At 45.6% G+C, this 135,357-nt stretch overlaps 39 protein-coding genes across 39 annotated transcripts; 21 read left to right on the top strand and 18 right to left on the bottom strand.

Moving 5' to 3' along the window:
• Positions 1–6,725: 6,725 nt before the first annotated feature.
• On the bottom strand, positions 6,726–7,007 carry SERLADRAFT_439889 (uncharacterized protein; the record flags this gene model as incomplete). The annotated part of the gene is made up of 2 exons (XM_007320327.1): positions 6,726–6,817; positions 6,878–7,007. 2 exons carry the CDS (start codon positions 7,005–7,007, stop codon positions 6,726–6,728), a joined length of 222 nt encoding a protein of 73 aa, XP_007320389.1.
• Positions 7,008–10,574: 3,567 nt separating this feature from the next.
• SERLADRAFT_439890 (uncharacterized protein) lies at positions 10,575–11,065 on the top strand (the record flags this gene model as incomplete). The annotated part of the gene is made up of 2 exons (XM_007320328.1): positions 10,575–10,649; positions 10,724–11,065. The coding sequence occupies 2 exons, from the start codon at positions 10,575–10,577 to the stop codon at positions 11,063–11,065; spliced, it is 417 nt and encodes a 138-aa protein (XP_007320390.1).
• A 1,657-nt stretch (positions 11,066–12,722) lies between these two features.
• Positions 12,723–19,317, top strand: SERLADRAFT_371382 (uncharacterized protein; the record flags this gene model as incomplete). Its single annotated transcript, XM_007320329.1, has 15 exons — positions 12,723–12,769; positions 12,798–13,050; positions 13,227–14,144; positions 15,925–16,029; positions 16,091–16,320; positions 16,367–16,445; positions 16,509–16,616; positions 16,681–16,847; positions 16,897–17,002; positions 17,062–17,467; positions 17,524–17,780; positions 17,834–18,108; positions 18,232–18,464; positions 18,920–19,012; positions 19,112–19,317. The coding sequence occupies 15 exons, from the start codon at positions 12,723–12,725 to the stop codon at positions 19,315–19,317; spliced, it is 3,483 nt and encodes a 1,160-aa protein (XP_007320391.1).
• An 830-nt stretch (positions 19,318–20,147) lies between these two features.
• On the bottom strand, positions 20,148–21,532 carry SERLADRAFT_394202 (uncharacterized protein; the record flags this gene model as incomplete). The annotated part of the gene is made up of 9 exons (XM_007320330.1): positions 20,148–20,277; positions 20,339–20,523; positions 20,582–20,874; positions 20,928–20,955; positions 21,016–21,020; positions 21,078–21,109; positions 21,166–21,241; positions 21,296–21,334; positions 21,391–21,532. 9 exons carry the CDS (start codon positions 21,530–21,532, stop codon positions 20,148–20,150), a joined length of 930 nt encoding a protein of 309 aa, XP_007320392.1.
• A 931-nt stretch (positions 21,533–22,463) lies between these two features.
• On the bottom strand, positions 22,464–23,598 carry SERLADRAFT_471923 (uncharacterized protein; the record flags this gene model as incomplete). Its single annotated transcript, XM_007320331.1, has 3 exons — positions 22,464–22,935; positions 22,984–23,061; positions 23,139–23,598. The coding sequence occupies 3 exons, from the start codon at positions 23,545–23,547 to the stop codon at positions 22,721–22,723; spliced, it is 702 nt and encodes a 233-aa protein (XP_007320393.1).
• A 115-nt stretch (positions 23,599–23,713) lies between these two features.
• SERLADRAFT_471926 (uncharacterized protein) lies at positions 23,714–26,382 on the bottom strand (the record flags this gene model as incomplete). Its single annotated transcript, XM_007320332.1, has 13 exons — positions 23,714–24,012; positions 24,073–24,125; positions 24,184–24,309; positions 24,363–24,457; positions 24,523–24,604; positions 24,659–24,771; positions 24,820–24,968; positions 25,033–25,137; positions 25,239–25,591; positions 25,668–26,008; positions 26,070–26,123; positions 26,193–26,245; positions 26,302–26,382. The coding sequence occupies 9 exons, from the start codon at positions 25,267–25,269 to the stop codon at positions 23,855–23,857; spliced, it is 912 nt and encodes a 303-aa protein (XP_007320394.1).
• A 168-nt stretch (positions 26,383–26,550) lies between these two features.
• SERLADRAFT_394213 (uncharacterized protein) lies at positions 26,551–26,868 on the top strand (the record flags this gene model as incomplete). Its single annotated transcript, XM_007320333.1, is given in 2 exon segments — positions 26,551–26,827; positions 26,845–26,868. A coding segment is annotated over 1 exon segment (249 nt), but the record flags the coding sequence as incomplete, so codon positions are not given.
• Positions 26,869–27,274: 406 nt separating this feature from the next.
• TCO1 (HAMP TYPE histidine kinase) lies at positions 27,275–32,478 on the top strand (the record flags this gene model as incomplete). Its single annotated transcript, XM_007320334.1, has 19 exons — positions 27,275–27,529; positions 27,582–27,646; positions 27,694–28,033; positions 28,098–28,379; positions 28,429–28,683; positions 28,734–29,045; positions 29,097–29,132; positions 29,182–29,396; positions 29,462–29,725; positions 29,785–29,930; positions 29,992–30,377; positions 30,434–30,775; positions 30,838–30,916; positions 30,970–31,265; positions 31,321–31,435; positions 31,490–31,527; positions 31,598–31,613; positions 31,678–31,742; positions 31,797–32,478. The coding sequence occupies 19 exons, from the start codon at positions 27,278–27,280 to the stop codon at positions 31,842–31,844; spliced, it is 3,552 nt and encodes a 1,183-aa protein (XP_007320396.1).
• Positions 32,479–33,437: 959 nt separating this feature from the next.
• Positions 33,438–36,017, top strand: SERLADRAFT_471933 (uncharacterized protein; the record flags this gene model as incomplete). The annotated part of the gene is made up of 10 exons (XM_007320335.1): positions 33,438–33,648; positions 33,697–33,955; positions 34,017–34,103; positions 34,151–34,160; positions 34,213–34,304; positions 34,367–34,469; positions 34,531–34,773; positions 34,828–35,033; positions 35,089–35,214; positions 35,268–36,017. The coding sequence occupies 10 exons, from the start codon at positions 33,491–33,493 to the stop codon at positions 35,850–35,852; spliced, it is 1,869 nt and encodes a 622-aa protein (XP_007320397.1).
• A 91-nt stretch (positions 36,018–36,108) lies between these two features.
• SERLADRAFT_450816 (uncharacterized protein) lies at positions 36,109–39,316 on the top strand (the record flags this gene model as incomplete). Its single annotated transcript, XM_007320336.1, has 14 exons — positions 36,109–36,364; positions 36,423–36,527; positions 36,600–36,924; positions 36,976–37,123; positions 37,175–37,287; positions 37,341–37,651; positions 37,707–37,829; positions 37,878–37,995; positions 38,049–38,258; positions 38,311–38,476; positions 38,534–38,748; positions 38,805–38,880; positions 38,938–39,043; positions 39,109–39,316. 14 exons carry the CDS (start codon positions 36,228–36,230, stop codon positions 39,287–39,289), a joined length of 2,334 nt encoding a protein of 777 aa, XP_007320398.1.
• Positions 39,317–39,816: 500 nt separating this feature from the next.
• Positions 39,817–43,859, top strand: SERLADRAFT_416597 (uncharacterized protein; the record flags this gene model as incomplete). Its single annotated transcript, XM_007320337.1, has 25 exons — positions 39,817–39,970; positions 40,027–40,138; positions 40,202–40,277; positions 40,330–40,361; positions 40,413–40,509; positions 40,560–40,598; positions 40,647–40,713; positions 40,766–40,797; positions 40,853–41,083; positions 41,150–41,233; positions 41,292–41,305; positions 41,355–41,416; positions 41,471–41,659; positions 41,711–41,752; positions 41,806–41,818; positions 41,878–41,977; positions 42,031–42,179; positions 42,241–42,299; positions 42,356–42,725; positions 42,779–42,842; positions 42,895–42,930; positions 42,987–43,110; positions 43,167–43,414; positions 43,467–43,574; positions 43,632–43,859. 25 exons carry the CDS (start codon positions 39,817–39,819, stop codon positions 43,710–43,712), a joined length of 2,583 nt encoding a protein of 860 aa, XP_007320399.1.
• Positions 43,860–45,543: 1,684 nt separating this feature from the next.
• On the top strand, positions 45,544–46,706 carry SERLADRAFT_394234 (uncharacterized protein; the record flags this gene model as incomplete). The annotated part of the gene is made up of 10 exons (XM_007320338.1): positions 45,544–45,672; positions 45,731–45,772; positions 45,854–45,898; positions 45,931–45,933; positions 46,026–46,048; positions 46,108–46,169; positions 46,229–46,276; positions 46,330–46,362; positions 46,422–46,569; positions 46,632–46,706. The coding sequence occupies 10 exons, from the start codon at positions 45,572–45,574 to the stop codon at positions 46,646–46,648; spliced, it is 522 nt and encodes a 173-aa protein (XP_007320400.1).
• A 28-nt stretch (positions 46,707–46,734) lies between these two features.
• SERLADRAFT_471949 (uncharacterized protein) lies at positions 46,735–50,726 on the bottom strand (the record flags this gene model as incomplete). Its single annotated transcript, XM_007320339.1, has 34 exons — positions 46,735–47,047; positions 47,109–47,187; positions 47,242–47,282; positions 47,340–47,393; positions 47,445–47,453; positions 47,510–47,539; positions 47,593–47,694; positions 47,749–47,877; positions 47,935–48,064; positions 48,115–48,138; positions 48,193–48,205; positions 48,259–48,304; positions 48,356–48,473; positions 48,526–48,597; positions 48,654–48,724; positions 48,782–48,816; positions 48,868–48,950; positions 49,005–49,058; positions 49,110–49,264; positions 49,319–49,399; positions 49,448–49,459; positions 49,513–49,651; positions 49,704–49,726; positions 49,782–49,814; positions 49,871–49,901; positions 49,953–49,965; positions 50,026–50,038; positions 50,102–50,118; positions 50,172–50,243; positions 50,304–50,342; positions 50,392–50,428; positions 50,478–50,540; positions 50,595–50,608; positions 50,662–50,726. The coding sequence occupies 34 exons, from the start codon at positions 50,697–50,699 to the stop codon at positions 46,965–46,967; spliced, it is 1,953 nt and encodes a 650-aa protein (XP_007320401.1).
• A 1,373-nt stretch (positions 50,727–52,099) lies between these two features.
• SERLADRAFT_416601 (uncharacterized protein) lies at positions 52,100–57,839 on the top strand (the record flags this gene model as incomplete). Its single annotated transcript, XM_007320340.1, has 10 exons — positions 52,100–52,212; positions 52,460–53,133; positions 53,194–54,367; positions 54,426–54,804; positions 54,858–55,528; positions 55,582–56,685; positions 56,739–57,025; positions 57,081–57,189; positions 57,245–57,306; positions 57,369–57,839. The coding sequence occupies 10 exons, from the start codon at positions 52,100–52,102 to the stop codon at positions 57,608–57,610; spliced, it is 4,815 nt and encodes a 1,604-aa protein (XP_007320402.1).
• Positions 57,840–57,932: 93 nt separating this feature from the next.
• On the bottom strand, positions 57,933–59,197 carry SERLADRAFT_439903 (uncharacterized protein; the record flags this gene model as incomplete). The annotated part of the gene is made up of 9 exons (XM_007320341.1): positions 57,933–57,958; positions 58,013–58,067; positions 58,129–58,220; positions 58,289–58,304; positions 58,376–58,384; positions 58,441–58,860; positions 58,917–59,016; positions 59,073–59,091; positions 59,146–59,197. The coding sequence occupies 9 exons, from the start codon at positions 59,195–59,197 to the stop codon at positions 57,933–57,935; spliced, it is 789 nt and encodes a 262-aa protein (XP_007320403.1).
• A 491-nt stretch (positions 59,198–59,688) lies between these two features.
• On the bottom strand, positions 59,689–61,642 carry SERLADRAFT_416603 (uncharacterized protein; the record flags this gene model as incomplete). The annotated part of the gene is made up of 9 exons (XM_007320342.1): positions 59,689–59,779; positions 59,945–60,281; positions 60,336–60,450; positions 60,498–60,622; positions 60,674–60,758; positions 60,816–60,866; positions 60,919–61,180; positions 61,228–61,366; positions 61,423–61,642. 9 exons carry the CDS (start codon positions 61,622–61,624, stop codon positions 59,689–59,691), a joined length of 1,407 nt encoding a protein of 468 aa, XP_007320404.1.
• An 846-nt stretch (positions 61,643–62,488) lies between these two features.
• Positions 62,489–64,606, top strand: SERLADRAFT_416604 (glycoside hydrolase family 28 protein; the record flags this gene model as incomplete). The annotated part of the gene is made up of 10 exons (XM_007320343.1): positions 62,489–62,853; positions 62,915–62,978; positions 63,036–63,132; positions 63,181–63,297; positions 63,359–63,449; positions 63,503–63,577; positions 63,631–63,716; positions 63,785–63,928; positions 63,993–64,119; positions 64,182–64,606. 10 exons carry the CDS (start codon positions 62,604–62,606, stop codon positions 64,385–64,387), a joined length of 1,257 nt encoding a protein of 418 aa, XP_007320405.1.
• Positions 64,607–64,702: 96 nt separating this feature from the next.
• On the bottom strand, positions 64,703–67,104 carry SERLADRAFT_416605 (glycoside hydrolase family 28 protein; the record flags this gene model as incomplete). Its single annotated transcript, XM_007320344.1, has 11 exons — positions 64,703–65,109; positions 65,163–65,226; positions 65,293–65,352; positions 65,394–65,549; positions 65,605–65,690; positions 65,750–65,824; positions 65,878–65,968; positions 66,028–66,144; positions 66,204–66,300; positions 66,354–66,417; positions 66,481–67,104. The coding sequence occupies 11 exons, from the start codon at positions 66,746–66,748 to the stop codon at positions 64,919–64,921; spliced, it is 1,269 nt and encodes a 422-aa protein (XP_007320406.1).
• A 131-nt stretch (positions 67,105–67,235) lies between these two features.
• Positions 67,236–69,943, bottom strand: SERLADRAFT_471968 (uncharacterized protein; the record flags this gene model as incomplete). Its single annotated transcript, XM_007320345.1, has 10 exons — positions 67,236–67,771; positions 67,841–67,990; positions 68,082–68,367; positions 68,431–68,575; positions 68,630–68,882; positions 68,934–68,973; positions 69,027–69,063; positions 69,117–69,174; positions 69,234–69,440; positions 69,494–69,943. The coding sequence occupies 10 exons, from the start codon at positions 69,897–69,899 to the stop codon at positions 67,590–67,592; spliced, it is 1,764 nt and encodes a 587-aa protein (XP_007320407.1).
• Positions 69,944–71,855: 1,912 nt separating this feature from the next.
• SERLADRAFT_394258 (uncharacterized protein) lies at positions 71,856–72,295 on the top strand (the record flags this gene model as incomplete). Its single annotated transcript, XM_007320346.1, has 1 exon — positions 71,856–72,295. The coding sequence occupies one exon, from the start codon at positions 71,904–71,906 to the stop codon at positions 72,120–72,122; it is 219 nt and encodes a 72-aa protein (XP_007320408.1).
• A 265-nt stretch (positions 72,296–72,560) lies between these two features.
• Positions 72,561–74,251, bottom strand: SERLADRAFT_471972 (uncharacterized protein; the record flags this gene model as incomplete). The annotated part of the gene is made up of 4 exons (XM_007320347.1): positions 72,561–72,982; positions 73,045–73,947; positions 74,002–74,150; positions 74,204–74,251. 2 exons carry the CDS (start codon positions 74,137–74,139, stop codon positions 73,111–73,113), a joined length of 975 nt encoding a protein of 324 aa, XP_007320409.1.
• A 287-nt stretch (positions 74,252–74,538) lies between these two features.
• SERLADRAFT_394263 (uncharacterized protein) lies at positions 74,539–74,760 on the bottom strand (the record flags this gene model as incomplete). The annotated part of the gene is made up of 1 exon (XM_007320348.1): positions 74,539–74,760. A coding segment is annotated over one exon (222 nt), but the record flags the coding sequence as incomplete, so codon positions are not given.
• Positions 74,761–85,111: 10,351 nt separating this feature from the next.
• Positions 85,112–87,158, top strand: SERLADRAFT_439911 (uncharacterized protein; the record flags this gene model as incomplete). Its single annotated transcript, XM_007320349.1, has 10 exons — positions 85,112–85,136; positions 85,211–85,253; positions 85,310–85,592; positions 85,644–86,044; positions 86,089–86,213; positions 86,264–86,434; positions 86,513–86,679; positions 86,731–86,943; positions 86,992–86,998; positions 87,046–87,158. The coding sequence occupies 10 exons, from the start codon at positions 85,112–85,114 to the stop codon at positions 87,156–87,158; spliced, it is 1,548 nt and encodes a 515-aa protein (XP_007320411.1).
• Positions 87,159–87,728: 570 nt separating this feature from the next.
• SERLADRAFT_471976 (uncharacterized protein) lies at positions 87,729–88,597 on the bottom strand (the record flags this gene model as incomplete). The annotated part of the gene is made up of 4 exons (XM_007320350.1): positions 87,729–87,804; positions 88,195–88,269; positions 88,319–88,413; positions 88,478–88,597. 4 exons carry the CDS (start codon positions 88,520–88,522, stop codon positions 87,729–87,731), a joined length of 291 nt encoding a protein of 96 aa, XP_007320412.1.
• Positions 88,598–93,242: 4,645 nt separating this feature from the next.
• On the top strand, positions 93,243–93,513 carry SERLADRAFT_439912 (uncharacterized protein; the record flags this gene model as incomplete). Its single annotated transcript, XM_007320351.1, has 2 exons — positions 93,243–93,407; positions 93,457–93,513. 2 exons carry the CDS (start codon positions 93,243–93,245, stop codon positions 93,511–93,513), a joined length of 222 nt encoding a protein of 73 aa, XP_007320413.1.
• A 161-nt stretch (positions 93,514–93,674) lies between these two features.
• Positions 93,675–95,243, bottom strand: SERLADRAFT_439913 (uncharacterized protein; the record flags this gene model as incomplete). Its single annotated transcript, XM_007320352.1, has 5 exons — positions 93,675–93,937; positions 94,041–94,206; positions 94,258–94,493; positions 94,578–94,728; positions 94,779–95,243. The coding sequence occupies 5 exons, from the start codon at positions 95,241–95,243 to the stop codon at positions 93,675–93,677; spliced, it is 1,281 nt and encodes a 426-aa protein (XP_007320414.1).
• Positions 95,244–96,125: 882 nt separating this feature from the next.
• On the top strand, positions 96,126–97,256 carry SERLADRAFT_439914 (uncharacterized protein; the record flags this gene model as incomplete). Its single annotated transcript, XM_007320353.1, has 2 exons — positions 96,126–96,340; positions 96,389–97,256. The coding sequence occupies 2 exons, from the start codon at positions 96,126–96,128 to the stop codon at positions 97,254–97,256; spliced, it is 1,083 nt and encodes a 360-aa protein (XP_007320415.1).
• Positions 97,257–101,304: 4,048 nt separating this feature from the next.
• Positions 101,305–102,273, top strand: SERLADRAFT_471979 (uncharacterized protein; the record flags this gene model as incomplete). The annotated part of the gene is made up of 5 exons (XM_007320354.1): positions 101,305–101,357; positions 101,406–101,464; positions 101,522–101,608; positions 101,657–101,885; positions 101,942–102,273. The coding sequence occupies 4 exons, from the start codon at positions 101,315–101,317 to the stop codon at positions 101,735–101,737; spliced, it is 270 nt and encodes an 89-aa protein (XP_007320416.1).
• Positions 102,274–102,660: 387 nt separating this feature from the next.
• Positions 102,661–106,839, top strand: SERLADRAFT_450833 (uncharacterized protein; the record flags this gene model as incomplete). Its single annotated transcript, XM_007320355.1, has 5 exons — positions 102,661–102,897; positions 102,952–103,303; positions 103,361–103,663; positions 103,716–106,291; positions 106,358–106,839. 5 exons carry the CDS (start codon positions 102,661–102,663, stop codon positions 106,460–106,462), a joined length of 3,573 nt encoding a protein of 1,190 aa, XP_007320417.1.
• A 1,819-nt stretch (positions 106,840–108,658) lies between these two features.
• SERLADRAFT_471982 (uncharacterized protein) lies at positions 108,659–110,370 on the top strand (the record flags this gene model as incomplete). The annotated part of the gene is made up of 1 exon (XM_007320356.1): positions 108,659–110,370. The coding sequence occupies one exon, from the start codon at positions 108,887–108,889 to the stop codon at positions 109,904–109,906; it is 1,020 nt and encodes a 339-aa protein (XP_007320418.1).
• A 301-nt stretch (positions 110,371–110,671) lies between these two features.
• Positions 110,672–113,295, top strand: SERLADRAFT_471984 (uncharacterized protein; the record flags this gene model as incomplete). The annotated part of the gene is made up of 14 exons (XM_007320357.1): positions 110,672–110,734; positions 110,794–110,870; positions 110,929–111,252; positions 111,309–111,364; positions 111,421–111,635; positions 111,689–111,973; positions 112,029–112,087; positions 112,144–112,183; positions 112,245–112,316; positions 112,369–112,478; positions 112,536–112,719; positions 112,786–112,798; positions 112,852–112,990; positions 113,053–113,295. 12 exons carry the CDS (start codon positions 111,079–111,081, stop codon positions 113,131–113,133), a joined length of 1,428 nt encoding a protein of 475 aa, XP_007320419.1.
• A 2,422-nt stretch (positions 113,296–115,717) lies between these two features.
• On the bottom strand, positions 115,718–116,284 carry SERLADRAFT_439921 (uncharacterized protein; the record flags this gene model as incomplete). Its single annotated transcript, XM_007320358.1, has 2 exons — positions 115,718–115,945; positions 116,000–116,284. 2 exons carry the CDS (start codon positions 116,282–116,284, stop codon positions 115,718–115,720), a joined length of 513 nt encoding a protein of 170 aa, XP_007320420.1.
• A 956-nt stretch (positions 116,285–117,240) lies between these two features.
• Positions 117,241–119,201, bottom strand: SERLADRAFT_471995 (uncharacterized protein; the record flags this gene model as incomplete). The annotated part of the gene is made up of 11 exons (XM_007320359.1): positions 117,241–117,522; positions 117,584–117,745; positions 117,805–117,861; positions 117,909–117,988; positions 118,042–118,132; positions 118,193–118,200; positions 118,260–118,276; positions 118,341–118,368; positions 118,433–118,526; positions 118,584–118,973; positions 119,019–119,201. The coding sequence occupies 10 exons, from the start codon at positions 118,925–118,927 to the stop codon at positions 117,405–117,407; spliced, it is 999 nt and encodes a 332-aa protein (XP_007320421.1).
• A 209-nt stretch (positions 119,202–119,410) lies between these two features.
• SERLADRAFT_394287 (uncharacterized protein) lies at positions 119,411–120,100 on the bottom strand (the record flags this gene model as incomplete). Its single annotated transcript, XM_007320360.1, has 2 exons — positions 119,411–119,836; positions 119,894–120,100. A coding segment is annotated over one exon (212 nt), but the record flags the coding sequence as incomplete, so codon positions are not given.
• Positions 120,101–121,600: 1,500 nt separating this feature from the next.
• Positions 121,601–123,206, top strand: SERLADRAFT_472001 (uncharacterized protein; the record flags this gene model as incomplete). The annotated part of the gene is made up of 12 exons (XM_007320361.1): positions 121,601–121,608; positions 121,684–121,789; positions 121,839–121,936; positions 121,990–122,084; positions 122,140–122,147; positions 122,207–122,332; positions 122,411–122,426; positions 122,481–122,523; positions 122,588–122,596; positions 122,657–122,694; positions 122,761–122,948; positions 123,001–123,206. 11 exons carry the CDS (start codon positions 121,762–121,764, stop codon positions 123,045–123,047), a joined length of 696 nt encoding a protein of 231 aa, XP_007320423.1.
• Positions 123,207–123,930: 724 nt separating this feature from the next.
• SERLADRAFT_439923 (uncharacterized protein) lies at positions 123,931–125,485 on the top strand (the record flags this gene model as incomplete). Its single annotated transcript, XM_007320362.1, has 6 exons — positions 123,931–123,992; positions 124,053–124,219; positions 124,281–124,444; positions 124,516–124,721; positions 124,784–124,795; positions 124,858–125,485. The coding sequence occupies 6 exons, from the start codon at positions 123,931–123,933 to the stop codon at positions 125,483–125,485; spliced, it is 1,239 nt and encodes a 412-aa protein (XP_007320424.1).
• A 528-nt stretch (positions 125,486–126,013) lies between these two features.
• SERLADRAFT_394298 (uncharacterized protein) lies at positions 126,014–126,440 on the bottom strand (the record flags this gene model as incomplete). Its single annotated transcript, XM_007320363.1, has 2 exons — positions 126,014–126,159; positions 126,221–126,440. Coding segments are annotated over 2 exons (179 nt in total), but the record flags the coding sequence as incomplete, so codon positions are not given.
• A 471-nt stretch (positions 126,441–126,911) lies between these two features.
• SERLADRAFT_357012 (uncharacterized protein) lies at positions 126,912–131,430 on the top strand (the record flags this gene model as incomplete). Its single annotated transcript, XM_007320364.1, has 5 exons — positions 126,912–128,215; positions 128,238–128,449; positions 128,507–129,421; positions 130,043–130,297; positions 130,697–131,430. The coding sequence occupies 5 exons, from the start codon at positions 126,915–126,917 to the stop codon at positions 130,909–130,911; spliced, it is 2,898 nt and encodes a 965-aa protein (XP_007320426.1).
• Positions 131,431–131,742: 312 nt separating this feature from the next.
• SERLADRAFT_394310 (uncharacterized protein) lies at positions 131,743–132,332 on the bottom strand (the record flags this gene model as incomplete). The annotated part of the gene is made up of 3 exons (XM_007320365.1): positions 131,743–131,952; positions 132,019–132,207; positions 132,267–132,332. 2 exons carry the CDS (start codon positions 132,101–132,103, stop codon positions 131,867–131,869), a joined length of 171 nt encoding a protein of 56 aa, XP_007320427.1.
• Positions 132,333–135,357: the final 3,025 nt, after the last annotated feature.

Genomic DNA, 135,357 nt, shown 5'->3' on the forward strand with positions numbered 1-135,357 from the left:
ACAAGAACACACTATAAAGGTAGTGTTGAGGGAGTGGTTACCCCTTAAGCTGCAGAGAATTTGTTGGTATACAACAGGAGGACTCGCCAAGGAGTCTCCTTGATCTATTGGGGTATTTATACTAATACAGAGTATTTGTACCTATGTACTGTACAATTGATAAAAGCAGTGGCTGATGATGTCAGAGGGTGCAGCCCGTGTGACCAGCTCCACTGCGTGAGAGAGTTTGTGTCTAAAAGAAGAATAAAGGCAGTGCTGCGCGAGAAGGTGGAGTTAGAACGAAAAAGGAAAGTGCCGCATGGCACAGAGTGTGAACTGTAGTAAAAAGGTTAAAGCGGAGAATGAAAGTTAAAGGAAAGGTCTGAAAATTGTGTTATCGTAACAATGAGTATGTAGAGTTTTTATAGCTATTTGTCTATCCCTCAGACCGAAAGAAGAATAAAGGGAAAGTGGTCTGAGGGGAAAATCAACCAATGAGAAAAAGGATAACTATTGTACAACTTTGAAGATTAATCAGCAGGTGGGAAAGTGTACTAATAATAAGTGTTGTCACGCGTGTTCAGGAACCATATCCTCATGATGAGATACAATCCTGACTAAAGTGTCTATTAGTATCTCCAGGCACTGATGGGACTTGGAGCTGGTTGGCAAGATGTCTACCACCAGCCCTTACCCATTGTGCTGGCCAGCTGGGAGTGATGCCCAGTCTCTGATCTGCGATATAAAGTGGTAACAATGGTTGAGAAAGCCTGTGAGAGCTATGAGAAGTAAAATAGTGAATGATACCTCCAGCCCTAGAGCCAGAGGTGTAACGGGAAAAGCATTCAAAAACCAAGACATAGAGAAGATAAGAAAATAATAAATGGTCCTTACAGCATACAGCATTATCGGCCACTGATCTCCTGAGACTTGAATTTGGCCATTGACGAGCTTTTCTCTAATTCTTATAATGACAAATCAATACATCAAATCAAAGACAAGTTGAATAATTCACTCTAAGCTTGACCAATCCATCCCTGCTGGGCATAGAAGAGCCCCTGTACGCTCGTGATTGAATCCGCGACCAGTCTTCACATTACAATGAATGTAAGGTGAAAGTGCTTGACCTTTAGGAGTGATCAATCAATGACTGTGCCTTTAAGACCTTTTGTATCATCTGCCCTAGCTCCATTGGCACCTTTTTGAATCTGTAAAACAAATTATTGTAAGAGTATGTTGTGGTAAGAAAAATGTCCATACCAAGTCGGCAATATGGATTTTTTCTTCCCCAGAGAAATCCTCTCTCATCAAATCTTTCTCCAGCCTCGGAATAATTTTAAGCAGCTCTAAATATACAGCTTGTTCTTTATGGTCTTTTCCTAGGGCCCAGCTCCAAGGCAGAACTCTGGCCACACTTGTTATTCTCCAAGCTATGCCGGTATTCCCTGTCACCTTCATTTTCAGACATAGATGCAAAAGGTGGAAAATCAATGGCAGACAACTTTAGAGTACATTTTATACCTGATGCGCATTACTACAGTGACCATATGACGCTTAGTACTGCACAAGCAGTATATCCTCTTGAAGGACTTTTTGGGACATAGAGGCTGTTCTTGAGTAAGTGGTGTGGCCTAAAACTTTTATAAGAGCTATAACTTGCCATGATGTGATGCTGGCAGCAAGATGATTATAAGGTAGTTATACCAAATGCGTAAAATAGGGGGGCCTCAGGCTACCCACAATGGGCAAGTTGACTTTTTGGTACTTGGTGGCTGTGAAGAAAGGCAGACCCAACGAAACCCTGAGCGAAATACCAAAATGAAAAAATGTAGTATCTGGGATAACAAAAGCTTTTTGAGGTAATAAGGTCACACTGGTATTGAGAACATGTCTACCGCATATAATCAAGTTGACTTTTTGGTACTTGAAGGCTGTTCAAGCTGAAAAGGAAATAGAACCCAACATATGTACTGGCCGCCATCATGAATGGCTGGATCTTCAAGGGATTGCTTCCTGAAATGGAAATCCATTTGTGACTCCTTGGGCATATATGCTAGTACAGTGCTGCAGTTGTTAGCCTGAGCTCCTGGTAGCTTTGGGTTCTTGTGTGGTTTCTTCCAGTTCACAGGGCAGTCATGTCAGATCTTAAACAAGCACTACAAATATCTATAAAATGCATGTGCTCTTCTGAGTCATTGACTCTTTGTCTCAATAACACTGCCAGTGGAGTGATTAACAACAAGATCAGAGGGCAGGAAATAACTGTGAGGTGCATAACAGAGTACCTCTTTGGTTGGTTTTTTTTTACAGAGCTCCAACTGCTGAATAGGATGAGGGATGATCCCAAAAATTGAAGGGCTGGGTTTAATCTCAAAATAGGGAAGACTTGGAACTTCAAGAATAAACGGGTAAACCTACCTGAAGAAGAAAATTGTGTTCCAGGTTCACGTTATTCGTCTGAGTCAGTGGAATCTGCTATGTGTAGGAATCAAAAGAAAAGGGACAGGCGCTCCTCAAACTATGAATCACAGCAACTACAACTGGCTTGGAAGCCTTACAATGGGCCTTACAATGGCAAAGGTAAAACCCAAACCTGTATTAACCCGGACTTGGACTCGGTGTCGTGCACCAAAGTTGATTGGTAGCATGGACAGGTGTCAAGAATGAAGTGAATATTCAAAAAGATTTGCCTTTGCACCACACAGGCACAGTGCCACGTGGAATAGTAATTAATATTGCCTTTTTCGAACTTGTGGCTAATTAGCACCACCTCTATTAGGCAATCCAGTTGTGTTCACCTTTGCTTTTCCATTTGGTACTTTCCGCATTTTGGCATTTTGGCAAATTTTCGCGTCGCCACTGGCTACACATTGCGCCCTCGCTTTTGTCGCCCTCCCTTACCTTTTTTTCTTTACTCAGTCCCACCATGGGACCCTTACTCTCTTTTTTATTCTCACCCAACGGTCGCTTCTGGATCCATATTCTGGTTCACCTCCTTGTCACCTCCACCCTCCTCCTCCTCATCTTCTTTGCTCCCCCACCATATCTGATGTCACCACTTTCTATCCATTTCCGTCGCCAATCAGTCAACCACCACGTGCCACTGCTGATATTAGCAAAGCCCCGGCGGCCGGTCCAAGTTGGGCAAAAGGTCCATCTTCATGACATTGATCTTCCATTGTATACCATCAAAACATTGGTCGCTTGTCTTGCCTGGTTGGAGCATGGGTGGGTAGTTTTTGAGCTGGAGAACGTTCATCCCCTTGCATCGCCCATGTACATTGCCATCCCATTCATTTGGGTACACTTATCTTCCGTCCATTGTCTTTGCTACAGCTACAGCTACCACACGCTGCCTGGGACTCACTTGTTCCAAATTGGAACTACTCCCCTCCCTCCCTCGTTTGACCAGGTGGTCCAGTACAACCAGTCTATTGGTAAGGCCATGGAACTGTCGGATTTGGACTAGGTGGTGGACCGGTGGCTCCAGTTTCTTTTTTTTCAGCAGAACATTCATTTACAGTGCGATTATTTTTGATTTTTGAATCATTTTTTATGGACACATATTTTTTTAGAATGCCTGACTGACAATAAAGGAACTGTGTTGATACTGATATTTTTTTGCCTTGCTCTTTTTTTACTGCATCTTCCCATGACTTCATGATTTTCTTGCTCTCTTTTTGCTATTGGACTTTACTTTATGGCTGTACAAACCTGTAACATTACTTACACAGCATTCATTGTTCTATCTCTTTCTTTTCCTTATTTTGACAATCTTATCCTGTACTACCTACGCAGGATTCATCAGCGTACATTCCTTCCTTCATGTTCTTCCTCATTCTTTTTGCACAGCTATACTGTGCATAGCCTACCTTTCTTTTACTATATAAACCCCTGTATTTTACCTTGTAAAAAAAAACAACAAGAACACCATTCCAGACTTCTTCTCTAAATCTCAAGTTTACTACTCTGCTACTTGTGATCCAGTGTGGTCACAATACTTCCCACTGCTACCACTGTTATCTGCTGTCATTGTCACTCTCCACTTTTGAAAGTCATTGTCATCCCTTTCGATTAGAGTCTTTCTGAGCACTACAGATTGTGCGTCAGGAGCCTGCTATCACTGGGAACCTCATCACCTTGTCATCTTATCGTTCTCAAACCTACCTTGTGCTACAATCAGCAAGGTAGTGCTTGTCCATACTCATCACTAAGCCCTGTCATGATCTCTTGAATCTAACACTCTATCTCAAACCGATAACGATACCATATCTATAATTTCTCCGAATCTTATCTTATCATAGCCATGTGACCTATGATGTAGTCACTTACAAAGACAATTACCAAGTGCCTCATGCCTTACGCATGTTGCTCAGTCAGCGCCTCGTTTATAACACATATTCTTTGGTATATATACAGCTACCTCTTGTACATATCCCCCAGCTGTTGATTACATCTTTATACACCATTGTTAGACCCTGCTTGCGATTAGACAACTAGACCTCCGTTAGCTCGGTATAGGGTCTGGTTATCACAAGCCCATATCCTCTATAATTCAACTATCCCTCCTCCTCAAAACCCACACCCATACATCTCTGGGTTTTACTTTGAAGGATTGTCATACATACCACCCCACAAACAGCCAGACCACTCCACTGTTCTAGGAGGCAAAGCCCATACACAATTTCTGTGGAATCTGGGAGGATTGTGTGTTAGTTTGTTTTTGTGTGTAGTTTTCTAACAACAGTTCTCATCACCGACATTGGATGTTACGATAACACAATTTTCAAACCTTTCCTTTATTTTTATTCTCCGCTTCAAAACCTTGTACTTTAGCTTTCACACATGGTGCCACGCGGAACTTCCCCTTTTGTCCAAAACTCCTCTTTCTCGCACCGCGTTGCCTTTCTTCTTATTTTAGACACAACTCTCTCACACAGTGGAGCTGGCCATGCAGGCTAGGCCCCATGACATCATCAGCCACTGTCTCTATCAACTGTATAGTACACATGTACAAACAACCATGTAGTAGTATATATACCCCAATAGATCCAGGAGACTCCTCGGCAAGTCCTCCTGTTGTTAACCAACAAACTCTCTGCAGCTCAAGGGGTAACCACTCCCCATTCATCTCCCTTATAGTGTGTTCTTGTGTGTGCGCCAGAGTAACTAACTCTTGGTTGTTACATTGGAAGGTAAGTATTCTAGCCAGCTATAGAGTAATTCAAGTGCTGACTTTGGTTTGAATTGGCTACTTGAATGGCCGGTAGAACTTCATTATGGTGTGAATGCGGACTCAGAGCCCAATATCAAGGATAGAAGTGGTTATTTGGAGCCGCAGGACTGGGATGCATTGATTGCTAAGGTATTGAGGCTTGAGCACCTTCTGGCTGCAAAATCCAGCCAATTAGAAGATGTTCAAGATCAAACAGTGGATTTATCATACCAGTTAGCGGTCCTGGAGGGTTTTGGTACACCTAAGACTGACTCGGACCCACCTAGCTACCAATATGATTCAGAGGAGGTGTAGTAAAAGCACTAGTACTACCAGTGGTACTCTGAGTTGGCTTAGCATAGTTCAAAGCTATCTTATTCCTACTATTGCAATATACATGTTAGGGGTTGTCAGGATATTTCTTCCGGTGAGATTTTTCGTACAAGAGACAGAAGTGCGGCCGTGATGGGATTTCTTGGTTGTTCAGTTGATCCACTGTGATATCTTTTCACTTGAGCAGATGACAGAACAACCACTGAAGGATCCGGTCACTTGTCCTGTTGATATCACGGAGTGTAGTGGTATCAGTCAAGTGCCCAATGCCCATTGGGTGATGAAACAGTGTACCTGTCATTGTAGTTCCTATTAGCTGGGTAGAGTATTTTGCCAGTGAGACGTAACAGTGACTTGACATACCAATGCTGCAATATTAGCAACCGTTGCATTTGTTATATGGGTCAAAGGAATCCAATCTGAAGTACTAGCATCGAGGTTCACTATTCCCATATAGTGTTCCAAGTTTTGTGTAAAGTATAGCAAATCCAAAATGTGGAGGAAAGCTGGGTGGTTGAAGTAGTCCGAGTCACACCCAGCCTGGGCTAGAGCAAGACTGGACCCAGCAGAATTCCTCTGCAAATGAAAGAAGGTTAATCTAATGAGTGTCACTAAAAGAGCAAGGTGGTATTACCTCAACAGATACTAGATCCATATAACTAGCATGGAAAAAACTGAATACAGTGCTTGGATTCCACTTGAGGAGTGCTCGCGCTTTGATGCTGGTGTATTTTTTTGATGCACTGGCGGCCAGGAACACTGAATCGTAGAGTTGAAAAGAAGATGTATGGATAAATCCATAGATTGCACTGATCACTTTGTGGTGGTATATCGTTATTGCGCAAAGACAAGGTTCTCGAACCTGATCTGAGTCAAGTGTCATCACATCTGTATTAAAATATTCAGAGTCAGCTGACCATAAATTTACATCATAGATTTAAGCTCAAATTGTCACTCGCCGCGTTCTACATGACATTTTTCTCCAGTACAATGAATGCCGATACCCATATTTACAGCCCTTAAAGCAAGCTGCAATGCGAGACAATTCCTCGGGAACATTGTATCCAAAGTGAGGCTGGAATATGTATACCGTATAGCTGTAAGTTGAACTATGCGCCACATAGGAGCAATATCTTGGAGACTGTCTAAGAATACCATATTCATATCTTTGATTTTCAACGTGAGGGGTGCAAATTAGTCATAGCAAGAATTTTGATGTACCTTCCAAGTTGTTGGATACCCCGCTAGTCCAACTGCCCACAATATAATTCACAAATGCGGTGCGAGAAGCTACAGATTGAGTAGAAGAGGGTTAGCATTGATAAGAATTGTGTTGGTAAGAAATTGTACTTGATGTGTCAGTCTGAAATGTGTCAGCTCTATTGGAAGGGCCTCCTTCAATGAGACCGCTGCTGGTGCTGCTGGAAGCAGCGGATGAGTCGGAAGGGCCAGGAACAGGCATAGTATTCACAAAACCCATAGTGTCTACTACCTCACCTCCACTTACTACAGAATCTGCAGGAACACTAACTGATGCTGTGGCATGAGGAATGAAAAATTGCCAATTTTCCCTTGCTTGTTGATGTCTTGGGGGGCCTGTGACGAGTAGGGCCACTAGAGGGCTCCCTAGTGTGCATGAATGAGCTTGAGGAGTCTTCACCAAGCCATACGTGGTACACGTCACAATATTGCAAAAGAAACAAATTATGTACCTTGTGCTGCCTGACCTCCGCCAGTAGCAAGAGGGGAATACTCGCCGGTGTCGATGATGAGAACTGTAGTTAGAAAACCACACACAAAACAAACTAACACACAATCCTCCCAGATTCCACGGAACTTGTTTATGGGCTTTGCCTCCTAGAACAGTGGAGTGGTCTGGTTATTCGTGGGGTGGTACGTATAAAGATCCTTCAAAGTAAAACCCAGAGGTGTATGAGTGTGGGTTTTGAGGAGGAGGGATAGTTGAATTTATAGAAGGATAGGGGCTTTGTGACGAGTATAGACGAGCACTACCTTGCTAATCGTAGCACAAGGTAGGTTTGAGAACGACAATATGACGAGGTTCCCAGTGATAGCAGGCTCCTGACGCACAAACTGTAGTGCTCAGAAGGACTCTAATCGAAGGGGATGATAATCACTTTCAAAAAGTGACGAGTGACGATGACAGCAGTTAACAGTGGTAGAAGTGGGAAGTGTTGTGACCACACTGGATCACAAGTAGCAGAGTAGTGAACTTGAGAGTAGAGAAGAAGTCTGGATTGGATTTCTTGTTGTTTTTACAAGGTAAAATACAGGGGTTTATATAGTAAAAGAGAAGTAGGCTATGCACAGTATAGCTCTGCAAAAGAATGAGAAAGAATATGAAGGAAGGAATGTACGCTGATGAATCCTGCGTAGGTAGTACAGGATAAGATTGTCAAAAAAAGAAAAGAAAGGGATAGAACAATAAATGCTGTGAGTAATATCACAGGTTTGTACAGCCATAAAGTAAAGTCCAATAGCAAAAGGAGAGCAGGAAAATCATGATGTCATGGGAAGATGCAGTAAAAAAGGGGCAAGGCAAAACACTATCAGTATCAACACAGTTCCTTTATTGTCAGTCAGGCATTCTAAAAAAATATGTGTCCATAAAAAATGATTCAAAAATCAAAAATAATCGCACTGTAAATGAATGTTCTGCTGAAAAAAAAGAAACTGGAGCCACCGGTCCACCACCTAGTCCAAATCCGACAGTTCCATGGCCTTACCAATGGACTGGTTGTGTTGGACCACCTGATCAAACGAGGGAGGGAGAGGAGTAGTTCCAATTTGGAACAAGTGAGTCCCAGGCAGCGTGTGGTAGCTGTAGCTGTAGCAAAGACAATGGACAAAAGATAAGTGTACCCAAGTGGATGGGACAGCGATGAACATGGGCAACGCAAGGGGATGAACCTTCTCCAGCTCAAAAACTACCCACCCACACTCCAACCAGGCAAGACAAGCGACCAATGTTTTGATAGTATATGATGGTAGATTGACGTCATAAAGATGGACCTGTTGCCCTATTTGAACCGGCCGCCGGGGCTTTGCTGATATCATCAGTGGCACGTGGTAGTCAACGGATCAGCGACGGAAGCGGATAGGAAGTGGTGACATCAGAAATGGTGGGGGAGCAAAGAAGATGAGGAGGAGGAGGCTGGAGGTGACGAGGAGGTGAACTAAAATGGGGATCCAGAAACAACCATCGGGTGAGAATAAAAACAAGAGTAAGGGACCCATGGTGGGGCTAGGCAAAGGAAGGGAAGTGAAGGAAACGACAAAAACGAGGACGCAATGCAATGTGTAGCCAGTGGCAACACAAAAATTTGCCGAAATGCCAAAACACGGAAAGTACTGAATGGAAAGCAAAGGTGAGCATGACTGGATTGCCTAATAGAGGTGGTACTGATTAGCCACAAGTTCAAAAAAGGCAATATTAATTACTATTCCACGTGGCACTGTGCCTGTGTGGCGCAAAGGCGAGTCTTTTTGAATATTCGCTTCGTTATTGACACCTGTCCATGCTACCAATCAACTTTGGTGCATGACACCGGTAACACCAGGAACATTGTCCACTTCTAGTAGGCGTCAAAACATTGGCTCCAAATCCAGATCCGTGTTTGGATACACAATACTGGGGGCTTGGTTGCTGGCCTGTTGGAATTCGTTGCTCGCTGGTTGAAAAAATCACGTGCCTGTTGAAATGAACAAGCTGATGGTCCCATTTCATGGGTCCCTTGAAAGGTACTACTAGTAACTATCAAACAATATCCATAAACCCCATCCACCAGAATACCAGCTGAAGATACGCACTATGAGTTGCTGCTGTGAGAGTGCTACTAGAATATTGGTATTGACCATGCATAGACTCCGCAGCTGATTGAATGAGCTGCTCATAGTCTGGATGGAGAGACGCAGTGTGGTGAGAATGGCATGGATGGGGATCAGTCTGGCTGCACTTGCCTTAGACTGGTATCAAACCCAACCCAAAAATGTTCGCAGCATGAATCACAACTTGCTCTTCATTGTCATCATATCTGCGACGAAGGCCATCAACAATATCCTGAAGAAAATTGCGGGTCCAGTTGGAATCAAGACTCAGATCTAGCAAATATCAATGTCACCAATAAGCGCTCAGGTGTTACGAAATAGAAAAATTACTGTTGTGTTGAGACATTGGTAAGTCAACTCAATGGACCATCAAGGATCTACTTTCCAATGATTGATTGTTTTAATAGTTTTGAGGACTATTTAGGATTCGTTCCGATATCTATGATAACAAGAACTCAAGGATGGGTCAATAGCCTGAACAAGACCTTTGTTAATTCTGAGCCAATGATTAGACCGGTAACACTGAGCTCACATGAACACCAGATAATTTTGACGTGAGAGATCGGCCTCGGGGGGTGGAGGCAGTCCCATTTGGAACTGGAGGTTGTCCGCATGGAGGTTACTACAACATTGATTCTGCATAATTTTGGAGACTCGGGCTGCTAGTGAGTGTGTTGAACTGACTAGAAGCTTTATATAACCTGTTAATAGATTGTAGACCTGAAGTGTGAGCCTGAGGAACTTGAATGAAAACTTGAACAGCGTGAGTGACTCACTTGCCGACTCGGAGTTGTCTGGCTGTACTGTGCCAACTTGAACCAGTACTTGCAGTACTGGTTCAAGTTGGCACAGTTTGAGTGACCACTGGCAGGCCCTGAGTGTTGAATGTATTATTTTTGGCATGCATCATGGTCCCTGGGGTCCAGAATCTTTCTCAACCTGGCTTAAGGCTACGTGTGCACGTGTACCCACAAGTTGCCTTTTATAAGGAGTTTGATTTCGTACTAACAGCAAAAACAACACAGATCTTATTCCTCAAGAAGCAAGTCTAGCACACTACAAGCAATACAAAGCCAACAGTGTTGACATGCAACAATATTTGCAGCACCCCATGTCCCAACCTTATCCCATCGCTCAAGCCAAAAGTGAACAGCCTGCTGGTCAGCCCTCTCCGGGTTGAGCTCCTTACTCTCCAGCTATGAGTCAACGCAATAACTCCCATTTGAGTGCCAGTGCTCAAGCACCCAACAAGCTTTTCCCTGTGGCACCCCCAGTGAGTTTACAATCTGAGTCCTCAGTACAAGTATATGGATGCTACAACAGAGCTCACTGTACTTTGTGTTAAAGGCCTTTCTTTTGCATATCAGCACCAACAGTGCCAACTTGCAAGATTTATTAGATTTTGTGGTGGCTGTTCAAGATGAGTATGAGGCAGAAAAGATGTTTGTGGAAATGAGAGCACGGAGAAGCCAAATAGAGGCCAAACTATTCCAAGGACAGCTTCCCAGTGCTGTGAAATGTCTGGAGCAGGCTCATCGTGGTAGTAATTCTGTCACCAGAATGGTTGAGGACCTTGGAATTGAGGTAAACATACCTCAAAGTCATATCAGGTCTCAATTTCATGGAATGTGTAGTAAGCATGTGTATGACGATGACAGTGACAAGTCAAACTCTCCCGGCAAAGATTGATATTGCTGTAAGTAGTTGTGTTACAGCGTCGAGTTTTCTGTACTGACTTGCTTTACCAGTGTGGTTTGCGGGGGGCTTCATGCTAGCTTGACATGCACTTTAGCCTATATATTTGGTCGCAATCTGTATTTTTTTTTGTTCTATGACTCAATAACAAGTGTTTTGCTGAAAACACTTACCATGTTTTATCCTACTATTTTGTCCTGTTTCCTGGGTGGCTATTTTTTCAGCAATAGATTCATCTTGAATTGGAGGAATCCAGAGGAAACTCAGCTGAATTCACAACTTCCAGGTTGGGCCTGACTACATTGGATTGTCCAAAACCGTTAAACAGATTATCTTCAGCTGACCTGGCTTGGCTTGTGGCCTTTATCTATGAATGTGAAGAGAAAATGGGGGTGCGTTCTGCACGTGGAAGTGGAAGCGGCTGCATGATTCACTGGCAAGTCCTACGCAAATGAGATGGCTGTGAGATGATTCTCCTACTGCGTGGTAGTACCCAGCCAATTAAAATGACTTCTTATTTATCATGGCAGGCGAGGGTTTAGGGCTGATTGTGAGTGTTTAGGATTGAGGCTGCCGTGAGACATGGTGAGTTCAAGCTCTTGATAATTTAATTTGTAATGCAAGATGCGACTAACATACTGCTCCTAACACTCAGGCTGACTCAAATATCTCAACTTTGCTTGCCTGGCTCTTTATTTCAAGCTAGTTATTATCAACTCAGGCAAATCCATGTCACTTTCAGTGGTCCAGGTGATCCGCTGGCACTTTTCCACATTACAGGATGCATTCTCCCACAGGTTGGGTCCATTGGGTTTCTACAGATATTAGACATCATCAATGTTCAAGTTGTCTGCGAGTAAGATCAGTTGATAGATCCACTATTACGGTGTAACCTGCACTGCCACAAAAAATGAGGTGTAATATTGCACTGCCTCAGTGTTCAGAAAAGGCAGTAAGAGAGAAAAAGTCATGGCGGTAGAACTAGTGGCAGCACTCACCTTCAAAGTTGGGCGCCTTCAAGGTTGCTGTGATTTTGTGGCCGATAATGAGGCTAATGTATTGCCAATCTGAGTGAACCTGTCATTCCAAGTCTGAGTCTTACTAGTAAAAAAAAAATGTTGTACTAGCACTAGTGGTAACCCTGACAGTTGGTTGTGATAAGTTGTAATGTATCTCCGAGTTGTATGTGTGGCATACTGCCAGTGATTTCACTGGCAAATTGAACTTGAACTGGCTTGTCGGAAACCTGAATACAACTGTGACTATCAGCATAGTAAGTTCAATTTAAAGTTGAAGTTCCTCCCGCCCACTAACTTGAAGTTCCTCCTGCCCACCACTGGCAACTGTAGTGCATGCCTCTCTGGTCAGTAACATCTTCATTGCTAGCACAATCATGACTCAGACGCACCTAAGAGGCCCCCATGCGAGAGAGTCACATTGCCATTTTGGATACCAGTGGCAGTGCTGATCATAACTCTACGGAGCCAACTTGAAGGTCAGTGGTCTTCGGGTGATTGTCACTTGGTACCCACTAAGCCCCAGTTTATCATTTAGGCTACTGGTACTCGGACATAGGGGACATTCAAGTTAACCGGCTGGGTCTGACTAGTCCTCACCTTCAAGTTTAAGTCATTCAAGTTCAATTGGCGGTATGGAGGACTTCAACAATATTCCAGTAGCCGCAGGCTTCAGCCAGGTGTGTGTTTGTGGACGTTCTTTTTCTCAGACCATATACTAAGCATCAAAAATTGTGCTTGAGGGGGAAAAAACGGCTCTCAGGAGCCCTGACCAGGGCAAAGGAAGCCTTTAACAACAAGAAATGCCAGTTAGAATTCCAGTCAAGCCATGTCACACTGGAGTTCAAAGGAACTTCATTGGAACAAGTAGATGGCAGCAGGGGTCTGGGGGAGCCCAGTAATCTTGCCAGTGGTCCTGCCTTTGAATCACTTCAATCCAGCTCCTCTGATACAAACCCAGTGGTAAGATTCATAGTATTCTCAACACTATTGGTTCCTACTGTACTGTAATCACTCTGCAGCCTATAGAGCCAAGTGAAGACTGGGACAGGTCTTCAAACAACTTACCACTCGCGCAGCGCAGAACACACAAAGCAAATTGATGTCTGCTACTACACTTCCAATATTTTCTCCCTGAGTCTCCTCTTCCTTTATGTACCGCTCTATTATCCCAATCATCCAACCCGACCATCTCAGTTCTCGAAGCCGATAATTCTCATCTTAAACCATTCACTGTGAATGGTAGCTCTCACCCTCCAGCTAGTACATGCATGCAGTCCATTCGTGATCGTGTCAAGAGATTTTTTAACACACCACGGAACATGTTTGGACTATTTCGCCGATTTCACAGAGAGGAGCTACCATCACATGACCCTGAGGACTCAGAAGACTCGGATACCTCGGAAGACACGCCCACTCCATTTCGAGTTGAAGGACATAGTGATCATTCTTTCAGCCCGTACCCAAACAAAAGTTGCTTCCGTCTGGGAGACTGGTATTGGAATTATAGTGTTCAGAAGTCGCAGAAATCTTTCAGGCAGCTCATTGATATCATTGGAAACCCATCTTTTTGTCCTGAAGACATTCAAAGTGTGAAGTGGAGCAAAATCAACAAGGACTTGGGCCTCAATAATCTCAATGGTGAATGGCTGGATCAGGATGCAGGCTGGCAAAAAACACCTGTAACCATTTCAGTTCCATTTCATAGCAGATCAGCGGACCCTGGGACTCATGACCATCATGTTACTGATTTGTTCCATCATTCACTTATTCAGATCCTTCGCAATAAGCTCACAAACCCTCATGATGACCAGCTTTTTCATTATGAGCCATACAAACTATTCTGCCATCCAAGTGATCAATTGCACGAAGCTCGAGTCCACAGCGAGGCTTATACTTCAGACACATTTCTGAAAACTCATTATGAACTTCAAGAATCCCCACCACAGCCCGGGTGCAACCTTCAACGTGTGGTGGCTGGTTTTATGTTTTCGTCAGATTCCACCCAACTTACTTCCTTTGGTAATGCAAAACTTTGGCCGCTATCATGCACCAAAGTTGATTGGTAGCATGGACAGGTGTCAATAACGAAGCGAATATTCAAAAAGACTCGCCTTTGCGCCACACAGGCACAGTGCCACGTGGAATAGTAATTAATATTGCCTTTTTTGAACTTGTGGCTAATCAGTACCACCTCTATTAGGCAATCCAGTCATGCTCACCTTTGCTTTCCATTCAGTACTTTCCGTGTTTTGGCATTTCGGCAAATTTTTGTGTTGCCACTGGCTACACATTGCATTGCGTCCTCGTTTTTGTCGTTTCCTTCACTTCCCTTCCTTTGCCTAGCCCCACCATGGGTCCCTTACTCTTGTTTTTATTCTCACCCGATGGTTGTTTCTGGATCCCCATTTTAGTTCACCTCCTCGTCACCTCCAGCCTCCTCCTCCTCATCTTCTTTGCTCCCCCACCATTTCTGATGTCACCACTTCCTATCCGCTTCCGTCGCTGATCCGTTGACTACCACGTGCCACTGATGATATCAGCAAAGCCCCGGCGGCCGGTTCAAATAGGGCAACAGGTCCATCTTTATGACGTCAATCTACCATCATATACTATCAAAACATTGGTCGCTTGTCTTGCCTGGTTGGAGTGTGGGTGGGTAGTTTTTGAGCTGGAGAAGGTTCATCCCCTTGCGTTGCCCATGTTCATCGCTGTCCCATCCACTTGGGTACACTTATCTTTTGTCCATTGTCTTTGCTACAGCTACAGCTACCACACGCTGCCTGGGACTCACTTGTTCCAAATTGGAACTACTCCTCTCCCTCCCTCGTTTGATCAGGTGGTCCAACACAACCAGTCCATTGGTAAGGCCATGGAACTGTCGGATTTGGACTAGGTGGTGGACCGGTGGCTCCAGTTTCTTTTTTTTCAGCAGAACATTCATTTACAGTGCGATTATTTTTGATTTTTGAATCATTTTTTATGGACACATATTTTTTTAGAATGCCTGACTGACAATAAAGGAACTGTGTTGATACTGATAGTGTTTTGCCTTGCCCCTTTTTTACTGCATCTTCCCATGACATCATGATTTTCCTGCTCTCCTTTTGCTATTGGACTTTACTTTATGGCTGTACAAACCTGTGATATTACTCACAGCATTTATTGTTCTATCCCTTTCTTTTCTTTTTTTGACAATCTTATCCTGTACTACCTACGCAGGATTCATCAGCGTACATTCCTTCCTTCATATTCTTTCTCATTCTTTTGCAGAGCTATACTGTGCATAGCCTACTTCTCTTTTACTATATAAACCCCTGTATTTTACCTTGTAAAAACAACAAGAAATCCAATCCAGACTTCTTCTCTACTCTCAAGTTCACTACTCTGCTACTTGTGATCCAGTGTGGTCACAACACTTCCCACTTCTACCACTGTTAACTGCTGTCATCGTCACTCGTCACTTTTTGAAAGTGATTATCATCCCCTTCGATTAGAGTCCTTCTGAGCACTACAGTTTGTGCGTCAGGAGCCTGCTATCACTGGGAACCTCATTATCTTGTCATTTTCAAACCTACCTTGTGCTACGATTAGCAAGGTAGTGCTCATCTATACTCGTCACTAAGCCCCTATCCTTCTATAAATTCAACTATCCCTCCTCCTCAAAACCCACACTCATACATCTCTGGGTTTTACTTTGAAGGATCTTTATACGTACCACCCCACAAACAACCAGACCACTCCACTATTCTAGGAGGCAAAGCCCATAAACAAGTTCTGTGGAATCTGGGAGGATTGTGTGTTAGTTTGTTTTTGTTTGTGGTTTTCTAACAGCAGTTCTCATCTTCAACACCACTTTATGTTTATTTTGCCAATGAATCCAAGTATTGTTGCGCCAAATCATCCTGTCACTTGTGCAACCATGCAGTCTATTTTCAATCCGTGAGTGCTGTCTCTATTGTAGCTCATTCACACTGTTTGACTTGTTTTTATTGATTTATAGCTCCCAGACAGTTTCAAAGATTTTGCAAAGACTCACACCAGCAACAGCAAGCTTACTAGCACCTTCATGACACATTGTCAGTGCAAGTGTTTTCATGCACAATGGTGTATTCTACTTGATGATGAATTCCTATATGCATATCAGCATGGTGTCATCATCAAGTGTTGTGATGGCATTGATCGTCGATTTTATCCCCACATCCTAATATATTCGGCAGATTACCCTGAAAAGTAGGTCCAACGTGTTCTGTGCAACAATCTTGCTCATCTTATGTAGGATACTAATAGCGAGTATAAAAAACCTTGGAAACTGTCCCTGTCCTCGGTGTTTAACACCTATGACTTTGGTTCCCAATGTTGGACAAGACGCCAATATGCTGAATTGAGTCGTCAAAATCCACATTGGCAACGCTGAACAGCGGAAGAAGGTTGCAGTTGCTTGTGATTTGATTGACAAGAAGAATTATGCTGTGAACAGCAACAAAGTTAATGGATTCCTGATGGCCAAATCCTTATTTCTAACTTTGGTGCATAGTAGTGGTGTCTGAAGATGGGCAACACACTGACCGCTGGCACTCTTCCACATTACAGAAAGCATTCTCCCACAGGCTGGGTCCATTGGGTTTCAATGTATATTTGATGTTTGTTGTCAATTTTATGCATGAGGTCGAGCTAGGGGTGTGGAGGTCCCTTTTTGTCCATGTTCTATGGATATTAGATACCGTCAATGGGGGGCTCTTAGATAGAATGGATCTAAGGTTAGTCTTTGTTCATTCTCTTAGAACTCAGTGCTAACAATTGTCAAAGATATCGCCAGATCCCAACTTACAGAAGTGATACTATCCGGCAATTCACAACTAACACATCTGAAATGCGGAGAGTGACAGCCCACCATCTTGAAAACTTGCTACAGGTAAGCCTTTCACGTTTCTTTCAACATTTTTGCAGCATTTCAATTTTTCCATTATGCAGTGCGCCATTCCTGTATTCAATGGCTTAATTCTGGAACCACACAACACTCAAATATTGAGCTTGCTACTCTGCATAGCTCCTTGGCACGGTTTAGCTAAACTATGCATACATACTGACAATACTCTGAAAATACTAGATGCAGTAACTAAAAGTCTAGGTGATAAATTGCATAGATTTGCTGCAAATACTTGCTCTGCCTTCTGTACTAGGGAACTCCGGGGCAAAGCCGATGCACAAAGGCGCCGTCAAATCCAGCAAGGCACTGACATTCAGTTGACATCATCAGGAGCCGCCCAAAAACCCAAGACATTCAACCTACAAACCTATAAACTCCATGCGCTTGGGAATTATCCTGCACAAATCAGGTTCTTTGGCACTACAGACTCCTATTCTACTGAGCCCATAAGTTCACCTAACCATATCTTGCTTCATTTGTAATAACTGGTGCCCAGGGTGAATTAGAGCACTGGACAGGGAAGTCTAGATACAAAAAAACCAGCAAGAAAACCTACACTGAACAGCTTACTCACATTGAGCGTCGGGAGGCCCATATACATCTCATGTGCCAGAAGCTCGGCATGTCTTCTGAGGATTGTGCTGTCGCTGCTGATCAGGAGGCCAGCACTCTTGATGACCATCATCACATAGGGAAGTCTCAAAATTCACCTTTGCACATCACATTCCCCTCCAAAATGTACTCCCGCGATCCAGCTTGCACGGTAAGGGACAAATCAATACTGTACAATTCCAGTATCAATCTGATTTGCTATAGGATTTTGTACCAAACCTCAAGGTTCACTTACCCCATTGTATGCAATCAACTCTTCTCGCTCCTATTGTTTCCAAGTGTCACCTTAATGATCCCTCACCAAACCAGCAACCTTCCATTCAAGTCATATTAAAAAATGACAGAATATATACTCACAGCATCTTTTGCATCAACTACACAACATACAACATCCGCCGAGCACAAGATGTTGTTAACCCACGCATGGATCATTGCAATATCATGTTACTAGCTCCTCTGGATGGATTTGACACCAATCTGTGACGCCCCTCCCACCCATTCTATTATGCTCGTGTCCTGGGCATTTGCCACGCAAATGTTGTATGTACTGGTCAAGAAGTCACAACTTATCATATGTGTAAGATGGAATTTCTATTTGTGAGGTGGTACGAATTGTGCGGTCCTTTGGACAGAGAAACAGACTCAGGCTGGTACAAACTCAACATGCTATGTTTTGTTCCCATGGCTGAAGATGATGCTTTTGGCTTCGTCAACCCAGCCAATGTTCTGCGGAGCTGCCACCTAGTACCAGCATTTCATGAAGGGAAATTACATCCCAATGGAATCAGGATGTCCAAATTTGCTCAGGATGCACAAGATTGGTGTTATGCACAAAGTGCTTAACAAAGTCTGAGGGTTCGTCGAGGTTTGTAAAGAGACTTATCCGAAGACAAGTTCGAGAACGTGGTTCTGAGTGGAGGTTTTCCAACGGGAGTTGGTCTTCTTCTGAGTAGAAGTCTGATCTTAGGAGTCTAGCTTTGTAAGCGTAAACTGCGTAGAATTGTATTAGAGAATACTACTGCTGTTACATGGTATTTATAATGGAAAGGAATCAGTGATAGGAGTTAGGTCCTATCTAGGGCAGGTCCGTCTGTTGAGGACTAAGTACTATAATAGGTACTGTGAATGCGAGAGGAACGGAAGTGTATGTGAAGGAAATGAGTCATCGGTCCGATGGTATAACCGATGAGTAAAAAAAAATGAGTAGTCCTTAAATGTCCAATAGAGATCGTAACAATTGGAAAAAGTACTATGTCGTTTGGTTAGTCCCAGCTATGTTTAATGCTAAAGAAACCTACCAATATGTTTCTTACAGGTTTGTAGATCGAGACATGATGATGCAGTATCATTGGGGCTTGGGGATCGGCCACACATATGCCCGCGGTGAAGCATCTGAAGGCATTGACAGACTTGGGGTCTTTTCCACAAACAACTTCACGGAGTATCTACCCAGCAGCAGTGCTGTCCAAACTTCTGAGATAGTCAATTACCAGTCAGATCAGCTTGATAAAGATAACGGGGAGGACAGTGATGTATTTATTGAAGAGGACGTCAATCTAGAATTCACACTGCAAGACTGTGAAGGTGAAGACTTTGGCTACAATCAAGACTCAGATGAGGACTCGGACACTGACAAATTGTTACTGGATCTAGATGGGACAGATGTAGTAGGATACAATTATGATTAGTAAACTTGGACTGCAGTTTGTAGTGTTAGCTCCCCCTCCCCAGAAGAATTGGTTCATCCGAGTTTCAAGTTACCATTACTTATAGTCTTATTAGAAAGATTACAGTCATTTGCAGTACTGCTGGAGCATACAGCAACTATCCCTGGCTCAGTTTGTGAATGTGAGATATGATTACTAGCTAATATCATGAATACACATCCTTCACAAAACCTGACAGTCTGACGTTGGATCATGAACACAGATGTCAAAGCATCACATAATTATACCTGTGCGAACCATTGAGATGACTTCGACTACAATCACCCTCACTTGTATTACTAATTACCAGTGGAATAACATTATGAGACTCGCCATATCATATAAGTGCAATGTACTATTACTCTGCTAATATCTGGTAATGCTTCATCAATACATACAAGCCACTACCGGGACACAGCATTTTGGCGAATAGTTATCAACTCCGCCTGGTTATAACAGCTCCTCCCCGATTTCCTGATGCAAGTATAGTTGCAAGTAGACGATACCTATTCGAAAAGTAACAATAACAATGCACAAAGAAGTGAATGCAAATATGCTATAAAAATATTAGTAAAACGGCACTTTGGCCCGCAGATACAAGAAGAGAACAAGCTGAGGTGGTGCTGGCTTCAGTGCAAGTAGTGGCGGATCAACTCAAGTCTCAGGGATTCGTCTTCAGATTGCGTAGGAAGAAATCAAGCACGTGATGAATCTTAAGGCGCGTCTCTCCAAGCCACGGTATGATACACAAAATCACATATTATCATTAAGTACGTGAATATTGACATATCGACAATCAATGTTTCATCTGTCTAAGAGCTAAAACCGTTCATCTGGTCTGCAGCCGTGAAGGCATCACCTAAATCAATGAAATCGAGCAGCACGAAGTTGGGGTATGTGTTTCCTCCAAGGGGTGCACAACCGTTTGCGTTGGCCATTATACTGCAATAACAGATGGTATGATAATCAGTATTTATATAAAGAAAATCCAGAAAATGCTCACGAAGGAACGCCATTGGTTGTTGGAGCATCTATCGGATCGCTGATAATGACACCCGTGCTAAACACATCCTTGTTCAAAGAGTGGTTGATCATGTACATGTGGTCAGCAGCAGACAGGTTTCCGCTAGTGCGGTTCACGGAGCATGGGAAGGTAGAATCAGTGACGCTGAATGGTGTCTCCCAGATCTAAGAAATTGGAGCACTGAGCTCTTAGCCGGAAGAAGGATATTGACTGTTCCCGTACCATATCGAATTCAGGAAGAATGTAGTCAACAACTCCTCCATCGCTTCCGTCAGCACCAGCATCCAAGAATATCACTACTCTCTTCCCGCTATCGATCATATCTCCCAACGTGGGCCATTCGCTTTGCTTCATCGGCAGGTGAGGAGGAACGTAAGCGTACTTAGACACGCCAGAGTTTACGAAAGCCGGCGCCCACTGATCAGGGAGAGATTGGCCCTCGGGGTTGGTGAACAGGAGTGTGAGGACTTCGTTAGGGTTGGCTTCAAGGAATGTCGTCACATTGGTAAGGTAACCTGAAAGTTGCGGTTCAGCTAAATTCTAGTTCAATAGTTCAGAAAATTTTTACTTTCAACAGTTCCTCCATCAAAGAGAATCTGTAGTCCCATATTTCAGTAAAGTTGTAAAAGTTAGTACCTTCAAGTTAAATCACATACGCAGCCTAATCAGAATAATGGTCAATATTCGCGATGGATAAAAAATAAAGTAGATAACATACTGGTATGGCAGAAGTGGAGAACGCCATTGTTACTAGAGTCGTATTATCAGTATTTGGCTTTGAAATTTCATATCATCGAATTACGAACTCATGGGCCTGAGCTTGTAGGAGTCTGACGCCCAAGCTCAACTGTGTGGGCACATCAACTTCTTGATCTCTGGCCACTTCGGACGCCCTTTTCAGACTAAAGGAAGACGATATGCATGGAAATTACACACATGCAACGGGGTCTGTACTATAAGCAAAAGAATCGTGAGCTAGAGGCACGCGTTAGTATTGAATGAACGATACGGCCAGACATATGCTAACTTGCCTCCTATGTATGTCACATTGCCGTAGCTGCGGTCGCACAGCTCAGCATGGCCATTACAAACAGTAGCCCTCTTCTTGGGAATGGTCGATCCTTGTACGGCCGAAGCCAGAGACAGACCCGCAGTGAGGAGTGAGAACAACATGGAAGGACTGATGAGCTGGTTTATGACCTAAAAGACAAATTCCACGACACGATTCGTCACCCAGAGGTTCAGAGCTGATCAAGTACTCAACGTACTGAGCTTTGAGTTATATAGCTAAAAGCCATATGGCTCTTTTGCGCTTGCAGCAAATCATGTCTTCGTTGATCATGGCTGTCATCACGACGACCGACTAAGCCAGCTGGATCTTGCTTTCAACTGTTGAGAACTTTGCCGTGATCCATGCGAGAGAAGCCAAATAAAAGGTTGGAGCAAATTACATGCGTCTGCGTGGTGCGTTGCCACTGTATTGAAAATTATCTTGGCGCTCGGTACATATGATGCATGCTTATCGACATCACGGCTAACTTCCAGGACTGTAGTCAACCCATTTGGTTAGTGACATAAAACTAACACAAAATCCGAAACCACCACCTCCAGACTTCAATGTTTGAATCTATCCCAGTCAAATGGTTGTGACTACTACAGGTGGGTTACTTGGCTATTCTGACTTCATTCAGCATGCACGTTCATAATAGTTATAGCGAAGAGCCATTTGCTACCTGTGGAGCTCCATCAGATTTGGATGTTTTAGCCCGAAACAGCAACCGTTTGTAACATGCTCCCAAAAAATGCATAAGATGGGAAATATCATTTGAGACTTCTCGTGAGTCGTACCAGTTGTTATTATACACGTTCTTCTTCTGTGTGAGATCTAAGCGTCCCAGACGGCGATGATATGGAATCGGTGTGTTCTCGTTAGTCTCAGGCTCCCGTCAAACCAAGTTACTGACGTGACAGACGATATCTGCAAATAAGATGTTCTCATGAAGTGTGTGGCAGGCTTGGAAACTGAGACCATAACGAATAACTGTGTGTGGGCACTTACTGTGTGTTGTAGCATCCATTACCTCTGAGCCAGAAGCAATTGTGGATTGGAGTCAACAAGATTGCGACTAAGTGGAGAGGAACATATGTCAGTGAAACTTAAGAAAAAAGCCATCGACATCAAGGATTTCAAAGCTCGCGCCACATTAACTGGAACACTGACTGGAGCGTTAAGATACATGAAGTCGTAAACAGAAACAAGAAAGTGTCCAAAAAGATGTTTGGGGTAAAAGTCCATGGATCACAACCTGAGCGTATCAGCGAAGCGAACAGGTGTAGATACTGCCGTTTATGATACACGAATTAGCTTTCCAGCCATACCGGAAATATTTCTATGCCTGGCCTATAGCATTTCGTCAACACCCACAGCGCATAGCCCACAACCAATGCATTCCAAACAGGCTGGGCCAAAAACATCAGCATGAAAGGTGACATCTTTGCAGAATCCAAGCTCTTACCAAGTCCGCCACAACATGCGCAAAGATAACACGGGCAACACAGTGGATTCTGAAAGGCACCTGCCGCGATATGTGAGCACGTGTAGTAAACGTGAGCGAAATACGAACCTCTGCAGCACCACGCACTCAGCATGATACCTGCTATGAGCACCAAAAAGAGGCCAACGAAAACGACAATCAAGTACACTGGTGACAGATGGGCATGAGCATTCAAATTACGAAAAAGGTTGCCTAGTGCGTTCGAAAAGAACAGAGAGACACACGTTTATTTTGCGTGAAGGATGATTGGTTAGTGGAGGACTGTCGTTTAGCCAGAGGGCCACCAGACCCCATTCCAAGAACACCCCAAACATCAAAATCGCTGACACAGGCCACAAAGAACAGCGCCGTCACTGCTAGTAAAGAGAGTAATGCAGGCACAAGTATGCGACGGAGACGTGATTTATGACAAGTCCGGTGTGATGCTGAATTCGCACATTCGCAATTTGAAGGTGATGTTGATGTAGGGTGTTTTTCGTCTGTGTACAAGTCCATTTTGCTCAGAGATGCAGGCTGGCTGGAGATGCATGAAGGTGCCATGATGATCGTTCGGTCGTTGTCGATGGATGCTGCGGCAGGTGCGGTATAGAAAATTAAAGGTAGCTGCTCAGGGTAATGAGACTGAAAAGTCATTCTGCGTGTTGTGGTCTCGTGTTTACTAGCTTGGCATACTGAATCAAGTGCAATGGTTTCACGCTGCGGAACAGTGCCAGAAGGTGGCTGAGCACAACGAGGCTGGGTATCACTTTCACATGATTACTATACTTGGTACCTCCCCAGTTTTGCAGTGCAGGGTTAGTTGAAAACTTGACAAAGTGACACTCGGCAGAATCCATAAGAACAATATACATAGCATACATTGTAATGAGCATTATAGGACTCGGGTAAGGAATGAATTGTCACGAATCGAGATCATCTGTCCCATGCGGATTGTAAAACTTCAGATGATATTGACATTAAAGTAGCTGCAGCCGCCCAGAACAGCTGCTCCGACTAGAGCGACGATAGCCAGCTTTCTGAGCGTGATCTTAGCATTAGTCTGCTTTTCGCCCCGAGCACCTGCAGCGTCAATAGCGGCAATGTCTTCTTCAGAGAGACCTGATTTGGTGGGAAATCAACGGAGTTCTCAAGTCAGCGTCCTGAGAAAAAAGAACCCACTGATGTCACCAGCGGCGAGATATCCTTGCAGGCGGGCCTTTTTGGAACTCGTTCTGTAACAGAATTACTGTAACCAAACAAGAAATGGCGAAAGCGAAAGAAACGCCTTACGTGACAGCAACAGCTCCCTTAGCTTTCACCCATGCCAAGAGAACTTGGTCTGGCGTTGCCCCAAATTTCGAGGCTAGCTCGCTCAGAGGTTTATCTAGAGGCCCACCAGGTTGTCTGGTAACAGGGCTAGAGGAAATGGGAGTAAGTTGAATGACCAACGTTGGTATGAGACGACATACATGAGAGCGCTATATGCCTCAATGATAATATTGTTCTTTGCAGCATACTCCAAGATAGGAAGCTGCTGCTGGTAGACATAGGGGTGGAACAGGATCTAGATACAAGTAATTCAGGTTCAGACCTTTGTTCAGTGGAATAAAAGGATTGCTTCCTATTTACCTGGTTGACAGCAGGCTTGATGCTGGCTGAAGCAAGCAGCGTTTCCAGTTCGCTGACACCAAAGTTACTAACGCCGATGCTCCTATAGATAAGCCTAATGAGCTAATGACGCTACGCAGCAGACGTTAGAACATACCTTGCCAAGCCGTCTTTCTGTACCTTTTCCATTTGTTCCCAGGCAGTGGGGATATCCGGTACAGCCAGACGGGGAGAATGTATTAGGTAAAGGTCTACATAGGATACCCCAAGCTGCGGGGGTGCTTAATTACACGACTTCAGACAGGTGGTGTGACGCACATTATTGATGCTGTTTTGGATGGAAGTAGCAATGCCCAGTCCATCGGTCCCTGAGTACTTCGTGGTGATAAACACATCAGAACGTGCAAGGCCACTCTCGTGAAGGGCGGTCCCCGCTTCTCCTTCGTTCCGATAACTCTGAGCGGTGTCTGGAACGCATATGAGTTCTTATGCCAGTGGTATAGTATGGAAATCCCAAGATAAGCGCATTACCGATATGGTTGAAACCTGTGTCCAGCGCTTGCTCAACCTGGTCAATTGGGCCTTGGCCATTTCCTAATGTCCAGGTGCCAAATGCAATGCTTGGTATGGAATAACCTGCAACCAAAGAATCGGTAACCCAAAGCAGACTCGTAAGCGAACACTGATTCCTCGAATGACTTTTATAGGGGGGTGGTGTTTATAATGGTAGAGCGTACCAGAGTTTAATTTGATAAGATCCCAAGGCATATTGGCAGAGTTCGAGGTAAATGGGAGAGAAATGAGGTCTGTGTAGCAGATAGAACTGGTGAGAGCTGAGGACTAACGAAGTCGAGTGGTGTTCACAGGAATCCATGGGTTCGAGTTATGAATAGCCACCAATAGCAGATTTATCTTATCTTATCTGCTATCCTAATTAGTCGACCACTATTGGCCACGAATTACGCCACTCCCTGGAAAGAGACATTGTGCAGGATAACTCGGTCGTGGGGAAATAGGAATTCGTGGAAGACGAAACTTAGATCATAAATGTCGCGAGCACCCATGAACGTCATACATGACTATTATGAGACTAGACCCAGACAACGTTAACGGAAGCGCCGGAAGACACAGTGGAGTAGAAAGCAACGATATCGCCGAGGACTCACCTGTATTGCAAAAAGCTAGGCAGCCTCGGACTATACTCATACAATGAATCAAGGCGCATCCTGTAGCAACTACTCTGGGTCAGCCTCGAGCTGCTCTCCTGCTGGCTGATGTCCATCAAGATCGATTGTTCCGACGGCTGGAAACCAACCCCAAGTCACGAAATTCACCCTCAAATCTCCTGTACGCCCATCCGTGACTTCCACACCCTCTGCCTCTAGAGCATCTCGTTGGATTTGAGCGCCATTTGTGCCAGGTCCACGTGAGGATATGGTGCCTGCGGAGGATACTACCCTGTACCAGGGAACAGGTGGCGTGGTATCTGGGGAGAGAAATTTGAGGGCTGCGTTGCCACGAAAATTTCAGACTGGACAGATAGAGATGATTTTGATATTGCCACCTACCTTGACCAACGTGTCGCGAATGCCTCGGCATTCCGACGAGCTTCGCGATGTGACCTTGGTCGCAAAAGTCAGCTCGCCTTCACTTTCTGGAGGCATAGGGGCAGCTTTGAAGTTCTCTCTCACCATAGCTAGTGACTTTCTGGACAGGGATTTGCCTCACGACGTGATACACCTATCTTGAGATAATATTGATGACGCAAAATAGACTATAATGAATTAAATATATGCTCACTGCTGCATGAAATTCTGCGTTATCCATATTTCTGCCTTCTGATGCAAGTACAGAGTCCGAGTACTGCAGGATGTCCGGGACGAACTAAACTGATTTTTGCTGGGGCGCTCATTTACAAAGGTCATTTGACGCCGGTGCCGGTTCGGCAACAGGCCGGTTTTTTGCGGTGTGCCCCGCACAACACGTGGTGCTAACAAAAGGTCAATATTGGTTTCGCTCTCTGATTCCTCTTCACCGTCTCAGTCAGACTTTTTTTTTTTTGTCGTCGTCAGCGACGATGAGCACGATCCCCGACTATCGACGGGGCATGTCTGACCCTTTCCTTTCCCACTTAATCGCTCTACTTTCCATCTACGAACTTGGCCCAATCTCGACGCCACTCCCCCGCTATGATGGCCCTACAGATTGGCAAACTGATAGCATTTTGCGCTCGCTGGGAGCTGTTGCTCGGAGAATGTACACTGCTGAGGAGACGCTGGCTTCTATAAAGGCTTCAGAGAATTGGCAGGGCAATGGCCCAGAGACGAAGAAAAGACGCAGTGTAGGCGACATTCCCATGTCCACGTCTTGCTCTTCTCAGAAGGAGACTATTCCAAACTCTTCTCCCACTCATATGCAGTCAAACACCTCGTCAAATGGCCATATCGGCTCCGCAAACGGAACGGCTTCTTCGTTTTTCTCTAGTACTCTTGAATCGACCCCAGACGTCGAAGGCGATATCGAAGACGTGGACATGTTTGCCAATGGAAGCGAGCGTGACGAAGATAGAACCCCTTCTACTTCAAACACAAAGGGTCAATTGGGTCGCCTACCCACTTCAATGTCTCTTTCTCTTGATGGTATTCCATCTAATCTAGACGCATCTAAAATACACAGGTCATACAGCAACGGCAGTTCTTCTTCGGCACCTCCTACGTCTCATGCAGACCATGTTATGTGTCCAACTTGCGGCAAGACTATCACTGATACAATGACGATGAGTAGAATTAATGCCAGTTTTACTGGTTCTCCTTCAGGCTCCCCACTCGTTGTCCCCCCCGGTCCGCTCGCTGCTGCTGCCTTTGAAAGCGGCATGAGTGCTGTCGAAGAATTACGGTTGCTAAAAGCGCAAGTTCAAGACGTCGCTCGAGTCTGCAATGCGGTCGCTCGTGGTGACTTGTCTCAAAAAATTACGGTCCCGGTGCAAGGTGTGGTCATGGTACAACTCAAGGACGTCATCAATACAATGGTATTTTGCAGTCTTTTCCCTTCCATTCTATTGATAGACGTATAATACACAGGTTGACAAACTCGGACAATTCGCTAAGGAAGTTACTCGTGTCAGTCAGGAAGTCGGCACAGAAGGGTTCGTAGCATACTCGGGCATTGATTGTCTTTTTAAATTTTTCTTAGGAAACTCGGTGGACAAGCTCTAGTTTTAGACGTTGAAGGCACCTGGCGTGAATTGACCGGCGTCGTCAACAAATTGGCAGCAAATTTAACTAATCAAGTCCGGAGTATCGCAAAGGTCACAAAGGCAGTCGCATTGGGTGATTTGTCCAAACAAATTGACGTCGACGCTCGAGGCGAAATATTGGATTTGAAGAATACGGTCAACGGAATGGTCATCAGATTACGGGCTCTAGCAGCAGAAGTTACTCGTGTCACATTGGAAGTCGGTTCACAAGGTAAATTGGGTGGTCAGGCTCATGTTCCAGATGTCGAGGGAGTTTGGTTTGAATTGGTTCGAAATGTATGCAACCAATTTATTTTCTCACCTACAACGTGCTCATTCTATTTCGACTGCGTTTGTATAGGTCAATCGGATGTGTTCCAGCTTGACAGATCAAGTGCGGTCCATTGCTAAAGTTACCACTGCTGTCGCGAAGGGAGACTTGACTCAGAAGATTGAAATACAAGTGGAAGGCGAAATGTCAACTTTGAAATCAACCGTTAACTCCATGGTGGATCAATTGAGCGCTTTCGCTTCCGAGGTCACTAGAGTGGCTTTGGAAGTCGGCACCCAAGGTATATTGGGAGGTCAAGCCAGGGTTGAGGGTGTTCAAGGTACCTGGGCAGACTTGACCAGGAATGTGAACGTACGTAGATATATTTCCTTTTACGTGACTTGACTAATGATCTTGATAGAAAATGGCAAGCAACTTGACTGACCAAGTGCGGTCTATCTCGGAAGTTACGAAAGCTGTCGCTTTGGGTGACTTGAACAAGGTCGTTAACGTTGACGTGCAAGGTGAAATGTTGGACTTGAAGATGACTGTAAACTCTATGGTCGCCCAACTTTCTACACTTGCCAATGAGGTCACCCGGGTCTCGCTCGAGGTTGGAACGGAAGGTATCTTGGGAGGTCAAGCATACGTACCTGATGTTCAAGGAATGTGGAAGGTGGGTCATAGTTGACGTCACTTCCAGTTGGAAAGCTAACGATCAGCCAGGTCCTTACCGATAACGTCAATTTAATGGCCATGAACTTGACGAATCAAGTACGTTCGATTGCCGAGGTGACCAAGGCTGTAGCTGGCGGCGACTTGACCAAGAAGATCGAAGTTGATGTCCGTGGAGAGATCTTAGAATTGAAGGAGACCGTGAACGGCATGACCGAGAGTTTGAGCCTATTCGCAGACGAAGTCACCAGGGTTGCCAGGGAAGTCGGAACGGAGGGGCGATTGGGAGGTCAAGCACGTGTAACGAATGTCGGCGGAACTTGGAAAGATTTGACTGATAATGTGAACGTCATGGCTGCAAATGTAGGTATCATAATTCCATTACGAGCTAGTACTGACCGCCCTTTCCCTTAGTTGACTCTACAAGTCCGAACAATTGCGGTTGCGACAGTAGGTTTTCTTCTGGTATGCATATTCTGTCCACTAACCATCAATCCAGACCGCTGTCGCTCGTGGAGACTTGACGCAACAGATTACTGGCGTCTCAGTATCTGGAGAAATGTTAAGCTTGGTGAACACCATCAATGACATGATTGCACAGCTCGCTATATTTGCCAAAGAAGTCAAGAAGGTTGCTTTCGAAGTCGGTACTGAAGGTAAACTAGGTGTCCAGGCCGAGGTTGGCAATGTCCAAGGCATCTGGCAAGAAATCACGTACGTGCTTTTACCCTCCGATGATGGCGTTTATCGCTTTTACTAACGAGATATCGCCTTAATAGTATGTCCGTAAACACCATGGCCGGTAATTTGACCACGCAAGTTCGTGGTTTTGCGCAGATATCAGCAGCCGCTATGGATGGCGACTTTACTCGTTTTATCACCGTTGAAGCTAGCGGAGAGATGGATTCCTTGAAGACTCAGATCAATCAGATGGTGTTCAACTTGAGGGATAGTATACAGAAGAACACAGCCGCTAGGGAAGCTGCAGAATTGGCTAATCGGAGTAAGTCCGAGTTCTTGGCCAATATGTCCCACGAAATCAGGTAGGATCATGACATCATGTTGAGTCTTCTCTTTTTTTTTGCTGATACGCCGAGCATAGAACGCCAATGAATGGTATCATTGGTATGACGGAGCTGACCCTAGACAGTGATCTTAACCGGTCTCAGCGCGAGAGTTTGCTGCTAGTCCACTCCTTGGCACGCTCACTACTATTGATTATTGATGATATCTTGGATATTTCGAAGAGTGCGTTGTACCGTGATATAATACCTGTTTTACTGATAATAAAGGTTGTCCCTTGCTGTAGTCGAGGCTGGACGGATGACCATGGAGGCGGTTTCATATTCCCTTCGCCAGACTGTGTTTGGAATTCTCAAGACGCTAGTCGTTCGTGCCTCTCAGAACAACCTCGACTTGACATATGACGTGGACCCTGATATTCCTGATCAACTTATTGGTGATTCATTACGACTGCGACAAGTCATTACAAACTTGGTGGGTAATGCCATCAAGTTTACTCCGTCCAAAGTCACTCGCAAGGGCCACGTCGCTCTAAGTACGAGGCTCCTAGCACTGGATGATCAAAGCGTCACATTGGAGTTCTGTGTCATGGACACTGGGATTGGTATTGCGAAGGACAAACTCAACCTGATCTTCGATACGTTCTGTCAGGCGGATGGCTCCACTACAAGAGTGAGAATATGTCATGATGTCATTGGGCGGCTCCGATAGCTGATGTCTATACTTAGGAATACGGTGGAACGGGTCTTGGTCTATCTATCTCAAAGCGGTTGGTCAACCTAATGCAAGGTAATATGTGGGTGGAGAGTGAGGTGTCAAAGGGCAGCAAATTCTTCTTCACGATCACATCGCAAATTAGCCAGAGCACCATGGAGAACACTCTGCAAAAGATGCAACCATTCCAGAAACGTACGATTTTGTTCGTGGATACTTTCGGAGACCAGACGGGCGTCGTGCAAAGGATCCAAGAACTTGGGTTAAGGTCCTACGTGGTACGCGATGCTAGCGAGGTATCCGTCAAGGAACGCTGTCCCCACATTGATACCATTGTGGTGGATTCACTAAGCATGGTATGTTCTTCTGTGTCACATTACTCTTGTATCCTATTTTCTTATACTTCGGGGCCTAACAGACGGAATGTATACGCGAGTACGAGCATCTGAGATATATTCCAATAGTCCTATTGGCACCATCGATGCCTCGACTCAACTGTGAGTGTTATATCGCTTTCTCGAACTGAAGGCGTTTTACCTTGGGTTCATAGTGAAATGGTGTTTGGACAACAGTATCAGTTCACAGGTTACGACTCCTGTGACTGCTCAAGATCTCGCGTCTGCTCTCATTTCTGCCCTAGAATCTAACACTGTCAGCCCGGTCGCAGCGCCAAACGATGTTGTGTTCGATATCCTCTTGGCAGAAGATAATATGGTGAATCAGAAACTAGCAGTCAAGATTTTGGAGAAGTATGGTCACTCTGTTGAGATTGCTGAAAATGGTAGCCTTGCAGTCGATGCCTTCAAAGCCAGAATACATCAAGGCAGGCCTTTCGACATTATCTTGGTCAGTGAAGAGGCTTCTATGAGTTTCGGGACCGCTGATAACCGTTGCTTGTAAGATGGATGTCTCCATGCCCTTCATGGGTGGCATGGAGGCCACCGAACTAATCCGCGCATTTGAAATGCATAAGGGGTTGTTACGGACCCCTATCATTGCACTAACTGCGCACGCCAGTTGAGTGTCATTGGTTATGTATTTTACGAGTCTGGGCTGACCGTCTTTGGTAGTGATTGGTGACCGTGAACGGTGCCTGCAGGCAGGCATGGTACGTGATATGATTATCTTCACGAACAGAAGAGAAGCATCTAACCCCCTTCGTTGTGGTTTTCCCACAGGACGACCACATCACGAGTAAGTACTCTTATCCAAGTGCTGTATTGAATGTGTAGTGACATGTCTTTCTTTATATCTTTAGAGCCGTTACGACGAGGAGATTTGTTGAATTCAATTAATAAGTTAGCGGGTGAACGTGCACAGCTGGTGAAGCAGCATCACCTTCTTCATCGACCTCCCGCTCTCATGGGACCTCCTTAGCCTTCAGAAGACAAAGCGCCGTATACGTTTGCGCTCCTGGTAATTTGAATCCTGTATACCTCTATCAGTATCGTGACACAAGTGGGGTCATGTCGTAATTGTGCTTTGTATACCCTAGTCATTTTTTTTTCATTCTGTCTTGCCACACCGCCATGTACCATCACCATCTTACGAGTACGTATTCTGGGCTTCACGGCTCGATATTTTTCGTCATGTCTATCTTTGTTCCATTTGTGCTGTTCTAGTCTCATAACCCTTGTGTATTTGATCGGTAGTTGCGCATACTTTGTCGTAGTAGTATATCTCTATGTAACGCGATAAGACACTTGCACACCGCATGGTGAAGGACTGGGAGAAGATCCACAAAGCAAGTATGAATCTGGTGCACAGCTGTTGAGACTGAAACTGGTGCGCTGCAGGGCTGATGGGAGCTGGGTGATAATGATACCGCATCCCAAACTGATTCTGTTTCCAACTTTGTTCTGACAATGGGATTCTGGGGATACGTTTCCGTAAGGTCGTGGCGCCGGTGGCGGCCGGACGGTGGCGATAATGATCCAGATTCCCGATCGAAGCAGTGCACAGCCACCACTTATCTAAACGGAGTCTGTGCGTTTCTCGGCGTTGACCGATCATACAAGTCCCGATCGCCATTTGTCCACTGCAAAGCATTTCGAAAGCTTCACAGGCTTTCGTCCATTTGTCGAGCCCTTTCGGTCACTCCCGCAACACCTCATGTCCTCTGCCTACCCTAATTTCGCAGATGTCTCCCCGTCCGTAAAGCGCAAGCGTAAAAGTGCTGCTCTTTCGTGTGCAGAATGTCGCAGGTGTGCACCTAATATGCAATTCGTCATCACTTTCTCTAACGTGGGGTAATCGATGATAGACTCAAACTAAGGTCAATTTTCGCATCATTGCATTCCCCACTCCCCCCTGACCGATGTTGTCAATGGTCTGTTCAGATGTAGCCGTGTATTTCCGTGCAGTAACTGTGTCAAGAGGGGCTGCTCTGCCATATGTCCAGAAGGTGAGCTCCACAAGTGAGCGCCGTCCCCACGTTGCCAACCGACTAACATTTCATTTCCAGGTTCTTTAACGACAGGGAAGGGAAACAGGTTTGGATTTCTGTCTTGTTACTCTTGATGTGGGCTTTAAAGTCAATCGCAGATTCGTGTTGGCCAATACGGAAGTTCTCCACGACAAGATCGGGCAGCTGGCAAATCGTGTTAGACACCTCGAAGATGCTTTGGCCGAATCACATTCCGCCCTAACAAGTGATGCTCACCCTCTGCTCGTGCCAGAGCTCTTGAGAATTAAGAATCCTTTGGAGCGTGAAAAAGACGAGCCACTATCTACTCACGATGGCGGTAAAGAAGCGACAGAAGTTATTGACGCCATAGGCTCCTTGTACGCCGCCTCATTATACGCAAATCGGCGATACTGATCGTAGCGCTTTAGATCAATCTCTGATCATGGTCGAGCCGCATTCTTCGGGAAGACCGCAAATTCCTGGGTATGTGCTAATATATGATTTTTGATAGTTGACTGTCCCACTGATTGTCTATGTGACATAAAGTATCTTCTTCAGGTTTGAAGAGTGGCTTTCTACTGATTTTGATGATAAAACTCACGCCATACTCTAGAACGAGGAAGGCGACGAGGAGCACGATGCAAATGACAACCACGAAATCCCTATGCCCTCCGATATCCCGTGGCTCAGCCACGCGTTCCCTTTTGCTTCTACTACAGCTAAACTTGCCGAAAATACTCGAGGAACACTTTTAAGCTTTCTACCCAGGGCTTCCACTACTCGGAATATTGCTGATATGTACTATAAACATGCAGCTTTTCTGTACGTCCTCACGCTATGTCTTTTTGACGCTTCTACAATTTTCTACAGATACACGCCTATACCTGAAAGCGAGTTCCATGAATCGATATTTCTTCGGATATACCATCCCGACTTGGTTCCAGATAACGGACCGGCAAACTCTCACCGACTTGCCGTTTTGTTTATGGTCTTAGCTTTAGGAACTTTGATGGATCTCGATAAGCCATCACACTCTCAAGAATCGAAACAATATTACCAGCTAGGCCGTGCCGCTCTATCACTTGATTCGGTTTTCGAAGAACAGTCAATCATATCAATACAGGCATTGGTAAGTAATCTAATTCGGAAAATAATGCAATTCTCGTGCGACTCAAACGGAAATTATGCAGTTCTTAATGTGTCACTTTATGTTTCTGTCCGATATTGAAGGACCTCGTTGGGCGCTAATGGGACTAGTGGTGAAGTTGGCTCAGGGTGTAAGCTTGATTATTTCTCGTCATAACTGTCATTGACCTGATTTCAGATCGGACTTCGTAAGAATGGATTTCCTGTAATGACGTGAGGTTACTGAATTCACCCAACAAGATCGGGATAGTGGGAAATGGAACCTTGAGTCCGAAGAAACTCAAAAACGCAGGACGCTGATGTGGGAAATCTATACATATGACTCTTGGCAGGTGCGAATAATAATATATTTATTCGGAATATCGACCTTAGAGCTGATATAATTATCATAAAGAGTCTTACCTTTGGTAGACCGCCATCATTTGCTTTGGCTCATATCGATTGCCAGATGGCTTACGATACTACGCGGAATGAAGCCGGAGAGGTTGAGATGTCATGTTCGTACTCATCTACTCATGCAGCCAGAGAAAACACTAACAACCATATGATTCTTACTAGTTGCTGCGTGGAAGCATCGATTTTCATCTCAGTGCCTCAGCACGGTTCAAGATCAAGCTTTCGGTGCACGCACTCCGAGCTACAAAACGATACAGCAGCTTGACAGACAAGTGCGAGAGTTCTACTTACCCCCATCTCTGCAGGTTCCTGGCTTTGGGAACTCCAAGATAGGCAAAGAGGTTGAACAACCATCTATACAACTCACGATGCAACGATACCTTGCATTTGCCATCAGAGAAATTAGTACGTACTTGATTTTTCTTTGCTTTGCAGTAACCGATGGGTATCCTTGTGTAGCACTTTTTTACATGCATCGTGGCTTCTTCGCACGCGCGGTTGAAGACCATCCTGATGATCCCCTGGGTAGTAAATACGCACCATCTGTGTTAGCGGCATATAGCAGTGCTTGTTCGTTCGTCGGCTTGATCGAAAGTCTTTACTCACAACACCCTGCAATTACTGAGCGCATGTGGTTCTTATTTACACACGTTTTCTCATGTGCTGTAAGTATAATCTCGTATCCAAGGAAATCACTGATACATACCATGTCTTTCCTAGATTGTCTTAGGGGCAATTGCCACAAAAAATCAGATGGCTCTGGCCCCCTCGGCTTTGTCGCACTTAGAATCGGCTAATCACTTATTTGAGCAAGTGTCTGAAAATCCAAGAGCTAGTAAAATCATAGTAAGTTCCGGTTATTACTTTTTTTTGAAATTCCAACTAAATGTGGTTGGCAGCCCATTATACAGAACCTTAGACGCCGTGCCCAGTCCGCTATTGTCGAAGATAAGGGCAGAATCATGGATAGTTTCCGTGTTAACTATTTTGGAAGTATCAAGAACGAGATCGATAAATTATCGTCGCTGGGTGGCATGACCCGACTTGTCTCCCGGCGGAAAAACTCGTCCCATCCGTCCCCGGGCAACGATAATAGAGGCTCTCAGAGTCCTACAAGCATATCTCCAACCGTGAATAGGTCCTCCTCGCTTCCTTTGAAGGAATCCACTCCACCCTCTGCGCTGGAGACCTTCAGCCCGTGGCAACAAAACTTTGGTCACTTCCATCATTCACCGCATTCTACGCCAAGCTATCCTCCAGTGCCCTCTATGCACGAACAGGGCATGTACAATGGCCATACAGATGCCCATATGACACCTCAATACTTCACAACCTATAACAACCCCAGTCCACCCGGGATGGAGGAATGGTACTCTCAGTCAAACATGATGCCAGTGCAGAGTCCTGTAGATGGCTACTACCCCGCTGCCGATCATCTGAATGCTTCGTGGCAAAGCTTCGTCGCTCAGTATAAACCCGTCTAACAGGAGCCTGTCTAACGAGAGAAAAACGGGACATATCAATGTTCATAGTCGTTTTTTTTCTTTGGTCGTCTTTTTGCTCTTCTTCTTCTTTTTTTTTTTTTGTTATCTCTTGTACTGTAGAACAAATGTAGTATCATCTTTCCTGTGTTACAGTGTGTACATGGCAGAACATTTTGAACAAGGACGTGGTCACGTGTATTTCGGTGAGGATGCGTTTGTGGCAGTGAAACCAAGGTTGCCTATTCGATTTTTGGTCACGGTCTCATGTTCGTGATATTGTAACTGTAAGTTATCTCATCTTCATATATTCGAAAGGAACATCGTCCGTATTGTGGTTCACGAATACGAAAAGCTATCAACTCGGCACCCAGAAAAATGGCAGACGCCCCCGACTTTTATTCGTCCTGCGCGGAAGTACTCTCAGTGTGCCAGTCTTCCAAGGATGACTTGGTCGCTCTTCTTGACCCAGAAACAGGATTTGCCCCTCGTATCCGCCAAATATGTCGTGATCAGTACGTCGACTGATTTGTTTGACTTACGCGTCGCTTTCAACACGATTCCTCGGTTTAGGTTGGCAGAGCTGGAGCAGAATGCTAGTGGTGGTGTCACTCAAGGAGAGCTGGATGCCCTGCGTATGGAGGCAAATACATGGGGACTTCTTCAGGCGTTGATGCCGTGAGTGCAATGCATAAATCATCTCCTGCTATATTTTCCCTATGGGTTTTAACACCCCGTTTGACCATATAGAGCGCGTAAAACAGAACCAGAACCGATGCCACATCCTCGCACCTTACTCTCTGAAAATCCATACATTCCTACTTCGACACTCGCTCAAGCTATCATGAATTCATCCCCTCTATTATCCGAACTCGTGGTCGTCAGAGAATGGCTGCATGAAACTGCCCCTCCGCCTCAATTTCCAGAAGTTACAACAGGTTACTGGAAATTTACGAAACACAGCGTTATGCAGTCTCTACGAACAGGTAGCGGACCAAGAGATGGTCTAGTCAAAGAAATGGACCCAGATGCTGTAAATAGAGAGGATCGACGAGCACTGGCTGCAGATGACGCGGTAAGTGTGTTTGGAAAGAAGCGTGCACTATCTTCTGATTTTTAGGAGTAGGGGTCTGAGAAGAGTCTTACACAAGCTTTGTATTCATTTGTACGCGCTGGACGACTGGATGAGGCTGTAGAACTATGTAGGAAAGCTCACCAACCCTGGCGAGCCGCAAGTATTCGAGGATCGCTATTGTTTCAATGGAGAGCTCTAGGTAAGTATGTTTGCTGTAGCGTGTGCCGGTTTTGTGCTAATACTACAGCAGCCAATGAACCACGAGATGAGGATGCAATGGAAGATGAGGATGATGCCGAAGGATGGCAGGGAAACCCGCGTCGGACTTTGTGGAAATCTACGTGCACACGCGCTGCTCTCAATGTAAAATTTTTCTTGGATATGGTGTTTCATGAAAACATTGACCTTCTATCCAGCCTAGTTTACCTGATCCAGAGCGCACTTTATATGCTGCTCTAGCACCCTGCCCTCAAACCTCTGTAATCTTGAAATCTGCCTGCCGGACATGGGAAGATCATCTTTGGGCTCAGATAAGTATTCTGTGCGAAGAAAAGCAGAGCTCTGAAGTATTCAGACTGGGGGGTGGGTTTTGGGAGAGAGGGTTGTCAATGGTTTACGAAGGCGTACCAGAAATTTTGCCAGCTGCGGAAGATGCAGAAGAAGAGGAATGGGAAAAAGAAGCTACGGGAACTCTAGAAACACTAAGCAGTGCGCAGGTTGAGGATGGGTAAATTCTTTCGATTTTGTCATATCATTTCTTTCATTCACCACTGTACCGATAGACCGCCAGCTGATAACGCCTTTCATGTGTCGCAACTGCATATCATCCTCGACAAAACAGAACCATTGCTCGAAGGATTTGCTAATGGCCTACAGGAAGGCCACTATGACCCAAGTTCCTCCGAGTAAGTGCCCACTAAAGAGAATACTTACGTTCTAACGCTCTTTCAAAGATATCCTACCATGACTCGCTTCTTTGCCCACTTGTGTCTTTATTTGCAAATGATAGACGTTCCTGTCCCTCCTCTGGCTACCCAAGTCATTCTTGAAGCCTATCTGCAAGTCCTTGAAGTTTGTTATAATCTTGGTGTTTTTTACTATTTGTCTCTGATGGTATCTTTCAGGCAGCTGGACAGCGAGACCTTATCGCTATGTATGCTGGCGCTTTAGGTGATAATGCGGTGGAGAGATATGCCATGTTCCTCACTTCTCTGGAGCTCTCTGCCGATATTGAAGAACGGCGCCTAGCATTGACTCGTGCCCGCGATCACGGGTTAGATATAAACCGAGTCGCGATAGTGACAGCGGAACGGACCATTGAGAAAGCCTTCCAGGTCAGCATGCCCTGTTACAATTGACAAACTTATAATGACATGGTCTCTTCAGCTGCTTCCTCCCCTAAGGGGCCCACTGCCTTCAACCATAGCGCTCCAGCCAGCGCCTTCTGGTTTGGAACTCTTGCTACTTCGTTCAATAGAATGGACAATATATTTGGAGGATACGTATGACACTGCTCTTGAGCAAGCTACCGTCATTCTCCGATACTTCCTTGGTGAGCGTTTCATCAAGATTTTGAAATATGCTCTTTCGCCTGACAAAGCCTGATTAGGCTCGGGCAGAGTCCATCTAGCTCGGACTCTTCTTGACATGCTACCCCCTGAGCTTGCATCTATTGGCGAGCCCGAAGATCGCGCAGTAGAGTACCTCCATTATCGACAATTTTTCAATGTGTGGGAGATCCTGGAGCGCGTTACAGAGTGTCAGTCGCTCGAGGTTTCTGTGATGAACAAAGATACTCGGGCAGCATGGCTAAAAGATTATAAAGTTTGTTATTCTGCCGTCTGTTGATTGGTTCAATGTTGAAAAATCCTGCTTTGAAGGATCTCATTGACCAGGCTCACGAGATGATAATCAAGCTACTGACGTTGGACTGGATGATATTTGACAGCAACACAGGTGGCTTATTCTACTCATCACGATATTCCAGAAGTTATTGCTAAAGATGCTTTCCAGGCGATCGTCGGCAGCACGAGCTCACTCGCATAAGACAAATCTACGTTCCGGAGCTTATCATTCGTTTACACATGATGCTATTTAGTTCTCGGGATCACGTACCAGGGCGAGTCACCCTCTTATCTGATCCGTTCTCCCCTCGACTAACTCCGTGTTTGTGCCCAATGCCAGGAACCTCAAAAGCGCGCTACAGCTGGCAAGTATCGTGGCTGACGCACGGTACAAGCTGTACGATGATTTCGCCGCGCAGGATGGACGAAAGTTGAGCGACTATCTTGGGGCTGTTCGGCAGGCCATTTTGGTGGGCTTAGAAGGAGGAGGTTCTGATCCTTTCAGAGTTCTCAGATCATAGAATCCTGTCCCCTCCAAAACATAATGCAGGTATTTATAACGTCGATGCATTGTTCTCGTAAGCTATCCTCGTTTATCCGCTATCATCTGGACGCCGGCACCCATAAGTTGTCTGTTGTCATTCACGAGTTCTAATCAGGGCGACATCGGAACGCCCCCTCACAGCCAAACCTGTGTCCGCAGAAGTTTATCAGCATCGGATTGAAACCACCTCCACCTTTTAGGCACTACATTGTGCGTTCTTGGCGTAGACAAGACAGTGGTGTTTTCATTTCAATTCCATGTTGCAGGTGAATTTCTGTGAGGACCGGGTAGCAACTGCCATGCACAAGAATAGCTGTGTTTTACTTACCTAGTAGCACGGAAATTCCCACGGGTGCTAACTTTGGAATGATAAAAGTACCCGCCATCAAATGTCTCTAGACATTAAAATCAGAAACGCTTGGACCGAAGAACCATAGCCTCAAGCGACTTGAACGCTAACTAACAAAGAGTCTGTAAAGAACCCGTCGCAACTCAATTATCGCAATGTCTTTCCTTGAGAAAATCGTACATCTGGCGGAACGACTCCCTGAGGGAATCGATCGAGCTCGAGATGAGATTATAGGTAACGATACTGCTCTGATATGCCAAATCAAGGAACTCACCGTTATCTTGTATACAGGAATATTGGAACCCAATCGTAAGCATTATCAGTGACGAAGCAGTCGTTTACTGACTACTTTCCCCTATATATAGGTCGCCATGATTCCCCAGAGGAAAAGCTGAACGACGAAATTAGGGCAGAAATCAATGCAAGCCATCGTTTTGAAAGTTTTGCTGATCAGAGGTCGCAAAATTCCATTAAATGGTATTCTCCACTACTTCAAACAATATTTTGATGTCAGTTATCTGATATTCCAATAATTATCAGGCACATCGATGGGCATGATTACATGTATGCGTTGTCCGAGATGCTTGACAGTGCTCAAGATGCCATCTTCATACTGGTACGGCCACTCTTTCCCAGCGTATCACTCGTCTTTGATATTTGTTGAATAGGACTGGTGGCTCTCTCCGGAGCTTTATCTTCGGTAAAGAATCTACATTATTGACATATGACCTTATCTGTTGAGTCTTTATAGTCGCCCCCCTGCATACCACCCGGAGTGGAGACTTGACAGGCTTCTTAAACGAAAAGCTCAGCAAGGTGTAAAGATATATGTAGTCGTATATAAAGAGGTACGCTCATTGGCTTTCGATTAGGTTGTTAGATCTGACGATTCTCTTAGGTTACTCAAACGATGTCTATGAGCTCAAAGCATACCAAAGTTCGTGAACTGATAACCTTTCTAGCTCTCGATATTTACACGTGACAGTCTGTATTGGAAGGCCTGCACCCCAATATCGCGTGTATGCGTCATCCTGATCACATTGGTAGTAAAGGTGGGTTTCTGGCATACCCCAGAGGACTATCCTTGACATTTCTATTGCATAGATACCGTGGAGTTTTGGTCTCATCATGAGAAGGTATGGGTGATTGATACTAAGAGCTTCCTTTCTTTGCTGAAAGTATTATTTATAGCTTGTCATCGTTGATAACCATCGTGCATGTGTCGGAGGCTTGGACTTATGTTTTGGTCGTTGGGACACACATACTCACCCCCTCGCTGATGTTCACCCTACTGACTTCTCGTTAACCCTTTTCCCGGGCCAAGACTACAATAATGCTCGTGTCCTGGATTTCCAAGACGTTGGAAACTATGTTAGCAACGCGGTTTCCATTTTAGAAACTGCAAGAATGCCTTGGCATGATGTACGTTTAGCGTCTTCGATTCCGGCGTTTGTTTGCCGCCATAGCCTGTGCTGATATAGTCACTAGGTACATATGACGATATGTGGTTCTGTTGTCTTGGACCTCTGTCAGCACTTTGTTGAACGATGGAATGAGGTGAAAAGGCGAAAGGTGAGACCCCTTTACTCACCTTTGTTTTGGCTGGAGGTTTACACTGCAACTATCTTAGTACAAGAACGACGAGTAAGCATACATAATTTGTCATTGGTTACATTCAACCAAATGTGTCTAGTCTGTATGATTGGTTGGCATTACCTCACAATGTTTATGTGTCTCCCAACGAAGCTGTCGTCAGTAAGTATTTTTTTCTCCATTTGTTACTTTGTTCAAGCTAATGATTTGTGTCAGGACACCCTCATCGAGAAAAATGGCATCAAATGGGACGTCAATTCAGGCAGCGCTTCCATTTACCTCCTGGAGACGAAGTCGAAGCCCCGTACCAACCTGCTCCTCATGGCACATGTCGTGTACAAGCCGTTCGCAGTGTTTCTGATTGGAGTCATGGTGTGCTCACCGAACACAGTATCCAGAACGCATGTATGTTGTTCTTAAGTTGTCATCGCGATTTGGAAATTGATACCTCCGCAGACTGCCAAATGATTCGGGAGGCCAATCACTTTATTTACATCGGTGAGTTCGTCAATGTAATCGTCACTGGTAGTGAGCTGATTGGATCCATGCAGAGAATCAGTTCTTGTGAGTAAGATGAGCTTATAACGAATACTCAGCTCTTAACCTCCTGGAACCACTACCAGTATATCCAACACCAGGGAAGAAGGTCCTGTGAAGAATCTCATTGCTAAAGCCCTTGTCGAACGAATTCTCCAGGCAGCCCACGACGGTAAAAAGTTTAAGGTAAAAATCACTGATATTCCTTGCCTTTTGTCCTATAGCTCATTGAACTATAGGTGATAGTTGTCATTCCAGAGCTCCCTGGTTTCGCTGGAGATGTGAAGAATGAATCGGCGTTGAAAACCATCATGGCTGCGCAGTATCGAACTATGAACCGTGGCGGTCACAGTATATATGAGGAGATCCGCAAAGATGGCTATGAACCGTATGTCTCCTAGGTGGTACATGTCGATCGATGTTATCACACTGACTTTGGTAATTCTTAGGTCGGAATACATTCGTTTCTTCCATCTTCGTTCCTACGATCGGCTTAATGCGCCATTGGGTATGTCTACTTTATTCATGACTTTGGTCGGTTTGGTATTGAAATATTTTACTTAGAAACTCTGATCTCGAAGATGGAGCAAAACTCGGGGGTAACATTCCATGAAGCACAAATCGCTCTTGCTCGCCAATGGATCGGCAACACCTATCAGGGAGAAGATGCCCCTAAAGAAGTCCTTGTTAAAGTCCCTCAAGAAACCGAAGAAGGTCTTGTTGTTAGCGAGCAGACAGACATTCACAAGGAGAAGGTTCCAATGCCGGCGTCATATGATGCTGCTGTGAACGTCATCGAAAGATTCGAGAGTGGGGCCGATGACATACGTGGGGATGAAGAGGTCGCTGACACTGTTGGCCAGCACATGCTGCAGGACGCTACCGAGCTGTGGGACGAACGTTGGCTTGGCACGGAAGAGGAAGAACGTAACTCGTGCGTGTTTGCATGGATGACGATTGCCCTTCACTGATCCTGATCTCCAATAGTTACATATCAGAGCTTCTCTATATCCATTCCAAGGTCATGATTGTTGATGATAGAAGGGTTATCGTAAGTATTAACCTACAGCACCCCATGCAGAGTCTGACGCAGTATCATTCAGATGGGATCCGCTAATCTCAACGATCGCAGTCAAAGGGTAATCATGTTCATCGTATCAGATAACTCAAAGTACTCAAATAATCTTTCCCCAAGGGTGACGGAGACTCCGAGATTGCCCTTGTAGTGGAAGACGATGACATGATTCATTCGTCCATGGACGGACGACCTTATATGGCTGCTCGGTTTGCCGCAACCTTCCGTCGCAAACTCTTTAGGGGTGCGTCAGTTGCAATTTTGAGTTTCAACGTCCAGCTTCACATCATACCATCACAGAGCACCTGGGTCTTATTGAGCCTCAAATGTGTCAGTCTCGCAATGAGCAAGTGACGTCCTTCATGAGGGCCGCTCCCGAACCCAACGAAGATGAGACGAACTCCCCAGAGGACGATGCCGTCGCTGATCCCCTCTCAGACGAGACTCTCGACCTCTGGTACTCCACTGCAAGGAAGAACCGTGAGGCGTTCACGGAGATTTTCCGTCCTGTCCCGACAAACCTTGTTCGAGACTGGTCGGCGTATGAGGTTTGTTTAATACCCTATCCTTACTCTTTACCTATTGACACGAATCGATCAGCGCTATATTCCCAAGGTCAAGGCTGGCCACGTAGTTCCTGACATTCCTTTGAAACGCGTTAAAGATCGTCTCTCCACTATCAAAGGATCTCTTGTTGACTGTCCCATGGTAAGAAATTTTTGAATCTCGACATCAATCCACAATGCTTACCTGCTCTGTTTCAAGGACTTCCTTATTGACGATAAAGATTTTGTTGAAGGTATCGATTGGATTGGGCTCAACCCAACACTTCCTATCTATTTATAAGAACTCAAACTAGTAAGAACGGATATACAAGATCTATGTGTACGAAATGACTACTGTAAAAGTAGACGTGTATTGCATTTATGAAGCGGATGGATATGTACTGATACATGTGTCAATGTCAAGAAAATGTGCTACAGAGAGAATAAGCCAATACTCCATGAGCATGTTGAGCCCAAAAAATTTGAATTCAAAATGTAACTTAAATATGTACTTCTCATATATCCCGATGGAGTCAAAAGAATGTGTATTTGAATTTCAACTAATACCCTAAAAGAAAGTATTGTACTGAACGACAGAGCTTGTCCTGCCCACATTCTCCCTTATGGTAGAAGAACTAGAGCACGAAGAGACCACCGATGATAGCGGTCACCATGGCACCTGCCAAAGTGAAACCAACCTTCAAGCTCATCGCGCCACCAGCCTGAGGGCTAGCACTTCCTGTGGGAGTAGTTGCGCCTGCAGCGGTGGTTGGGGCGGAGCTACCAGAAACAGAAGCAGGGTTACTGGTAGTAGGACCTGCAGCAGAAACGCTTTCCGAGGTAGTGCTTCCGGCAGAGGGGGTTGCAGAGCCAGATGCTGAGAGCTAAAATAAAAATGACGACCATGAGACTCTTGCAAGGAAAGTAGAGGATAGGTTCGAAGACGAACAGTCAAAGAAGAAAAACCGGTTGTTCCTGCACATGCTTCGTTGAACGCTATAGTAGAACAAGGTTTAGTAAGATGGTCACGACTAGCTATGGCTGACTTCGTACAATCGAGAGCGCTTTGTGCATCGGGCTGCACCGAAGGGACGCTTGAGACGAGGCAGTCCATACAGGACTCGAGGTTACTACCAACAGAAGTAGTACACAGACAAGTAGTATCAGCACAGCCCTAACATGAACAACCAACATAGATCCTCAGTATAACCATATACAATGAACAGATATGAATACGTACCGTCATGGTATTGATCACCTGGCATGGTGATTGGCATGCCTGGGGCAAAGCACTGGGATCGAAACCAGTTGTCTGACGGGCGACGGCGTGTGCAGGTAAATTGTTCGTAATCTTGGACGCTGAGAACGATCAGTCAGTCGCGGATGAAAAATGAAATCCAACGACGATTACTGACTCTGAACAGAAACAGCAGTAACAGCAGCGATGATGGGTAAGACTCCGACCATTTTTGGTGTTTACTGGATAAAGAGTGGAAGGACTTGAGTGTAGAAACTTAACCTGAACGACCCTTTTGTGTCTTTTTGTCGAGAAGGCGGAAGGGAGGTGTGTAGTAGGTGCACTGATGGCATGGTCCTACCTTTATACGAGCAAATGACGGGAAAAATAAAAAAAACCAGGGCTCGAGGCTAGGCTCGGTCGGTGCCAAGTCCAAAATCTCGTGAAGAAACCAAATTAGCGCCCAACGTTGACCTTGAAAATGATGGACATTTTACAGCAATTTCCTGAAAATGCCTTCAAGACCCTGTGATAGGCTAACTGTATTTAGGATAGGGACTGCAGTAGCGTACATTGATTATGGGCCTGGTTGAGATGTCACCATGGCATTGTCCTGGTCAGAACCGGCGAGGATCCATGTCTATTCGTCACGGTTCCCTGGTCAAATGAGGGGAACTGAAATTACGACGAAGGAAGCTTTAAAGCGATACATGTGAATTGACGGCGAGCATAGCCCGTGCAATCGATGGTTAATGTGACAACCGATGAGTTTGACATGACCACAGGGAACATTATCTTTGGGCGTCTATCGAGTCGCGTCTATTATGTACAGGGCGCTTGAAATCTCGGCAATTTCCGCCCGCCTCTAATCATACCGAGGGTCAGATCTCAGAACGGGACACCGCACTTCATACGTCTCCAGAATGTCTTCCTCCGTCAGACCCATCGTTTTCATGGATGTTAACATAGGAGAGACTCCTGCGGGTCGTATAAAGATGGAGCTTTTCAGTGATATCGTACCCAAGTACGTAGATCATTGTGCCCCCTTTGAAATCTTGATCAATCTATTGTCTTGTATTCAGAACAGCCGAGAATTTTAGACAGCTTTGCACCGGTGAATGCAGGTGCGTGATCTTGGCGCTGATGGGCCACCCTCTCTTCTCATTCTGATCTGTGTTCTAATGACGTACTTACACTCAAGTTAGACGTGACGCCAGGCCTCAAGGATACAAGAATGCAACCTTCCACAGGTATTGCATAACTGCATCCTCATTGATATCATGGTCACACTGTTAATTTCTATGGATGGACAGAGTGTACGCTGTTCTTGCTAATGTTGTTCACGAACTATTCACAAAATTCCTCGGTTTCAATTAGCGTGCCAAACTTCATGTGCCAAGGTCTGTGAATTATGTATTCAGGCTGTGTCATTACCCTCTTACCCAAACCTTCTTCACAGGTGGAGATTTCATGAAGGGTGACGGAACAGGATCCTTCTCGATATACGGCAATAATTTCCCTGTACGTTAAATCAAACCTTCAATTGTGACGGCCATCTAACCCTCAATTTACCGCGCCAGGATGAGAACTTCCAAGAAAAACACACCAGTCCTGGCTTGCTGTCCATGGTAGTTCTTTTGTTATCGACTCCTGTCGCAAAATCCTCAATTCTTGTATACAGGCCAACTCAGGACCAAATACTAATGGCTGTCAGGTATTCACATAACTTAAAGGTGTCTTCATGTCGACTAACTAAATAACATTGTTTGCCAGTTTTTCATCACGACAGCAAAGTGCGATTTCCTCGATGGAAAACATGTCGTGTTTGGTAAGGTCATAGATGGAATGCTGACCTTGAGAAAGATTGAAAACGTGCCCACTGGTCCGAATAACAGACCAAAACTTGTCGTAAAAATTACTGGTGGGTCCTTTTCAAAATGTCATCTGGAAGTCAACTCTGCTTAGTCCCTTTTGTGTTGGCAGAATGTGGGGAAATGTGAACAGCAGATAGTGCATTGTATTGATTCTGTTAGATTGAAATCTAGTTTAGGTGGCGAGAGATGTGAGAAATTAAGACAGCTTGCTGCACTGGCAGTGTAAAACTTGGCATGGTAGCCTTGATGAATTTCCAGAAATGGTTACATACAGGACACAGGACATACGTGCTAACAAAAAAACAAATCTTACACGAGCAGTGATCATACACGAATACAGCAAATACACACATAATCATACATCCCAGAAGCATAAATATACACGACTCGTGAAGATAACGAGAGAATTGTTCTCGCTCAATGAGTATTGGAGGAAGATCAACTAGCGGGGGATCTGTGTGGCAGGAATACCCTTGGGAACGGGTGCGTGAGGGACGGGCGCATGCGGCGTCCTGACTTTGATGCCTGTGAAGTATTATTTTGGGTTATCAAGACCAAGACCAAGAAATGCGAAAAAAGTTCATACCGAGGTCCTCGCACAGTAGATCAGCTCCCTTCTCACCAACCAGGAGAGCAGAAGAATAGGTGTTCGTACCCAAATTGTCCTAAGGCGGCAGCAGTTCAGTTTACGAACAAGTACAAGGAAGTTCCGCACTCACAGGACAGATACTCAGGTCGACACACTTCAAGTTTTGGGTGCCTATGAGAATGCACCATTAGGAATTCAAGGGTCATGCTGTGGAATTCGACTCCTTACCGAACACGTTGAGACGCGCGTCAACAACACCACCCTCTTCTCTCGGTTTCATAGCTGAAAATATGTCAGCGAAGGCAATTCATGCTGAAAATAGATCAATCCTACCGCATGTACCTGCAGCGATGAATTTTGTCAGTAATATCACTTGAAACAGTCAACAAGAAGCTTACCCAAGCTGTGCCAGGTGGTCTCGACGTGGTCTGCATTACAACAACCATCAGACCTGCATAATGCTCTGAATCATTGTACGTACCTGAGATCCAGTCATCGATGGCCTTGTCGTCTTCCGCGGTGTACTTGATGTCTTCGTGTACTTTGCTAGCATCGTAAGGTTCGCCGGGTTTGTGCCATGTACCTTCAAATAAATTTCAATGCAAGTTACGATAGCCGTGGATAGGGCATTGCATACCCATGTGAATACCAACGGTGAACCCGTCTGGCATGAGTTGCTTGGACGTCTTGATATCGATGTCCTTGCATGCCGCAGGTGATGCAGGGTGGAAGTGAGGATGATGAGAGGTGAGCTCTCCACGGAACGCTATATACGAATGGCATGTGAGGGGACGAGTACATGCACGCATCTATATCCACTTACCATCCATTCTCCTCGCGACTTCACGGGTCTTCTTGTAACTCCAGCGAATCGGAGCAAAGTCAGCCTTGTCATTCATGAAGCCACTGTCGAAGAAGGGTTCGGCGTAAGGGTTGGTCGACGAAATGTGAATCTATATATCGATGAGACATGGCGAGGCATAGACTACAGATCGAGACGCACCTTTCCGCGACTCGCAGGATATTCCTTTTTCATGTTATTGTCAGATTAGTTTTTTGAGGGTATTCGAACATTACTCACGAGATACTGGAATCTATGAAATGCCAGTCAGCTAACAGTGTCATGATAAGACTAGCAAAAACTAACATAGTCATATATTTGCCGGGAGGAAGCAGTGTGTGGTCGGCATAGGCTAGTAATATGGTTAGTGTTCAACATGAGGATCTGAAGACATCTAACGGACCTGCTGAGACAATTGAGCCGAACATAACGGGCTTGTCAGGCTTGTCTTTGAAGTATTTATCCCAAAGAGCACCGAATTCAGGACCCATCTCCTTGAGTTCTTCCTCAGTAGGTCGGATCTACGCGCGTATTAACTCATCTGATCTGCGAGGTTGAATAAAACTAGCTCACTTTGAATCCAGCATCGATTGCATTGGATGACAGGCGCGCCTTCTCAGGGCTGACTTCCCATTCTTGGAAGAGCTAGAGATGTGAGGGCGATTAGTGAATACAGCATTTTGCCAGTAGGTATGTCGTACCTCTTGTTGAGCTTGCTTATTCCCACGGAGGAAGTCGTCCAACGTGCTGCTTTCGTTGGATACACGGAAAACTGGGTGTGAATGTCGTCAATAGTGATTTCAGTAGACAGCTACCACTAGGAACTTACGAGACAGTGTCGTGTAATGATCCTGGTACTGCTCACTTTTATGGACATCAATTTTGTTCATTATCCATATAAAAAAATATACTAACCCAACGCCAGGCAGGTCGCTAACGACCTTGACGTCCAATTGTCTCAACATGTCGGCAGATCCAACACCAGAACGTTCAAGGATCTAATCATGCGGGTTGCTTCAGCTGTGTAACAAAAACCGATCAACTGGGCTAACCTGAGGAGTACCGAGAGTTCCGCTGCTCAATACGACATACTTTCGTGCCCGAACCTATAATAACTTTAAAATGCAAACTCTGGTGATATAAGGGGTATAGCTTACAATAGTTTCTCGGACTTCAGCACCATGAGCACGGTTTCTGGACGGAACATAAGCTACACCAACTGCCTTGTTGCCCTCGAAGATGACACGTGAAACGCGTGCGTTGGTGCGCAAGTAAAGGTTGCTCTGAACATCCATGACACTGTGTACATAGGCTTGATAACGAGATGACATTAGGCCAAATTAACTGCATGAGAGAAAACACATACCAGTAGCAGCATCACTGCGGCGCCCAGTATGACGGTTGATGTACTTGGCCCATATCTCAGAGGCATGTGAAGTATTGAGATCTAATCAAGTCAGTCACGTATCCCGTCGTTGCTGTAATGAGATATTACCTTGAATATCATCTGCACAAGGAGAGCTTTAATGCACAGCTAATCATATCACTTTCAAAACATACCGCTGAACGGGACTCCAACAGCATCTGAAGCCCTCAGGAAATCTTGAGCAAGTTGCGTGACTTGTCCACCATTGCTAATTGCAATCGGTCCATCATATCCGTGAGTATCATTATTAACCGGCTTTTGGTAATTCTCCAACTGGAAGATAGTTTAGACGATTCCCACAACTACCCGAAATGCTTCAACTTACACGCTTCATGAGAGGCACAAGATCTACACAAAATCTGATCAGATGATATTTATCGAAAGGCTTGATAGCATAGCGTACCTTGGGCTGTCCAACCTTCGCTTTTGAAGTCGTCTATAGTTTGAAGAAGATATTAGAAGGGTTTAGGGAGCTCACGAAAAGCAACAAACCCCAGTCAGATGCGGATGCCCTGGTGTACATCTAAAGACGGATTGGATACCTAAGCGCCTTTGAGATAATTATTCAACGTACCTGGAAGTTAATGCTAAGAAGCAATGTCACTGTATTAGCGCACAATTGCTCAACCACAAGAACGTCCCCTCACCTGCTGCCTCCACCTGTGTATGACAATAAAGATTATAAGCTTTATAAACTTGAAACCCCTATGTTAATTTTCTTACCAAGGATGTTGGCGCACCTGTAAAAGGATTTTAGCTAGAGGATGATATTGAGAAAATGATATTCACGTACGGCACAATACTTTGCCTTCCTCTCAGATACGGAGACGGTTGAGAGTCGGTGTAGAATGTGGCCTTGTCATTGCTGCAAAGAACGACTGTTCAATTTCTTGGAGAAATTTGTACAGACTAAGACAATACTGACATGCCATCTCGTTGCATATTCTTCACATAAATACCAGGTCTGTATAGAGCATGAATATATTGTATCCCACAACAGTAAGACGACGAACCTGTAAACCCAAGGGTCATCTCGGTTGTTAGCACCGGCTAGCAGCAATGTCAGCAATTTGAAAACGATGTTTCTCATGTATGCTACCTTCAATGAGCATAACCTTCAAGGTAGGGTCTGCATAGGCCAGCCTTCCTGCGACAACAGATCCTACATATCAAGCGTTAGGATTCAAAACTATTTCGCTAGCTGCAATATACATACCTGCCGGACCACCGCTACAGGTATAGTGATGAGACAAACAGCTACTTCAAGACGAATAGGGGCTTACCCAGCTACGATAACATCAACTTCCTGAGGGTGCACCATGGTTATTTGATTGTTCAGAAAGAGCTTGAGGGGAGAATTAGTTCATTATGGAAGACCTTATATACGAATTTAGATGCCGCTTGAACGCTTCCAGAAGGAATGGAACTAACCCCATGAATATCAATGTGGTACCCGAGTCGGGACTGCGTTGTCAGATGATCATCGTGGAGAACCTCATCCACAACTAATGATAAGGAGCTTGTTGAGAAAGGAACCCGTGGTCTGGTATAATTGGGGCTGTGAAACAAACGGGATCAAAGATTTCCTTCGAAAGTCAACAAGTGCCGGCCAGTGAGAGTCGAAGCACGTATCGGGCGTTGAGATTGCTAGTTCTGTGTCAGCTCTTCAGTCGACCGTGTCCAGACTGAGGTGGGTGCGACATCTACTCATGGTTGAACCTTTAGATGTTAATACCCCCAGTGCATAAGGCGGGCGGCCAGAGAGGGTCTAAAGCCCCGGGAATTGTGTATATTAGCCTAGACGCTCAGCAAGTCAATATAACTCACGTCATAGAAGTCAAAGCTAATTATTCCCCGCATGTGGGGTAGCACAATATCCGACACCGCGGAACAACTCTTTATGTCCCAGGGTCCTGCGCCCACCGTGAACTAGAATGAAAAGCGTATCACAAGGTGTATGAAATAGGATAAGTAGGCTAAGAGACTTACTCATCCTTGTATCTGTGAGACTCAGGTTCACGGAAAATATTACATGCAAGCTGGAAAAGAAGTGCGGTTTATACATGCAATCATTCACTTGATAGCTTGTTTGTTTTTACGAATAATTATCCATGTAAGACATCATTCGCGCGTGAAGACGGCTTGCACGGTATTTGCAGGCTACTAGCATCCACGGGTGGCATACTTACAGAAACAAAGAGGCACGGCAAGGCACCATTCCATTACCGTCATCCAGTAATGCTGATTCATGTGGAGGCAGGTCAGAACTCGAGAGTGATAGCCAATCAGAGTTTAGATACCTGATAACAACCATTTTCGCCGATCAGAATATATACTCGCAGCCGGGGGCTTCTCAACTGAAGGATTATCCAATGATACAAGAACAGAGGTTCTGCAGCGAATCAAACGAAAGTTCTACTCAATTGAACCGTGCGTATTTTGTGGGGGCCGCAGACGGACTCGATTGGGGCCAAGATAGGGGACATTCCAGACTTAGCTAGCCCTCCTTGATCATATGAGAATTGCCGCTTGGCATGGTAAAAGCAAGAAGAACCAGGGCCTGCTTTAGGCCAGTGGATGATATTTCTACGCCGGACCTTGGAGAATGACACTTGGACGAATAAGAAGCTAGGAGCATGGGATCACAGGTTCAACATTCAAGATTGAATCTATAAAAAGTCACCGCTCTATAAAGACCGTGGCAGCCACCGCAGTCCTGAAATGCAATGTAAACGGTCGCAAGAAGCAGCTAATTCTCATGGCGCAGCACATAATAACGAATCAGATATTACGAACGACTTGACTGCCGACAATAAGATTGATTGGAGAAAGAGGTAAATGGTGGTTGAGGTCAAAGCTGCAAGCGCGCCGCGAATTGTTTGCTTCAGATATACGCCACGTGCACATGACAAGACTGCGAAACATGACGCTGAAATCTCCAAGGCGCCTGTCTAGAACCCGGGGTGGAGGCAATCACTTCGACCAAACCACAATCGTCGTCCTATGTTGTGGATTGCATTCACATTGACCTGGTGCAGCAAGGATTGTAATACTATCATCACACTCAATGGTTGATAAAAGTCAGAAACCTCTGCCAAGCGTTCCTCGCCATCCACAAATTCGACACAATCTACACGAAGATGCCCGCGCTCACCTGAAGAAATTCATCGAGGAAGTCTTAGCTGAAGACGATTCACTGTCTTCTCAGTACGCCACAAGAGAGTCATGGGCAGAGGCACTGGAAGCTGGCCTCGAAAGCTTGGGAGAGAGCATCTCCGCTGGAGGATGGCTGACTGGATTCAGGCGGGCCAGAAATGCGGAGAAGATCCGTCCAGATACGTCCAGAGCAAGTTTGGACCACAAGAAGGACGAGAAGACAGTCGAAGAGGTCCCAGGAAAGGCAAACACCCAGACCAGTGATAATGACACTCAGAGCAAGGCTTCAGACGAGGTGATCCGCCGGCGGAAGACTCATTCAAGTTCTACGAATGAAGACGACACATATAAAGCTCAGACCCTGGAAAGAATGCGAGCTATTCTTTCACTTCCTGCTGTTCCTGTCCCAAAGCCCCTGCCAAAGCACTTGCTGCTCTGTGTATCTGCACTTGCGGGCGATGTAGTACCTTCGGGGGACCATCATAGCAGCGCTACTTCCATGCACACCGCTGTACAGTGTATCTTTCGAGAAGGAACATTTGATCTTCCAGAAGCTATTTCTGACAATCATAGGGTTTTATGTGGGCTTGGATGGCATGGTTAGTCCTCGCATCTACACTTTCGTTATCTTACTTTCCTGACAGATTACATCTTATCAGATAATTCTGCTATATCTGATTCCAACGACGTCAGAGTCGTAGGAGGGAGTTTCACATTAGTTGGCGTTACATCACCCCTACAGCACGAACTTCTATGCAAGGTCTTGCGCATATCATTGTACACATATCTCTCTTTACTACTGGAAACATTCGCTCTACTTGAATCCCACGCTCAATTGCAGTTCCCAAAGCCACGACGTTCGCCTTTGCCCCCAGTTCCTCACCATGCAGAAGAACATCCTGTAAAACGTCCCACTCTTCTTTCACCGGGTCACAGCATATTTTCGTTTTTTACAAAGAAGAAAGATGATTTTCTTCACAGAACATTTAACATATCTCCCGTCGTTGAGCGAGGCGGGTCATTTGATCTCCCGATTTCTGGACCTTTCCATAACCATAACCCAACCCCGGCATCCGCAGACAGTACCTTCACTCGTTTACGTAGTCTTTCTTTCGTATCGGATCGACTGTCAACACCAATAATAAGGAAGGATGACACGGAGAATGACCCCCCTTTCATGTCGACTCTTAGGCGGATTGAGAAGTATAAGGCTCTTCTCTCCACTTCTCCTGGGGTATCTTCCTCAGTGTCTCCACCTTCACTCCTTACTATCATAGCCGAAAAAGAAAAATCAAATCCATCTCGTTTACTCCAAGGGGACGAAAAGGCTGGTTTGACGACAATTCTTGGTTGGAGTGGGAGAGATGTACGAGGAAAGGGTATGACCGGTTTGGCTGGCTTCGTGCGCCATCAGGAAATATCATTTCTGCGTTCTGAACAAGTTCCTTCCACTTCAAGCTCCACACTAGCACCAGCATCTGACTCAACCATTCCTTCGCCTTCGGCTACGCAATCACCGAGCATCGTTTATAAACCATGTAGGAAGGCTCAGTGGGTTACTTTTCTTTACTACTCCCGTCACGCCGATGGAATCCTAGGCCAGACCATCATTGATTGGTGTTCTGAGGCAGACAAACCGTGTTATAACACGGCATGCTCGGTGAAACGAGGAGCTCACGAAACCAGGTGGTACCACGGAAATTTAAAGATCACAGTCAATATATGTAGTGCTGAAGTGGGAAGCAAGGAAAATGGCGACAATATCGTCATCTCAGAGAGCTGCAAGGTCTGTGGGGAAAAGACTGAACGTGTCCCTATGAGTGACGGAACACAGTGCGTCCACAGTTTTCTGTATGTTTCCGACTCAAGTTATATATTGCCTTTTCTACAGTCTACTTTCATTTGCAAAATATCTGGAGCTGCTCCTGTATTCGCCCTACCTCTGTGGGCTGGCTCGTCCATTATGCGAACATATGATGCTGCCTCAACGACCGTGGCCTACTGCCGAAATGCCTATTCCTCACTCACGTTTCAACATCATCAGACACTTCTCTTATAGAAAACACGCTGTCTCATTTTCGGTCACGGAAGTAGATGATATATATGATTTACAAGTGCCCAGATCTCAAATATTGAAGAACAATGGAAGTAAAACACCAGATCGAATATTTTTTCAAGGCAAAGAGTCCGATCAAGAGGAGGCCAGAAAGGTGCTCAGAAGAGAGATCAAGGCTTGGTGGCAAGCCGTTTCGGATCATATGGATAGTCTAGTAAGTAATATTAGTCGTATTACCTTTCGCAGCCAATTCACTGCATTCGGTAGGAAATAGCTTTTGATGACCACTCACGATTCTGGCGCAAGACGTTACCTCGCTTACCATCTGAAGACGACGCATATGATGGAGGAAGTGATGACACCCATACTACTCCTAAAGCTCGCGTAATTTCCCTTCCGCCTCTGCCTAGTAGTACATCTGATCTCCACTCGCCCATGCCGAAAAAGGGAGATTGGAGCTCTCACCCAGAATCCATTTCCCTACCGCCTACTAAGCCGAGTTCACCACAGCCAGGTTTACCCATTTCTCCTACTGCTCAAAAGCTGGCACCAGACAATGTTGAGAGCACCCCGAGGCCAAAGAGTACTCTTCCATCTATCCTAGACCAAGATGCTCAATCTCTACTCCGTCTTTCCAGTCTGCGACACTCTTTTCAAAGAACAGAGCAATCCTTATATACACAGCTCTCTCAAACCCCTGTATCAACCCTCAATGACGTTCGCCATTCGTTTATATGCGCTGCTCGGGGCGCAAGTAAACGTCTCAATGCATGGCAGACTAAACATTTACCAAGATCTCTGGGTAAGGGAAAAGCTGGAGTAGGCTTCTTGTCTGTTCAGGAGCCTTCTTGGTGGAGTAAGGGTTGTCATGCTGTCCCAGGTGGTAATTTTATAATTCAAGAAGATGACTGGGGGAGCATCATCGCGTTCACACTTAGGTAGGCTTGTATTGTGAAACTGACATATGACTTATTAACGAGCTTTTTACTAGCTGCACTGATTTTCAACGTGAATTGTCAGGGATGGCGTCCAATCGAAGTATAGCTGCTGATACCTCAGTCCCCACCACGCCGAACTCGATTTCTGAGAACTCTTCGTTCTTTAGCGCAAACTCCTTGAGGTTTTTTTCTTCATCTGCTAAACCTGATCCAGATCAAGAAGGGGTCGTTTGGTATGAAGCTGATGCCTACTCCGCTGTCATCACTCGCAAGGAACATTCTAAAGAGTACACCTCTTTACTTTCTTTTAAGGATGTTCTACGTCAAAGAGCACCTGGGGAATTGTCAAGTGAGAGGAGTAGCTCCTCTGGGGTTAGTAGTGGAGGTATATCTTTGGCATCATATGCCAAACCGGCAGTCGAGGTTAACTTGGAACATGCCGGAGGCGAGGTCAGCGGACTACCTGAAGCGACGGAGACTCGGAAGCTCCTGCAAGAGTTGGATGCATCTTCTGCCAGTGATACTGCGTCTCTGTCGGGTAGCGTGTTGTCAAACTCCGAGTTCATACAGTCTCACATACAACGCGGTAATGCCTCTATGGTGTCCACTGACAGTAACTCCACGGTTGGACCAGATACGAATAACATCAATCTACCTCCTTCACCTCCCCCAAAAGATCCAGCAGCCCCACAACGGAAAGATTCAGCATCAACCACCACTAGCCAACTACTATTTTCCGAGAACCCTGCTCCTACACCTACATCGTCCAACTTCGGTTCTACCTTATCAAGTGGTTTTACGAATGCCATGCGATATTTTCTATCCACTGGAGAAGGTTCTCAATACACAGCTGCGCAGGATTTCAGGAACAAGCATGGACTTCTTCTTACTGATTCACTCTATATTGACGAACGTCCTCATATCAAGTACGACTGGACGATTGGAAAGCGGCTGAAGTTCAGCTGTACGGTTTACTATGCGAAACAATTCGATGGCCTTCGGAGGAAGTGTGGTATTGAGGATATTTTCGTCAAAAGTCTTTCCAGGAGTACCAATTGGATGGCCGAAGGCGGGAAAAGTAAATCGAATTTCTGGAAGACCACGGATGATCGATTCATCATCAAAACTCTAGTTAATGCTTGGAATGTTGCAGACCTGTGAGTTGGTACCTTGTTGCCTGCAGTCTCATAACTCACCATGTCTAATCCAGACAAGTCTTGAACGATCTCGCGCCATCATATTTCAGATATATGGAATCCACGGCAGGCAAGCCAACTGTACTCGCAAAATTGCTAGGTTTCTACACTGTTGAGATCAGGAACCTAGAGAGCGGGACGACGCAAGCAAAGGCAGATCTTTTGGTGATGGAAAACCTGTTTTACGGATATAATATTTCCAAAACATTTGATTTGAAGGGTATTCAAGAGCGAAAGGTGAAACCCAATGGTGTTGGACCGCAGCGACGAAGAACGCTCTTTGATGGAGAATGGGTTGAAGGTTGGTTTGTTTTCGTGCTACTGAATCCACGTTCTGACTCATTCAAATTCAAAAGATCAGCAAAGGTCCATGCTATTGATTCGACCCCACTCCAAGTATGTCATACGTGAAGCAATAAAGAACGATGCAGAGTTCTTGGCTAAAAGCAATATCATGGACTACTCGTACGTTCTTCTTACCCTTGCAGTTTGATTTATTCATATCACGGGTAATTGTCAGACTCTTGCTTGGTGTTGACGAAGGGCAAAAGCGCATCGTTTGTGGTCTTGTCGATACGATAGGTATGTTCAGTTGACCGGCGTGGCCATTGGACCACACTGATGCCAACCCACTCTTACTACAGGGAGCTACACCTTTGCCAAAACATTAGAATATAAGGCAAAGCATGGCCTCACAGGAGGTAAGGCCGTGACTGTAGTGCCACCCGCGGAGTATCAGCAACGTTTCGTTACTTCCATGGATGACTATTTCGTCGCCTGTCCTGACAAGTGGTCTCGCGGTGTTGATTTGGAGTCTGGGCCGGAATCTGACATGTACGCATCGAGGAGGGCAGGCGATTGGACGGCGCTGCCCAATGTCCTATAACTTTTCGTCGGAAGTATCACCAATTCGTTGAAGATTTAAGTTATACGCGAGTGCTCGCGTTTCATTTTCTCCCTTACCTATGCAACCTTGACAGTTGAGCACATCATATTAATGTTTCTACTCGTGTATGTCTACCTCAGGAATCTCATGTACTACTCCCTACTTCGACGACTTCACCTTGAATATCAATAACTGGACAATGGAGCTCCCTTGCAAATCCCAAACAAAACTGATAACAGCGAACTATCGTACACGGCTCTGTTTATATTTGTACATGAATCTGCTACCACTGCCGTGGTCAAACATTTCCTTCGAAAACTATTTACCACTTTTCATGTGCAGGGCGCACTGGTACAATTATTTCAGTTATACAGTCTACAAAGAGCGCATATATCCACTTACAGTCAAGCTCCCAGCTCCATGCAGAGCTATCCTGTTTCACAAGATAGAGATAGGACTGAACGGACAGATGAAAAGATGTCAGACATGAACAGGAGAGCGATCAAGAATTAACATACATTAGCAATGCCTTCCGCACTCAATCTGACATCTGGGTTCGCTTCCCAGTTAGGGTCATTCCTGAAGGACCTGCTTTTGTCGGTTAATATGCCTATATAGTAAGAGTAAGGATTCATTAGCTGCAACATTATGAAGAACAGACGTCAGGAGGGGACATACCTCCGTCGATAATGGTCTATAATCAGTCAAAGTTTTGATTGCGAGCGTCAGTTCATTAAGTTCGAGGTTCAAGGTTATGTGACTTACGTGAGCAACCTGTGAATCATGATTATCAGTCTTTTACTCGAAAGGAGTATAAATAAACCGCATACATGGATGTTCTGCTTCCCAAACTCCTTTGCCAGGCTCTGGGACAACGCTCTAACTCCGAACTTGCCAGCAGCGAAGGCACTCGTAGTCACATTGCCCCTGATACTCGCCGTAGCTCCCGTGAACAAAAGAGTGCCCTTCTTTCTGATGCCACCCGCAACGCCGCCTTCGCTCTCGAGCTCGACATCCTGCTTTGTAATGATAGATAAACTCTCGCGTGCAAACGCAAATGAAGCGATGATGTTAGTCTCAGTGGAAAGTTGTACTTCCTCTTCGGTAATCTCCAAGAAGGGTTTCCACACGCCGAAGCTTGCATTGAAGAGAGCCACGCGGAGAGGCGCATTCTGGAAGTGGGCTTTCAAGGAGGTAAATGCAGACTTGATCTCTGCTGCAGAGTAATCTTTGATAGGAAAGGCTGCGGCCTATAATAGAACCATGGTGAGTCAGATTCGAGGATTCGCAAGCTCCAGACACTGACCTCGCCTCCCGCCGTGTTGATTTCCGAGGCGAGCTTGTTAAGAGAATCAACTCCACGAGAGATCAGGGCAACTCTGTAACCCTGTTTTGCGAAAAGGCGACTATATGCGCGTGCTATGATAAGGCCGGACAGTGTCAGGGGTTGAAGCGAACTCACGCAGTAGCAGCTCCAGTGCCTTCAAACAATGATCAGGAGGTGTGCACCAGCGCATTCAAGTATCACCACTCACCAGATCCATTACCGACACCAGCAACCACAAAGAGGGGACGTGCTGAGGACATGTCAATGTGTGAGAATATGGGGCTTTGTACTAAGTTTGTAGGTCGTGGGGGTGTTGATTAACGTTGATCCTTGGGCCCTTTATATGCTCTTGCTCGCTGTGATATTCGTAAGGAAAGAAGAGTTACGCCATCTGTTTGTCACATTGTGAATTTGAATGGTCAGCTTGGGGGAGCAAAGCTTCGAGCTTGCTAATACATATCTCTTCGCCGAGAGTATAACCGAGACCGCGATATGCCATGTGTCGGTGGCAGTGCAAAAGGCCTAATACTGTTGTAGCGCCGCACTACGGTCAGGTTCACATCGACGATGACGCTATATCCAATCATTCGTGCTCTTTGTTTCTCAACATCATCCCATCCTTCAAGAATCAACTTTCTAAGCAAAGGAAACAATCGACCTTAGTCAGGTTCACGCGGCTGACTCAGTCAGCATTTGGCGATCAAGTTTATAATGCAGAACGAGACCAATCGACATTCGACATTCAAAAGGATCATACGTATCCGAACACCGTGAGTGTATGTCGTGTCACTGTCGACTTTGCCCCGGATGGGCGGGGGCTACTGACAGACACCCATTTGTGCCTGAACAATGGACATAAGCTTCCCACATCCAGGTATTCATTGATGTCTCGTTTCTTGTAAAGCGCGGGGATGAACCGAGCTTCGTGCATTACATTGCCTGGTTTAAATTCTGTATGCGTACCTTTCATCAGCGACGTCAAACAATTCAGAGATGGCATCACGCACCGCTGGTCTACAGAAGCTGCACGACAACCGCTCGCAAGCCAGTGACCCACAGGCATATCAATAATAGTCTCATCAGACTCAGTGGAGGCTTCACTGCCGGCGTATTCAGGCACTGGCTCAGAGAATCCCGCCTGATTGCTCTCATCCATAGACAAACGAGGGGGTGTGTTTTCCACTGGTAGTAATTTCGAGCGCCATTCTTCTACTTTTGCACGACTTTTCCAAAGGGGCTGTATGGGCATCATGTGTAAAGGTCCTTGGATGCGCCCCACGACCGACCCTTCATTATCTGAGATATCCGGTACAAGTGTGTTAAAGCCGGCGGAAGACCCAGGTTCTACGGAAATCTATATTCAAGCCGTGCTCCAGGGATAGTCGAACTAAAAACTACCTTGACTCTGACCACTCCATCTCGACTCCGACCACGCAAAAGCAATACTGCTAGCATCGGAACCTGCGTCCGAGGCCGCGAACTGAGGTGTCATGTTCATAACAGGCTCTGGGCACTGCACACAATCAGAGTGGGATAAGCTAAGGAAGTAGAAATGCGTACATCTGGATGTATAAAGCCTTCAGGTAAATCAGCAGCTGAGGCAAGCCAATATACTAAAGCTTGGATGATAGTAGGATTGTGCGAGGAAGAATCATACACGGGAGAAACGAAAGCTGCAGTCCACCCTAGATAATAATACTGAGAATCAACGTTTATTCGTACGATTCGTAAATTACCTCTGGAAAACGAGCCGAAGATCCACTTTTGATAGCTGGTAAGGATGAAGTATGGACTTCGCTTGCTTGTGCATATATCCCATATCTGTCATTTCACACAGTTGAGCCCAACGACTGAGCAGAATTCACATCACAGATTTACCCTGGCCCATAAGCGTTCTTTACTTTGGTAGGATGCACTTTGCGTGGGTAGCTGAGGTTGTGCCTCAGTGTGAGACTTGAGAAGAATGAGCACAAGCACGTACCGACTTCATCTCGATAAACTGCAACATGTCTTCTGGACTGAGCACCCAAGGAGGCTGGCATATCAAAATCACAGATTTCCTACTGATCTCAGCGCTGGACGCGTCGTATAGATGCGTCCAAACGGTATTTCGGAAAATATCATCGATGTCGTCGCTTTCCCGGTTACCCAGGTCGAAACCCCAGCGCGATATTTGTGGGAAAGCAAGATGCAGTACACGTTGTACAGTTCGTAAAGGATAAGCATATAACCAGTATTCGAGCCTGGAAAAACGTAAGCAAGGATTAAGACGGTAGCCAGATAAATTTACAGGCTTGTGTTTGAGACGGGTTTCAGGGAGATATACGGTATGGCGAATCTACGAGCAGATGGAACTGAAAGGACACCTTCCGTTTCCCCATCATAATCATCCACCCCTAAGGACTTGCATGGTATGTATTTTTCTGTCCCTGGGACCTTCAAATGTTAGCTATGCACGGACACGACAATTAGTTCTGTTACTCACATCCATTGACAAGATCATTATAGGACGACAGAACGTGAATCACATGAATTTGGCGATGCGAGTTGTGACGGCAAGAGATTGTGTTACGATGACTTTTGTGGCCTACTGGAGGTAATTCCGGGGCGCTTGGGCTATAAACTAAAGCTGGTAGCACCGCATCCTTGATATATGCTAGCAGATTGTCAGACCCGCGGTATGACATGATGTATGGAATGGATACTAGTGGCATTAGAAGGAGAGCAGCAAATGTGTCGAACTCTGCGACGACGAGCAATAAAAGGATATCGCTGAGGCCATGTCTGAAGGATAAAATGTATCTAGGGACAACAAATATCCTTGTACTGTCGACATCGCGGACTGCATGGTTGCAATGAAAAGAGAACAAGAACCAGTACAAGCAAGGTCCTCGACTCGGGAGTTGCCGCGAGTTGCATTAAGCAGAGCCGCGGAGTCGAATATTTTCTGCAGGATTCTACCAGTCTGACAGTCATGACTGCGTTCACTTCAATTGACAGATAAGGTGTTCAACCACCCTGTTGGAGGCACCGTGGGCAGGATAATGGACAGAGCCTGAAGGTATACTAGAGGTTCGTTCGACAAAGCATGAATAAGTGCGGTTAAGCAACGATCCAGATTCCCGTCACTTGCATAGGAGTCGGATAACTACAGGAAAGACCCTTGAGTACGAAGCGCACAAGAAAATTGGACACCACAACTGATGCCAGGTATTCGGAGCCTGCAGTATCTGTATAGGCGAGTGACTCTCATCTGAGCGTGGACGTGCTTTTTTAGAATATTCCATCAACCAGTCAAATTTGCAGATTGATCGCTTGCTCAGCCAATGTCAGTAAAGTGAGGGTGTTGCCCAATATTGTTTGATGATGGCAAGCACATGAGAAAGCATCAGAAAATGCGGTATGTCCGTGGAACATTGACTTTGGCTGCGGGGGCAGAACGGCCCGGGAACAAGGCGGGCCGCTCAATGCCGTCAGCAATTGAATGCTATGACGTCACGTGTTTTTTACTGTCCCACCGCGTCTCGGATGATCGCTGATCGAGGTCCCATGATCCCTTCCGTTTCTGCGAACCCCGCATTTCGCAGGTCGGGCAACGACTTGGTATAAAAACATCGCAGGCCATGAAGACGAGCTGCAGCGATTATCTCAGCTCGTGGCGTAACAATGCGCTTTCTCTCTGCCCTACTTGCTTTACTGCCCCTGGCGTACGCGTCCAACGCGAATGTTCAAGTTAATGGGAATGTCTGCACTGTCGTACCACTCGGTGGGGGGCAGGACGATGGGCCTAACGTCCTTTCTGCCTTTTCGCAATGCGGAGACGGAGGCACCATAGTCCTGGACAGTTACTACGTGGTCGGAACCGTCTTGGTTACTACTGGTCTCAAAGACGTTAACATCGAGTTGAGTGGTACTGGTAAGCCCATCACCTGTATCATAGTGTGTCTTTGCACGTGGTAACGCACGCTATCATCCAGTGCAATATACTCCAGATATCGCTTACTGGTCACCAAACTCGCTGTATATGGCATATCAAAATGCGTTTGTGCAATTCCATGCTTTTTTTTTTTCGTCGACTAAAGTATGATGTCCTAAAAGCACAACTTACTGGTTCTTGTCTGGCGATAATCTTCATTTATACGGTGGTGGAACTCTGGACGCCAACGGCCAAGTTTGGTGGGATTACCCGAACAAGGTAAGCCTTGCCTCGTCAACTCGTACTCACTCATAACATATTGCATAGACTACTGGAACTGCAGGTGGTTCATCTACCACTTTTGCTCGCCCGGTACCTCTCACCGTTGGTAACGCGTCCAACGTGGTAATCGAAGACCTGACTGAGATTTCCTCGCCTTTCTGGGTAAGCACGACCTTCTCCCGTTCCGCTGGATAAAGCTTCTTATTTCTTCTATCTCTCACAGAATAACTTTGTCTATCAATCCACCAATGTAACATACAGGAACATAAATATTTCTTCGGTATCCTATTCATCCAACCCTGCCGCCAACTCTGGTGCGTCTGAATCCTCTTTCAAATCTAGTTGGTTGAGTATTGACTCTTTATAGATGGATGGGACATCTATCGTTCATCTTACATCACCATCGAGAACTCCACCATAAACAACGACGACGACTGTGTTTGTGAGTTACAGTAGATACTGTTGTATTCGCTAAATTAACTACCATCCTTATAGCTTTCAAACCTAACACCACGAATGTCATCATCAGCAATCTGCACTGCAATGGATCACACGGTATTTCCGTCGGGAGTCTAGGTCAAGTAAGGCTCCATACCCATCATTACTTCATCTTGAGCCCAGCAACTGAGCGCGATTGTCCTTTGTGTAGTATGCCGGGGAGACCGATATCGTCGCCAACATATACGTGAACAATGTCTACATGGCCAACGCCGAGAATGGTGCTCGTATCAAAGTCTTCGGTGGCTCTCCGTACGCGAACTCGACAGCAGGTGGTGGTACAGGATATGTCCAGGTACGTTTCCATTCCACTCACCATATTGCAATCCATCTCTTCTTACCCCCCACCCGTTTCATAGAATGTAACGTATCAGAACTTCCAAGTGGTGAACGTCGACAACCCCATCACCGTTGACCAGTGTTATGACACGGATGCCGCCGCCTGTGCCGAATACCCCAGCCAGCTCAATATCTCTGATGTCCACTGTGGGTAACGCCCTCATGTCTATCCATCTACATCTCTTAACCCATTTTCTCTCAATAAACAGTTATTGACATCTACGGTACCTCGTCAGGAGAGGACGGAACGGTGGTAGTCGATATCGAATGTTCCTCCGAGTGCCAGGATATCACCGCCACCGGCATCAACCTGACCAGCCCCAACGGAACTGCTACGTACGTTTGCCAAAATGTCGCGAGCGAGTCGCAGCTCGATTTCAACTGCACTGCTCCGTCGAGTTCATCCAGTGCCTAAAATACCTCCCCAGTCTGACATTTCCATAGTTTTTAACTTGGGGCTTTATGTATGAGCCGATTACTGCGCTTACGAGTGTACCTTTTGAGTAAAATTGCAAAGATAGACTTCCGAATGTTATACCTGCCTTGCGAGCCTTGGATACATATATTTGTTTTGGGTGGTACATTTCTTAGACTCGCAGTTATACTTTGTTGAATGTTATAAACATGGAATCCACTATTCTCTACTGATCCAAGTTATCCTGTAATCCAATGTTCATGTAAATGTATTTCTCTCAACGACTTAGTCCACCCCCAGTTATGCGATACTAGTAATCCGTAGTAACTAGTCCTTACTAGGCCTTACTAGTCGCACCACCTTTTTTATTCTTCTTAACTTGGGTTTTATGAGCAATTTACGCTCGTGAGTGTAAGCTTGAGCAGACATGAAAAGAGCCTTTATATAATACACGAACACCAGTGACACAAAATGGGTTCCCCCCCCACGGTGCCGATAACAAACAGTCAGACCAACCCCCCATCACACCTCTCAAACCGAGTCGGTGCAGTTAAAATCGAGTTCGGACGTGCTCGTCACGTTTCGGCAAAAGTAGGTGGCCGCACCATTCGGACTCGTCAGGTTGATGTCGCCAGCTGTGATGTCCGTGCACGCCATGGTGCAGTTCAGATCGACGACCATAGTACCCTCGGCCCCAGATGACGTCCCGCTAAAGTTGGAATCTGACGCTCGGAGGTTGGGGTGGAGTGGGAGGTCAGATGGAGAAGACACTCACAGTGGACGTCTGAAACCGCTATTTTGGTTGGGTAATCCACGCAAGAGACTGGCGTCGCGAAACACTGAATTCCATGGAACAGGTGAGCACGTCACGTTGGAGGCCAGAGTATCCCTATAAGATGACAAACCTCGTCAAACACGATAGGGTAGTCGACACTGTTGACCTGGAAGTTCGAGAAGGTGATATTCTGATAAAGATACCTCAGCGCTGAATATACGTCAACAAAACCTTGGAGATGACCTTGACATAGCCGCCACCCCCACCGGCCGTCGAATTGGCAAGAGGAGAGCCACCAAACACTTTCACCCGGCCTCCATTTTGAGAGTTTGTCAATGTCACGTTGTTGACCGTGACGTTGGCAACGATATCGGTTTCACCTGCATACTGTTCGCAGAGTCCATGAGCCAAGTGATCAAAGCAGAATTTTTTCTCGACGTACTTGTCCCAAGCTGCCTACAGACATGCCATCACCTGCCAAGCAGTTCATGTTCTGGACCAGAATATTGGTGGCGTTGGGTTTGAAAGCTAGATGCAGGATAGTTAGCAAGGTATTTACAAACATGACATGCTATGAGTATTCTTACAAACGCAATCGTCGTCATTATTAACTGTGGAGTTTTCGATCGTGACGAAGGAAGACCGGTATATGTCCCATCCATCTGACCGAAATACTTAATCATCCTTTCAAAAAGAAAAATCGAAGCAAACACACCAGAATTAAGCGTTGGGTTGGAAGAGTACGAAACGGTCGAGATATTGATATTGCGATATGTCACGTTAGTCGATTGATAAACGAAATTGTTCTGAGCACATGACTTGTAAACACATGCTCTGTGAGGAAAGATGCGTCAGTGGGACTTACCCAGAAAGGTGACTGGATTTGTGTCAAGTCTTCGATGACGACGTTACTAGCATTTCCGACAGTGAGAGGGATAGGACGAGCGAATAGCGTGGACGAGCCTCCAGCCGTACCAGATGTCTAATTTCGCTGTGAGATTAGCCGCGAACAGGATGAGATGCATCATACTGAGAACCTACCGCATTGGGATAGTCCCACCAGACTTGGCCGTTGCCGTCAAGGGTGCCACCGCCATATAGGTGAATATTATCGCCAGAAAGGAACCAGTACGTAGTCCTGCATATCACCAAGAATTAATAACAATGCTGCTTCATGAACGCCTGACTTACGCGTTTTGATATGTCAAGAATAAGGAATTCGGTGACCAATATGCGATGTTTGGAGTGTACTGTACTGATGAAAGTGTCAATAAACCCAGCCCCGAGAGAGAGAATACAGTAGAAGCATAAGACATACCGACACCACTCAGCTCGATATTGACGTTTTTGAGTCCAGTTGTGACGAGTACGGTGTTGACCACGTAGTATTCATTCAGCACCACCGTACCCCCACTTGCGCACTGCGAAAAAGCGTCCAGGATATTAGGTCCATCGTCCTGACCACCTCCCAAGGGCACAACCGTGCAAGTCCCGCCTCCAACCTGTACATTTGCAGACGCAGCGTACGTCAGGGGTGCTACAGCCGCCAAAAGCGCCAAAAGCGCCAGAACTCGAAAGTGCATCATCGGTGGTGGGGGTTGGAGGAAAAACGACGGGTTTGTGAGACTCGGTGTGACATACGTTTATGTCATGAGCATGATATATGAGCGTTGAGCATTCGATGGAGCTCGACGGAACAAGCTGGCCATGGCTTCGACAACTAGACTCTGGGATGAACGTCACGGTGCTCGGTCAGATGACCAGGACAGAGGTGAACGGGCCGCAACTCGAACGATGAGACATCTGCCGTCCGCCAGACTCAATGCCCTCGACGATGTGCAGATTTAATATTTTGTAGCCCCACAGTATGTTGCAGTTGCATGTTGCTGATATTGCTGGCACCGAACGTCGAATAAAACATCACTGTAAAAAGCGCACAGTCATCGCGAAACTATCTTTGGGTGCACGGTTCAGACGGACCGGATGTTTATCGTTTATATAGTACAAGGTCCCCTGACTGCAAAGTGACTCTGAGTTTTAAACCAACCAAACCATCCCAGTCCATCAAGCAAGTTTGAAGAGAGATATTTCGAAATTATGTACTATATCTATGAATTACAAACGAAATAAGCTCGGAGGAAGCAACCTTCCCACACAAGCGCAAAAGACTACATCAATGACACTTGATACCCTCATCTTTAAGACATGAAAACGAAATCTGCGTGCCCGTGCACATATCCCACACATCACTCGTCGTCACCATCACCGTCACCTATCGCGTGAACACCCCCACTCCCACATACATAATATATCACCACGTCTACCAATCTTACCCACATCCCCACAAATCCCACACCTCCGAGTTTGGCGTAGTAGTCATCACTATTCATTGCGAGAGGCTTGCGTTATTACATACAGAATGGTCATCTATCCACTTTTATCCACGGGTGATTGACAGCTGAACGACGTCGAGGCGCTACCAGTCTGGAAGCCTAGTTGGATGGCCTCAATCGCGGAGTAAGAGCTCAACCCCGCACAGGCGAAACATGCGAGAGTAAGCAAAAAGTTCCACATCTTGAACCAGAAACGAAGACTGGTTGGACTGGACACTGATTAGAAGCGATGATAGTCAGTTACTCGCAATCAAATGGTAATATGACATGACAGGTGTCACTCACAAGCACGCCTCCAGCGTGACAACTGTCGCCACGAGTCAACACGGCACGCCGCATCGGGGTTGTTAGGGTCAAACTGCTCATCTCCCTTGACAGCGTCATATTGCATAGTGAATCCCAGCATCAACAGGGGAGGGAATGTATACGAGAATTCTAATCGCGAAAAAAAAAAAAAAATGTCAGTCAATCATTCACATCACAACTCAAAAATGACGCGGAGTGCCGGGAAAAAAAAAAAACGCACGGAAAATGCAGACAGCGGCGATCAGAGCAGATATGTTGCTGAACTGAGGCACGGCTGATCCAATCACAAATGCGATGGACCAGTATACGACCACAGAGATAGCAAAGATCATCTTCCCACGTGGTACCGTCAAAGGTGGGGCTTTGAAGAGTGCGACACCAATGTTATTGTAGATGACTTTAACACCGATATTGCCATAGAGCGCGGCAGCAATTAAACCGGCAGTGAGTGAAACGGCGTTGGTAGCAGTCTGAAGGCCATAGGCAGATATGCCTTGATTAGCGGGCTGTGTAATATATAGAAAAGAAAAGTCAGCGATAAATATCGCAAATAAGATCAGATCACATACGTTTACGGTATATTGGCCTTGGTAAGAGTAGACAAAGAGACCAAAGAACATATAGACGACAAAGATGAAACCTTGTCCGACAGTCATAGCTTTCCAGAAGTCCCAAGGACGGCGCATCTCGGCCATGAACTCGATGAAAATCATGCTAAGCCAACAACAATTAGCCAGATACATCAAAATTATTTGATGTATTACTCACGCTCCACCGTACGAGAAGACGATTTGCATGATACCGGTCAACTGAGTCTGGAAAGCCTGTTGAAAGATGGCAAGGGTTTGAACTGGTGGTTCGACTGCACCGGCAACGTAGTTCGCGACGGTGGCTGTATAGTTTGGTGCCATGTGAGGAACAGCGCCCATGGTCATGATCAAGACGATGATGTTCATCCAGATGGACAAATTTGCGATCCAACCGAACTTCTGCAGTGTTCGGATTTGGCCAAAGATCATTCCTATTTATATGTGTGAGCAGATGCCCGCGAGTCATGGCGGAGCCTGCTTACCTGCCAAGGTCCATACAACGTTGCAGACAACGAAGCATAGCTATCGAGGGTTACTGTTCAGTAAGGAAAGCAGTTAGGGGCGAAAGGTCATACTTTGAATTTGGCCATTTGCGATAGCCCTTGACCATTGCTATATAAAACACATGTAAGAGTGTTTTCGGAGAAAGATATAAAAGAACTAACCCAAGAATAATTAGACCGACATTAAAGATGAGCTGCAAGCTTTGTAAGATGTTACAAACTGTTGATGAGCGGACATAAGGTAAGAATCAACAGAGCGATGAAGTATTCGGTACGTACCAAGGCGAGCATATTTTCCAAAGATGCGATGAGCCAAATCACCAAAAGTTCGCAGGGGATATCTTTCTGAATCAAGATGCAGGAACATCCACCAGAGAAGGAAACCGCCATAAGCCGCCATTACACCAAATACAAAGAAACAGGCGACTCCCGGTCCATAGCCGACCTGAGCAAATGCCCACGGTGCAGAGTAGGGGCCGAGGATATCTAAGGATTGAAAGGAGTGAGACCACGATATGAAAGTATAGATGCAACGTTACCTGTCGTGATGAGATAGAAGACGCTTGACCAGGTAGCAGTCCTGAGCGCGCCAGAAGCATTGCGCTTTTCCTGCTTGCTGATATAAACGGCATTCTCCTCAGAGGGCTCCCTTTTCTCGTCTGTGGCGGAGGCGATAGACGCCTTGTCTGAGGGTGGAGGCTTGATGGCTCTTGAAAAGAGACCAGCCCAGTGACGTTCCTCGACTTCATGAGCAGGTCTGGAGTCATTTCTCTCCTGCTCACGCTGAATCTGTGCGTAGTAGAGGTATGTCTCGAAGTTGGGGACTGTACCGTCAGGAGAAGCGTCTTCGAGAGGAGGCCCAATGATGGCAACTTGTTCCTTCTCTGAGAGGTGGACACGGGGATCGAGTCCACCATCGATGGCGGCGGGCTGAACGAAAGCCATCGTTCTTGAGAGAGGTGGGGAGAAAGTGTTGACTGATGAGGGATCAGAAGAAGGATAGGAAAGGACCCGGAGGCTTTTATTATTGGAGAAGCTGATACGGGATGCGTGCCTTGTGCTCGTAGCGTAATTATCCGTTACTGTCAGGTTGACAGCTTAAAAAGCGGGCGTGGCATGTTGACATAGATAAGTCATAGATAGCGTGGCCCGATAAGCCTGTAGGGCGGGCATTGATTACACAGGCCCCAATACAATGAACAGCATTCAATAGGTCGATGCATTCCTGCGTGGCGAGCGAGGAGAATGCACTCCCCACTTGGATTTTCTACACTTCGAGCGAGGAGAATGCACTCCCCACTTGGATTTTCTACACTTCAAATCTGAGACGACCAGCCCACGATGGATCACATGGTACCGCCGAAACGCTCCAAAGTGGGAGATACAGGTTGCCGTCGTTCAAAGTACCACGCCTCCGACTGAGACTAGACCTGATGATCTTTTTTGCGATGGAAACCGTAATCCTCCGCTTATTTCTGCATGAAAACATTGACAGACCACGGCCAGGTGTTGGAGCCGGAACTAGACACCATGTGCACACGACCACACAGATGTGCACCTGGCCTTACCGCTGCCATTGTGATCCGGATCCGAAGAGCATATGCATGGGGCAGGCTGAAACCAGTTTAACCTACCATACAAAGCTCTGCATTTCGAGCACATCAACAAAACACTGATCTGCAACATTTACTCATGCCGGCCCCCACTGGCCTAGCACTGCCTTGTATGGGCCCGGAAATACCTTACTTTTGCCCCACCTTATGGATTCATAGGCGCTTCCTCTCTCGAAATCACACCAATGCTAAACTACGTGCAGAGACGTTCTCGATGGGGTTTCATATCCGGACTTAATCCATACTCACCCCACTAGCTTCCCACACACATCGTTTTTTGACCGCTCCAGGCATCTATTTACGTCGCCGAGCACTCAGTCATGCCGTGCCCCTATCCCCACGATAGGTCTTCTCCTCAGATACGCCATCGACGACAGGTGCCGAAACTAATTGCTCCGAGGAGCTTACCTCCAATCCATCTCGCTGTATACCGAGCTGGAGAAGCATCCGTTCTATTACATCCCACTCTACGCTAAGTACAGTACCGAGGCCGAGCCTGAAATAACTAGCAATCCCGCGAAGAAAACCTTGACTTTGACTGCGTCAATAACAACTAATGGGTGTATCCAGATCAACTCAGGTCGCGACTCGCCATCCTCTCTTGAAGCTCTAATTTCAGTTTGCGCCAGGTCATAATCGACGGTATTCGTCTTGTGCAAACGCTAGGCCCAAAAGTCCGAGCCAGTCATTTGAAAATCACCCCGCGCTCAGGTCGGAATAATGTGCGGTCATTTTTGTCATTTACCACGGGACGTTCTCCTGGTCATCTTCGAGGAAGGCATCAAACTTCCACCATCTCCAAAACTGCCTTTCGAAAGACAGGTAGCATGGTTATCTCGCTACGGCTGCTTTGGACGCTCCTTTCCTCTGGATGACCATACCTCAAATAATGTTACCTGGCGATATTTTCACTGCATTTCTCACTCGCAATACCTCCGTGTTATTTTCGCCGAGTCTCAGTATTGGAATAGACTGTCACGAACTGTCTTTCACTGTCTCTTTGACGTGTCTTACTCTTACCGCGGAGGATTTTCCGATTACTGGCGTGGACGCATTTCGTCATCTATTATCATCATGCACCGATCTATCGAGTCTCAAGCTTTGCGGAGAGGTGGTTAATTTCCAAGACTTTACGGGATCAGTTAGCGTGAACCTGCCCATGCTCAAGTCTTTCTATCTCCATCCCAACATTCCAAAATCACATATTTTTCTTTCCCCGGGTGGCTATGTCGCAGCAATTTTCGCGCTGCCAATCACTCCATCCCTTACCCAGTTGGATTTGTTTTACATGCCAAGAGAGTGTGGGGCATATGAGCTATTGGAGCGCAGACGTTTTATGGACCCACCCGTATTTTCAGCGGTGCGAAGCCTGGTTCTCAATGCCAACCTTCCACGGCACGTCACCACCCAGAATATTACCCCATTCCCGAATGTAACACAGGTCACATTGAGCGACGTTGACCAAGCATTCATCGCACAAGCACTGAGCACCCCATGGACCTTCAACGGTTCATACAAGCTGGTCAAATACGCTGGCCTCACGTGGAGGAGCTGATCATACATGACGAATACCCACAAATGGCAGAGTTGCGGGGTTGGTTGGTGTGTCGCGGGGGGGAGGCTTACCATCAAGATTAGAGGTCCCCATTCATCCCGCTTGTGAGTTTCCCTTGGAAGATTGCCGAGCGGTCGAGGCGTATGCCAATTTGGTGTTCGAGGATATCGACTATAAAAAAATTCTATCTTCTGCAAAGGTATGTAAGTGTGCTGCCATTTTATCTTACACGACTCAAACTGTATTGTGCACAGGCCTCCCGCTGATGTCGAATTTATTACTTATCCAACAACATACCGTATCAAAAACATTTGCTTCTATGAATGAAAGCGTTTGAAGCAGTCAAAGTGAATCGTGGAATGGCAAAGCAGGCGTACTTCGATTGCCAGAAGTATTTCTGAGTTAACAGGACAGGCACAAAGCTCATGCCGTACTACTCACTGACTCATAACCAATGATGTTTGCGATAAGGAAAAGTTGGGAGATAGCCCTCTAGTAACATGACAAAAACAAGATAGTCTAAAATGTACCTGGACGTACCTGTATAATATGATGTTCTGCCTATAAATATCCACTCCTATACGGTTCTTTTGATCTTTGTGTCTGGTTTGAGTTAATCACCGTGGGCTGATACACTGCTCTACCTCCATGGTGATTTGATTCAGCTGGTCTCGAAAATATCTTGCCCTATCTTGGGCGGCTGCAGTATCCAGCATGATAAGAAAACTTCCCGGGCTTTCTGCCATGAACGCGTCGGGGGGTGATCTACAAATCTTGCATCTACGCAAATAAGCGTTTGTTATAAGGGCCTGAGCAGTGACGTGATCCTATTCCCACAGAATCCGGCGACTTATCAGCAACTGATCGCAACAAAGATGAGTGGATATCAAATATGAAAACAATCGTATATTCAATGCCTTACATTGATTGCCTTGTTCTGTCAGTTTTTAACGCTGGATTTATAATTATCCATGGACACGAACAGGTATTAAATTACTTGCCCATCGCGGGGAATTCGACTGCTCTGAGAGATAGATCCGATGAGACTGGAGAAATATGATGATTGTGCGCACTGTTGAAATTTGTTCTCCCACATGTGGGCCGTGGAAATATAGGCCGTGATCATCATGTGAACTTGATATTTTGTTGTGGATTGCGATGCATCTGTTTTGGGAGAGAGAAAGCAAGCTTGCTCTGTGAATTGTTTCAGCGAAACCACTGTATACCATCTGTAGGCTATCCAGATGCGCGTGCTAGACCTAACGCCTCCTCTTTTCCTGCATCGTTGGTGATGTTTGAACCTCTGAGTTTGACCTTTTGCGTGTAAGAAGTCTACGCAAGGGGCAAAGGATAACATCGCTCGCATCTCCGTGTACATATTCCTTGTGTACATTGAACAGATTCTTCGCAGTCTCCCTATGAATGCTTTCCAGGATATCTTCAAGTTTGATGATCGGAAACGATTCCTCCGCCCTCCGATAGCCGTTTCGCAGGTGACCCGCAAATTCGTGAAGAAATTGACGAACGGGCTCACATGTCTTCGCGATCGCCTTGCAGTGACCAATTTAAATTTGGTGAAGAAAACCAGACGCGAGGTCCGGCCAAGAACACTGGGGAAGATTGCTTGAAGTGTGTTCCACTGGTTAACCAAGTCAACAGTGGGATGGTTCTGGTCAGTATAATAAAAGAGGACCCATATCAAGGTCCACCACACAGATTCCATGTCATGCAACCCATTCATCCGAAAAGGAGGTTCTTCGCCCTCGTCCGTTGAAAACAGGTATCCCTTAGCGTCTACTTCCACCGCCATGAAATGGGGAGTGCCCTGCCAATCGGTGATCAGTGGGTGAAATCAATGTTATCGTCGGATTAATCTCACCGTTCGCACATCGTGAGACTTATTAGAATGAATACATTTTGCATATTCGAAACCGGCAAGTTTGCCAGTGCCCTGCTTGATGATCCATAATCCATTGCCAACGCTGACATCACGATGCACCCAGCCCACTTTATGCATGCAATATAGGGCTGATTCTGGCGTGAACAAATGAATGCAAGAGAGAAAAGAGGAAGTATCCTACCTTTAAGGGTGTCCTTTAAACAACAGATGATATTTGCTATTTGCTAGGCTGGTCATATTCTTAAGGGCAACACCCACATCCTCAAAGACGGTGCGAGAGTGAATTCTGCGCGGGATGAAACTATCATCATCTAGCGCACGGACACGTAATACGGGCCTGGCGCAATCTGGTAAATGTCCGTCACTGGGTAAATGCCGCTGTGAGGAGAGGGCCATACTGCTATCAACAGTCAACCACTCAAAAGTGCAGCTGCCCCCACCCTCCATGGGATCGAAGGTTGAATCGCAGATATCGCCAATTGAAATATCTTTGTAGACTAGAACTTTCGTGAAGTATTTTTCTGCTTCTACTGCTTCATGTTTAAACTTTTCCCGAATAGCCAGCAGAATCTGCTCTAATATGGCGCCCTCCGCGTCACGGCCAAAATCTCCCCACGAGTCTTTTAAAACAACCGCCTTTCCAGTAACCTCATTGCGTGCCTCATATACGCGAGTTCCACGGCCAACCATAGAGTTAGCGCCATAAGTCGCTATTGGCCGTGTCGTGGTAAACGTCATAAGCCGATCCTTGTGATGAAGAGAGAACCTGTAATGGGTTTCATCCTGGATCGAGATGCGCTCAATAGTGGGATCCCATCCGAGACCCACGTCAGTGATGGATCCAAATGAGTAAAAGAGGGAGATGACGTTGTTGAGGTCCTAAGGGTTAACAACAGTGAGTGCCGAGACATACATTGTATTACATCGACGTACACTGAGGAAGTTGATAGGCTCAGTAACCGCAGGGAAAGCACGATTGCTCAACCACAGTCTCAGGTTCGTGTTCTCAATCGTGATGTCATATGCAAAATGACGACACGGGTCCTCTCACATTACGTTATGGAGGTTCCAGATTATCTTCTGTTTGTTCTAAGAAAAGTGTTGGCGAGTTGGTGTGGACAAGGATACTTCTGACTTACATCCCTGATGTCCCCTGGATCTGGTCTCTTCTTGAACTCGGCGGCTACAGCAATGTCAAACCCGTGGACCTTGTCCTCCACGGGCAGCTTGGCTGTTTTTGTTTCGATTCACTTAAGGTAGCCATCGGGATGGGAGGTATCTTTTCGATCTGAGTTTGGCGTGATATATCCGTGGTTGTGATAGCGTACTAGATAATTTGAAGTTTCCCTCGAGATCCCATTGATGATATCACCTAGAGGAAGAAATACGACTGCTTTGTGACAAAACCGGATAAACCCAGTCTCTGCCAAAGCAGCCATTGTTCTCCATGGAGCATAGCCACCACTCCATGGAGTCACCATTGTACTCCTAGGAGTCATTATACTGTAGCGAGTAGCACCTCTGACTATAAGTAGTAGGGGGTTTAGTATAGGAATACCTCAGTCGTTTCTATAGCCTCTTGGGCAGTGGCTGAGTTTCACTTAGTTTTATTATGTTGTAGGTCCATTTTGAGCATGTCCAATTTCTTCAAAAAATGTCTGAAGCCATGCAAGGTGTTGTCCAGCATTGCTCAATCCAATGTATTCTGACTCCGTGGAGGATAAAGCTACCATGCTTTGTCTTTTGCTTGTCCAGGAAATTGCTCCTTAGATGGTGATAAAAACAAAGCCTGATGTTGATCGAGACGTGTCTGGGTCTCCAGACCAATCTGCATCTGAATATCTGTAACAACCAAGAGTTATTTACTCTGGCGCACACAGGAACACACTATAAAGAAGATGATGGGGAGTGGTTACCCCTTAGGCTGCAATCAGTTAGTTGTGCTAGACAACAGGAGGACTCACTGAGTACTTCCCCATGTATTGCTCTTGTATATATACTAAAATACATGAGGTACTGTACAGTTGTAAATAAAGTTCAAAGTCCGATGTCTAGCATGTGACCGGTCACATGATGAGTCTAGACACGGGTCAGGTGATGTGTCACATGACTGGTCATGTGACTATGAAAAGTCAAAAATGTAAAGTAAAGTAAATGGTCACATGACTGGTCATGTGACTTGGAAAATAAAAGTAGAAGTACAAAAGTGAAGCGTAAGTAGGTGCTGGTATGTTAATTGTAACAATATCCATAGAAATCCATGCCCATGGAGACATCTGTGCCATCATATCGTAGTTCCATGTCCTTGGTTGCTTTCAGATATCGGAGGACACATTTTGCAGCTTCCCAGTGATGGCTCCTTGGAGCTGAGCTATGTCTGCTTAGTATTCCAACAACGTAGGCAATGTCTGGGCGGGTTCCAAGCATGGCATACATGAGGGAGCCTACAATTGAGAGGTATAACACTTGGCGCCCTTCAATATGCATCTCATGTTGCACTATATCTATATCTTCCCCTGGAGCATTTGCAAGGAGTTTTGATCCATGGGCCAATGGTGTCCATACAGGTTTGCAGTTCTTCATTCCAGTACGCTCCAGGACTGTGTCAATGTATTGGCGTTGCAATAGGGATATTGTTTTGTTTGAACAATCATGTTGGATTTCTATTCCGAGGATGTATTTTGCTTCTCCAAGGTCCCGCATTTTGAATATGGATTCAAGTTTGGCTTTTGTGATATCCATGAATTTTCAGGATGAAGCTCCTAGGAGGAGGTCATCTACATAGACAACAACAAAGCATATTTATTTGTTGTCCCGGAATACATAGAGACATGTTTCTGCATTAAGTCTTGTGAAACCGAGCTCCTGGAGCTTGCGATCAAAAGTTTTGTTCCATGTACGACCAGCTTGTTTTAACCCGTAGATGAATTCCTTCAATCTCCAGCAGTATCCAGGTTGGATAGAAACACCCTCTGGAGGAAGCATGTACAGTTCTTCTTCAAGTTCTCCATTGAGATAAGCTGTGGATACGTCCATTTGATCAAGTTCTAGGTTGTACTTTGCTGCTAGGGCTAGAATAATTCAGATCGACTCTAAGTTTGCAACCGGAGCAAAAACCTCCTGGTAATCAATCCCCTCCCTTTGAGTAAAACCTCGTGCAACAATCCGGAGTTTGTATCTCTCAATGTTTCCATTTTGATCAAACTTGATCCGGAACACAGGTTTTGATGTGATGGGTTTCACCCCCTTCGGAAGTGGAACAGTGTCATATACTGCATTAGTATTGAGACTTAGGAGTTCCTCCTCCAAGGCAGACTTCCATAATTCTCCATCCGGACGTGATAAGGCTTCCTTTAGTGTCCTTGGAAGGTCTGTGTTAGATGGACCGGTACTTGCTATTCCAGCAAAGAATGTCTCCTCTGTATCAGATGTTTCTTCATGAACCTCAGGAGTGTTAGGTTTCTCCATGGAGTTGTCATGCTGCTCTTTTTGAGACTGTTCCTCATCTAGAGTCCTTTGATAATCTCGGTTTTTGTCTGCAGAACGGGTCTGGCGACTGCTTCTGCGTACTCCTAGGACTTCAGCAGGCATGACTGCTCTTTTGGGAGCTTGTGCAGGTACTCCAGGGAGTAGACGCATTTGTGTGTGTGTTGCCCCACTCACTCCTGGAGGTGTTGAATCACTCCTCGGAGGAATTGGACTCCTTGGAGGTGTTGGATGACTTCTCGGAGGTGTTGTATGCCTTCCAGAAGCTGATCCAATGGACAGGCTGTCTAGCTGTATTCGGACTTCTTCCACATCAGCTGGCTGTACGTTGATGGGCTGTCCTCCCACTGACTGTGACTCTACTTTGGCTTTCCGTTCTGAAGATGGCCAGTGTTCAGGTCTTGGTTGTAGAGACTGTTGTGGAGGGTGTCTTAGCTGATCAGGTGCTCCCACTGCTCTTGGAACGTCTCCACGGAGGTATTGCCCCACTGCTCTCGGAACATCTTCATGCTGATATGGTTCTATTGCTTGTGGAACATCTCCTTGGAGATGTGGTTCCATTTGCAATTCATTTGGATCTCGGATCCGAGGGTCAGGAACATCCTCCTCCAATGTATTTTGGTCTGGATAGTGAGCATTCTCTGGAATGAGTCCCTCCCACTGATCTGTGCTAGTGTCTGTGTTCCAGGGAGCAGTGTCGTCCTTTTGTACCTTTCCGGATTCATTGAATATGACATGCCGACTGGAAAACACAGTTCATTTTTCAGTGTCTAGGAGTTTGTAGGCTTGCTCTCCATGTGTGTAGCCAATCATTATGGCTTTGCGCCCCTTGGAGTAAAACTTCCCTTGCCTTTTGTCTTTCGGAATCAAGGCATATGCTTGGCATCCGAAAGGGCAAAACAAAGTTGGATCAACTCTCCTTTTAAACAGTATTTCATATGGGGTCTTTCCATGGAGTCCTGATGCTGGGCTGCGTGCTGTGATATATGCAGCTGTTTGCATGGCATCTACCTAAAATGACTTTGGGAGCTTGGAATCATGGAGCATAGTGGTTGCTAATGTAGCCAATGTCTGATTCATGCATTCTGCAATGCCATTTTGTTCCAGAGTATCTGCAGCTGTAGTTTCTTGGATGACACCATCTCCTCGGAGTTGATTTTTGAATGCATTGCCAGTATATTCTCCTCCCCCATTGCTCCGGAGGAATTCTGTGTACAGTGGAGTGAAGTTTTCTTCTCCCAAATGAGTCCAGAAGAATGTTTGGACATCTTCTTTCCATTGCTTGTATCGTTTCAGTGTTTCACTTTTATGTTTTAGGAAGTATATCCATGGAAATTTGGAGAAATCATCTACAATGATAATCCAGTACCAAAAACCCTCCCTGGAAGTTGGTTTGATTGGTCCTCCAACATCTGTGTGCACAATTTGTATGGGGCGCTTGGCTCGGTTTCCTCCAGTGGACTTGAAAGGTAATTTCTTCATTTTTCCTAAAGCACAAGATTCACAAAACTCCGGGGTTCCGGTAAGGGTGTCTATGTCCTGGAGCTGTCCTTTTGTAACCATTCGTTGCAAGCGGTCCATTCCAATGTGTCCTATTCTCCTGTGCAATAAATTTACATCTACTGCTGCAAAAGCTGACTCCGGGTTGATTTCGGGTTTTGCTTGGATGTGATAAAGTCCTCGCTTGTGTAAGGCAGTGAGGATAAGTTCCTCCTTTTTCCGAACTTCACAAGTGTTTGACCCTGCTGGAAAAAGTGTTGATAACCCTGTTTTGGACAATTTGTGGACAGAGACGAGTGCTAAAGTGAAGTTTGGCACAAGTAAGACATTTGACAGTGCAATATTGTAGTCCTTTTTGCCAACGGTTGCTTGTAGGATTACTGTTCCAATTCCAATAGCATTTACAGAGGATTCATCCCCAAAACTGATTGTCCTCGGAGGATGCAGAACATGGTATGTTCCTGGCTCAAACCAGGAGCGGTGAGGGACCATGTGGGATGTTGCTCCGGAGTCAATAATAATTGTTGTTTTGGTCTTATTGGGTTCCGACACAAGGTAAGCTTGAATGCATTTAGCAAGTGGCTTGGAAATATGTACATGTTCCAATGCAATATGACTCTGTTCCTCCTCGGAGTCAGATCCAGATGATTGCTCCGCCGTATTTGCCTTTTCCTTCTCTTTTCTTATATCCTTGTGTCTTTTTTTTCCCTTTTTCCTTCGACTTTTTCCAGCTGACTGAAGTGTTCGACACTCTGAGGTGTTGTGTGATTTGACTTTGTGGAAGTCACACCACTTCTCCTCGGATTTGAGTGCTGATTTGGAACCTCCAGGGGCCTTTCCTGACTGTCATGCAACTTCTGCAGTGATCCGGATCTCAACTGCATCAAAGGTAAGTTTATTTTCTTCAATCGTGTTGATTACTGATGACTGAAATATTTGCCATTCAGGAGTGCATGGGAGAGATTGGAGAAGAGCAAAGGCCATGAGTTTGGTATCAACTCCTAGTTTCATTCCGGAGAGGTGTGAATCAATTGTCCGGATTTTTGCAATGTGGTCCTGGATAGGTGATGTCCCATCCCAGGACAATTTGGTGAGTTGCTGGAATAAATAGAAGGCCAAGGCAATGTTGGATGTCTGATGGAGTGAGACAAGTTTATCAAATAACTCCTTGGAGCTGGTGAGGTCTCCAGTCCTCATTAGGAGGGCATCAGAGATGTGGTCCTATGTGAAACTCAGCTGCTGCCCAAGAGGCTATAGAAACGACTGAGGTATTTCTATACTAAGCCCCCTACTAGTTATAGTTGGAGGTGCTACTCGCTACAGTATAATGACTCCTAGGAGTACAATTGTGCTCCTAGGAGAACAATGGTTACTCCATGGAGTGGTGGCTATGCTCCATGGAGAACAATGGCTGCTTCGGCAGAGACCAGGTTTATCCGGTTTTGTCAGTGGATTGGTTCAGATTGTGAGCTATGGATTGTCCACAAATCCCATATAAATGCAACAATATTCTCAAAAAGTAAATGAAAAGGATCAATTGGGAAAAAAGAAGGATGAATAAATGCTGGGCTTGCTGCTGCTAGAGGCATGCGAGAAATTCCTGTTTCTCTTGTGATTTTAGCACGAAGATTTTTGACTGTAGTATCATTGAGTTGATTGATTGTACTCCAATAGTGCTCTTCAGTACGCATTGGCAAATTGTCCAGGTTGTATGTGGGGCGCTCACTGTTATACTTCTGGTTTTCTGGTGGTGATAATGGATAGTACTGAGCCTTAGCACCTTTTTCAAGACTGGATCTGGCCCCTTTGATTAAAACAAATCTATCACCATAATTTGCAGTATGTCCAGCCATTCCATTTAACTTTGCTGAGCCTAACATATCTCCCAGTATCATAGACATGTACATGCGGTTTATGAAGTAGGAGGAATCTATAGCATCCCACATCCATATGCCTTGACTGCATTTTGCTGCATCTTGAAAAAGGGGATATACAAATGATTCAATATTTCCTGGACTTTGGGGTCCTGGAATGGCCATAGTTAATATGATATTGTTAGAAAGGTACCTCGATTCTGGAGGGAGGTTGAGCAATATCAGAATTAATATCCAAGTATCAGACTGTTTCTTCATAGTAAGCTGAGCACCATCAGTAGATAGTGCAAAAGCAATGTCACGTTCATCCTGAAACAACCCCATGTTTTTGTAGTGATGTTCATGAACACTTCCACTGGGGAAGTCAGAATATCTTGCCTGAGCCTGCACCCCAGAACTTTGAGATCCAACTGCAAGTAACTTTAGTGTTTCTTGTAAGTATCTATCTCTGTATCGCAGGAGTTGTGATGATTGCTTGTTTGCAAACATTGCTTGAATGATTGAGATAAAAGATACATATGGCATTTGTGCTCTTGGCTTAGGTTTAGATCCAGCAGTGTAGCGCTTCTCTCCACATGCAATCCGGCCCTTTATAGTGTGAGGACAAGGTTTCAAGTCCTTGAAGTCCCCTGTATATGCAATACAGCTCCTTGGGCACATATCAATCTTTACAGGCTCAACCTTGGCCAGAGATCCGGCCAGCTTGCAAACAGCATATAGTGACAATATGTCTAACTGAGTAGCTTGTTGTAATACCTGTGCATGCAGTTCATATGCCTTGACAGTACCATTTGACTTCTTCCATGCAATGTAGTGTTTGAGGCTGTGGATCTCTAAATCTGTTAGGCTGCTTGGCTCTGAAACAGAGGATGGGGGAACAACTGGACACTTGTATCCATCTAAGAGTTTTGCTTGCAGGTCCCTTTGAATAGGAGGATAGTTGGCAACAGTACTATTACTGTGGAGTATATGAGGATTCTCATCATCCAAGTCAGCATCAGCACCATAGCTGGCTGGATCATCCTGGTTGCTATCAGTATTATCACTCTCATCATCAACAGCAGCATTATGGCTGGGTGAATCATCCAGAATATCATACTCCAAGTCTGGGAATGTCAATGTACCCTGCTCTCCAGCACTTTGATCATTATCCTGGATGCTATCAGCATCATCACTCTCATCATCAATAGCAGCACCATAACTCGGTGAATCAACTCCACTCTGGAGGATATGAGCATTCTCAGTACCATAGGGGGGCAAATTATTCAGAATATTATCCTCTACACCTAGGAATGTAAATATATCCAGAGAATTTAGCATACAAGGCAGAATAAAAGCAAAGATCATACCTTGATCAGCTTGAATATCAAGATCTACATCTGTGGATTGTGTGCCAGTACTGGCAATATTATCTGAAAAATGGATGTCAGCTACACTTGTATGTGCTTGTAGAATCACATAAGCATACTGTCTTCAACCTGGTTATCAACTTGTGCATCTTTTGACGAAGATTTCGACAGAAATTCAGTATTCATTCTAATGCACAGCTCTAGATGTGTCTTGAATGCAGATGCATGATTTGGTGTGTTCAGAAGTTTCATATCAGCCTGCAGATGGCTATAAATTGTCCTTTTACTCCTGTCCTTTGAAGGAAAACATTTGGTACAGTAGCAAAGCATTATTGTGAGGTGGGGAGAGTGGACAAAACACAATTGCAACCCAACGCTGTGGTGCATCAGATAAGAAAGCGCCCAAAGAGGAAACTGACTATTAGATATTTGTTGCGTGAACACAGGCTGCTTGTTGCTTGCCACATCGACAACAATTCTACATACTATGGACCCTCTGCAGCCTTACAGCAACCCACTGTCATCAAGTCTGTATTATAGTAAACTTTCCTCATTCAAATTCCACTCGTTTAGTACGACTAATGACATTGTTTTTCTCCAAGTTCCTCCTCTCGATGCTACGTCTTCCCCACAGCCCACAACCTCAGCCCCATCGATTGCAGTCAACCCACTCTTGATCAAATTGCTCAGCTCTGAGGACCTTCTGAAAAATCGTCACTTCAGCGACACAGTTCAAAAGTATCAAATTGCGGTGTCATGCACCAAAGAGTTGATTGGTAGCATGGACAGGTGTCAATAACGAAGCGAATATTCAAAAAGACTCGCCTTTGCGCCACACAGGCACAGTGCCACGTGAAATAGTAATTAATATTGCCTGTTTTGAACTTGTGGCTGATCAGCACCACCTCTATTAGGCAATCCAGTCACGCTCACCTTTGCTTTTCCATTCGGTACTTTCCGTGTTTCGGCATTTCGGCAAACTTTTGCGTCGCCACTGGCTACACATTGCATTGCGCCCTCACTTTTGTCGTTTCCCTTACTCCCCTTCCTTTGCCTAGCCCCACTATGGGCCCCTTCCTCTCCTTTTTATTCTCACCTGACGGTCGTTTCTGGATCCCCATTCTAATCCACTTTTTCATCACCTCCACCCTCCTCCTTCTCATCTTATTTGCACCCCCACCATTTCTGATGTCACCACTTCCTATCCGCTTCCGTCGCCGATCCGTTGACTACCACGTGCCACTGCTGATATCAGCAAAGCCCCGGCGGCCGGTCCAAATAGGGCAACAGGTCCATCTTCATGACGTCGATCTGCCATCATATACTATCAAAACATCGGTCGCTCGTCTTGCCTGGTTGGAGTGTGGGTGGGTAGTTTTTGAGCTGGAGAAGGTTCATCCCCTTGCATCGCCCATGTTCATCGCTGTCCCATTCACTTGGGTACACTTATCTTTTGTCCATTGTCTTCGCTATAGCTACACCTACCACACGCTGCCTGGGACTCACTTGTTCCAAATTGGAACTACTCCTCTCCCTCCCTTGTTTGATCAGGTGGTCCAACACAACCAGTCCATTGGTAAGGCCATGGAACTGTCGGATTTGGACTAGGTGGTGGACCGGTGGCTCCAGTTTCTTTTTTTTTCAGCAGAACATTCATTTACAGTGCGATTATTTTTGATTTTTGAATCATTTTTATGGACACATATTTTTTTAGAATGTCTGACTGACAATAAAGGAACTGTGTTGATACTGATAGTGTTTTGCCTTGCCCTTTTTTTACTGCATCTTCCCATGACATCATGATTTTCCTGCTCTCTTTTTGCTATTGGACTTTACTTTATGGCTGTACAAACCTGTGACATTACTCACAGCATTCATTGTTCTATCCCTTTCTTTAATCAGGGACTGGAACTAGAGTCCAATGTGAGTAACTAGAGAATAGGAAGCATTGGACTCTGCAATACTGTCCGAAGTTTTGTAAACAAAGGTAAACAAAGCAGCCACAAAGGCGAAATAATAGAGAACACAATCAATAGTGAATGATAGAAGAATAGATAGAGAAAGGAATGAAAATATATAGGTAGCACAAAGGTGCAGAATCACCAAAACTAACATCTTATCCTGTAACATCTACGCAGGATTTGTCAGCATACATTCTTTCCTTCATGTTCTTTCTCATTCTTTTTGCACAGCTATACTGTGCATAGCCTACTTTTCTTTCACTATATAAACCCCTGTATTTTACCTTGTAAAAAAAAAACAAGAACTCAATTCCAGACTTCTTCTCTAATCTCAAGTTCACTACTCTCTGCTACTTGTGATCCAGTGTGGTCACAACACTTCCCACTGCTACCACTGTTAATTGCTGTCATCATCACTTCCCACTTTTGAAGTCATTGTTATCCCTTTCGATTAGAGTCCTTCTGAGCACTACAGTTTGTGCGTCAGGAGCCTGCTATCACTGGGAACCTCGTCACCTCGTCATCCTCGTCGTTCTCAAACCTACCTTGTGCTACAATTAGCAAGGTAGTGCTCATCTATACTTGTCACTAAGCCCCTATCTTCTATAAATTCAACTATCCCTCCTCCTCAAAACCCACACTCATACACCTCTGGGTTTTACTTTGAAGGATCTTTATATGTACCACCCCACGAACAACCAGACCACTCCACTGTTCTAGGAGGCAAAGCCCATAAACAAGTTCCGTGGAATCTGGGAGGATTGTGTGTTAGTTTTTTTTTTGTGTGTGGTTTTCTAACAGCAGTTCTCATCATCGACAGCGGCCGATCAGTTCCTTGAGAGTCAAACTTACCAGAACAAGCTTGTCGGGCAGATCAAGGGGCTACTTGCTAAAGAACACATCCACATCCACCAGCAACATGAGTCAGAAGAAAAAATCCGAAAGTATGAAGAAGTACAAGAATTGACTAAGCAAAACATTAATTTACGACAAAAAAACCACCACCTACTGCAAGCAGTTTCACGCCTGCAAACCACCCTGGATCATCAAACAAATTCTGCGTAAGTGACCTATACAACCTGAATTCTCTACTGACAGTCTTTTTTATATATTCTAGTGCAGGAATATCTACCATCTATCCGAGCGACTCTGTGTTGCATGCTGCCAACCCACCCCCAGCACGTTCAGTAGTATCTACAACTGAAGCCCAGCCCCCCCAGCCCCGCCCCGATCAATACCCATTTGAGATTCTATGGGAATTTGATGACTGCAAAAAGGACGAGGACGCTGGACTAACAGCTCAGAACCCCGCTCAACCTGCAATGGAACGTGCTGTCCGGCATGCTGATGGCACCATGATCTCCAGCAAGGAATGGACCGCCATCAAAGCTACCACCCGTGTCGCTCAAAACAAGCTCGAGCAGTTGCCCCTGCCAAAGTGTTGATCCCAGAAACGGTCGCAAAATTACTATCAATCTGCGTACCCGGCTCAGTGGGCAGCTATCATCCAAGAGATGGAGCAGCAACAGCCACTGCTAACTCTATGTTCAAACCATTGGAAGGCTGAACATGTCCTTGGCCAAATGTTGAGGTCTAGTAAGCTGGTTGATGAGGTGGCTATTAGCAACAACGATGAAGATGCAACTCTCATTGCTATCCCGTCAGGAACAGGAACAGGAACAGGAACAGGAGCGGAAGCTCAAAAACAACGTCGAGCAAGGTCGAGTGTCTCGGAAACGGCGAAGAAACAACGGCCAGTGAGCAGCACAGCTCCAAAGGCCATGTCAGAGGTACAGATGAGGATGGACAACTCATCCTCGGACACATTGATGCCTCCACCCACTACCGGCCAGTCCTTTTTTTCTTCTTCTCTTACTACTACTATACTGACATCAGATTTTCAGTACCTATTCAAAAATCACTTCCTCCCCCATCATTTCTGTCTGTCTCCTCAAATAAAGGGTCCAAAAAATACAACGTCGACTTTATAGAGGTCAGCTCCTCTATCCTTGACTTGAAAAGTACGTTCTTTTCATTATTTTTCACTTATTCATACACTAACAAAATCTAGCTATCATAACTCGCAACTTCGACTCCAACTCCTTCGGTATCAACCTTTTTGACGCTATGGAACTCTCTACAGACTTCTCCCCCGGCCCCCCTTCCTCTCTTATGCTTGAATTTATTGAGCGCATTGAGCGTGCTGACCCCAATTCCCCTGAATTCGATGAGGATGACCATGGTGTTTCATGGGGCCATCATCAGTTTACGTCAGGTTCAATGACGTCTTCCTCTGTACTAACATCTTGGACTGCAATAGGTAATTGCGAGACGGCAAGACGTCTAATCGCTGCAACGATCAAGACCTGTAAAGTTGCGAGGCACATATGTTTCCAGGAAAAGATTTTGTCCTTGACCTTCCTTGCCGACAACTATCTCAACAATATACTCAAACAAATCTGGGCTGCCTGGAAGGCAGCTGGAGGAGTAAGTTCTTTCCCTCATTTCATAATATTCAAACTGATGCTATCTTTACAGCCGGTATCTAAGGGAAAGGCTTCTTCAACGGTCTCTATGACATCAGCCTCTGTGTCTTTCATTTCGGCAGCTACAGAACCCCCCTCTTCTGTCTTGTCAGCATCGGCTCTCACTTTCCTTGCCTCAGTGGCCACCTCTGTCTCGTCGATGGAACAATCCACAGTGGGTGGGTCAGATTTGGCCAGCAAAGATAATTGTCGTGCAGGGTTACAAGTAAGTCATCACCAAGGTCCATCGATATATCTATTAACTCACGTTCAGTTTACAGGTTTTGTTGATTTTACCACTTCGATATCATCTAACATGGTTTCACAGATCTGGTCGCCGTTATCCTGGCCTTACCTATCAAGAAACAGCCCTCCGAGGTGGAAGTCGAGTCTATTATGTCCAAGGCAAGTCACCCGCTATATCTCTTACTAAACTACTAAATTACATTACTATTACAGCGGAAGGCGAAGAATGTAACGTCCAAATCCAAGAAGTAATCAGTTATTCTCTTGTCGTCGTCATCATGTTCTTTAGGAAATTTTTTTGTTGTCATCATTGTGTATATGCTTTTCTTTTGGACTGATCAGGAGCTCTTGTCATCATTATGTTGTGATTTTTGTATGCTTTTGTATGTTCTTGTATGCTCTGTGCTACTGGGACTCCGCAATGTAACTACATTGGATTTAATATTGGACTTTGATTGACTGTTACTGGACTTCGAATGACTGTTATCGTGTCAATCGGACTACATTGGATTGCAGATGAACTGGACCTTGCTGGACTCTCACTGGACTATGTTCCCCGAGAAATAAGACTTCATTGGACTCGTTACAGGACTATTTATACGGATTCTAGTCATAGTTCTTGCATATCAGACTGTTGCTGGACTATTATTGACTACACGTGACTACACTTTTTACTGAGCATAACTTACACTGCAAAAAAACTCAGATTATGCAATATCACAATGTCCCGAAAATCCCCACATATTTGTAGTCTCCCTTGCTTACCTAACTCAATATATGATAAGTCAATATCTTGTAAATAAGGTCTGCACCAAAGTAAGGCCATTTGGCGTGAACCCCCCCTTCTGTCACGACTTGAACCAGAAGCGCTAATCTGAGCGCTAGTTTCCTTTTTCATTTTCTTTGATATCTGATCACATGACAGATAAGATATGTTAAGCTGCTGCTTTAGCGCGGATAACATAATACGTAGTTATATCAGATCACGTGACCATCATGTGACTAAAGTCTAGAACCATTACAAAGAACATCAGTCAGCGCCTCATGGCTGCTGCATGTTAGATCAGTCAGCACCTCATGGCTGACTTTCAGAAACATATATATAGTAGACCACCATGTACATACTTTCCTCAGTTGTTGATTAATTCTCAATCGCTATTTGTAATGCTACTTGTTTGATTTGAGCCTTCATCCCTCCGTTAACTCGGTATAGGGGATAAGGGTTTTACACCTTCGGTGCCAATAACACGAATATTGAGCTCTTTTGCACCTCAATTTTAAACTCAACAACTCCGATTGAATATGGCTTAGCATCACAGTAAAGGCTAGCTATTGCTTCAACCAGTGTAACTCACCACTTAGCCTTTGTGTGAATCAGTAGAGTTGATAGTGAAGCTCTCAGATGACAAACAATGCTAGTTTCAAATTTTTCTTCCATCCCAAACAGATGCTGAGCCATTGAGATAGTGAAACTGTCAGCCACTCTAAAATGCCGCTACGAATTGCAGACACACCTGAACCAAAACATGGGCAAAAAGAAATGGGATATTCAGAGTCATATAGGTTCAAGGTGCTACATAATTGTTGTAGTTGTGATACAATAGTAGGGATCATATACATAACATTTGTTCTCTACAGTAGCCGTTTCAGCTGAAACCTTTATGTGCTTTTTCCTGGTGTGACTAGCCACAAAATGCCGAGTTCAAGCCGAATGTGCCGCTCATGGTGCCTTCTCTATTACTACCAAAGCGGGGGTTCCTGCCAAAGGTCCTTACTTCGGACCAGACTAACATATTTGCCTCATTCCAACCACATGTCAATCAGATCACCCCACATCAAAATGACTTGGAAATGAAACGGGTTCTACTCACATTACAAGTAGATCACAACCAGGTATCAACCACATTTTCACTTGTGTAATCTGCGTAGTTAGATTTTTGATAATAATATAATAATGACTGGGAACATATGTTAGTGTATTATATAATATTCACCAGTACAGTGTAACACCGGTCCTTGACACACAAGATGTAAATATGTGGATAAAAGTAATACTACATTGATTGCTGTACTTCAAGTGAGCTAGGCTTTGAGATCAGACTGAAATACATTATATTATGGACTAGAAATAACAAGTTATGCATGCATAAGCCTCATTGTGAGGCAACAATAAACTATAACAAAAACAAAACCTGTTCTCCTACTGCACTTGCAGGGAGTAAGAGGTTCAATGAGCTTAAGATGCTAGTAAATATAGCAAGTAGAGGATTTGGGAGTAAACTCAAGGGTTTCGGTTGAGGAGTAAAGTGGGTAAATCAAGTAATAGAAAACTAAAGAGCTATACATGCGATGTGTAGGGTTTATATAGCTAACCGTCCGTTCCTCAGACCGAAAGGAGAATAAACAAAAAGTGGTCTGAGGAATAAATCATCAAATAAGAAAAAGGGAACAACTATCATACAACTTTAACTTGATTAATCAGCGGGTGAGAGAATTGTACTAATAATAGATGTTTGTCACGTGTGTTCAGGAACCGTATCCTCATGATGAGGTACAATCCTGATCAAAGTGTTTATTAGTATATCCAGACCTTGATGGGGGTTGGAGCTGGTTGGTGAGATGCCTACTACCAGTCCCTACCCATTGTGCTGGCTGGCTGGGAGTGATACCCAGTCTCTGATCTGTGATATAAAGTGGTAGCGGTGGTTAAGAAAGCCTGTGAGGGCTATGAGAAGTAAGATAGCAAATGATACCTCTAGCCCTAGAGCCAGAGGTGTAACGGGAAAAGTGTTCGAGAACCAAGACATAGAGAAAATAAGAAAAAGGTAAAATGGTCCTTACACTCATCAGGATGCGAAGAAATGTGAAGGTGTCATTGTCACTGCAAACAAGTCCTTGACACAGTGTGACGAACACAATAAATTCCTTTTTTGGTCATGTGACAAACACAACCGCTTCCGTTGTCTGCTGAGAGTTGCGCTTTGCTGTACTAGCAATCTTCTGAGTCACTGCTATCACCATCACTGTCTCCTTGTGCTGGAATGCTCTCTATTTGCTGCTGGACAATATCCTTCCTCCGTGGCCTTGTGGGCTTCTCTGGCATGTATTTTCTTGGTAAGCCCTCTTCAGTCAACTTCTCGCACTCTGACTCCCATCTTGTCATAGCATCAGTATGTTTTGCAAGTTGTGTCTGCCACTCCCTCTCCATGGCTCCCTTCTCCAATTGTCGGGCTTCTTTCTTGGCTCTCCTGGTTTCCCTTGCAGTCTTTTTATCCGTCTTTCATTGTTCTGTCTGCTCAACTTCAAGAATAAATTCATCACTAGTCAAATGTCGGCCCTTGCCCTCAGGAAACAGCTTGGTGCGTTCATTCTCCTTCTGATTCTCTTTTGCATAAAGGGCCTGACCTTGTTTCATTGTGAAAATATCTTTGATTACGAGCCGAGCATGGGCTCCCTCGATGATTGCATCCCGGCCTTGTACATGTTGCTTAGGCAAGCATTAGACTGTCCCAAAGTTCTGAGGCATATAATTGCAGGTTGTTGTCGATGATGAGAACTGCTGTTAGAAAACCACACACAAAAAAAAAACTAACACACAATCCTCCCAGATTCCACGGAACTTGTTTATGGGCTTTGCCTCCTAGAACAGTGGAGTGGTCTGGTTGTTCGTGGGGTGGTACATATAAAGATCCTTCAAAGTAAAACCCAGAGGTGTATGAGTGTGGGTTTTGAGGAGGAGGGATAGTTGAATTTATAGAAGATAGGGGCTTAGTGACAAGTATAGATGAGCACTACCTTGCTAATTGTAGCACAAGGTAGGTTTGAGAACGACGAGGATGACGAGGTGACGAGGTTCCCAGTGATAGCAGGCTCCTGACGCACAAACTGTAGTGCTCAGAAGGACTCTAATCGAAAGGGATAACAATGACTTCAAAAGTGGGAAGTGATGATGACAGCAATTAACAGTGGTAGCAGTGGGAAGTGTTGTGACCACACTGGATCACAAGTAGCAGAGAGTAGTGAACTTGAGATTAGAGAAGAAGTCTGGAATTGAGTTCTTGTTTTTTTTTTACAAGGTAAAATACAGGGGTTTATATAGTGAAAGAAAAGTAGGCTATGCACAGTATAGCTGTGCAAAAAGAATGAGAAAGAACATGAAGGAAAGAATGTATGCTGACAAATCCTGCGTAGATGTTACAGGATAAGATGTTAGTTTTGGTGATTCTGCACCTTTGTGCTACCTATATATTTTCATTCCTTTCTCTATCTATTCTTCTATCATTCACTATTGATTGTGTTCTCTATTATTTCGCCTTTGTGGCTGCTTTGTTTACCTTTGTTTACAAAACTTCGGACAGTATTGCAGAGTCCAATGCTTCCTATTCTCTAGTTACTCACATTGGACTCTAGTTCCAGTCCCTGATTAAAGAAAGGGATAGAACAATGAATGCTGTGAGTAATGTCACAGGTTTGTACAGCCATAAAGTAAAGTCCAATAGCAAAAAGAGAGCAGGAAAATCATGATGTCATGGGAAGATGCAGTAAAAAAAGGGCAAGGCAAAACACTATCAGTATCAACACAGTTCCTTTATTGTCAGTCAGACATTCTAAAAAAATATGTGTCCATAAAAATGATTCAAAAATCAAAAATAATCGCACTGTAAATGAATGTTCTGCTGAAAAAAAAAGAAACTGGAGCCACCGGTCCACCACCTAGTCCAAATCCGACAGTTCCATGGCCTTACCAATGGACTGGTTGTGTTGGACCACCTGATCAAACAAGGGAGGGAGAGGAGTAGTTCCAATTTGGAACAAGTGAGTCCCAGGCAGCGTGTGGTAGGTGTAGCTATAGCGAAGACAATGGACAAAAGATAAGTGTACCCAAGTGAATGGGACAGCGATGAACATGGGCGATGCAAGGGGATGAACCTTCTCCAGCTCAAAAACTACCCACCCACACTCCAACCAGGCAAGACGAGCGACTGATGTTTTGATAGTATATGATGGCAGATCGACGTCATGAAGATGGACCTGTTGCCCTATTTGGACCGGCCGCCGGGGCTTTGCTGATATCAGCAGTGGCACGTGGTAGTCAACGGATCGGCGACGGAAGCGGATAGGAAGTGGTGACATCAGAAATGGTGGGGGTGCAAATAAGATGAGAAGGAGGAGGGTGGAGGTGATGAAAAAGTGGATTAGAATGGGGATCCAGAAACGACCGTCAGGTGAGAATAAAAAGGAGAGGAAGGGGCCCATAGTGGGGCTAGGCAAAGGAAGGGGAGTAAGGGAAACGACAAAAGTGAGGGCGCAATGCAATGTGTAGCCAGTGGCGACGCAAAAGTTTGCCGAAATGCCGAAACACGGAAAGTACCGAATGGAAAAGCAAAGGTGAGCGTGACTGGATTGCCTAATAGAGGTGGTGCTGATCAGCCACAAGTTCAAAACAGGCAATATTAATTACTATTTCACGTGGCACTGTGCCTGTGTGGCGCAAAGGTGAGTCTTTTGAATATTTGCTTTGTTATTGACACCTGTCCATGCTACCAATCAACTTTGGTGCATGACACTGAGCAAGTGAACCTAAACAGACATGCAGGTGGAGAAATGGAGTACACACTCATGTGTGATTGAGTGGAGAAAAACAGACTCTACAAGATGGTGTGTAAATATATTTTCTTTGCCATATTATTACTCACATTCTATTATATTGATGGTCGTCTATTTCGCTCCCAGACAATGCTACTGTGCAAGAGAAGAGGCTAGTAAACTGAGTTATCAAGGAGAAAGGTTTACAGCGAGGGACGCTCCATTCACATAATGGAGGCCTTATTTCAGATCAAGTCTTATATCCCACACATATAAAGAAGTACACCAATATTAGAAGACTTCCTCACATTGAAGTATACAGCCTCCTTCTCAGTTTTGTTCACTCAAGTTGGCCTGATCAGATCATTGTCGACGATCTCACTAGTGAACCTGGTGCTGTGCTGTTCTCATCTCTCTATTCTACTAATATCTTTCCATATATAACGAACAATGGGATCAGATATGGGTGTTCCACAGCAACTCAAACTCAAGCGGATTGTTATGCCTGCGTTGACTTTGCAGGGTCTCACATCCCTTGTGAAGTTATCTATCATCTCAAGATTAAGATTAGCAATAAACCGGACCTCAGTTGCTCAATTGTACATCGTATAGTTGCTGATAACCATATACCTTTATTTCCATGGAGTCTATAGTGAGTATTTTCCTCGTGTTTGTTTGCTTAATCACACCTGCATGAGTTTGACTGACCTTGGCATCTACATGGCCTATGCCAAGCGTTTCCAACCACTCGAAGTGATCTTTTCCAAACAATTGGCCTCAGCAGTTGCAATTATCCCTATCACTCTCAATTCAGAAGTGTTCACCGAGCCTGTATGGATAGTACACTCTTTTGACTGTGTAAGTAGCATTTATTTCTATATTAATAAGCTTATAAACACCTATGCAGAGTGGCATTGAACAATGTAGCGACGACTGGCTCGAGGATATGGATCAAGACGACTAACATAATTACCCCAGCACCTCATCATCATCATCATCAAATAACTCGTTCCGGTGAGTCCCTTCCAGTATCTTGTCTATATTCTGCTGTGCCTTGACAGTTGACTCCCTCTCCTTGGCAACTCATTTGATCCTGATGAATATCTTCTCACCATCATTCCCAGATCATTTTCTCTTTCGTCTCGCTTGGTTACCACCTGTCAAATCATCATCAACTGGGTCTTCATCGTCACCCCAAGCATTTCCATTGTGCGCAAGCTGGGAGAGGCCCACAATGCTTGAATACTCAGGTAGTGCAAGTAAGTCTGGTTTAATTTGCCATACACGAAGTCGGTTCTTGAGGAGTTTTGCTGATGGAATCTTGTAGTTTGCGATTGGATGACCTCGGATATGAGGGGTCATAGCTTTTTCTTTATTGGGATTGGGATCTTTGATGGCATCCAGGTCATCGTAAATCTGTTGGAGCTGCAAAAACTAAGGTTACAAAGTTTGTTTTGTCTATATCTGACTTGGAGACTTTTACTTAGTCACTGTGATAGTGTGGAGCATGGCTAATGTATTTTTTGAGCTCATTAGATGTTGGCCTATAATCTGGATCATCCTTGTTGTCCAACATGGCATTAATGATAAATGCGGCATCAAATTTTGGGTCGGTATAAACAGAAAGTGGGCGTTTATGAATGTGTTGGTCAAGTTTCTGGGGTGAATTGATCAGGTGTGTTTATTAATCACTCTCTTAATCACTTACTGACTGTGCCCTTGAGTTTCTATGGGCCTTGGAGATGGGCAAACTAACTGGAGCGTCATCTTCAAGTTTGTTGTCATCTAGATTTTGAAGTTCGGCTGCTTCAAGTTGTTGCTGGTGAGTCTCCCACTCTCTTTCTTTTCTTTCTTTGGTACAAAACTGTCTGGCCATGTACTGATATTTCTTGCATATTCGGAATTTTAAGTCCTTTGGCAGTAGAACACGGAGCATCCCACTGGCTATTGGGATTTTGGCAGGTGCGTTGTTCATGAACCATGATTAGATCTCAACTAAATTCTTGTTGTTTGGATTTACATCAGCACTAAGGACCCAGTTGTACCGTTGGAGAGGCTTCTGTGTCGCAGGGTCTTTAGGCCACATGCTAGGGTCTATGGTGGAAGGGAAGGCAGGCAGGCTCTTTGCTTCAAGATTGTCAAAACCAATTTTTCTGGCGAAGGCCTCGTTTATAGCATCCTACAAAAGTGAGTGTTATTTTATTGATCCTATGTATTATCAGAGCTGACCTTGACAGGCTTGGAAATAGCCGCTTCAAGACTCAAGCTCTCTCGCTGCTCTGGTGAGAGTGATTCAAGATCAACTGTCGCTGGATCAACGTCATTCAACAGGCTAGTGAGTATTGGTTGTGCCCCATCTATGTCCCCTCTCATTCCTGTCATCTCTTCTTCATGCTCCTCCATGTTCTTGTCGTTGTCACACTTGATACACTGCACCCCCATCCCTCTATTCAAAACAGCAACCTGTTTTTTCAGGTTCTCAATGTCCGCTTGCATCTGCTTATATCCACTTTGTAGCGCAAGATTTTCTGCATTCAATACTTTCACTTGTTTGTCTGTCATGTCCCTGTAAGCTTGGTTAGTCTCCTTCATATTCTCTATTTCTTTAACAGCTGCTTTTAATAACAAGAGATTTGTATTAGGTGCTCTTTCGCTTGAGGGAGGTTCAGGATTGGGACCATTAGGGTGGGGCATGGTTTTGGAGTGCTTTTGTGGGGTTTTGAGGGGAGGAATTAGGCATTTCATTGTTTGATAGTCATATATACATGTATTCTTGTCTGTCTACTCTATGAACAAAGTTTGTTTTCTGTCTGATTGACCTCGAGCAAGCGAGGATATTAATCTGTCCATTAGTATGGGGGACCGGGTTGATTCCCGTATAATTACAGTGTAACACCGGTCCTTGACACATCATGGTTCCTTGACACAGTGTGATTTAACTTGCGTTATCCTACCTGTAGGATCTCAAGCATCTTGTAGCATGTAGGTCAGTATGTAATTTTTTATTTCCCAAGCAATAGAGTGCTCTGGGTGATCTGATCAAACTGTATGAAGTATTTTTTAGCAAAAAAGGGGCATATGTAGTGCACATCAAGTTTTGTATGGTATCTCATAGTTTAATTTGGCACTACAGTACATCTTAAATGTGACAGCAACAATATATAGGGGTATATTCATTCTAGAGTAGACTTCTGGCCCACTGAAGGTGGTGTTGTAACATAGGCAGCACATGAGAATACTTGCCAGTGCAATCAGCTGTTTGAGCGTGACAAGACTCAGATACCGTGAGAATTTAGTTTAACGTATCTGGATCATTTTATGCACTGTGTCTGTGCTTCTAAAATCACACCATCTCCGTTTATCTAAACATAGAGCCCATTCAAGCTCAAATGGTCAACTACACAAATTCTATTGCATCAAAGAAGAAGACCAAACATGAAGAAAGTGATGTGAAAATGGCACGAGCTCTTCATGCATATTGTCTTGAGAAGATGAAACCAAATGGAGAGAGTTGTGGTGTTCGGCAAATTGCAAAGCAATGTGGAGTAGGATGGAGGACTCTATCAAGACTTTACAATGGAGGAACAGCTATGTCTGACTTTAATATTACCAAGCCGAGTAGTTGGGATGAAGGGAGCAAAGCGGCAACTTCAGCAGGGCAGTGGAGATCGCGGGAATGTCACTGCAATCATAACTGTGTGTGCGGATGGCACAACAGTGCAGCCCACACTCATTTTCAAGGGCAAGAATATTATGAAAAAGTGGGGGAATAATAATATAGCAAATGGATCGTAAGTCAAATTTGCCAGAAACTAGCCACATCAACTCACTGACACTAGGATTGCTGCATCACCAAATGGCTGGACTGATGGCAAGCTTGGACTGTATTGGATCCAAGACTTTAACATAAAAATAAGAGAAAAAGCAAATGGCCAGACTTGGGTACTCTTCCTTGACGGACACTCCTCTCATCACACATCAGCACTGCTTTGTTATGCCCAAGAAAATAAGATTGAAATACTTACCTACCCGCCTCACACAACCCATGCTCTACAGGGTCTAGATGTTATCTGCTTCGCCATCTACAAGACTGCCTGGAAAGATGAGGTGAAAAAATTTGAGAAGCAAGAGAAGCATAAAGTTACCACTGCTGACTTCACAGGAGTGTCCAGCAGAGCCTTCTTACATGCTTTCACTCCAGAGGTTGTCCGCTCCTCATTTGCAGCTACTGGCATCTTTCCATTCAACCAGAATATCATATCTACTTCACAGATGAAGCCAAGTGAAGCCACATCTGTGAAAGGATCATTCCCTATGCAACAAGCAAGTCCTGTACGGGCCATCATGGCAGTGTACCAATATCATCAGCCAACATCATTAGAAACCTCACCAAACACTCACAGGCCTATCATATCCTCCAAAAATCCACAAACTCCCACCCGACATCACCCAAATGCACCACTTGATGATAGCATTGATCCAGCACTTTTCACTCCCTCAAAACAAGTTCGGATCATGACTGCTAGCCTGGCAAAAACAGCATCTGGGAGCTTTCTTGTGTTGAAGGCTCTAGTTACATCTTCCAGTCTGATTACAAAGCCTGTTCTCGAAGGCCCACCAGATATACCAATTCCCAAGTGGTCCCTCGTAGCTTCTACAGTCTCTGTATCTGAGATGTTGCACAATGATGTCATGCACCAAAGTTGATTGGTAGCATGGACAGGTGTCAATAACGAAGTGAATATTCAAAAAGACTCACCTTTGCGCCACACAGGCACAGTGCCACGTGAAATAGTAATTAATATTGCCTGTTTTGAACTTGTGGCTGATCAGCACCACCTCTATTAGGCAATCCAGTCACGCTCACCTTTGCTTTTCCATTCGGTACTTTCCGTGTTTCGGCATTTCGGCAAACTTTTGCGTCGCCACTGGCTACACATTGCATTGCGCCCTCACTTTTGTCGTTTCCCTTACTCCCCTTCCTTTGCCTAGCCCCACTATGGGCCCCTTCCTCTCCTTTTTATTCTCACCTGACGGTCGTTTCTGGATCCCCATTCTAATCCACTTTTTCATCACCTCCACCCTCCTCCTTCTCATCTTATTTGCACCCCCACCATTTCTGATGTCACCACTTCCTATCCGCTTCCGTCGCCGATCCGTTGACTACCACGTGCCACTGCTGATATCAGCAAAGCCCCGGCGGCCGGTCCAAATAGGGCAACAGGTCCATCTTCATGACGTCGATCTGCCATCATATACTATCAAAACATCAGTCGCTCGTCTTGCCTGGTTGGAGTGTGGGTGGGTAGTTTTTGAGCTGGAGAAGGTTCATCCCCTTGCATCGCCCATGTTCATCGCTGTCCCATTCACTTGGGTACACTTATCTTTTGTCCATTGTCTTCGCTATAGCTACACCTACCACACGCTGCCTGGGACTCACTTGTTCCAAATTGGAACTACTCCTCTCCCTCCCTTGTTTGATCAGGTGGTCCAACACAACCAGTCCATTGGTAAGGCCATGGAACTGTCGGATTTGGACTAGGTGGTGGACCGGTGGCTCCAGTTTCTTTTTTTTTCAGCAGAACATTCATTTACAGTGCGATTATTTTTGATTTTTGAATCATTTTTATGGACACATATTTTTTTAGAATGTCTGACTGACAATAAAGGAACTGTGTTGATACTGATAGTGTTTTGCCTTGCCCTTTTTTTACTGCATCTTCCCATGACATCATGATTTTCCTGCTCTCTTTTTGCTATTGGACTTTACTTTATGGCTGTACAAACCTGTGACATTACTCACAGCATTCATTGTTCTATCCCTTTCTTTAATCAGGGACTGGAACTAGAGTCCAATGTGAGTAACTAGAGAATAGGAAGCATTGGACTCTGCAATACTGTCCGAAGTTTTGTAAACAAAGGTAAACAAAGCAGCCACAAAGGCGAAATAATAGAGAACACAATCAATAGTGAATGATAGAAGAATAGATAGAGAAAGGAATGAAAATATATAGGTAGCACAAAGGTGCAGAATCACCAAAACTAACATCTTATCCTGTAACATCTACGCAGGATTTGTCAGCATACATTCTTTCCTTCATGTTCTTTCTCATTCTTTTTGCACAGCTATACTGTGCATAGCCTACTTTTCTTTCACTATATAAACCCCTGTATTTTACCTTGTAAAAAAAAAACAAGAACTCAATTCCAGACTTCTTCTCTAATCTCAAGTTCACTACTCTCTGCTACTTGTGATCCAGTGTGGTCACAACACTTCCCACTGCTACCACTGTTAATTGCTGTCATCATCACTTCCCACTTTTGAAGTCATTGTTATCCCTTTCGATTAGAGTCCTTCTGAGCACTACAGTTTGTGCGTCAGGAGCCTGCTATCACTGGGAACCTCGTCACCTCGTCATCCTCGTCGTTCTCAAACCTACCTTGTGCTACAATTAGCAAGGTAGTGCTCATCTATACTTGTCACTAAGCCCCTATCTTCTATAAATTCAACTATCCCTCCTCCTCAAAACCCACACTCATACACCTCTGGGTTTTACTTTGAAGGATCTTTATATGTACCACCCCACGAACAACCAGACCACTCCACTGTTCTAGGAGGCAAAGCCCATAAACAAGTTCCGTGGAATCTGGGAGGATTGTGTGTTAGTTTGTTTTTGTGTGTGGTTTTCTAACAGCAGTTCTCATCATCGACACCGCTGCCCCATCGGCCTGGAATATCGCCATCAAGACCATTGGAGAGCTGGAGGGTCATCTTGGCGACGAACAGCAAGTTGCGCTAATTGACCTTCTGTGTGATAACGAGCGCATGATGAACTATTACCTGGCTATCATTGAGACTGGGCGGGAAAACCTGCGTAAAATATGGGTGGATAAGAGGTTAGCCCAGCTTGCTGCATACCCATCAAGCTATACCACTAACAACTGAAGTTTTTCTCTCTTATTTTATGTAGCCCTTTTCTTACATTGTATCTCTTTTGCTGTTGTTGTATCTGTATTTTTTGCTAGCCCCACTCAATAAAGTATTGCATCAGAACTTGCTCGTGTAATTTGTCAGAGAAAAAACATCGGGGTACTACCTGATCTTCCATGCTATTCATTGTCAGCTGCTAACATGGCTAAGGCCTCCTCATCCAATGTGGCTGGATCCCCTCTCGCCCTCAACTCATGATGGTAATCAACCCACATTTGTCTTGCCACCTCTGCACGAATGGAGTTGCCGCAAAATCTTGCAGCTTCGTTGGGAGCTACATTTGATAATGTCCCAAAGTTATTGATAGGTGCACTCTTGTCGGGCAACAGGAGATCATGGAGCTCGTTCAGATCGTAGATACGAATGGCATTGTGGATAGCACAAAGGGCTGATGGAATATGAGCCTGTAGTGAGATGTCATATTCTGGCGCACATGAGAGGATCCTGAATCGATGTTTCAAGACCCCAAAGATCCATTCAATGCAGTTCCGGGCCTGAGCATGGCGCAAATTGAATAGTTCCCGCTCATTCTTCAGCCTGACAGCTGCACAACCCCACTTGGCAAGATGGTACCGTTCACTACGGTAGGGAACCATCAGCTGGTCACACGATGCAAAACCAGCGTCAGCAAGGTAAAATTTTCCTTCGGGAACACACAAATTGTGCTTTTGAGCGTCTAGATAAATGGATGCATCAGCTGCAGAGCCCTCCCAGCCAGTCAGAATGTAGAGAAACTGCAAGTCGAACAAACAGCATGCCAGAACGTTCTGGGACACACTGCCTTTGCAGTTTCGAGACATGTGGCGTTCGGAAGCGGGGGGACTGCAAGGTATGTGGGTTCCGTCAATTGCACTGAGTGCATCTGCAAAGTAGGGAAAGAATTTGGGGTTGGTGGCAATCTCTGGTGGTGTTGGATCTGTCACTGATGGTAGACGGACGAATGTCGTGTAAATGGGCTTTGACGAGAAGGCAGTTAACATTTCGCGAAAATATCTATAATAGATGTTAGTAGATATAGATAAAATATAGGGAGATAATTGCCTAGATATTGTATCATTGGAGCGTTGGAAACGCTCACCAAGATGTCAAATTGTGAGGCCGTAACGCATCCATATAGAAAGACGGCAAGCTTCTCCTTGAGGTTGACGTGCTTGGAGTCTGTATACCCCGCTTTTTGTAGGATTCGAACAAGAAACCCGAATACTTCTACATGTACCACCAATGCACAACGGATACGCTCCGGATGTCTATCTATGAGCTCCTTCACCCATTGTTGTCCGGTCAGCAAGGAGGTATGATAAGGGCGTTTATTGTAGAGGCCCTCGCCGTAAGACACTACTGCGAGGCCAGCTACATTGGCAGCAAAAACAATGTCATTGTCATCCTGTTGTTGGCGCTGTAAGATTAGTTGGAGTACAACGAGATGTTGTTTTAAACGGGCCCAGCAATCTTCACGATCTTCACTTCTAGCTAGGGTGTTCATTGATTCAGCAATGAAGTGTTACTTCCTAATTGGGGACGTGATCTTTCCGACTCTTTGTAATTGAACTCCGACTCAATTCTGGAGCTGTAAGACGCCCAAGTTTGCGAAAAGACGCGCGCCCGAATGGGCTCTTAATGCAAACAAAGCCGAGCTTGTGCCGAAAATGCTAGCGGAACCTCGAGATCCCCGGTGACTTGATCGGAAAGGGGGGGGTTACGGCATATTCTCACGGTTGCCTTCGCCGCCAGAATAGTCACGGCCAGTTGCTGAATCCAACCGTCAACGTGTACGATGGCAAACTACATTCAAGGACTGCTGGAGGGTAAAATCGTGAGTGTCGACTTTGTCGCTGGCGTGCAATTACTGATACTTGGATGTTAGGACTTTCAAGGCCAAAAAGTGGCAGATGATATCGTGAAGTATGCACTTATTGCCAGCACCGTGTGTCCATTCTCCTTGATATATTTCGCAGTTGTTCATGCATTTGTCTCCTCACAGATTTTCTCGTTTATTCTCGGATTCGCACTTCAGTCGTTACGTGTCACTTTTGGTACTTTAGGGTTTTCAACAATAGTTCTCTGCCTAGTATGTGCTCATTCCCCACTGTGCGCGTTTATTCATTGTGCTCGCCAGGTTGTTCTTCCACCATGGTCAATGTACAACCAACATCCTGTGAAATGGCTACCTGTAGAAGAGACGAAAAAGTCGACGTGATAATGATACCCACCAGTTGATCTTGTGCGTTCGTGACGAAGCTGAGCGCCGGACAGTCCGGGTGAAGTATGTAAATGGACATTTATATTCGGTTGATAATGTTAGCACGTCAGGTACAGGAGAGCCTGAGAGATGTAGGGTGGAACCGGTGAGTTCATTACAGGCTTGATTCTCAAAAGATATTCTTATCTCTTGCTCTGTAAGCTCGGTCATATGATGGCGGTGGGGCTCCGCTGCAGCATCAACTCTGAAAGGCTGATCGTTGGTAAGATACGATAAGATGGTGTAAGTTGGTAGTATAACTGCTGTTTGACATTCACCCGTCATTAAATGGGCCCTAGTTCAGCAAATCTGAACACGATTTGAGTACGGACGTAAATCATTGACACAGGCGCGGCTGATGCTGTGAACTGGCTGTGTACATGTACATCAGCGTTGTGATTGAAAACCAGTGTGCTGTCGTGTAGTGGGTTTCATAGTATGCTAGCTAGACTTGCAAGGATAGAATGAAGAATAAAAATGGAGTGTTGTGTTTTCTGAGTGATTCTGCAGCTAAGCCAAAGAAGGGTGATGAGAACGGACATAATAAGCGCTGGCACCGCCGCGAAACAGGGTGAGGTTGAGGAAAGCTGGGTTGGCGGAGTGACAGTTACTACGGCTTGTCCACTGCGGCGTGTTTTAACGACAGTACGAGCACGACGAGCACGACGTCCAGGACGATGAGCACGTTCCCGCAGCTGAACCGAGTCCCTGAGGACGGGGAGGGGGCAGATATCAGGATGTCGCATGGGGGCGGACAAGAGTTTGATCTGCCCATCTTACAAAAACCATCCCAGCCACAGCAAGCCAGTCCCGAATCCCCACGTCCTCTCCCCGCTCCTGCAACAAGAGCGCTTCAGACGCTCAAGCCTCGTCCAGTATCAATGCCACCACAGGCTTATAACCCGTCGCCCCAGACAAGCTCGTCGGACAGAGACCGCCAGTACATCCCAGATCCAAAACATCGCCAGCACAGGGACAGCTCACATAGAGATGGCTCCTCCTCAAAGCCAAGTCGTACCACCAACAGGCTCTTGGGTGATTATACCCTCACAAAGACCCTTGGCGCTGGCAGTATGGGAAAAGTCAAGCTAGCCATCCACAACGGCACCCAAGAAAAAGTATCTTCGTCCTCGTCCTCCTTGTTCGTGCCTAATCATGTGTTTTTCACCCAGCTCGCTGTCAAAATTCTTCCCCGTGTTCATCCTTCTACTTCACAGCCAAATGGCTCTAATGCGACACCCGAGGCCATCGCTAAACAGGCCTCAAAAGATGCCTCCAAAGAAATTCGCACTATTCGTGAGGCTGCTCTTTCTATGCTTCTTCACCACCCCTACATCTGTGGTATGCGTGAAATGATCGTACACCAACATCACTACTATATGGTATTCGAATACGTCAACGGCGGGCAAATGCTCGACTACATCATCAGCCACGGTCGGCTACGTGAACGGGTCGCTCGCAAGTTCGCTCGTCAAATAGGGAGTGCTCTCGACTATTGTCATCGAAATAACGTTGTGCATCGAGGTCAGTGCCCATGCCTTTCTCATTGACAGGTGGTATAAATCTAATGACTTATTGCAGATCTCAAAATCGAGAATATCCTCATTTCCGAAACTGGTAATATCAAAATCATTGACTTTGGCCTTTCGAATCTCTTTGATCCTGTTGCCCACTTGTCCACTTTCTGTGGTTCCCTCTATTTTGCTGCACCAGAGTTGCTCAACGCAAAAGTGTATACTGGCCCTGAAGTGGATGTATGGAGTTTCGGAGTTGTGCTCTATGTCCTCGTCTGCGGAAAGGTTCCCTTCGATGATCAGAGCATGCCGGCGCTACATGCCAAGATTAAGCGCGGACTAGTGGAGTACCCTGTTTGGCTAAGTGCAGGTAAGCTTCACGCTTCATTCACGCCTCGACCCCGTGCTGACCTTCCAATCAGAATGCAAACATCTTCTATCACGCATGCTGGTGACAAATCCACCTGCACGTGCATCACTAACAGAAGTTCTCGAACACCCGTGGATGCTGCGTGGCTTCAGTGGGGTTCCGGATTCTCACCTCGTGCACCGTGAACCACTGCGCCCAGAGGAGCTTGATAGGCAAGTTATCAGGGGTATGAAAGGATTTGAGTTTGGCTCTGAAGACGATATCGAACGAAGGTTGATTAGCGTCTTGGAATCTGAGGCATACCAGCGTGCTGTGATGGCCTGGGACCGTAAACGGAACGGCCGTAATGGACACAGTCGTTGGGGAGAATCCTTCTCCAACTCGTCCCTCGCCATCGCTTTCGATGGTTCCAACTCCAATGTGCACAAGGTCGACTCATTGTCACCCAAGAAGTCAAAACGGTTCTCTGGTTTTGATTTCTACCGCCGCAAACTCTTCTCACCCGCATCCTCTCCACCAACAACCCCGTCCCACTCACCTCCCACCTCCCAGTCTCATTTATCCATATCCGGGATCAGCGACACCTTCCGCGAACCGCCGGACCCCACAAGGGGCTTCCATCCCCTTATATCCATGTACTATCTAGCTCGCGAAAAACTCGAACGCGAACGCGTCTATGGCCCTGGACATTTCGCAAGCTCACAGCTGTCTCTCCAATCGAATGTCCCTGGTGGGCCTTCCGCAGACGAAGCCAATGGTCCACCGCCTTATCCAACGAAGGCTCTATCCCAACCCATACCGGCCAAGAAAGACCAAGTTCGAGAACTTCAGCAGCCCGTGTCGGCCAAGGCAGACTACGCTATGCAGCTCCCGCGTCTACCGGTTCCAAAGACTTCTCATTATTCTGGGATGTCGTACGATGCCGCTTCTGCTGCTGCGCCATCGCCTACCTCGCCCGCATTCCATGGGCTGCCTCGTGCGCGCGATGCCGGACTTCCTGCCCCTGATGCAAAGCGTACAGACCTTGCGCCTCCTGGCGGGTCCATTTCGGCACAGACCACCCCGACCACACCAACGCCAACACCGAATGCGGCATTACCACGTGCGCCGCCTGCTTCGACCCATCGTAGGAGTCACAGTCTAAGCCAGAGACCGACAGTGCTGCGTGGGTGGGGTGGAATGTTGGGAGGTGCAGGTGCAGATGCAGTAGACGAACGCGCTGAAGAGCCACCCCATTCCGCTGGTCCGGGACTGGGTGAGTTTGCGGAGAAGGAGAATCATGGCGAAGAGGAAGGGGGACGGGCTACTCATGGGCATGATGGAGGTCCGTTGTCTGCTGGTGCAACCCTTGTGAGGAAGTTCGGGACACTTCTTGGGGCTGGTGCGAAAGGAGACGAGAGCAGGAGAGGGCATGGCAGTCTGAATAAAAGGGCTAGCATTATGGGTGTTATCACTTCTCGCCCGTCAGCGGACATGCTGAACGAGAAGGGCGCTACTGGCACTGAAGGCGAGGCTGCTGGCGAGAAGAAGATTGAAGGGAACGAAGCTCCTGGCGCAGATAGTCAGGGAGTAGATGCAACACCTACAACTCTGTCCCCGAGTCAGAGTCATCCAATGCCGGCCGGCCACCGACGGGCTGCTACCATCCTTGATCCACAAGGGCGTACTACTAGGCACGAGCGTCGAAGCAGCACCGGAGGAGCACTTCTTCCAACCATTGGGGGAACCATTGGGCGGCATCGTCGACCATCAACCGGGTATGGGATGGGAGGTGCACGCCCGACGAGCAATATGTTCGGGCGTACTGACGAGGTAGAGGAAGGGCATGAACGGGACACGTCTCATGATGAAAGCACTGACAGAGATGAGAGCTTCAAGGACGAGAGTGCTGCTCACCAAAACGACAAAGATTTCAAACCTTTGTTCCTGAAAGGCTTGTTCAGCGTGGCGACGACGTCGACGAAACCACCTTCCGTGTTGAAGGCAGATATCAAGCGGGTCCTCGATCGTATGCAAGTTCAATATCGGGAAACCAAGGGCGGCTTTGAGTGCATCCATATACCTTCCATTGATGTTTCTTCCGTGTCTGAGGCCGCCTCGCATGGTCGGCATAGCCAGCACCGCAGGCAAGGCTCGGGTGGATCGAATGAGACGGGTAAGACTCGACGTTCGATCGTGAAGAAAGCGTCCAAGCTGTCATTTGGGATGAAATCGAGGGAGAAAGAGAGCCACAAGGAGAAAGAAAAGGAGCACGAGCAATCGTTATCCGAAAAGGACAAAGACCTTCCTCATCGGCCATCGGGGGGTACAGCGCTTAGCATGACGCCAAGTAGTGGCTCGTCTTCCTTCTTCAATGTGTCCTCGAATGCACATACCGTTCTTGGGGAGGGGGCTCGGCAACTAGAGACGAATGGAGCTAGACCAGGATCGATTTTGGACGATCCTTTACCGCGTTCCGGCTCACCTGCGAAAAGCAAGATATTGCCCCCCATACCCCGCGATTTTGCTGCAACACCCCAACCACAGACGTCTAAGACGCCATTCCCCACCGGTGAGGTAGACCGTGAAGTCTTTGAGAGTATGGGTGCGAATACGTTGTCTGTTCGTTTCGAAATCAACATAATCAAGGTGAGCTTTTCATAAATTGTGCCCATGGAACAACTTTCTAACGTGCTATCGTGTGTGCGCTCTCAGGTTCCTTGGTTACCACTACACGGAATACAGTTTCGAAGAGCCGGTGGTGACGGTTGGCAATACCAGATGCTGGCACGACGGGTATTGACTGAATTGAAGCTATAACAAATCATGCCGCCATATTTTTCATTATTCTCTGGGTTTACACACTATCCTTCGCATCGTCATTGAGATATGCTCAAGTTATCATATTTTACTTGTTCTTGTCGATTTTCTTTCAGTTCCTCTTCTTTCGGTCCCGCAGCTTTTCGGAGTCTTCGTTGCCTCTTTATTCTTCCCCTCCTATGGCTAGACACGTCACACACGTTGTGCTTACCTCGTCATGAGTTCGTCGAAACGATCCTACTTATTAACCCATTCATTTTGAATCCCTTTCTACGACATGTATGATGCTTATAGGTGAGGATGTTAATAATACACATCGTGCAATTTTGGATTAGGACTTGCGTAGTATAGCACGAAATCATCAAGTTCACTGATGCTGATTAAAAGCAATTGCAAGGGGTGTGGACAGAATTAGCCTTGCCGGCAAGTGTCAGGATCCCGTGTATGCCCATGTGGGCCCGCCCTTTGTCTTTCGCTACTATCTTTTTTTCTTTATATACCCATCACTAAGGCTTGCACTTTCCAGTGTTCCCGTCGTTCTTTTGCTTTCTTGACATCGCATTTTCCTATAATTCAATGGCAGATCTGACCGTACTGATTTCTCCGACACCTATATATCCCCAGCCCAAACCATATGGTTTCAGTTTTGCCCGTCGCAGTCAAAATGACCTTACTACCAGCCGCCCCGTCATGGTCACTTTGGAGTCTCCAGAATCATCATCTGCTCCTTCATCTCCAGTCAGGGTTCATAACGAGGACTTGCTTTTCCCGCCTGTGAATACGTTCAGGGCTTCCAAGCCAAGGCGTCCTAGACGTCCTGCATCTGCACCGCCCACCAAGACTTCTTTCGATATCGTCTCAGCTGAAGAGGCGCCCCATAAACCCAGAGCGCTATTTGGTCGCAGAATTTTCTCCTCGTTTGCCAGCAGTAACCGGAGCGAGCTTATACGTCCTCCTCCTCCACTTTGTGAGTGCCCCAGAACTATGCAGTATGAAAGAAATGCACGGAATCCTAATTATATCTTCCAGTTCGCCCGACCACGTTTTGGAGAAAGACAAAGCGCTCTGGTGTGACAGGAGCATCCTATTCCCCATCCTCTCATCTCATTCGGCGTTCTACTTTCATAGCAGCCGGTCTTTCGTTGGACAAGCCCATCGCTGACCTGTCTGCGCTTTGCGTCGAGTCCCGTGTTGGATTCGTCGTTCTTGCCCCGGAAGAAAATCCTATTTAATAGCCATCGTCGTGAAAACACCCGATTGTACCATTTATATATGCCCTAAAGTATGACTATGGCTACCCGATCAACAGCCAGTAACTGGACGCCGACATCCTCGATTGTCCTTTCACCACATGTCACTCCATACAACACACATCATGTTCGACAGGCGGTGACCACCGATCTATCGATACCGTCGCTTTCCGATTACTGGTGGCCATACCCCTCATGGGGCGCCATTACTATTGCTGCGATGCCTTCGACCACATCTAGAGGGGTCAATGTTGCTGTATCTACTACATCCCTCGTATCTTCTTCAGACACTGCCAGTTCATCACCTAGTTCGTCCTTGATTCGCATCACCGCCCTTCCACCAGGCGACAGTAACTTGTCTTATCCTCCCCAATCTGGTAAAATCGTTCCGCAAAGTAGCTTCAACCTGATATATCTCGCACCTGTGTTTGCTTTTCTTGGCATTATCTTTGGATGTTTATCCGTGTGGCTCTACTTCCGTTGGTCTGCGAGGCGTACAGGGGGTCATACACGCAGTGTTTCGTTTCAACCGGGGCCACCCTACGTATCTTATGAAAGTGACTATCGCGACCGTACAGCAGATGATGAAGGACAACATGATATGGAAACCGCATCTCTCTTTGCTTTCTTCGGAAGCCCTAGTAAACACTCAATACACGGGGCAACGTACAAGTCCAGCCAAAGGAATCTATGGCCTTCTCGGAATCGCATGCCGTCCTCGCACAGCCGTGAACCAGGGGTAGTTGGGGAACCCGTCAAGACGTTTCCTCGTCCTGCCATTCCTTTCCAAAGTAGTACGGGAGATAGAGATCCTTTCCTTGCCTCGCCACCCCGAGTTCCTTCGGTCAGGTCCCATGTCGCGACGCATCGAACAACGTCACAGCGCACAGCAGCCGGTGTTGCTTCGCCATCCTTATCTTTGTTCAGTGTTGATCAAACTCAGCGCCCCGAGGATGCAGCGGCGTATGCGACTATCAGACATAAATCAATACGCAGGAGCATATTGGAGCACTTGAAGGTGGGCTCGTTCCGTCGGGCTCATGCGTCAAAGGACGATGTGGCGTACAGTACTGTTGATACCTTGGAAGATCCGACCATCGAGTCGCCCAGTGCTATTCGTTTTGCGAGTTTGAGGCGAGGCGAGGCCGGTGGTAGTAGGAGCACTGTTGACTGGATGCAGCCGCAGACTATGCGCGAAGTGCAGCGTCCACACAAGACGTACTCACCTGTTATGACGCCGAAGAAAGGCAGGGTTGGGGTAAAAGGTAATAAGGACGAGACGCAGTGGGTGGCAGGGAGCGGATTTAGGATTGTCCGAGAGGATCCAGAGGTCAACACCGCGGAGCATGGTTTGAAGGAACGAGCCACGGCTAATGATAGCAATGGCTCGATCAGGCTTAGCAAGTTTTGGAATTCTGTGAGGAAGAAGAAGGCTGAGCATCAAGAGGAAAGCGCAGGGAAGGCGGAAGCTAATGCGAGCATGTCGAACGTCGATCAGACTGCTGCTGCAGGAGCGGAGCCCCCTTCAACCCCTTCAAAGGATGAGACTGCTGCAAAACCTTCTCTTCAAGTAGCAGAAGAATTGCATGATAAGCTGTCTCCAAAGGAACCGAATACGCTAGTTTCACGACCTTCGATGCCGCGAGTTGATTCCTCGATCCTTCCTCGGAGCCCGCCTTTGCTTATGTCGCCCCCACTTGCCTCTACGCTCTTCTTTACATCTCCATCTGCTGGCATCTTACCAGACCTTTTTGCCAATCAAGCAGGCTCAATCGGCAACATGTTGCCTTTGGTGTCTGTAGTCCCCAGTCCAAGCACTCCTGTGACGCTTGGGAAGAAGAAAGCGAGGAAGACCAAAAAGTTGAAGACTTCAAAGCCTCCTCCACTCCTGCCATTCCCGTCTTACACGACGAATTCGCTTGATCGTACCCACGTGACCAAACCTGTAGGAGCGGGTACAGTGCTACCGACGACTCCGCCCCGGCGTAGTAAAGCAGCGGTCGAGAAGTCGTCACTTAAGCGTGCGGGGTGGACAACAGGTGCTCCACAGTCGTCCTCACCTACTTCTCTAGTCGCCACTCGCGTTAGAAGTGAAGGACGTCGAATTGGGCGAAGTGGCGACACCGCATCACGGGCAGCACTCAGCAAGGTGACTGAAATTATTTCGCGAAGCTATAGTGAGAGGAATATCTAGGTAGGATTGTACCGATACCATGTATCTTAGGAGCACACGTTTCCGTTGTGTCCCGCTTCAACATCGCTAGTTCCAGTTCTGCAAGGTCGTTTGACGTCTGTGAGAGCCCTTTTATTTTGCTAGGAACGAACAGAGACAGGGTTATAGCGGCCCATCAAAATGCACGCGCCAGCTTGCTCGACGTAACGGGGAACAAAGACGGTGTGTCTTCGAGGCCCATTTGCACTGCCCGGCGTTACAATAGCGGGGATCGGGTTGCAACCCTCATCAGTGAATAGAGTCGCTAATAAGGCTGCACGAATGTGTGGAGCGGGTGCCAAGGAACGCCTCCATCAATGTGCCGTACAGCAGCTTGCAGCAATCTTGGATTATCATTGGAATTTACGCTTGTTCCTCCTGAATTGTCACATTTCTTGACTACTCAGCATCGTGTTATTTTTCGGATTAGTAGCAGTGGATAACATAGAACTTGGGGATTGTGTTATTGAGACCAGTTACTTGATTTGGACTGCAACCGGTTCCTAATTGATGGCTAGCCCGGGCCGAGCAGCCCACTCAGGACAGGATCGGGGGTTCACTTTGTGGATCTGGGGACAAGATCGCACGTCATCTGGGGTTAATTATTTCCTTTGGCTGCAAATGTAACCAGAATTAGCCGAGTCTGGGGAACAATTTGCCCAAACCTACGTTCAAAAGCTGTAGGCCCCGTCTTTTTGGCCTGATAGTGGCAGTATATTTTATTACATGTAAACTGGCATGTAATATTTGACTACGATGGAGGGATGTCGCAAGAGGGGCGTGAAATGGTTCAATCTGACGATATTCGAGGTAGTCCCTGGCTTTTCATGGTCATGGTATATTCGACTAACGTGCACATGGGATTCCAGTATATGCAGTATATTTGCACATGGGCTTGACAGCCGCTGGAGGACTCGCTTCAGGAACGGGCGAATCTTGGTCCAACGTTGGTGATCTTCAAATTTAGAAATGGAGATATTCTGACTACCAACGGCACCCAAAAGCACGTCATACCATCCGCTTTTATCGACATTCAAATACATGTGTATCAAATGCGCTCCAAACTAGTCTCTAATCCAATCTGGGATTTGTGATATAAGGTGAGAGTTCATCTTTTTGGCGCTGATATTTTCGGAAGCCACTGGACCGGAATAATGAGCACCAACCAGCATTCGAATACCCCTAGTGTCAGTGAGGCTTCGGTAAAGTCAAAAAATGGCCCAAGACAATACGACGAGGACGTTGATGTCGATGTCGAGAGCTATAGAGAGCTCGTCGAGCAAGAGAGCGACCACGCAATCAAGTTTAGGACGTGTTCGTGGCAGAAGGTAAGTCTAAACTCCTTATCGCGCTCAGGCTGATAGCATGCTCAACGTCTTTGAAGACAGCTGCGCTGTTGTTCTCAGAATACATCTGTCTAGCCATTCTTTCCTTTCCTTGGTGCGCGTGCTTCCTTATCTCTTGGAGATTGCCATTAATCCTTTTTTTTTGTTCAGGTCGTATTCCGTCCTTGGACTGGTGCCAGGGATTATCGTGACACTCGCGGTTGCCGCCATCGTGTTGTACACATCTTTGATCCTTTGGCGATTTTGCCTCAAACATCCCGAAGTTCGTGATGCCTGTGACATAGGTCGAATGCTGTTTGGTGGCTCAGAATGGGCGTACAATGTCACGGCGGTTTTCTTTTTCCTGAATAACACCTTTATACAAGGTGGGATGTCCTTGTTCTCGACATCAAGCTTGTCTCACCTTCAGCTCTTGCAGGTCTTCACGTCCTTGTGGGTGCCGAGCTCCTCAACACGCTTACGGGCTCAGCGACGTGCACCATCGTATTCAGTTTTGTAACCGCCTTCATATGCTTTTTCATCAGCCTCCCTCGTACACTTTCCCAGCTTAGCTGGCTTGGTACTATAAGCGCAGGGTTTACAGCAATAGCTGTACTCCTTGCCATCGTTTTCTCAGGTGTTCAGGACCATCCTTTTGGGTTTATCACAGGTCAAGATCCCATAGTCACCGCATTTCCTATAAAAGGCACAACCTATGTATCTGGTGATTTCAAGCTCGTCTATTACTCCGATTACACCCAACTAAGTCAATGATTTAGGCATGTCAGCTTTCCTCAACATAACGTATACTCTGGTCGGCCAAATCACACTTCCCTCGGTGCGTCATAATTGCATGATAAAATTCGGCTAGCCTCTCATTTTAGAATGACGTAGTTTATTGCTGAGATGAAAGATCCAAAAGAATTCCCAAAGGGTTAGCTTTCAAACTCCCGATGTTTTTCCTTTCTATGTTTACTGACAGTGTAATTTCACAGCTTTGTGGGCTGTCACAATAGCTGAAATTATCGTTTACACCATTTGTGGCAGTCTAATCTATCATTGGACTGGTATGTTTCCATCGGTGCTGATTTGATCTCACACACTTAATGGATCATGTAGGGAATCAATATGTCACCTCGCCAGCCGTTGGCTCGCTTCAGATGACGTATCGAAAAATTGCGTTCTCGTTCACCATCCCAACCATCTTATTCCTGGGATCCTTATATTCAGTATGCTATATTCTTTTCGTGTCAAGTCATTCGTTATCTCATAAATCATATCTACAGTCTGTCACCTCTCGATTCATCTTCTTCCGAATCTTCCGCAACTCACACCATCGCCACTCGAATACCGTACTCAGTTGGTCGGTTTGGATTGGTATTGTCGCTATGACGTGGGTGATAGCGTTCGTCATCGCCGAAGTCATTCCTTTCTTCTCGGACATGCTCAGTCTCATGAGTTCTCTCTTCGGTAAGCCCATTCCATGACGCCATTTCAATTATCACTCACTGACATACCTTTTTCTTTCTGTTATAGATGGGTGGTTTGGGTAACTACATTTTCTTCACTTGGCGAGTTCAATCAATAACATTCCCTGTTCAGGTTCATCTTCTGGGGAATGGCATATCTCCAGCTTTATCCTGGCGCCAAGCGGTGGTCAGGGCCATGGCGGTCGTTAGAAACCGTATTCAACTACTTCCTGATCATCCTTGGAGCATACATCCTCGTAGCCGGTACATACGTAAGTTGATCTGTATCTGCATCTGCATGAGTTTCCGCTCACCACATGTAACATCCTCGCAGACATCAATACAGTCCATCGTGGACTCCTATAACGAGAACCAATTCGGGTCTGCATTCTCCTGTGCGAGCAATGCCATCTAAACCTACCTGTAGCATTTGCATTATACCACTACCAAGCGGACTGCATACATAGCATTCACAAAGCATCGAACGACCTTGTTAAACACAAGTCGTCGTAGGATAGCTCTTACTAATAATGTAACGTTTCTGAGATACTAATGATTTACTGATATCTTGATAAAAATGCTTTCATCGATGTAAGACACCAATCAGATGGTACTGTCTGCAAGTACTGTACTTACGTCCACAGCCATAAAAACTTAGACCACTACTTGCGCCACAGCCGTGGCTGTTCCAGTAGGTGGTTTTGTTCCTCCTAGTACTTACTACTCAGACTCTATCTTCTCAGTAGTGCTGACTGCTACCGCCCATCTGTCAAACTTCAATGATAGGATGTAGTATATGCTCGTACTAGCTCAGGCCGTAGTCGGAAGCTACCAGTAAGCAGTCCAGAAGCACTGGCACTGATAGGGTGTGAGTCGGAATTTTCATTTAGACGGTACCACAAGTTCAGCTGACTCGTGTTGACCATGATTTTGTTGCTGCAGACAAGCGAAATTAAAACTGTCTTACCATTGTTCCCATTTCCTATTCCATAGACTATCGCGTGGATCATGACATTCTAAATGATACCGTTCGACTCGAGGCTGCAGGTCATGCTATACTGTTTGGCTGGTGAGTCTTCGTTGTGCCTCCATCTAACAGTTTATATACTCAGTTCTACGATATTCCGTGTTCTCTCCACTATCTGTAGAACTGTATTTACAGGTCTTCGAATTTTTGAAAAAGACAAAATCAGGGTTAGATATTCCACGGCCTATCGATAACTCCAGGCGGGACTTCAAGTTCCAAACCCTTACCCTACAATGTCTGATCCTCGCAATTCACTTTCACTCGACAGCACTGGCGTTGATCCCGTAGACGAGTCCACCGTCGACTCGGAAGTTGGCAGCTCGAGAGTCATTACCGGGCTGAACTGTGAAGAAATGCTGGCCACGCTACAATGCCCCACAAGTCATCCGGACGACAAGACACAAGGTCCAATCTTGACCTTGGATTACTTGGGCGTGGACTCCAGGTCAGAGTCAGAAGGTACGTTGATATGGCTGCGGACATGACGCAGAGCTAATACGTTTTCTGTGACTTGAGAAGATACTGTTGCAAGTGATTGCTTTGACGGTTGGGACTCGGAGGCTCACTCACATGTTTCGTCCTATTCATCTTGGCAAGGTGAAGAGGATGACGATGACGATGATGAAGATGGGGAGGAGGACGAAACTGATGAGGAAGAGGGAGAGGCGGAAGATGAAGATGAAGATGGAAGTGACGAGGAAGAGGAGGGTGAGGAGGGTGAGGAGGATGCTATTGAGTTGCTCGAATGGAATCACGATGAAAGCTTGGTGGAATCGATCAGAAAGCGAGAATTGTACGAAGACACCTATCATCTAAAGGATTCCTCTGACATAGCATTCAACAGATGGAAAAAAGCAGAGCCGATTGTTCGAAAAATCCATCAGATAATTATCAACAAGAAAAACGATTCAGAGCACTCGACGCTCACTATGGATCCTCGGTTAGATGCTGGGGCAAAAGAAGCAGAGCAAGCTGCGGGACATCCTGACCAGGAGTGTGATGGGGTGATAGCAGAAGCTGGAGATGTTGGACAGTCGATATGTGGTATAGAAGAAACAGAAGGAGTTGCGGCAGATCCTGATCTGGAGCATGCCAGGATACAGGAAGAAATTGCACGCGTCGTTAATTCGGCCTATGGGATAAACATCAAACAAATAGTGGGAACAACCATTATGTCTCAAGATGATGCTGGTAATTCGGTTCCAATTTTCGTGCTTTGTTTCACATTTTCGCAAGACCAAGGCGAAGTTATTACCCCTGTGCAGTCTTGAACCTGGAATCAGGTTTTGTCATCTCATTAATGATACAAGTCATGTTCTTCTCCTACTGTTGCCAGTGAATTACTGAATTACCACGATATCTTCACCGATGCAGAGACTTTTAGCAATCCAAAGCCAAGATCGCAGGAACAGTCTAGCGGTGGCAAGTTAGGCTCATCCTCTCATTTCCGTCTCAGGCTGATGTTGAGTCACTAAGATTGAGTTATTACCATTGGTCACGTTGTTCACTTCAAAGTCATCGCAGGTTCCATATGAGAGAAGGTCCTGAAACTTCTGTCTGTCGACTCTTGGGGTATGCTGCGTCAGTAAGGATTCAAACGCGACCTTGGAGGAGTCTCGACAGACTCGGAAGTTGATTCCGCATTTTCGAGGTCACCGACATTCACGATTACTTTTTGAACTCATGCACCGTCCAGCGCATAGGCATACGACAATGCAGGACATCAAGAAGTTTGTATTATCCGTAATCGCGCAATCACTAGGCTAGGAAAATTTCCAACACTTAAGGTAATCCTAATCCGGTGAACCGCCCAGACTGCCCCTATTTGCATGTATGCCCACCAACTTGAAAAGCATGACGAATAAGTCAAAATTTGCACCTTTTTATCCAGTCTTCTGGCAAGCCAAATTTGTTCAGTGGTGATATCGATACAAATACTGTTAAAACTCTATCCGGAACGCTCGATAAATGCTCAGCGACCCGGACCTCTTACTCTCTGAGTCCTGCTGCCAGAATTCATGATCTGTCGAAGCAGAAATTTTAGTATCCCCCCCGCCTTGGCTTCTTCTCGCGGAAAGAACTTGTCTGATGTTATCGTATAGTCGGCTAGCGCCGATTCCGATTTGAATAGCTTTACACTTTCTCCGGTGCGTGGTGTGTCCACCAGATCAGTGATGTTAACGAACACCCCTTTTATTTTCTAGACAAAAATTCAGTGACTCGACAGAAATAGCAGAGACGAAGCTTGTTTCACCTTTCTGCAGCCAGGGATGGTGTCTGGCAGGGGAGATATCCGCAGGACTTCAGCCAACATCTTCCACGATGCATAGTCATTTACGTCTGTCCCATATATATGGTTGAATTGCTCGGTGAGAGCATCCCTGAAGCGTGCGTACGCAATGTCCCATAGTCTACTAGGCTTTTGGAAGCCGAGGAGCCTACACATGCGGCTAAATTCAGCTCTAGCAGGTGAAGCTGGATTGTATGCGAATGCGGGATATTCAGCAAAAAATGCATCCAGTGGAGTCTGGGACGCCATGATGGGATCCAGTGAGGGTGGCGAGTCGAGGCGTCAACACAGCGCAGCACTATATACCAATGGCTAATAGAAGGGACACACCGTGACAAACACTCTAGTAAAGGAGGCAGAACCTTGGTTTCCTTCGACAACTTCAAGACCCAGGCGGTGACTCGGAACTCGCCATGCATAACTTCTATCAGATAAATAATCGAAGGGCACGCACATGTAAATCTATTCAAGAATGTCGCAAGAACATTGCAACAATACAGTACTCCCCTTGTGAATCTGAGAAGGAAGTATACAGAAATCTGTTAGGTGTCAAATTCTGCCTTCCCATTGACTGCCCTTGGGGTTTCATATCGATATATCGCTCCTGCCACTCACACTCCAATGTCTCTAATATATGTCTCAGAACGTGTATGTGGCAATGGATCATGTGTCTAATGAAAGGGCTTACCTTGTTCTCCCCTAGGCATACCACTCAGGAGGAATACAGTCGTTCCTTCTATCAAAGATTGAGCTTCACGATCACGTAGACAGTCGGAAAGATTCAAAGGAAGTCAGTCGTTCCTTCTCAATAAACAGTGGTTCACTCACGTGCAGCGCCGCGGCCATCGATATCAAAGTCAGAAATCGAAAGGCGGGCATTCAAAAATGGTTGGAATTGGCATGGCATGGCATCAACGATATACAGCGGATGTATATTTCATCGGTGGGGATCTCAAAATCATGAGAAAACCCAATCTGCTCTAAGCAATGACCCCTAATGACAGGAAGAAAATCGTTCCTGAAAATAGAGAAAACCGAGATCACAGCACCCAGAATGTGATTTGGAGGCGACTTTTCCCAGCTTTTCCCATCAGGTTGAGAACCGAAATGATCCAGAGGTCACTGGAAGTTGGTTTCAAGGCGCCATAAGACGTGCTTATGATGATCAAGAATAACGATTGATCACATCATCATCTACGGTTTCTCAACTCAAGTGGGTACGCTTCATAACCGGCTGATGCTCTAATTCCTTTGGTACATACAAACAAGCGTGACGAATCAATCTACACCAAGGGTAACAATCCCTCTAACAAATCGTGTATCTATGCAGTTTATTGGGTCATTAAAATCATGAATGTTCGTAACAGACTCAAGTTGGCACGCTGATACCAAGGACTTCTCTGCGAGATCGAGAGTTGGGGTCAAAGTAAGGGCGTTCACCCACACTGACAGCGCGGTTGCCCTCGCGAGAATCATGATAGTCGTTACTAATGGCGAGAACATGACGGATTAGCTTGCAGAAGTAGAGAAAGATGAGGCTAGACCTACGTGGCAGTGTGGAAAGTAGCTCTATTGTCCCAGATGGCAACGTCATTCTTCTGCCACCTGTAACGGACCTGTAGATCATGGTTCTCTGCGACGTGGTGGAAGAGATGGTCTAACACACGGTCAGACTCTTCCTGAGTAAGCTCAATTATGCGTTTGGTGAAACTGCAAAGAAAAGACGATAAGAGATCATGAATTGAATTTTCCAGGAAGACGTATTTTACGTTTTGTTAACGAAGAGAGTCTTGAAACCTGTGACTGGGTGGGTTCGGATGACAGGGCTGTAGAGGTATCAGCTGTGACCCAATTCAAATTGAGAGGAACATACTGTATAGCAGTCAAGTCGCTGCCCGTATTTTCTGGAGAACCACGAGGGTCTTGAATAGGAATCCCAGTAGCCTGAGATAACTGTGGTGCGATCAGATCCACATCCGTAAGAGGGATAGAGATGATAGTCTTACCTCTACAAAGAAATCAGCGTTGTGCACCGCAGTCAGACCTTCGAGGAATTTCTGGTAGGCTGGTGAAAGTCTGTCATAGGCATCATAACCGCTATTTGAATTTAAAAATGAGATGAGACCATCGTCAAATACTGTTCAAACAAATGCGAACCTTGCCCACTATAAAAGTAGAAGCTACATTAGCAAGGGGCATAAACCTGCCAGAGGCGAATACGTACAAGTGTATCACCTCCCACTAATAGTGCAACGGAGTGAAATATGAGTAAAATGATAGATAGATTCTTTTGATTTTTCCTCACCTTTCGGCAACGTATGCATTTTGAGGATCTGTAGGAGGAAATAATTTAGACTGTGGTGGAACAGGTAATTATGAGCTTGGAGAGAAGCTTACAGCATAGTCAGAAGGGACGTGTTCAAACGTGATATCAGCGTGCCATCCATTACTGGCAAGTTTTCCGGGTTTCAATCCCGCGCGAGATATCCCACTAACATACAAAGCAGTCAGCTCAAAGCACAACAGTGAGGTATAGCTGGGGCATTACCCCATGGAAGAGATCACAGAAACATCGCCACCCAGCTCAGATGTACTTTCTGAGATGGGATGCTTGTGTAAACCGGACGTCTTGGGCTTGCCGGTAAGCTCGCCCAAGCGAGCAACTAGCAATTTCTGTTGCTCGATTCCGATGTCCTGGTCTGTAAAGAAAACAACTCCACGATGGGAAACGAGAGTTGCCAGGTCTTTGATGAGCTCCTCCGAGTTCGGGGCAGCCAACAGCTTGGAAAGCTGGACATTCTTGTTAGGGAAGCGAGTTCCGATATGCAAAGTCTCGTCATAAGACTCGAAGTCTCCGAGTGAACCTAAGAGAGAAAGAGGAGCAGCGACCATGTTGAATGTGTGAATGAAAAGGTAGAAATGATGCGAGGAAAACTAACTGCAGAATGTTAGACTATTAGTATGCAGCGTTAATTCGGCTCACAAGGTCATGGCGATGTCGTGATTATGCCACCTGAGAGAATTATTGCGCTATCCTGGTTTCGCGGAACCACGATGTGCAATCAATGTCATCTGATAAATGTCGCTAGCTTGTAGAGCACACCATAAGATATGTGAGAAGACGTGATTTGTGTGTATCACGTCTTCTAGTGAGGCTCGGAACCTCACTAGAATCTGCGCAGTAATCCGGCAGCAAGCTTGTCGAAAGCTGACTACCGAGTAGTGACGCTAGTGACAGACAAATCATTCTCAGCAACCAATCAATGCAGACAAGCTGGTCACGCTGGGCCAGCATGCCCTAATCTCGTAGCGACTAGCAGTGTTTTTTGTAAGTGGTGTAAGAAAATGGCAACAAAAACATATGAAGCACCCGTATCAGATCCGTGAATATTCTGGACTACTGTCAGAGTGTGGGAAGAGCGCCCTCCATGCGACCCGAAAAACATCATATCCGCGGCGATTTGTTTCTCTTTTGTCGGTTTCGTCCTCAACGGACTCCATCATAACTGCATGGTTGTCACGATGCCAGTGCTCCAGGTGCAAGCCATTCAATACTTGTTCAACATGCCAGTCGTACTGCATCGCTAGCGTTTCTGATTTTCTAGGATTGGATGCGAACCTTGGATTGAACGGGAGAATGGGCGACAGCAATGGCATCGTGGTGGTGGTACGGTCAAGAGAGATGTTATATTGAATCCAAGTGACATAACCGTCCGAATTACACTGGCGCCTTCCCAGGCTCTCACTTATATACAACGGTCTGCGACGTCTTTTTATGTATTCGAGTATTATTATTACCCGGTAAGTCAATACACTTGTCTCCCTCCAGTTATAATTAATCGATAATCCGTATTACAGGACATTCTTCACCCCACCACCTTATGCGCAAAACTTGTTGAGATCAAGCTCACCCTATCCACTTCCACTTGTGCATAACACTGGATAAAGTTTCCCCCTTCAGTGTAACGGTATCTTCACAGTTCATGACGACTCGGATGCTCTACTTTTTGTGCGACGAAAATGCAATTACATCCGCTGTATAAAGCACTAGTTATACGGTTAACTCTAAACAAGATACATATCTGAGGCCATTCTCTGGTGCGAGCCCTCGTGCGTGCTCTATACTGTCATGTTGGACTTGACTATTTGCAGGAAATGATATTGTATTATTTGACTTCGCAAAGAAAACAAGCGTTACCTGTGTAGATGAAAGGTCCACAAGACCTCTACCTAGAATGATCGAGTAGGACTTGTGGGCCACAGGCTATTCACAGAGCATCATGCATGAGCTTGTATGTCTCTTTTTACAGTGGTTGTGGCTGCAGACAGTTGACACGCTGTATGCCGTCCCTTTTCCGCACGTACGATTTGAGAGTTTCATTTTTCTGCATAAACTTCATATGAGCAGCCGGGGGCCTCCTAGTTCACCTGATTTATCTCGTCGGCCCATCAGCGTCCTTGTCCTGCGGATCCAACCGTAACGAATGGAAGCAGGAGAGTTGATCTTCTAAGACACAGCATGCTTAGCGCGGCTGGATTGGAGCTTAGCCCATCAGATGAGTATATATATGTACGATTTACCAAAAATATCTGATCCAGATGTGAGTTTAGTTGTGGTATTTATTGTTTATCTGCGCTTGCTAACAATAACTTGAAACTTTAGGTCACTATCTGCCGCTCGTAGTGGCAGACAGCAGCCTGAAAGATCCTGTTAACCACGTTGGATCAAGTGCAATTTCACCGTTATCAGAACTTTCGGACTTGATAAATGCCTCATGTATACATGTAAGATTGACGAACACTAAAAGTTTTGGTGGTCTGTGGTGACTTAACTTTGCCTAGTTAAGTATATTACTGCTTGTGCGAAGCAGGGCTGTGCTAGAATCTCATGGTCGCGGAGTCACGGCAGTGCTACGTGCAGATTCTATAACGTTATATAGCGTTATCCTGAAGGGAGCCGTGGAACGACGGTGACTGTCATTCTCTGCCGTTCTGGCAGCTGTCTAAAACTGACAGTTCCAATGATTGTGATGCGTCGCGGTTGCTGACTTGGGAATAGTACATATGAAAGGTAATTGCTAGATTACCTCTCCAAGTGAGTCAATTTTATCTGTCCTCTCTCCTTGCATCATAGGAGTGGCAAGGTGCCCGCATTACTATCTCAAACTTACTATCTCCCTGAAGATCCATTGACCTAGTTATGTCTCAAGAGGAGTTGTTTTTGTCTTCTTACATGTAAGCCTTCACTTCTTAGAAAAAGAGGAGGAAGAATCGCATTACAAAACAAATTTACCACAGAAACACGAATTCTGTCATGGTCCTGGTATCATTCTGTGCGTGCCGATCTCTTTCTATGACAGTTTCACCTAAGTATCTGTTGAACTTTAGGCATCATAGTTTATGACTATATGATATCTTTTGCGATGGAGGTCGAGCGATTTTGGTTACGACCCAGTAATATATGGCCAACCCTATTTTTTTTCGTCAATCGCTATTTTTTACTTTTGATACGTGTTCCTATTATGATTGTCTTGGTTTTCGTGAGGTCACCAGATATCTCAAGGCATATTTCAGTGAGTCTCTTACCTCAATTCTTCCGATGTGCGATGTAGCGTCTTTTTCATCTTTTTTAACAGACGTTTGTGTAGTCTTCTCGCTTTTTCTGTCTATGCTCAAACCTGGCGAATGTTAGGTGCAGCAGCTTTTCGACTGCCGACTTTATTACTATGATGTTAAGCCAGGTTTTTGGTGGAGGTCACATGTGTTTTATAACGTCTGAAGCTTGCGCTGAACCCTCATATAGTCCTGATGATGATGAGAGTTTATGCGTTATACAACCGAAGCCGCTGGTTGATTTATGTGCTTGTGGTGATGGGGATAGCACTTGTCGCAGGAGGTTGTGTGAGTGGAAACGCTTTCCTTTGATATTTACTTAGATTGACAATTTACTTCAGGTGGCTATCATTCCAGTAGCTCCTGCGGTTCCTGTTAACCTCCCTTCGATTTATATACCATCAACAGGGTGTGGGGATCCTATTTCATCAGAGCAGTGAGTTTTCTTGTGACTATACAGGACTGGTACTTATTTCCGAGCATTTCGTCAGGGGTGTGCGTACGTATGAACATTTATAACACTGACGGGTCCCTGACTCCGGTTCCCTTCCTCTTTAGGTCTAGCGGGATCATGGGGCAGCTTGCTGGCGTTTGATACCTTCATATTCTCGCTGACAATCTGGAAGACCTGGCGTATCGGGTCTGTCAGTGGACGAAATTTGATTAACATTCTGATGCGAGATGGTAAGCGGTGCTTACACAGCTTTTAACGCAAAGAAGTTTAGTGACGGATTTCCCCTATTTGTTGTTGCGCCCCATCAGGAGCTATGTATTTTGCGTAAGATTGACCACTTGCTCTCATTTACTTATAATGAATACTGAAGACACACAGGGTTATGATCATGATCAACATTGTCAGCATCTTGGCGTATTTGGTATGGCTTCATATCTTGGGCCTTTGATCAATACTCATACATACTGTTGGTTTGATATTGACAGCTTCCTCCAGTGAGTACCATCAACTTAGTTTGATACATCTGATCTTCAAGTCTTCTTATGTATTGGCAGCTAGGACTCAAAGGGATCATCACGACGACCGCAAACGCGTAAGTTACATTGCAATTCCTCCTGGCATAGCACCATAATGCTTAGCTTGGTATATTCTCTTTCAGATTATCAGGGACAATGGTCTCCCGAATGATGCTCAATATCCGCGATCCTCATTTAACTGGCTACACAATTTCGAGTTTGAGGACTGGTGACTTACCACAAGTTACCACAAATTACGCCCTCGAACCCATGACTGTGTCATCAACGTCATCTGTCAGAGTGGTCACAGATGATGTTATAGAAGACATAGGTTGGTTTTTATCCTCACCGTTAAGGCTTCAACTTAGTATATTCTGGAAAAGGCGCCAGCGATAACATTATAGAAATCCCTCGCGAACGTCGACAATAAAATTTGTTCTTTTATGAGTTACGGTATTGACGTGTACACTAAAATCTATAGACTCGCCACATTCATCGATTGCTCATGTCTCCACAAATGTATTTTCACTTATACTACACCCATAAACACCAAACCCCGAAAGGAAATTATTGAAATTGAAGTGTCAGCGTTTTCTGTATCTCATTTACTGATATCGACTGTCATATCGGTGATTTGGTCTGAGGAGACGTCTTGACTAGATCTGTATGATTCTGCGTTACTAGTACGTCGCAATCTGAAGTTAAAACGTAAACATTTGCCGTAGTTGCCAATCTGCGATCTCATCAACTTTGACTCCTTAACATGACCTTAACATGACTGCAGGATACTGTCCTGTGAAGATCTGAATGTGTTACCATCTTGTTACTTTTGAACTTTCCTTCCATGCCAAATGTATGGTGGACGCGTCCGATAATCTGCGGCCTCTTACATTAAACCCTTCTTCTTCAACTCACCACCACCAGCGGCAATCTGAGTCGAGCACTTTCGACCAACGTCCTACAATTACCTGATATTCGTGCGCACTATAAAAGCTCGAGTCTAAGGATGGATTTCGTTTTGTGAGTTATCTCTCAAGTCCTCCAGTGCTTGAGCTGATGGCCGATAGCAATCAATCAGAGTTTCTCCTTTCACAAAACTTCTCACACATAGTCGCTTTCTCTTGACTCTTCGTTCTCAGGAAGATCATTATCATTCTCTCATTCTCTTCCGTCTTTCTGCTACATCACAACCAGAAAACTTAGAGCAGTCCCAAAGCTCCATATCCTCTGACGGATGTAAAGATTTACCTTCAAGTCATCCATACAGGCAACTGTATGCGATGGAATCAGCATGTCCACATCTTGGTGCAGACATGTCTCATGCAGATATTGAAGAATGCGAGTCTAGTCTCGTTGCAGTTTGCCCTTGGCATAGGTATTGTTTTCAGCGACCCTTCACCCTTCAACCCTTCAAAGTCTAATCATTTCCTACCAGATACGACTTTGACCTTCGCACTGGCAATAGCGAAACTGGTCTCAAAGCTTGCACATACGCCATCGAAGTCAAGAACGATCCTTCAGATGGCATAGATAAAGTTTGGGTGGAGGCACCAGAAGGGGGAACTAACTGGCGTATTGTCGAGCTGAGGCCTGTATCTGAAGGTTAAATACTCCTTTATTCTTTGCGACGATGAGATATATGGCTGACGAATTTGGTGTTTAGAATTCGCAGATCCTCCTCCCATTTCAGCAGATCCAGATCCGCTGGTCAACCAAGCTGCATCAATTTCTCCTATCGAGGAGGACGTGGTTCCTGTAAAAGACGCGCCAACTACGTTGATGCAATGGGCAGTTCTCATTCTGAACACCGCCAACCCCACCTTGAAGGTTAGCATATCTCCCCCTAGCCGTGTAAATGTGCCCAAGGAAATATATCTCATTCATATTCGTCATACCAGGTTCAGCGCACTAAACATGCTGTTCATTTGTTTCGAACAGGTAAACTATCATCCATTGGTAACAAGTCCCCCACGGCACCGAAACCACCAGCGGTTCCTCCAAGAGAAGACAGTTATACTCGAAACATCGTCGATCCTAGAAAATCAGGAAAAAAGAAAAATGCAGCTGTCATGCTTCATGCTTTGGCAAATATCGAACAGTGGGCGTGAGTACACTATGACCCATGCTTTGGACTTGCTGGTACTCAATATTGGCATAATCTTCTAGCATCGATCTGGCGTACGTCGCATACCTGATTTTTTTTAAAATATATAGATGAGACTGATCATTCATCTGTACAGCTGGGATATAATCGCGCGGTTTGGGCCATCTCACCCCGATATACCACATGCCTTTTTCTCTGATTTTACTAAAATGGCCCTCGATGAATCCAAGCATTTCACTTTACTCACCTCTCGACTACTTGCTACGTCTCCAAACACCCCGTACGGCAGTCTTCCGGTGCATGCAGGTCTTTGGGAGTCTGCCACAATAACTGCGCACTCGCTGCGGGCTCGCCTTGCAATTATTCACCTCGTACACGAGGCCCGTGGACTGGACGTAAACCCAGGGACAATTGATCGCTTCCGCCGCACAGGAGACAAGGAAAGTGTAGCAGCCCTGGAAGTAATACACGCGGATGAAGTAACCCATGTGACATCTGGGCATCGATGGTTTACATGGATCTGTGAGCAGCAAGGAGTAGACGCTGTAAGTACGTTCAGAGAAGAAGTAAGGAGGGGTTGGAGAGGAGATATCAAAGGCCCTTTTAATGCGGAAGCGAGAGAAACAGCAGGTATGACGAGAGAATACTATGAAGGTTTGAGAGGGGAGATGGATTTTGTCGACAAGAGGACTGATGCCAGTGCCACGGTGGATCATGATGAAAGTATGGCGCCTGCAAGTGTACGGGTGGAGTACGAGGGCTGATATGGCTATGCCAGATCGTGTGTAGTACCGTCAATATACACAATGATCCGGTGTTCAAAGTATCTCAAATCAGGTTTCCGAAGCTTCTCAACGAGCTACACATGTCCTTCATCAACCAATACGCTGAAGAAAAAATTGCGCACAGTTCAATAACCGGATCGATTCATGAAAGAATAATTAGTAGCGAATGGGATCTGAAGGCCCAACCGTCTCCCGCCGAATCTAGATGGTAACTGGAACGCACTAGGTACAGCAAAAGTTTGTCCTGGACAGGCGTTTGCGGTACCTAGTACGCTGGTTGACATCAATGGAGTTGTGCGAATTGGGCCGTGTACGAAAGGGTTATTGTCCGCAGTTGCTAACAGTGGTACTGACGAAACTATGAGAGAGCTTGGAATCAACTGGACAAAGGCGAAGTGGTGTGTAGAAACAAACAAGAGATAACGCCAGACGACTCCACTGTTGCGTTCTTACATCTCGCCGGGATTCCTGACAACCCAATATATAGTATGATGTGGCGTGCCAGTGACAGACTCGAAGCCCCTCGAGACAACTTGAAAACAAATCGAGGAAAAATCAGTAACTTCTCGGAAGCCCTACCAAAACACAATGGCGAAATGGTGATTAATCAATCATAAAGCCAGTCTGGAAGGCAATAGCGGACTGTAACAGAAGTAAGCAATTGGATGGGGACAAGTCATACTAGACTGACTGCACATTCTTCTATTTGAAAAGCGACACACCTAGTGCAGTACTTAAGGCAAGTCCAGAGTAACATAAAGCGTCTGAAATACCGGACCACCACTCGATTCGATGTTACCATCGCAACGATTGGACCCACATCGGTTACCGTGATGGTGGTGATCATTGATGCAACCTCATCAGTGTATTGATAGACACCAACGCCTTGTGTAATAAGTACTTCCTTCACCTCACTATGATGATGGATTTACTGCGAGTGGTCCAGGCGGATGCTTCTTTAGGCATCGCCTCTGAGCAGGTTGAATTCAAGGCTGTATCACTGACAGTTGCAATCTCAGACTGTCATCGCGTGCCAAACAGTAGCACGGATCCTTTTTTGGTGGTATTCAATTGCAAGTTGTAAGGCCGCTACTTACTTCGAACTTGATTCCCCTTCTATTCCCTGTTTTTTCTTACTTCTTATTTGTAACAGTAAACTAAACGTCTGATGTTCAACAATTCTAGCAATGTTGATGCGAGTCATTCAATGTTCAACGAGGTGCATCATGATATGTACAATACGTCCAGGTCACTCGTACAAGGAAATCAGAACATACATAACGTCGTATACGGAAATCAAACAACATACTTCTCTAGTAAGCTTCACAAAATTTACAGATCGTATCTCTAATCGCTATCGTACGCAGCTTACCACCCGGGACTTGAGACCTTGCAAAAGGCTTGTGCGATGAGTGCAGCATTCGACTCTGCAGCTCGACATCCAGCGCCGGCTTGTCTTCCAGGCACTCGTGTTGAAGTCCTTAGTCTGCTCTCCGATTGGCTAGATAAAGATGGTGGTTCGCCGATTTGCTGGTTGAATGGTTTGGCTGGCTCGGGTAAATCAGCAATCGCCCAAAGCATTGCTGAGAAATATGCAGGCCAAGGACGTCTTGCCGCAAGTTTCTTTTTCTCTCGCAGAGAGGTACGGCGCAGCACAGCACAAACATTCTTTCCGACTATATCTCTCCAGATTATGTCTTTCTTTCCATCGATCAGACCAGCGGTTCTCAGTGCTATTGACGATGACGGCTCTATCCCAACAAAAATCCTTCGCGAACAAATGCAGCATCTTATCCAAGAACCCTTATTATCACTCAAAGAATCATTGTCGTCACCTGCTGTCATTGTTGTCGATTCTCTGGACGAGTGCGAGCACGATTACATGGTTCTCGAACTAATCACACTCCTCGCAGAGCTCCTGCGGGCGTGCACAATTCCCTTGCGAATCTTATTCACAAGTCGAACCGAGTCTCATATACAGGCAAAGTTTAACGAACCAGAAATACAGGTCATGACACACGCGATGGAGCTCCGCGCTTTTAACGCTGAAGATGACATCCGTTCGTATCTGAAACACTCTTTTGGAGAGATCGTAGAAAGGCACCAGATTTTGCGTCACGTTGCGGCACCTTGGCCCAGTGAACACGATTTCAACAGCGTAGTTGAAAAGTCATCTGGGTTATTCATATTTGCCACCACTGTAGTAAAGTTTGTTGAGGACAGGCACCACGATCCACGCATGCGACTCGGAAAGGTCCTGAATGAAGAAACAAGCAGCGATCCAGCAAGCTCAGCCTACACAGATCTTAATATACTTTATCTCGACATCATTTGCATTTCTCCTCAAGTCGATCATTGTCAACTACTATTGGGCGTCATTCGATATGTCTCCGAGCCTATTTCCATCCATGACCTTGATATCCTACTCAATGCTCCTGATGTAGATGTCAGGTTTGTCCTCTCTGCGTTAAAATCGGTGATCCTAATTCCGGACAACGAGGACGAGGAAGTCCGGATATATCATACTTCGTTCGGAGAATTCCTCTCCAATCGCGAGCGGTCAAAGGACTATTTCATTGATCCCGACACACATCATCACAACATCGCGCAATTATGCTTGCAGCTCATGGTGAAACAACTGAAACGTGATATGTGCGATATACGGGACCCTTCAAAGCTGAATAGCGAAGTTGAGGACCCTTGCAGACCGTCGCAAGCGCTATATCAATAGAGCAACAAGCTACTCTTGTCGTTATTGGTCTTTTCATTTGTCTCGTGTACCGCATAATGGTTCGCTGGATGCCTCGTTAGTGAATGTTCTACGGGAATTTGCTTCCAAGTCATTGTTATACTGGATGGAAACCTTGAGCCTCCTTGGCGAATTAGAGGGTGCCGTGTCAACGTTACATACAGCTATACATTGGCTGAAGGTTCTTCAATTTCGTTTTATTCTTCTCTATTGGTTCTAATGCGAAGTTTGGCCACAGGGTCTTTCGGAAGTCCCTGCCGATGTTTTGCAACTTATGAATGACGCTGTGCGGTTTGTCCTGATGTTTTTGGATGGTATTGCTCAAGCTGCATTGCATATATATTACTCGGTACTTCCGCTGACGCCGACATCCACCCTACTTCGCAAGACTTACGACGATGAACTCATCGGGACATTCACGGTGCTATCAGGCATAGAAAGTGACTGGGATGCTTGTACTCGGAGTGTCACGGTCAAAGGATGCGTCACTTCTCTTGATTTCTCGCCTGACGGAAATATGGCTGCTTCTGGATCAGATGATGGTGTCCAACTATGGAATGCAACTACTGGCAACAATATCGCAAAGCTCGGTATGCCTGTAAATCCCTCATGCCCCGTAGCTTTCTCTCCTTCTGGTTCTTGCGTCGCTGCTGGTTATGATGATGGCCTAGTTGCCGTTTGGGATACACTGTCCGGACTATCTCTCGTTAACAACAAAGAATGCCATGAAAAGCAGGTTTCTGCCCTCGCGTTTTCATCCAGCGGGGACCTCCTTGCATCTGCTTCCAGTGATGCAAGTATACAATTGTGGGACGTAAAGAATGGCCGTCCCCTTCGAAGATTCTCGGGCCACAGTAGTCGTGTCAGCCTGTTGATGTTCTCGTCAGACAACACCAACTTAGTTTCTGGATCTGACGATACGAATATCATCGTTTGGGACGTCATGAATGGTCGCATGCAGCATATGTTGAAAGGACACAAGGATCCGGTCAGGTCCGTTGCGATATCACCCGATGGCGCATACCTAGCTTCTGGCTCTGATGATAAAACCGTTCGAGTCTGGGACGCAAGAACAGGTACTTGCATTAAAATCTTGAAAGGTCACTCGAAGAGCGTCCAATCAGTGCAGTTCACAAGCGATAACCTACATGTCATATCTGCTTGCTGTAGATTTGTGTTTCGATGGGTCATTGCGTCTCGCAAATCAAAAGATACCCTCTGGGCGCTAGACGAATATGCACAGGAGGCAATGAAGCGCGTGCCATTTTGGGCGGTCAAAGCTTTCGGATTTCTACACACTCGTTTGGTCGGGTATTTAATGGAATATAGCTTGAGAGATTCACTCGCAGTTCAAATGCGTGTTTGCTATTCCAGCAATCTTGACACCTACACGTGTTCTCTTGGAAAACAGGCGTGGCACACCCCAACTGTCACACCCATAGCTCGCAGTCCCCCGTCCTTCAACAGTTTCAGCGAGCTCATCACAGCTCTGTCAATGTCACCAGATGCTGCACGGGTGATGACAGGTGAGCAAGGTTTCATACGGTTTTGGGATGCTAATGTGCACACCAATGGTTGGGACCATACTTTGCGCCTTATGAACCAACGTTCCAAGTTCTTCGCATCAGCTCCTGACGGGCATCGGTTTGTCATAGTACGGCTGCTCGACGTTTTGTTGGTTGATGCGGCAGGTTCACTGGTGAAATCACTGGTCAGCTCACCAACGGACGCTGATGGGCGCGCACTTTTCTCTCCAGACTCGACTAAAATTGCTTACTGGGGGGAAGATTCGGATCTTCACCTATACAGTTCCTCCACTGGTCGTCGCCTGGATAAACTTGACGGCGATATTGACGACATCTCTTGCGTCGCTTTTTCGCCTGATAATAAATACATTACCGCTGGTCTCACCGACGGCACTATCGAGGTGTGGGATTTGTCATCCAACAAACGTTTGGTCAAGGTCAAATCTGAGCTCCCCTCTGTCACCTCCATCGTGTTTTCTCTAGACCATACTAAAATTGCATGTGGCTCGGCAAAGGGTGGCTTACGAGTCCTGGATGCCCTTATAGGTCATACAATATCGAAATTTGATGGTCCTGCAGAACAAGTGACGGCTCTGAACTTTTCTCGAGATGGAGAGCTTGTTGCTTTCGGATCACAGGAAGGATCTATTCAGCTACTGCATCATTCAACAGGTGTCTGCCGTCCACTCGCCTCAAAAGAGAATGCTATGTCGACTGCTATCGATTTCGTTGAATTTTCGGACGATAATTCAAAGCTGACGTGCAGGAATACAGATGGTGATGTCACAGTCTGGGATAGCGTGGTCGAATTAAATGGAGTGGACGGTGAAGAAAGTGGCCCAGCTGAGAAGGATGAAACTTGCAATATTGAAAGTCTCAGCCCTCCGCTTTCGTATTTGATTTCAAGGACAGAAGATGGCATATTGGGAGATTCTCTTTTCAGGCCTGGATATGTTTTGCGCAAAGATGGCTGGATTCTCGACGACAAGAAAAAATTGATTTGGCTCCCGCCATCTTTCCGACCGACCGAATCCAAGTCGACATCGCTTATTGTAGATGGGGACAGGTTAATTGTATTGGGTGTGTCAGGGTTTCCCTTATTTTTGAATCTTGCTGTGCTTCGCTCCTAGGACTGTGGTAATCTGTAAACCATCATTATAAAATGTATCCAACTGTAAGTTCTTGTTTGAGATGTACGTGTATAGTAATTGTTAGTACTTGTAGAAAACAAAATGTGAAACTAAGTTTGTGCTCGAGAAGGAGAAGTTCCTATATTTTGACGAAAGATAACACCCAAGCTGAGAGTGCAAAGCAACACTAATGTTGATGATTTCGGCTGAAACGTAAATGTAAAACCATGACTCACCTTAGACGTTTCCTCTAACGAACACAGTTTTGAGCTTTAGCCACCTTTGTGACCGTCGTAGTCGTGGTAGTTACTGTTGTTACGTACGACTCTCCACCGCTTGAACTACAGACATCATCCATCCCAACGATAGTGCTCGTGCTGTCGTCATCAATTTCACTACCGGACCGAGTGCTCCTCACTTCCGTCTTCAGTTCGTCAGAGGAGAAGCTACGGGTGAAGCACCGAGTAGCCTGCCATAATCTGCTTGCTTCATATGGCTGCTTTCGTTGTAGCTGGACCTAAGGAAATGAAGAAAATTAACGAGGTGTGATGATCTATTAGTAACCCCCAAGATAAATATCTTTACGGTGCAAAACCCTCTTACCTTTGTTCCAGGGACAGAGCTCCCAGTACCACCCAGCGAAACAACAAGTTCCATGTCTGGCCAGGAAATTCTGGATACACTGTTGTGTCAGCTCTCAGGCTCATACATATTAATACATATTATTTATACGGGTTTCTGGGTTATATTAGAGTGTTCGACTCACATGATGGTCTCATGTAGTGAATTACCGGGCTCAACGCACCAACTCACTGGATAGGGGCTTGCAACAAGTGGGGCATTGCAGTCAATGCTCTGAACAGTGAGGTAAAGGCCGGTGGACATGCTTTTGATAGCGTATCCTGCACCAAACGGTGTGAACTCCCACTACATGATAACCACCGCATGGTCGGATTTAGGACAAATATGGCAGAGGTTCAAAACCTAGGGACAACGTAGGGAAACCCACCTTTTGATTGTCTCCATCGTGAGCAGGGAAGCCTAAGAGAAGCGTAGGTCAAACAACGAGACATTTAAGTCTGTGTGAAGATCATTTGAAGGGCTGACCTATGATTGATCTATAATCACCACCCGACAAGTCCATCGCAGAGCCGCCTATGCAATTAACGAGCTTGTATATTCCAGGCTGCATCGTCTAACTATTTTACGTGTGCTTGTTTTGATTGATTCAAGGTCTTCACAAGGCAGCTCCTAGCGAAATGGGTAGCTTTCTTTTCAAGGCCCTAAACCACGAGGCTGCGGATTGTATACGGCGCAGTGTGATAGTTAACTTGCAGTGATAATTTGAAACTAACCGTTCAGCGTGTTTTTAGGTCGTGGAGAAGGTAAGCCAGTACCAGTAATGCACTGTGAACGTGTCCGGGAACCAACAGCGAGTACTACTAGGTCTGGAACTCCAAGTTCGGAATTCGGATCCGAGTGCAGTAGTTATCTTACTAGTATGCGGGGACAACTCCATCAAAGATGAATTGCTGCTTTACACCTTCATTCTGTTTATCAAAAGCGAGCAATTATGATGGGACCACCGGAACTGCGAGATATTTTAACCTGAGACCAGATAGCGAGGGGTGAGTGGAATATCGGGAGAACCTACCTTGTAGTCACTGAAACTTGCAATGCAGAGTTTCAGACATATCGGCCTGGAAGATATTTTGTGATCGTGACAAGGAAACAAATGGTTCCCTTTCGACTCCGCTTCAGCATCATGAGAGTATAGTAGTCTGTGCATTTTTGCCTGTGTTTTTAGCCAGTTGTGGTCAGTTCGGAATTCCAAGTCGGACTTGGAGATGAGATCACACCATTGTTCCTGCTAAGTACTTACTACTTAGATCAAAGCTCCAGTGCTTCATGACAAAACCGGATAAACCCGGTCTCTGCCAAAGCAGCCATTGTTCTCCATGGAGCATAGCCACCACTCCATGGAGTAACCATTGTTCTCCTAGGAGCACAATTGTACTCCTAGGAGTCATTATACTGTAGCGAGTAGCACCTCCGACTATAAGTAGTAGGGGGTTTAGTATAGGAATACCTCAGTCGTTTCTATAGCCTCTCGGGCAGCGGCTGAGGTATGTTACATTACATTTATTAGAGATCACCTTAAACTAACATTTATTGTAGTTTCACTTAGGTAAATAATAAAGTCGTTTCTATAGCCTCTCGGGCAGCAGCTGAGTTTCACTTAGTTTTATTAGGTTATGAGCCCTGGTGCACAAAAGCTACGCAGGAAATAATTCTTATTTGAAATGGCAACCTCAGAACCATGACCACAGCATGCGATACATCTGCATGTCCAGTTCTCACTGGACCCAACAATTTTCAGATATGGAAACTCCGGATCATCTCAAAGCCATGTCGGGAAAAAGTTCTCCGGGTTGTTACTGGAGAGGAGCTTAAGCCCTCACCAGGAAAACCTACCTCCTCGGAGGATCCTGAGATCACCTGGATACTTAAGGATGAGAAGGCACATAGAATTATCCAGGACCACATCTCTGATGCCCTCCTAATGAGGACTGGAGACCTCATCAACTCCAAGGAGTTATTTGATAAACTTGTCTCACTCCATCAAACACCCAACATTGCCTCGGCCTTCTATTCATTCCAGCAACTCACCAAATTGTCCTGGGATGGGACATCACCTATCCAGGACCACATTGCAAAAATCCGGACAATTGATTCACACCTCTCCGGAATGAAACTAGGAGTTGATACCAAACTCATGGCTTTTGCTCTTCTCCAATCTCTCCCATGCACTCCTGAATGGCAAATATTTCAGTCATCAGTAATCAACACGATTGAAGAAAATAAACTTACCTTTGATGCAGTTGAGATCCGGATCACTGCAGAAGTTGCACGACAGTCAGGAAAGGCCCCTGGAGGTTCCGAATCAGCACTCAAATCTGAGGAGAAATGGTGTAATTTCCACAAAGCCAAATCACACAACACCTCGGAGTGTCAAACACTTCAGTCAGCTGAAAAAGGTCAAAGGAAGAAGGGAAAGGAAAGACACAAGGATAAAGGAAAAGAGAAGGAAAAGGCAAATACAGTGGAGCAATCATCCGGATCTGACTCTGAGGAGGAACAGAGTCATATTGCATTGGATCATGTACATATTTCCAAGCCCCTTGCTAAACACATTCAAGCTTACCTTGTGTCGGAACCCAATAAGACCAAAACAACAATCATCATTGACTCCGGAGCAACATCCCACATGGTCCCTCACCACTCCTGGTTTGAGCCAGGAACATACCATGTTCTGCATCCTCCGAGGACAATCAGTTTTGGGGATGAATCCTCTGTAAATGCCATTGGCATTGGAACAGTAATCCTACAAGCAACTGTTGGCAAAAAGGACTACAATATTGCACTGTCAAATGTCTTACTTGTGCCAAACTTCACATTAGCACTTGTCTATGTCCACAAATTGTCCAAAACGGGGTTATCAACACTTTTTCCAGCAGGGTCAAATGCTTGTGAAGTTCGGAAAAAGGAGGAACTTATCATCACTGCGTTACACAAACAAGGACTTTATCACATCCAAGCAAAACCCGAAATCAACCCGGAGTCAGCTTTTGCAGCAGTAGATGTAAATTTATTGCACAGGAGAATGGGACACATTAGAATGGACTGCTTGCAACAAATGGTTACAAAAGGACAGCTCCAGGACATAGACACCCTTACCGGAACCCCGGAGTTTTGTGAACCTTGTGCTTTAGGAAAGATGAAGAAATTACCTTTCAAGTCCACTGGAGGAAACCGAGCCAAGCGCCCCATACAAATTGTGCACACAGATGTTGGAGGACCAATCAAACCAACTTCCAGGGAGGGTTTTTGGTACTGGATTATCATTGTAGATGATTTTTCCAAATTTCCATGGATATATTTCCTAAAACATAAAAGTGAAGCACTGGAACGATACAAGCAATGGAAAGAAGATATCCAGACATTCTTCTGGACTCATTTGGGAGAAGAAAACTTCACTCCACTGTACACAGAATTCCTCCGGAGCGATGGGGGAGGAGAATATACTGGCAATGCATTCAAAAATCAACTCTGAGGAGATGGTGTCATCCAAGAAACTACAGCTGCAGATACTCCGGAATAAAATGGCATTGCAGAACGCATGAATCAGACATTGGCTACATTAGCAACCACTATGCTCCATGATTCCAAGCTCCCAAAGTCATTTTGGGTAGATGCCATGCAAACAGCTACATATATCACAGCACGCAGCCCAGCATCAGGACTCCATGGAAAGACCCCATACAAAATACTGTTTAAAAGGAGAGTTGATCCAACTTTGTTTCGCCCTTTCGGATGCCAAGCATATGCCTTGATTCCGAAAGACAAAAGGCAAGGGAAGTTTTACTCCAAGGGGCGCAAAGCCAT

This window comes from Serpula lacrymans (genome assembly GCF_000218685.1).
Source record: "Serpula lacrymans var. lacrymans S7.9 unplaced genomic scaffold SERLAscaffold_9, whole genome shotgun sequence".
Lineage (NCBI taxonomy): Eukaryota > Fungi > Basidiomycota > Agaricomycetes > Boletales > Serpulaceae > Serpula > Serpula lacrymans.